Source organism: Cupressus sempervirens, chromosome 9 (assembly GCF_028749045.1).
Source record: "Cupressus sempervirens isolate cs-2001-9-10 chromosome 9, ASM2874904v1, whole genome shotgun sequence".
NCBI lineage: Eukaryota > Viridiplantae > Streptophyta > Pinopsida > Cupressales > Cupressaceae > Cupressus > Cupressus sempervirens.
This window is the reverse complement of record NC_143126.1, coordinates 601,303,884-601,448,062: the sequence shown is the minus strand read 5'-3', so window position 1 is coordinate 601,448,062 and position 144,179 is coordinate 601,303,884.

The window sequence follows — 144,179 nt, the reverse complement described above, 5'->3', positions numbered from 1 at the left end:
GCTAGTGTAACCAAGTCCTGAAGTATCATTACTAGCCTTTGGTGATTTTAGTAGCTGCTCAAATTACTTGATAGCCTCATTTGGTTTATTGAAACTTTTTGTAACTTCCTTCTCTCTTTTAAGATCATTTTGTAGTTGTTCATTCTATATCTTTAGTGTAGAGATCTCAATGTCTTTCATATTCAGCTCATGAGGTGCATTCATCATCTGACTTAAGATGTCTAGCTGCATGTTTGAGATTCTTTCAAACTCAATTATCTTCTCCTCCAATCTATTGGTAAGATTTCTCTTGTCATCTTCTATCATGGCCTTTTCTTCAATGGCTCTCTTCTTCTGTTCAGTAACATCATAAAAAATTATGGCTTGTGATTCTTGTTCAAGCTTGAGTATTCTAATTTCTTCTACTTGAGCTCTATTCTTGTCCATTAATTTTTCTATTGCTACATCAAACTCTTTGGAATCTCCATTGAAAAACACTTTTGTGGTATCAATCTCCTTGTAGTGTGTGTCATTTTTAGCTTTGGCTATGTCATTCCTTCTTTTCAAGGATTTTTCTAATTCTTTTCTAGCTTCCTCCAAGTTGTGTAGGGTGAGGTGCACATCAATCACTTGATTCTCTATGATCTTCCAAAGTTTGAAGACTTCCATCTTCAGATCTTTTCTCTAAGCTATTAGGCTTCTCGTTGTGAGAACCTTTCTCTGATATCAATTGTTGGAATAATCGAATGGGAAGAATACTTCTGAGAGGCGGGGGGTGTGAATCAAAACTAATACATTTTATCCATTAAAACTTTTAATTTAAAGTAAACTACATACATGTAAACATATCAAATAAGCATAAAAGTAAACAAATGCATCAACAACACATAACACCAAATTTGGTAACCTAGAAAGCCTCCAAAATGAGAAGGTAAAACTAGGGTGGGGATGATACCCACAAAATCATTGTAGCAATAATGTTTGACCGCTTCTGATGGTCTACCTTGTGAAAGGCCTACCCTATTAAAGGCTTTACACTATATCAATAGTGACCTGTTTAAAGGATTTACGAACACTTTATATGAAATGTCACCCTATTAAAGGATTTTATCTCCTTTTCAAAGGATCTACAACCTAACTGTTAAGGCAACCTATCAACGTAGGATTTTCCTTCTAATACAATTGCTAGAGTATTAGAATAATAAACATGATAGCTTACAATCCTTGATTGTTGAATTTAGGCACTTGATCTACTCTCTCTAATCTTGATCCTCTGAGATCTAATATCTATTCGAATCTCTTGCTCTATTCTGATCAACTAAATACTAAAATGTTGCTCTGTTCCTCTAAGTCTTTTAGCACTTCGCTCTGAATTTCACTATAGTTTACCCATACACTTCTCTCTTCCTCACATACAATGGGTTTTCATCCACCTTTTAAAGATTACAAAGACTTAGGGTTAGGTAAGGATCTACAATCCATATTGAATCTTTAATTCTCACTCATTCCTTGCACTTTTCTTATTGGTTGCATGCCTTCTCCATTTTTCTTATTGGTTGCATGTTGATTGCATAGGAGATATAAAAGATACATTCTTATCTTTAATATCCTTCAAGATCCTTCCATGTCAGCTCAAAAAAATGGTTTACATCTGAGTTTGTGAAGGCACAAACTCATATGCTAATTCTGTGTCACTTGGCACATGTATGATTCTGGTTTTCTTGACACCTATTGCATTCTGGCTTGCTTGACACATATAGCATTCTGTCTCACTCAACACATGTAGCATTCTGGCTTGCTTAGCATCAACTATGACTTGGCACCTACATATCACTTAGCTCATATGATTCACTTGACACCTGAAGTCACTCGGCACCTGTATCACACTCGACACCTATTGGAATTCTAGCTCGTCACATACTATAGCTTATCATATATAGTGTACTTATCTTTTATATGAAAATTAGTTAAGTGTGTTGACACTTAGTTGTCAAAACCAAGCTGAGACCAACAATTCCCTCCCCCTTTTTTATAATAATTAATTTTTTTTTCAAAGAATATATAAATAACATTTTTTTTATTAAAACATTTTCTTTTTTTAGAATTAATTTATTTTATATTAATTTTGTAATCAATAAAAATAAATAAAACAATGTATTTAATTTATTCTTTAATCACAATCTCAACATTAATCTGATTGGGAATTTAGAGTGAACCCACCAAATTATTTATTTGTTTTTCTTTAAGAAATTCCCTGTTTTAATTCAAACCTTTCCCTGATTGATTTTCGCTTTTTTTATAAATCTATTGAAAGAAAGATTATATTGATCAATTAAAGACGTCCCATGTACAGAAGAATTAACAAAAGTACTAGAAACTCTTAGCATGATACATTCATCACAAGAATTATCCAGACAACCATTTAATAGACATGATGAAGACATGAAAGAAATGAGCATATTTAAAATATGCAAAAGTCACAAGCATCTACCTGGGCACTAATGCTAATTTCTATGCGCCATAAAACTGTAGAGAAAATTCCTTCTCTTAGAATGTTCTCCTTTCCGAAATTTCCTTCTCCAAAATTCACAGTGCTTCAAAAATGAGCCCCCAAGTTGTGATATGGAGTTGTCTCCCTAAAATCGAGGCACTAATTGTGTGTTCAGCTGAGAGAGCTCCTTGCTCAATAGATTTTAACTCTAAATTAACTTTTTTAAATCTTTTCTTTTTCTTTTCCCCATGCACATTTATTGAATTATTAAACAACTCTATTTAATTTTTATGTTACTTCTTTTTAAATTAATTTATTAAATTTAATCTCATGCACGAATCATGCAATCATGAAACTTTTAATAAATTAATTTCTTCTCCACTTCTTAATTTATTTTCGAACATTTAATTGATAAAATATTTATTAATTAAAATAACAATATTTTTTAGCATTTATTTAAAATTGAACTCTAAATATATTATTATTAAATTAAATAAATATTATCACATTCTAAATTTATTCTTATAACTTTTATCTTCAAATTTAAATTTTTTTATTTAATTAATTTTAGAATTAGTTAAACATAATTAAATATTAAAATATCATAATAATTTTTCATTAAATTAAATCATTAATTTAATCTTTTAATTAGACTTAATTAATAGAAAGTTTACCAAAGACTCATAAAGTAAAATATGAAAACCCATCATAGAAAAATAGATACAAATCAAACTAAAGGGTTATAATCACGAATTAACATCATCCGACTCATTCAGAGGGTACACAACTTAGATACTTGTCCTAATTTTTTAGAAAAAATGGCTTAAAGGTTTAAGATTTGAACTTAATAATTTATCTCCCCTCTCTTTCCATTGAGATAATGTGATAGGGTACACTCATCCTGGCAATTTAGAGAAGTTGATACTTGGTACCTACAACTTGCATAAAATCCATGCATGTACAAACACAATATATACTAAGCTAAATAGGCAATGGAAGGAAGTGGTGCATCATGTAGATCCTGAATATTAGGTGACTACGACTCCCTTCCTTAACCACATCAAAAATGCCATACATAAAGAAAACAAACATGCACACCATTCACATGCAATATGGGGTAAGCATCCCTAAGAAAACACATATGATAATCCATCTGACTAATCATCATCAATAACTAAAAACATTGTAATAATCATCATGCACACATGAAGTATAGAGTACCAATTAATCCCATCATATATCAATTGAATCTAAAACAATATCTGATAATCTCAAAATAATACTACTAATCATCAAACATAAAACTAGCCTAAAAGTGTTTGGCAATGATAGCAAAAATGTGAACTAGGAAAGATGTAAACTAGGGGTCGGCACTACATCCACCCCCCCTAAAATTAGGCTTACTCCTAGAATCCTATAAACAAGTAGGGATATAAATTTTGTAACCTAGATGCATCCTCCCATGTAGCTGAAGAGTTGTTAGTAGAGTCCCATTGGACCCTTACCTTCTCTATGGTTTGATCCCTGAGGGTCAACTCCCGCTACTCTAGAATACAAACCGGCTCTAAACCCAGCTACCTATCATCTACCTACAACACATTCCAATCAAGAACATGTACCACATCAAGAATATACTGCCTAAGTAATGAAACATGGAAAACATCATGAATGCGAGCTAGGATGGGTGGTAAAACAAGACGATAGGCAACTATACCAATCCTCTCAAGTATCTTGAATGGTCCCAAAAAGTGAGGTTCAAGCTTCAAACCCTTTCCATAATGGGTTGAACTCTTCCATGGATGAACTCTCAAGAAAACCTTCTCTCCCATAGCAAACTCTTTATCTGTCCTATGTGCATCAACATACTTTTTTGGCCTATCTTGTGCCATGGTCAAGTGCTCTCAGATATGCTCTACCAATTGCTCCATATCTTGAGGCATCTCAAGACACAATAGAATGTGATCCTCAAGGCTATCCCAACTCAAAGGTGTATGAGAAGGATGACCATATAAAGCTTGGAAAGGTGCCATGCCAATAGAACTATGATATCCATTGTTGTAGGAAAACTCCACCAGATAGAGATAGTCCTCTTAATGAGTCTAGCTATCTTGAAAAACTTGGTTCAATGTCTCTATCTAGCCATCTATCTCTAAGTGATATGTTGAACTAAAAATTCAACTGTGCTCCAAGATCATGCTACAGTGATGTCCAAAATGTGAAAGTGAATACAAGATCCCTATCCAAAATGATCTTTTGAGGAATACCATGTAGCATTATTATGTCACACATGAAGACAATAGCTACAGAAGCTATAGTGTAGGAAGACCTTATTGGTGAAAAATGTGCCATCTTAGTCAACCAATCAATGGTGACCATGATAGCATCATGACAATGAGCAGTCATAGGTAATCCTACTATGAATTCCTTAGAGATGATGTCCCACTTCCATCAAGGAATGAGATTTGACTATAAAAGCCCTATTGGATGCTAGTGTTCTCCTTTGACTCTTTGACACTCAAGACACCTAGCCACAAAATGGGCAATGTCACACTCCATCCCTATCCAATAGAATAAATGTCACATGTCTACATGCATATTCTTGAAACTTGGATGTGCCAAGTAAGGTGCATGATAGGCTTCTGATAGGATCAATATGCGAAGCTCATCCAGTAATAGCACATAGATCCTTCTTGAATGTCTCAAAAGGCCATTTGACTCAAGAACATAGTCTAAAAACTTACCCTTCAATGGTCTCCCTAAATCTATCTCTTTGCACACCTCCTGATACCAAGTATTAGTAGGGAGTGCCTAAAGTATCTGGCTCCTCAAATCAACACTAAGAGTCATAGATGATATCACATGTCTCCTACAACTCAAAGCATCTACTACCACATTCTCTTTCCCCTAAATGTACTTCACCTTGAAGTCATACTCACATAGGGGTAAAAGCACAAACCTATGTCACCTTTTATAAAGAAATGTGACATCAAAATGTGATAGTTCAACAATAATGACAAAAAAAATGGTATTTGTGTTTAAAATACGAAGATGATGTAAACCGATGAAATGTGTAGAATTGGATTAATTTTTTGTCTATAATTTTTATAGTTTTTTTGAGTCAGAATTTATTCATTTTATTTTATTTTGAAGTGCCTTTTTTAATTGTAAAAAATATAGGGTGTAGTTCCTGTCAAACAAGTATATGCAAATCATCTTTTTTTGTTTTGATTTGAAAATATCTTATAGATAATATGTATAGCTAGTGAACAAAAAAAGAAATAATTATTTTTGATGTATATTTTCTTTGTTATAAGTACTCAAGTTTGAACTTATCAAAATTGAACAATTTTTTCCTCCCATCAAAACTTCCTTATCAAATCTATACCTTCTTGAGAAAAAATTACATATTCGTGAAGAGGATTCTCTCCTCTAGAGATAAATATAATTTTTAATTTTTTTTGATATGATTTGCTATTTCTTTCCTTTTTTGAGGGAGGATCTTCTAAAATGTTGAAATGTCAACTTATAATACTTTGAGATTATTACATATTATAACTAATCAAAATACTCAAAAAATTATATAATGGTGATATTGAATTTGAGATCTATAAAAAGGTATTTTTAGTTTTTAGAAAAAATTGAGTTTTGATAGAGAAATGAGATTTGACCAAAACAAGTTTTGGTATCATAAAAAGTGACATAGATCTATGCTTTTACCCATAGAAACTCCATCCATCGCCTCTGTCAAGCATTTAGATTAGGCTGTGTCAAAATGTACTAGAGACTGTGATGATCACTATGAAGCTCAAATCTATGCCCCAACAAGAAATGCCTCCATCTCATCAAGGCATGAACTAGTGTTGCTAACTCAAGATCATGTGTAGGATAATTTAGTTTGTGATCCTTGAGTTTGCACAATTTTTAGGCAATCACCCATCCACCCTACATCAATACTGCCCCAATTCTCTTAAGGGAAGCATCTGTACACACCATGAAATCACTTGTTGGATTAGGTACTACTAAGATCAGTGCACTGCTCAAAAGCTTCTTGAGTTTTTGAAATTCTTCCTTGCATTTCTCCATCCATAAAAACTTCTTTCCTTTCCTCTGAAGGGAAGCGATAGGATGTGCTATTCTAGAGAAGTTTTGGATGAATCTGTGATAACAACCAGCTAGACCCACAAAAATACAAATTTTTGACACAATAGTAGGTGTAGGCCAATCTACTATTGTATGAATCTTTGCGAGGTCTACAGAGATACCCTCACCTAATATGATGTGCCCTAAGTATTGTATCTCTAAATTAAAGAAATCACACTTCGCCATATTGGTACAAAGTTGATTATCTCTCAAGCACTATAAAACCAAACAAAAATGTTCCTCATGCTCCTTTAGGGACTTAGAATATATCAGTATATCATCAAGAAAAACAAGTACAAATCTATCAAGATAGGAATGGAATAGTCCATTCATCAGATACATGAAAATCGATGGAGCATTCATCAGTCGACAAGGTACTACTATGAACTTGTAGTGCCCATAGCAAGTTCAAAAGGTGGTCTTGTGAATGTCAGCTTCCTTGATGTAAAGCTAATGGTATCCTGACTTAATGTCAATCTTGGAGAATATTGTAGCTTCCTTGATCTGATCAAATAAATAATTGATCCTTGGTAGAGGATACCTGTTCTTTATTGTCACCTTGTTCAACTACTTATAATCAATACAAAGGCACAAAGAACCATCCTTCTTCTTCACAAAGGGCACTGGAGCTCCCCATGGTGATACACTAGGTTGGATACTACCCTTGGCCAAAAGTTCCTCTAGCTATAGGTGCAACTCACTCAATTCCTGAGTGATCATATGATAAGGAGCTCTAGAGGTAGGCTCTGCTTCTGGAGTGAGGTCAATGCTGAAATCAATATCTCTCTTTGGGGGCATGCCCAAAATCTCACTTAGAAAGACATCCACATACTCTTGTAGAATAGGGTGGTCTAAGGTATTTCTCCTAGGATCTTCTTCATCTAGCTCACTTACTGTCACAAAAAATACTCTACATTCTTTATGAAAGCTTTGCTTTAATTGCATAGTAGATATATAGGTCTCGATATCCCCACAATCTCCACATCCTTCCTATGGTCATCCTGACACATAATGGTCTTCTTCTTGTAGTCTATACTATCTCTATGAGAACCAAGCCAATCTATATCTAAGAACACATCATAGGAGCCAAGAGGAATAATCTAAAGGTCAATTGATGTCACAAAACCTCCTATGCCAAGCTCGTACTTATGAACTAAAAAATCTATGGAAACCTTAGCGCCCAAGGATAGTTCCACTTACTAATGATCTGCCAAAATAAAAAAATCTGTGGCACCTAAATCAAACAATACAATGAGAGGTGTACCTTGAATAGCTCCTGTAGTCTCAACCATAGTCCCCTAATGGTCTACTTGATGGTGATCTACTACTGCAAAAACCCTATGATCTCTACCTACATCTCTAACTGTGGGCTCAAATGTTGTTGGCCTAGGACTTGAATACTAAGGTGCTCACTGTGGACAATGAGCTGCAATGTGTCCAACCTGCCCACACGTATAACATCATGTACCTCTGCTAGATCCTCTCCCTATAGGTGGTGCATTTGACCATTGGTGGCCATCCCTACTAGAAAAAGACGGGTTGCTCTACGTAGGCTAAGTGTACTAGTTTCACCTATTGCACTATGCATTGTGATTGTTCTTGGAGTTAGAACTACCACCACCACTCTGTGCCTAAGGATGTGATCCCTCCTATTGCTATGACTATTCAGGATGCTACTAGTTATGATTTCCCTTAGGAAAAGGAGGTTTCCTATTTCCACCTAAGTTGTGGTTGCCCTTAGATCTTAATGTTGTAGGTGCTCCCACAAAACCCCCATGCCTAAGGTTGACACTTTTCTCTACAAGGGTGGCTCGATGTACTGCATCTTTGAGGGTTTTAGGCTGAAACACCTTAACACCCCCAACTATACAGTTGTTCAAGCCTCTAATGAAATTTTGTGCCAACTGTGCTGGGTTGTCAATAAATCTTGAGAAGGGCATGAGCTCATAGAACTTGTGCTCATACTCTACAATGGTCATAGTGTACTGTCTTAGGTTATGGAACTCGTCTGCTCTATGCTACTACCATTCCTTTGGTAGGAATCACTCACGAAAGTTCTCCAAGAATATCTCCCATGTAACATTGCTCATGTCTATGCCTAGCTTCGTTTCCTTGATACTCCACCAAGTGGCTCCAAAGGTTTCCAGGTTGGTAATAGCAAACCTTGCTTTGACATCACTGTCAAAGTCCTACATAGTGAAAACTCTGTCAAGAGTAATAATCCATTACTGGGCTACATATCTTGAACCATGCCCATTAAAGGACTTAACCTTGGACCTCATAAGGTCCTTCATCTAAGTAGATACTATGGATCAATGATGATCCCTCTAAGGGCTCCTAGACATGGGTTAATACTCATGTCCTACTTGACATGTTCTATCCTGATCATGAATAGGAGGTAATCAATCAATGATGGTCCATGTCATTTGCCTCAAATCCACCTCCTCAAAGTTAGCATGCTACTCTTTATGGCTCTCTTCCTGAAAAACACTAATATGCTCTTCCCTATTATCTTCCTAAATGGGGCCTTCATGGACACAATCATGTACATTGATATCTCTACCTTGTCCATGGACTCTACCATGGCCAAGGCTACAACCTCTAATAGAAGATCTCATCTCAGATACCATCCTACAATAATATTCAAGATACAAGATACTAAACCAACCATAAAGCATACTACTATAAGCATTTATATAAAAGACACATGGTTCTGAAAACAGAATAAGTTTCAATTTCTAGTTTGCCTATATTTAGGTTTACGTATAATTTCAATTTTGAAGTCTAAGTGTTTAAGTATAAAAAATATACAAGTAAAAGATTAGGTTCTATTTTAGTTCAACTAGTTCATGTTATAGTTTGAAAAGGATATACATGCTAGTTTAAAGTTTTCATTTTTGTTCAACTAGATAATACTAGTGGTGTTCCAATATACCTAGAGCTCCCAATGTAGAAGCTTAGGCTCTAATAAGAGATGTAACACCCTGCCAAGGGATCCAAAAGAAATAACCTAAAGTCTTACTAAGTTTTCCAACATATTTTTTTGGGACAAGAAGAATAACATACACACTAAACACATAGTAGCGGAAGCAATAACATACAATCAACTAAAAGCATACATAATAGGTCACATTCCTTAAGGATCACATGATGTTGAATCAAATTTAAATTTAGTTAATACTAAATCCATCAAATGCCACATCCATATGAAATAATAATTAAAAATTCTAATGTCCATGTAAATAATATACATTTGTTCTAAACACCTCTTAGAAAATGAAATTCAGAATGCTCAATCATCCACTGTACATGTCACAAGATATGAAAGGCTAAAAGAATATACATATGTAGAAATAGAAATACATCATCCTCTTTAGATCCATGATACAAGTACACTAAAGTATTGAAACCATCCACCATACATGATATAACCATCCATCATAAAAGATATAACATCGATCATGAAATATAACCATCCATCATAATAATACATAAAAAGATTGAAAGGAAATGCAAACAAAGAATGCTCCAACGATGGTGACTACAGATAGATCTCAATGGTAAGAGTAAAAAGCACTATCACTTGACTACATGGAACCTAAATGGCCCACTCCCACTACATTGAGGAGATATTCTCAAGTCCCAGATATGATATCAAACCAAATATCAAAAATACTCTCTAAGTCCAAGAAATCCTAAAAGTATTCTAACTCAAGGGTTCCAAGATAGGTCAACATATATACCCAGAGGCACATAAGACATGTAGGAAACCTATTATCTATGCAGCAAGTGTCATTGCATGAATCACGCTAGAGTTACCCTGGCAGTCTCTTAGGACCTCGACCTGCTAGTGATCCCTATGTGGCCACTAGTATCCTCTTCTACTAACAAGGCATAGTATGGATGCAAGATAGACACCAAGCATTCTCTCTACTCCCATCGTAGTCTATACTAGCACTCAAGGTGTGGGCAAGAACATACAAAGAGTCTTATTAGGTTTATTTTACTCTCATTTAGTGTGGCATTTTCACTTATTAAACAACTTACAATGGGTTACTCTAGCAACCACTTAGGGCCCCAACCCCCATTGCAAGCCACTTCTTGACATTACATATAGATAACCTACCCCAAGCTCATGAAATCACAAATCAAAGAATCATAGTAAAATCACCTAACTGCTCAACAAGTGATTGGAAAGCATCGAAAGGTAAATCACAATACCGATCGATTCTCAACAAGCAATCAGAGTGTATCCCAATAATGACTCAAAAATGGCTAAGTTAGATATCTCATAGCATAAATCTCACCATCCCACAAGGGCACTGAAAATAGTGATTAGCAATATAAACACACTCAACATAGAGCATATCAACACCTTACCATGGTTTAGTAAACATAATCAAGATTGAGTCAGCATACTTTCAGACTCACAGAACTCCCAAGCCTCTCGTAGACATCCTAGAATTGCTCAACAATCGAGTCAACTCCAAACCCCAAACATAGACATCACACAGAAAGCAAGGTGTAAGTTTCATTTCTTGGTTTGTCTCAAAAGCACATGGTTAAGTTAAATATAACATTTCAATTTTTATTTGAAAGTATGTTTTCAAGTAAGATGATTCTCCTTTTACCCTATAGTTAACTCGTATATTTGTTTAAATAAAAATAAGGTTTTACCCCCATAATACTTGAAATCAATTTTCATAAAATTTACTAAGGGTAAATATTATAATTGTTTGAATTTGCTAAGGTAAGATTCTCATTGTTTTTTGATAAAATAATAGTAATTCTATTAGAGTCTAAATTTAAATAATCTTCAACAAATTTAAAAAGATCTCCTATCTTACTAACTAATGCTCATAATAAATTAAATTAATTTATTTTAAATAAACTAATATCTATTTAAATAAAATTTAATTAAATATTATAAATTAAAAATTTTAATAAATTTTATTAATAAAAATAATATTAAAACAATTTATAATAAATAATATTTAAAATCCTTGAATAAATTAATTTTAATAAAATTAAAAGTATTTTTTATAAAAATAACATTGAATTATGTTTTAAGCCTGTCGGCTTATATAAAGGGTCGCAACCCATCATAGTACCCTGTTGTCACAGGGCCTACAGCAATAGGGTATAGAGTACCTCTATTGTCGTAGTAGCTATAATGGTAGGTACTGGCTGCACATGGTATGGGTGGCAATAGGGGGGTATGGGTAAATTCCCTCCCCCTCTTTTTTTATAATAATTTTTATTTTTTCTTTTCAAAGAATATATAAATAATATTTTTTATTAAAATGTTTTTTTTAAAATTAATTTATTTTATATTAATTTCATAATTAATAAAAATAAATAAATAAAATGTATTTAAATTTTTTATTTTTTATCACAATCACAACATTAATCTGATTGGGAATTTACAGCGAACCCACCAAATTATTTATTTGGTTTTTTAAAGAAATTTCCCATTTTAATTCAAACCCTTCCTTGAATGATTTTTCCTTTTTTTTTAAAAATCTATTGAAAGAAAGATTATATTGATCTATTACAAAAGAATTAACAAAAGTATTAGAAACTCTTAACATGATACATTCATCACAAGAATTATCCAAACAACCATTTAATAGACACGATGAAGACAAGAAATAAAAGAGCATATTTAAAATATGTGAAAATCACAAGCGTGTACTTGGACATTGATGCTAATCGCTATGCCCCAAAAAACTATCGAGAAAATTCCTCCTCTTAGAACCTTCTCCTTTCCAAAAATTCCTTCCTCCAAAATTTATGGTGCTTCGAAAATGAACCCCGAAGTTGTGATATGGAGTTCTCTCTCCCTAAAACTAGGGCACTAATTGTGCGTTCACTTGAGAGAACTCCTTGCTCACCAGACTACAACTCTAAATTAACTTTTCTTTATCTTTTCTTTTTCTTTTCCCCATGCACATTTATTGAATTATTAAATAACTTTATTTAATTTTCACTTGACTTCTTTTTTAAATTATTTTTTTAAATTTAATCTCATGCACACATCATGCAATCATGAAATTTTTAATAAATTAATTTCTTTTCCACTTCTTAATTTATTTTTGAATGTTTAATTGATAAAATATTTATTAGTTGAAATAACTATATTATTTATCATTTATTTAAAAATAAACTCTAAATATATTATTATTAAATTAAATAAATATTATCACATTCTAAATTTATTCTAATAACTTTTATCATCCAATTTAATTCCTTTTATTTAATTAATTTCCAAATAATTAAATATTAAAATATCATAATAATTTTCCATTAAATTAAATCATTAATTTAATCTTTTAATTAGACTTAATTAATAGAAAATTTACCAAAGACTCATAAGGTAAAATATGAAAACCCATCATAGAAAAATACGTACAAAATCAAACTAAAGGGTTATAATCATGAATCAATGTCATCTGACACATTTGGAGGGTACACAACTTAGATACTTGTCCTAATTTTCTAGGACAAATGTTTTAAAGGTTTAGGATTTGGACTTAAGAATTTATCTCCCCTCTCTTACCATTGAGATAATGTGATAGGGTACGCTCATCTTGGCAAGTCAGAGAAGTCAATACCTGATACCTGCAACCTACATAAAATCCACACATGTAAAAACACAATATATAGTAAGCTAAATAGACAATAGCAAGAAGTGGTGCATGATGTAGATCCTAACTAGTAGGTGACTATGACTCCCTTAACTACATCAGAAATGCCATACATAAAGAAAACAAACATGCACACCATACACATGTAGTATGGGGTAAGTATCCATCAGAAAATACATAGGATAATCCATCTAACTAATCATCATCAATAATTGAAAAAACTATAATAATCATCATGCACACATGGAGTATAGAGTACCAAGTAATCTCATCATATATTAACTAATTCTGAAACAATATATGATAATTTTAAAATAATACTTCTAATCATCAAACATAAAACTGGCCTAAAAGTGTTCATAAATGATAGGAAAAATGTAAATTAGGGGCAGGCACTACAGATGGAAAAGGAAATTTGGTTGGATCTGGCAAACAAACAAAGGGTAATTTATTCTATCTAGATCTCAATGAAAGTTCACAATTTATTACTCAAGTAGAAGAAAGTTGGTTATGACACAAAATATTATGTCATGTAAACTTTGATAATCTAGTCAAAATAAGAAAAAACAAAAGAGTAAGAGGCATTCCTAGCTTAAGGAAACTTGATATGAATCTATGCAAAAATTGTCAAACTAGTAAGATAGGAAAAACTAGTTTCAAAAGCAAGAACAATCATTTTGAAGAAGTCTTGGAGCTTATACATATAGACTTATGTGAACCTATGAAATAGAGAGTTAAGGTGGAGATAAGTTTTTCATTCTTTTTGTTGACGATTATTATAGAATGATGACTATTTTATCTAAAAGGAAAATCTGAAGCTTTTCAAGAATTTAAGTGGTATCTAGCAAGAGTAGAAAAAAAATTTGGAAAGAAGCTAAAATGTTTCAAATCAGACAGAGGTGGTGAATTAATTTACAATGAGCTCAATGAATTTTGCATTGAAAAAGGAATTAAGAGATAGGTATTAGCCCCTGGTACACCTTAGCAGAATAGTATAGCTAAAAGAAGGAACAAATCTATCATGGATTGTAGAAGAACATTGATGATAGAAAAGAATGTTGCAATCAAATATTGGAAGGAAGCAGTCAATACTATAGTGCATAACTTGAAAAAAGTATAGTTGAAGAAAGACTCAAATCAAACTCTTTATAAAATATGGTATGGCTATAAATCTAATGTAAGTTACTTGAAAGTATTTGGTAGCAAATTTTATATCTTGAAAGAATGTAGGATATTTAAATTTGATATAAGAGGTGATGAAGGCATATTCCTAGGATATACCTATAGAAGTAAAGCATACAAGTGTTTGAATCTGACTACTCATAAAATCATAGAATGTGCACATCTGAGGATTGACGACCTTCTAGAAAGAGTGAAGAAATAAGCAAAAAAGAACCTAAGGATTACAGAAGATTTGTTAACTTTGAACCTAATACGGTGCCAAATCTATCTAGAAGTTAGGAGGCCTCACGTGCTAAGTCCCCAAAATTTTCAAAAGCTACCAAGTTGTAATTAGTAAACCTTGAGTTATAGTTTGAAGGACCAAAGTTGTAGTCAGAAGCCACCAAGTTGTTGCTAGAGCAAACCAAGTATGATGGCCCCTAGTCATAGATAGTGGGACTCGATCTTAATATAGAAGATCATGAAGAAGTTAGTGAAACAATCTCTGAATCCAGAGTACACATGTTAGCAAGATATGTCAAAAGACATTATGCACCTGATCAAATCATTAGAGACAAGTCATATGGAACAATGACAAGAAAAAAATGAAAAGGTACAGGTTTGCTTGTTGAGTTTGAACCTAGAAATATTAAAAATGCTTTGGACAGTGAAAGTTGGATTGAAGCTATGAATAAGGAAATATAATAGATTGAGAAGAAAAAAACTTGGACTCTTGTTCCTAGACCCAAGGGTAAAAATATAATTGGCACAAATTGGGTATTAAAAAATAAGCTAAATGAAAATGGATATGTTTCTAGAAACAAAGCAAGATTAGTATGTAAAGGTTATTCTCAAGAATAAGGTATTGATTATGGTGAAGATTTTGCTCATGTTGGAAGATTAGGTGTTAGAACTTTACTAGCATATGAAGCTCAAAGAGGATTTAAAATTTACCAAATGGATGTAAAATCTGCATTCTTGAATGGAATTCTTGATAAGGAAGTCTACGTTGAACAACTTAAAAGTTTTGTAGATCCCAAAAAAAGAGATATGGTTTGCAAATTACATAAAGCATTATATTGTCTAAAGAAAACTCTAAGATCTTGGTATGAAAGACTTCATAACTACTTGATAAAGATTTTTTTTTGAAGAGCAAATGATAACAATAGTCTGTATATCAAAGAAAGACTAGACAAGAAGATTGTGTTGGCAGAAATATTTTTGGACGAAACTGTATTTACAAGAAATGATGACTTGTGGAAAGCATTTTTAGAAGAAATGAGTAAATAATTTGAGATGTCTATTTTTAAAGAGATAAAATTCATTTTTGGATCATAGATCCAATAGAAGAAAGATGACATCTAAATTAATCAATCTAAATATATCAAGGAAATACTAAAGAAGTTTGGAATGGAAGATTCAAGACTAGTTGGAACTCCTATGTCTACAGGACATAAGCTTTCCAAAAATGATGATTCTAAGAAGGTAAATCAGACCACATACAAATAAATGATTGAAAAATTGCAGTATGTATTTCATACAAGGTCTGATATTGTGTTAGCAGTTGGTATGGTGGCAATATTCTTAGAAAATCATAAAGAAAATCACATAGTGGTAATGAAAAGGATCATGAGATATTTGAAAAGTACTAAAGACTATGGCTTATGGTACAAGAAAGGAGGCAATTTAGATTTGAAAGCATTCATAGATGCTGATTGGGTAGGAGGTGTTGATGATAGAAAGAGCACCAGTGGAGGAGCATTCTTTCTTGGTAAAAGACTAGTGTCTTCGACAAGCAAGAAGAATAATTATAATTTTCAATCCATCGTAGAGGCAAAATATTTGGCAGTAGGAGTTAATGGTTCTAATATTGTTTGGTTCAAACAACTATTCGTAGGTATGAAGATAGAGATCAAGGATCAAGTGGTCATTTATTATGATAACACCAGTGCAATTAATATATCAAAGAATCTAGTGATGCATACCAAAACAAAACACATTGCTATAAAATATGATTTTTTGAGAGAAATTGTATAAGATAAAGAGGTAAATTTGGAATACATGACTACTAAAGAAAAAATTGCAAACATATTCATTCAACCATTACCTTAGGATGTATTTCTATATCTAAGAGGTAAGTTAGGGGTCATTTCCCTATTCAAAGCTCACTAAATAAAGTTTATTGATGTATCAGCTAGAGCATGTTGAAGATCAGTTAGTTGATGTAGTATTGACAAGGGCATATAGCAAAAGAATTAGTACATGTGGTACATTGATATTTACTAAAGATTATCTTTGGCATGATATGTCAAGGAGGGAGAAGTTTGCTATCATATCTTATAGAAATTTTATAAAGATAAAGAGAAGGAGATGTCAAAGAGGGAGAATAAACTTGATTTGATATCAAAGGCAAAAGTTTGTTATCAAAAGAAGGAACTGAAGGCAGAGGAACTTTATAGTGATATAGGAGTTGAGTTCTCATGGATGAGAATCAGAATAAAACTGAGGATATGTTCCATAGTTTATTCTTGCTCTAAAATTTCATTGAACTATGACATGTTGTGTTGCCATCAATGCCAAAGAGGGAGATTTTTGGAAACAACTAATTAATTGTGTATTGTCTTTGATGTCACAAAAATTTCATATCATTTTAAGCTAGTGTATGTTGATCTCACTCACACAATGAAAGAAATTTCCTATGTTTGTCAAGCATTCTAGAGTTTTCCCAGTTCAGAAGATAGTGTCTACTAAGTTTTCTCAGGTGACAAAGAAAAGTTTGTAGAAGTTGAGTGTTGACTAAGCTCAGTCAATTAATGAAAAAAATGTTGAATGAAACCAATGTTAACCAAGCTCACTCAATTACCAAAGGAAATTTCAAAATATAAAGTGTTAACCAAGTTCACTTGGTTAACACAAGAAAATCACGTTGAGTTAGTGTCTACCAACTAGAATTAGCTAACAAAGGATTTTCTTGTTTTGACATATTGAGTTCAATTGAATTGTTTGTTGGTTTTGGCTGACTTAGGAGATGAATATTAATTATTCTATGTTGTATTCAAGCTTACTTGACAATGTGTAAGATATAAATATAAGATCAAGTTGAGGATTAGAAGAAGGAGCATAAGTGGAACATAATTGAAGATTTAATGATTCTTAGAGGAAGCGACCTAGAAGGATAAGAAAAATATCATTGTTGAGATGCAAAGATACATTCAATTAGGAAGGATCAAGTATAAAAGTGAGAATTGAGATCTATAATCAGAAATTCAGTTGCATCAAAAATCAAGTCATCTCATTGTTACTCTCTAACCATTGTAGTAGTGATCTAAATCTCTAAACAACTATTTGTAAATCCTCTAACAAGGTGGTATTTATATTGAATTTTCTAAAGACCACTAACAAAGCCACTCCTAACAGGGTGATTAAATCATCTAGTAGGGTTACACCTAACAATGTTTTTTGTAACCTTTGCCTGAGTTGGCTACTAATAGGGCTCACTTTAGAAGAGTGAAAATCAATAACTTATTGTAATTGGTGGTTTTCCCCAAATTGGGTTTCCATGTTAAAATCTTGGTGTTAGGTGTGTTCATGATATTTCTTTTATGTGTTTGTAAATGAGTTAAAGTAAGATCAATAATAGATAATATCTCAAGATTTTAATGTTAAGCATTTACCGAGTTATTTTAATGATTACCAAGTTACAACATTTTTCTTGTGTATTTAACGAATCACTTTAGAGTTTAGTTTTGATTGACATTTAAGGGATTTGGGATTTATTTTTGTGGTAACTGATTCCCCCTCCCCTCTTAGTCACTACTCTTATATTCCCAACAAATCTATCAAGAGCCAATTCTTTGGTAGTCAATGGCCTTTTTCCATTTTTTGCTATTTTTATTAAGAACCATTAGTAGGTTTTGGAAATCTCATTATCTAATGTTGCATCATATTTCTAATCATCATACTTATCTTTATTGTCATTAAAAGATACTTTGCTTGAAAATTTGAAGATGTATACATAGATTAATCCCACAACTAATTCGTAATGAATTCAACATCTTTAGCAATCATAATATTCTTGATGAGAAAGCTACATAACCTATATTACTTATATTTAGAACTATAAATTATGAAGATGAAAATCACACCCTTTTCATCTAAATTTTACTTTTCTCCTTTGACACATGTTCATATGGTACATAGCCAAATAATATCAAATGCTTATCTACCCTTTTATGTGTTTCCCATGCCTGAAGAAGAATCTTCATAGGGACTACATTATTTTGACTTCTATTGATTGAATATATAGTTATTTATATAGCATCTCCCAAATATTCATTTAGGAACCCTTTTGTACTCCACATACTCCTTGTCATCTCAATAATGGTCCTATTCTTTATTCTAACCAATCCACTTTTCTATGCAGTATAACTAGTTTCTAGCTCCTTCTTAATGAAATATTTCCTACAAACAAGTATAAATTGATTGGGGACGTATTTACCCCCTCTAATGGACCTTGTGACTTTGATATAATGTTCACTATATTTTTTCATCTTGGGCTTTAAATATCAAAAACATATCATGATATTCATTTGTATGCTTTAAAAAAATCCCATATTTTATGGATGAAATCATCAATAATGACCATTAGTCTGAACTATGGAAGTTGTTCACATAGTTACAACTAAATCAGCATCAACCAAGTCATATAGTACTCTTATCATTCTATAATTATCTAATTTAAAGGGTAGTTTATTTTCTTACCCAAAATACGAGCCTCACAATTTTTATTAAAGTATAATATTTTGTGAAACATCTACCATTTTTTATTCAAACAAAAATCTTAAATCAACATAGTGTAGGTTTATGTACTTGAGGTGAGATAGTTTAGAGGGAACTTTTATAATTCTCTTTAAGGAATATTTTTATTTTACTATTGTACATGATTTCTTAGGAGGTGCACGTACAAGTAGAAATAGAAGCATATCTCTATCCTTCAAAATATATATATAGATCTTTGTTATTTGGACTACTACAACTACTTTCTATCTCATAAATGACAAATTAGTCATTCTCCATTAACAATTCCAATGCATTTTGGATAGCTTTTCCAAATTTCATCAAATTATGACTTATCTTAGGAGAAAAATATACATTTATAATCTCCTTCGCACTTTGTTTGGTACTGAATCATAATAGATCATTTTTGCACAGCTATGACAATTATATTGTTTCTCATTTTAATCTTAGAAAATTTTTTTTAATCAAAGATAAAAAAAATTTCATTACCACTCATGTAGAACAATTAAAATAATAATAATATGTGACTAAAAAACTTATTAAATATTTCATATAAATGACCAAATCTAGTCACATGACTATTATTAGTTAATTTGCAATCGATTATAAGGAAACCACATTTACAACTTAATAGATTTAGTTATTTGTTTAGTCATTAATTTAGTGATTTATTTATTTATTTATTTTGATCATTCATTTTGTCCCTATTTTAGTCATTTATTTAGTTTTTTTTTTACTTATTAATTTAGTTATTGATTTAGTCATATGAGGGCATAATTGTATCAAACCACCATCAGTGCCCTACATGTAAATCAGGTTCTTTTCCATTGAGTTGGTGTCCTTTGATATCTATGTTGATTGTTTCCTTATAACTTGATCTTTTATGTGTAACCTTCCAGTACTTAGGTAGATTTAATTATTCATAAACTATCCAAACTTTGTAGTGTAAGTTATGCACAAGTTGAATATAATACTCAAAGAACATAAAATAGGTATAACTTAAAATAAAATAATTTGTGGAAAAACTAAAGAGATTATTAATAAATATTGACAACAAAATTGTTGATCTCAAATTGGTTTTAACAATTGAGTGTCAACACACTTAAGACATTCACTAAATTCATATGGAACTAGTAATGTATGTTGAGTATAATATGTAAATATAGATTGTGCCGAGTTGAAATGAGTGGTGAGTCACTCATGTGTTGAGTCACTCAAGTGCCAAGCAAATAATACATGCCAAGTGATTCAAGTGCCAAGCAAATAGTAGATACCAAGTAGTTTAGGTGTTGAGTTAGAGACAAAATTATAGTATCTGTCGAGCAACACAAATTTGGCATATTTGTTTGTGATTGCACAAACAACTATGTAAACCATTTTTCACTGACCTAAGGATAGATTACAATATTTTGAAGATAACCTGATGAATTTGTATGCAGATTTCCTATGAAATTACATGCAACCAACTAGAAAAAGGGAAGGATTAAGAAAAAAAAAAGGATGAATCTCAGTCATAGATTCATACTTAACCTTAAGTCTTCTAGTCTTCTTAAGGTGGACAAAACCCAAAACTTCATAGTGAGCACATAAGGAATTGAAGGAAGAAAATATTGAAGTTTGCATGTGAAAAGTAGAGCATTCATGGAGGCTTAGAAGTTGTAGAGAGCGAATTCCAAAATTAGTTTGAGAAGAACAAAGGATAGAGGATAGATGATAGATGATTTTAGTTAAATCTATGCTGAAACATCATAATAGATGATTTTAGTTAAATCTCCTAAGTAGAGTAGTCCTAACAGACTATTGTAAATCCTATAATAGGGTGACATTCCAAGTGGATTTTCTAAAACTCCTTTAGCTAGGCACACTTCTAACAGGGTGTTGAAATCCTCTAACAAGGTGGAACTTAATAGTCCTTGTAAGCCTTTAATAGGATAGGCCTTTCATAGGGTAGATCATGTCTCATGGTCAAATAATTTTAACCTTAATTGGCTACACTTTATTGTTGTAGTAGTGAAGAATTGTGAGTGTCATTCCAACCCTTGTTTTACCTTCTCATTTGGAGGGTTTTAGGGTAATCATGTCAGGTGTAAAGTGTGTGTGTTTACATGTTTGGATGCATTTACTTTACACGTTATTTACAATTCAAATATTATATGCATCTAATGAAATGGTAAAAAATTTAGTTTTTAATGTTTGAACTTCTAATTCACCCCCCCCCCCCCCCCCCCCCTTGTCAGAAGTGTATGTTCTTATTTATAATTCCATCAATTGGTATCAGAGCTAAGTTTTTAGAAGAAGAAGCTTTGCATCTTAGAGGAAAGATCTTGAAATGGAAGTCTACAAGTTGGGAAAGGCCATTGAGAATAAGGAGATTGAGATACATCTCATACTACATCAATTGAATGAAGCTAGAGATGCTTTGAAGAGTTCCTTGAAGACACGAGAAGAGATAGCTATAGTAGAAAATGACACACATTACAAAGAGATTGACACCACAAAGCTAATTGTAGATGGTAACTCTAGTGAATTCGATGCAACAATTACAAATTTGATGGAAAAGAATAGAGAAAAAGTTGAAGAAATTGAAAATCTCAAGTTGGAGCAAGAATCACAAGCTATACTACTATGTGAGGTCACTAAAAAAAAGAAGAAAGCTATAGAAGACAAGGCCATGATTGAACAAGACAAAAAAATTTTGGCAAAAAAATTGGAAGAAAAGTCAATAGAGCTATCTAAGATCCCAAACATGCAATTATATACCTTAAGCCAAATGATGAATGCTCATCATGAGTTAAATTTCAACGACATTGAAATAACCACTTTGAAGTTTTAGAATGAACAACTGTAGAATGACTTAAAAGGGGAAAAGGAATTTGTTGAAAGTTTCAACAAGCCAAATGAATCCATCAAGTACTTTGAGCAACTACTAAAATCCCCTAGATCCAGTAGAGATATACCAGGATTGGACTACACAAGAACTAAAGAAGGAGAATCATCTAAAGCTACTGAGGAAAGGAACAATAAAGGTAAGAATTCCAAACCCACTTGTCATAATTGTGGTAAGAAAGGACATACAGCTAATGTGTGTAGGAGCAAGAATGTAAATCAGAATGCTAGAAGCCTAAGAACATGACTCATTTTCACAAGTGCAACAAACAAAGTCAACAACCACATGAATGCAGAACTAGAACCATACATGCAACAAAATTTGAAGGACACTGCTAAAATTGTCAAAAGTATAGACACAGAGCCTTTGAATGTAGATCCAAGTCCACATGGTCATCAAGCAATCCAAAAAAGGTAAGAAGCTATGAAAACTTCTATAACTAGGATTACAATACAAGATATAGGTGTCACTATTCCCAATAATATGGACATGTACCTAAAAACTACATTAGGACTCACTTCAGTGGTAACCACAAGAGATGGTTGAGTCAACCCACATGTTTTAGCTGACACAAGACTATTCACATCAGCAAGCATTGTCCAACTAGGTCCAAGACACCAAGTTTTGAATTTGATAAAGGTAAATGCAAGGTAGATGTTCAACACATCAAGAATGAGATAAACAAGACATGGAAGAAGAAAGATGTTGGGAATACATCTAATAGAGAAGGGATCACTTCACCCAATGGGTCAAGTGGTCATACTTCATCAAACTAAGCAAACAAGAGGTATGTGGGACTGATACATAATGTGTGTTGCATTATACATCATTTCTAAAAGAAATTAGCATTAAAATGATTACATTAGCATGAATTAAGATGCAAGAAGTTGTGGAAAAATCAAGATTAAATCTTCAATTTTTCATGTTGTTGTTGAGTATGAAAATTTTTCCATGTATGTTCAATGAAAAACTAGGTAATGTTGAGCTGCTAGTTAAGGATTGTTAGAGCTAAGTTTTTAGTAGCTGTTGAGTGAAGAAAATTTCTATAGATACCAAATGGAATAGTAATTGTGTTGATGCTGAGTTTTATAGTTGTACATGTACCAAGCATTAATTGTGAAGTTTTGAAGGGTATAAGGTCAATTTTACCTTTTTTTTTCATTATGAATTGAAAGCAAGAATGAGTAGAGTGAAGAGGCAATTCAAAAACTAGTTTGAAGCATTTTCAAGGATACTGGCGATGAACAAGCACCAGTTCATCTAATCTTAAAGGTATTCTTCATAAGTCAAGTTGCACAGTTTAAATTTGATAAACCCTAATTTGACAAAATGGTCTCTAGTTCAAAGACTACAAAGGAGAAAGAAGCTTTTGAGGTTCAATTAGTTAGCAATGAGGTCAAACAACCCAATTTCAAGGCCATCCCAAACATTTCTTATAAACAAGATCTGTCAGGCACATTATCCATGATTTTTCCTAAAATAATAATGGTACAAGATGTGAGAAAATTTTACAAATGCAAAGTAGGAGGCATAGGTGACATGGAAATAAGAGAAGAATATGATAAATTGTGTGGAAATAGAGTCTTGAAGGAGGAATTTAAGATTGTGGAGAGAAAGATTTTAACTTGTGCCCTAGATTTTCCCATGGTTTGCAAAATTGAATGGATAAAAATAGTTCTCAGTAGAATTCATGATGTATGTCTATGGTTAGAGGGTGGATCTATCAAGATTTCAAAAAGGATTATTTGTAGGGTGACTAGTTATCCAACCCTAGATTGGCCAAAGAACCTATGTAGTGACTCCAAAGAGGCAATTAAGAAGAACACAGATGCAAAATGGAATAAGCGTGGAATGACAATAGATACCATCACTGATCCATTACTTGATTTTTCTATTAGGGTTATCTCTAACAAGTTCTATCAGTCAAGCAGGTTAAATAATGTACCCTACATAACAGTTGATGTTGGTTACAAAATTGTCAAGAAAGATCATACTTATGATCTTGCAAAACTTCAATTATAGCAAATAAATGAGAACCTAGGTGCCATTAGAAAGACAAAAAGTACACAATGTAAATTTGGATCAATACTTGTGTGCATATTCTTATATGTACAAAATGAATTACCATCTTTTGGCAAAGTTGGAGGGAAGACCAATAGATCAATGGCTGTGCAAATCAATGAATATATTGAGCAAATGGGAGAGAACTTTGAAACTGTTATGACAAGCTATTTTGAAGACTTGAAGAAGTCCATGAAGTAGAGGTTGAGGATAACTATTTCACTAGTAGAAAAAAACTATAGTGACATATGTTTCCTTGTAGACATTGATTACACTTATACATAGGTTGTTGCACCTAGGGTTAGATAGCTAAGATGCCTAGGATATGAGATTAATGTTGATGAAGCCTCAACTACCATTACTGCACTCCTAGTAGAGGAGATTGACAAAAAATCCAAGATATTAGGTAACTACGATGTATTGAAGTCTAAAGTTGAAATGGAATTGCAGAAAACTTCTACAATCAAGAAGAAAGAAAAATTAGTAAAGAAATTGAAGGCAAAATTTGGTGAAGAAGCAGGTGATGAGGATGAAGAAGATGAAGAAGAGAATGAAGAAGAAGAAGAGATACAAACTTAAGAACCTCTATCGTTGACCCTAGGCATGGGTGAGTACCAATAAGAAGAAGGTTCCAAGGAAGAGGAAATCAAAGAGACACAAATGCCATCAACACAAAGAAGAGAATGGCCAAGGCTCAGCCTATAGCTCAACTAAAAGAAAAGAAAACTATGAAGCCTAACCTAGAAAATCCAACAACACCAACAATTAAGGCAAGTACAAGGGCTACTACTCAAAAGACTAATGAGCAAGCAAAAGAGAAAACAAAGGCTACTGAATAGAAGGGCCCTGTGCAAAATAAATAGAGGAGAAAATACATTGCACAACCAAAAATAGATGATGAAAAGGCAGTGTCTAAAGATACAAGTCAATTTAGAGTGGTAAGTCATACATCTAAATTTGATCTTGAAAATATCTATGATAATGTTAAGGATAATGCAGATATGACAAGCTTAAAGAATATTGATTTTAGAAAACTTGGTAGAATAGAGCAAAATTTGATTGAAGAATCAATTTATGCAATGATGTCTAAGTTCAAGAGTACTCCACTTGAACTAGACAATACAATTCCAAAGGAGTTTTATAAAATTGTTGAAAATAAGTGGCATTACTACTTGAACCTAGAGAATCAAATAAAGGAATCAACACTATTATAGGTAATGTCAGTTTTGACAAAAAGTAAAATTATCAAGGCAAGTAAGAAGTATGGTAGGAGATTTGCACCTAAATACATGGCATTCAACATACTCCAAAACAATATTAAGGATATTGTGAAGAAATCCACTCAAATTTTGAAGTTATATATGGTTTGACAATAGTTAAAGAAGGAGAAGAGGATCCCTTTGTGCGAAGAAACAATGGAGATGAAGAGGAAGAGAAGGAAGATGAAACAATAAAAGGAAAATATGATACTACTATGGAGGATACACAAAAAAAGACAAATGAGATGGCTAAACTGAATAGTAGTAGGAAGAATAGAGTGTGCAAGACATGAAAATGTTGAGAATAAGCCCTCCACATGACATAAGCAAGTCTGTAGACACTGTAATTGTAAAGAATGTTCCTGATAGATTAGCTTAGAACATTAACCCCTTAATTGTAGAAGACCTAAAGAAGATCCTTGATCAATCCACACTACAAGCTAGGTCAATGTTGACAAAATTCAAAAGGTAGTAGCTGACATTACAAGAGATAACATGAATACACAAGAACCACCTTTTGCTATCCCTTCAACTACTAGTGTTCAACCTTTAGTGCAAATATTAGAAGAAACATCTACAAAGGATGACACTACTATTAGAATTGAACAAAAATAGACTACAATAGAGGAAAAAGAAGAAGAAACAACCAATATTCAACCTAATGCACAGACACAAGGTGGAAGTTAGATAATAGTAATTGATCAATGTAGATCTAAAGAAAAGGACATACCAAAGGAAAAGAAGCAAGAAGCCATACAAACATTGGTAAATCTACCAACATCTAGCTATCCTACAAAATTCCTTCAGGAGTTGAGCACTAAAGCTATACCACTACAAATCTCAGCACTAGGCTCTAGTTCATCTAAGGTTGCAAAGGCAATTCACTATGGAGATGTAACTCTATATGAAGAAATAGTGATACCTAAATATGATTATTCAACCATTACTTTGGAACAAATAGGCTTAATGCAACAAGCCTTAGAAAAGAAGAAAAATCAAGAAATACTTAGAAAGGAGTATAAACAAAGGGAAGCATTGCAGGAAATAAAAGACATCTTCTTAGATGCTTTCAGTTTGCCTACACCTGAAGAATCAAAGCCAATATTAGAACAATTATTGGATATTTTAGAACAAGTGAATAATGAAGACCAAGATACAAATGCAAAAATTATGGAATGGTCAAAAAGAAAATTTCAAGGGAAAGTCAACGAGAAAATATCTGGTGATATAGCACTATCACAAGTACAATTAGCTACAAAAAGCGAGACAATGAAGAAGGTATTGAGAACATATTCTCATTATGTACAAAATTGTGTGATCCCACTCTCTTCACACAAGAAAAAAGCCGTAAAACTTTGAGTCTAGAGAGAAAATTGAAAATCTTAGGTATGCAACTACCTCAAAACCCAACTCAAAGTGAGAAGAATTTCCATTCATCGCTTCAAACATAAAGTCAACTAGTTGTGCTAACAATAGAAGAGGCTAAAATAAGAGCCAAGTTGATTAACATTCAAGCCTCCCTAACCCCTCATATGGATTTGCAGAGACATTATTGAAGAAAGATCTTAATATTTCAACATTAGATGGACTACTTCACCTTGTACTAGAGATAGCAATCCAAATAAAGTCACTAGATGTTGCAAGTGACAATTGGAATGCTGGTATGAAAATAATCATGGAGGTCCACAAGTCCTTCTTGGACAAATACACAATCAGTGTATAGACTCTTTGACATAAGTGTCAAAAAAGGGAAAGCTAAATGTGCAAAGGGGGAGATAGAAAGAAGAGGGAGGTAAATAAGCAAGGGGGAGATAAAGGTAAACCACAAGGGGAGAAAACACAAAGGGAGCAAATAGAAGAGCAGTTTTAGAGCATATCAGATAAAGAGTATTAGCATATTTGAAGTCAAAGAATATCAGCAAAAGAAAAAATTACTTAGAATGGAGAATAGATTTTTGGATACAATACAGGCACATTAACTCAGGGGGAGTTATAGATTTTGAGGCATATAGTCTATTACAAAATTTTGAAAATTTTGAAGTTTTGTATGTAAGCCAAGTTGATAATATAGTATACTCAAGAAGGTTAGATTGATTATGTAAAGTTAAGTGTTTTTGAAACTCATGTCAAAGGGGGAGATTGTTGATCTCATATTAGTTTTGACAACTGAGTGTCAACACACTTAAGTCATTCACTAAGTTCATATTGAACTAGTAATGTATGCCAAGTATGATTTGTAAATATAGACTATGCCAAGTTGCAATGAGTGTTGAGTCACTCATGTGTCAAGTCACTCAAATGCCAACTAGTTAATACATACCAAGTGATTCAAGTGTCAAGCAAAAAATAGATATTGATTAGTTTAGGAGCTGAGTTAGTGACAAAATTACAGTATCTGCTAAGCATCAGTAACTTCAAGTGTCAAGCAAAATAGATTTGACATTTTTTTTGTGATTGCACAAACAACTATGTAAACCATTTTTCAGCCAACCTAAGGATAAAATATGATCTTTTCAAGATAAAGACAAATCTATATGTAGATTCCCTATGAAAATACATACAACCAATCAGAAATAGGGAAGGATTAAGCATAAAAAAGGATGAATCTCATCCATAGATTCATACCTAACCCTAGGTCTTCTAGTCTTCTTAAGGAGGACGAAACCCAAAACTTCATAGTGAGCGCATAAGGAATTGAAGGAAGAAAATAGTGAAGTTTGCATCTGAAAAGTAGAACATTCATGGAGGCTTAGAAGTTGTAGACAATGAATCATAGAATTAGTTTGAGAAGAATAAAGGATAGAGGATACAACATTGACATATCAGATCAGAGAGGATCAAGTAGGACATAGTATGGGTTTGATCTTTAATTAGGTTACTAGAGCTAATCACAAGATCTATGCTAAAACATCCTAATAGGCAATTTTAGTTAAATCTCCTAACTGGAGTAGTACTAATAGATTGTTGTAAATCCTTTAACAGGGTGACATTCCAAGTGGATGTTCTGAAATTCCTTTAGCTAGGCACACTTCTAATAGGGTTTTGAAATCCTCTAACAATGTGGGACTTAACAGTCCTTGTAAACCTTTAATAGGGTAGGCCTTTCACAAGGCAGATCATGTCTCGTGGTCAAATCATTGTAACCTTAATTGGCTACACTTTATTTCTGTAGTAGTGAGGAATTGTGGATGTCATTCCCACATCAATTTTACCTTCTCATTTGGAGGGTTTCTAGGTAAACATATTAGGTGTAAAGTGTGTATGTGTTTACATGTTTGGATGCATTTACTTTACATGTTATTTAAAGTTTAGATATTATATGCATCTAATGAAATGGTGAAAATTTGAGTTGTTAATGTTTGAACTTCTGATTCACCCCGCCACCTCCCTCTTATAAGTTTATGTTCCCATTGTAAATTACATCAAAAATGATCTCTAGTTATAGAATATAGACTATCTATACATTATAAATATCTTGTAGGCAAGGAAATTAAAAAAATATTACACTAGGCAAAAGGAAACATTTAAATATAAATAAAAGATGATATAATAGATAGGATTGCTTGAAAAAAAAACTCGAAGAAAGGATTCCCTTAATGAATTAGACAATTATTAGTACATATCTTAAGAATGCCACAAAGAGGTGTCATTTCAAAAAATTCTTCAACATATCCATAAGTTAAAATAGTTCTAGTTTTTTTTTTTTGTATTAAGTACATAAGCTAGTTTAAGTGATAAGAAATCATAAACAAAATAAAATCTTACTATTAAAATTGGAAACCATCCTTTCACTTTTGTGACAAAAGTGTTCCTTATTAGGAAATAAAGGATTCACAAAAAAGAGAGGAATAAGGAGTGGCGATGCCTTAGAACTAACAATGAAACCTCACAAATCATTATGTAAAGAGAAAGAATTTCTAGTAAAAAAATTGATTTAAATTCTATAAAAGTAACAAACTTGTTTGAAATACACCTAATAATTTACAAATTCAATTGCATAGCATTCGTCCAAGATAGCATTCATTAGCTGAGGCATTACTTTGTTATGAACATTAAAAAATCTTTGATCTATATATATAAGTAAAGTATTAGGGAATAATTAAATATCAATTAATAAGGTGTATAATGTCAAATCTAAAATGGTACTCACCTATCTATATACCTTTGATTAGTTTTTCTAATAAGAGAAGAAAACTAGATTCATTTTCTTCTATGAATGTCTGTGATCGATTATTGTTCTTATCTAGCTCCTATAGCTTGTGTTTTGGGGAAAAAAAGTGCAGGAATTAGTATTCATTAAATGAAATGAGTGACAAAAAATTATATTGATAGAAATAACACCATACCTATGACATTTCAAGTATTAGTGTCTGAATAGACATGTGTGCTAATAGTCTCACTTTATTAGAAATTCAATAAACATGAACATAGGAATGCACTTAAATATTTGAACATTTAGACCCGTTAATGGTCCCTTGAGAGCTCATTCTCTTTCACCTTCCTCTAGCATTTCTTGTACTCTATCATATCTAAGATGCGTTAAAATAAATTTTTATGGGGCCTCAAGAGGAAATCTAGGCCCCTTTGGAAGCAATGTTTTAGCCAAAAGTGATGTAGGGGATATCCTTGAATTAGGGGCCAAAAGGGTGAAGGATCCTACAAACAATCAATTAGAATTCCTAACTACTCTTGAAGCTACTTTTTTTGGTAAGAAACTTGGGGTCATAAAGCTGCACCTAGAGGGGGATTTACAAATTGTGGTCAACAAAATTTCTAGAGGAATCTTAGATGCTTGGAATCTTGACAAACATATCAGATGAATTTGAACCATCCTAGAAGATGTGGATGAATTTAAAGGTTCCTATTTTCTTTTAGGAACATTTTTTCTTATAAGAAAATTCTCAAGTGAGGAGGTGACAGATTCTTTAGATGAGAACTTTGAAGTTCGTGAAGAATTTTGCAAAATCCAATTATCAGATTTGGAGTGGTGATAAGTGAATCATAATCATGTCCAGATCAAGTTACTATCCATATTGCTAGTGCTAGTTCAATGATTAATAGGTGTAGATGATGGATATTGTAGGTGGATCTTAATTTCCTCATACCATGGATTGGAAATATCAAGACCTATACCCCATGTTGAGGTGTGGAACACACAAAATTTCCATCTTTCCATATGAAACTAGAGGTGGTATTATAGATTTTCTTAAATTTAATTAGAGTCTCAAGTGAGCATTGACAAGAATGACACGCAATCACTACCTTCCACCTAGGAGAATCCTTGATAAATAAGTTATTATGAGAAAGAATTTGTATTCTTTGAGAAAGGAGGAAATGATCACTTGAATTCATTTAATATATTAATTTCTTAGTGAATTATTTTTTTGATAAGATTGCTGATCAAGATAAATTCATGCTCACATTATGTTCTTTTCTAGACTCATGGGATCACCTTGTTATGGCTATTGGAAGCACAACAACTACTTTCAAATTGGAGGATGTGGATGGTTCATTTCTATGTGAATAGATGTGAAGAAAATCTTCTAAGATGGCTAAGGAGGCCCTTGTTTCTCATTGTAGAACAATAGAGAAAACAAAGAAAAAGGAAAAGAAGGGAAAATCCAAGTCTCTTAGGAGATCTAAGGGTCTTGGTAATATGGAGTTTGACTTTTGTGAACATTTTATAATTTATGGTAAACAACACAATATTTCCTTTTATTCCAATTATCATAATTCTTTTGGGGTTTTGGTTTATATTCATTCAAATTATCCATTCAAGAGTTCAAGCATTGAATTCATCAATGAGCTACCTAATCTTATAACTTAAAGCTTGACATTCATTAGTAGAGTGGTCATGAAATAGATGATATAAACAAAAAGGAAGAGTCTTCAAGTGTGGACTACTTTTCCTTTTGTGTTTAGGTCTTGTAATGATCTTAAAACAAAGGAGTTTAGGAAAAAGAACTTCTTGGTCAAAATCCTTCATAGTTTCATCATGTTTTGAAGTTTTATTTAAGATGTTGTTAACATCGATTTTTTGTTGAGGATTATATCCCAATCCATAAGAAGGCTCATGCCCTTCATTCTATAAGGGCATTTAGATTCCTTGTTTATGCTTACCACATGCTTGACTATCAAATTCTTGTTTAACTAGGAAATGATAACTAGGACCATAATGAAAATCCATATTAGAAAGAGTCAATGGAACTTCATTAGTCACAATGTCATCATTAGTAGGTTTGACAATTTCATTGTGGATAGAAGCGACAAAAAATTTGTTACAAAGAGCTTTAGAAGTAAAAACTCAATGTTCAAGCTCTCTTTGTGGCTCATAAAATCAAGATAAAAAACCTTATACTCTCCAATGAAGGGATGACTATAATCCAAGGTTCCTCAGTCATCACTAGGAAGAGCATTAGAGGAAGAAGGATTACTATAAAAAATAGGAGTAGCATGGGTTTGAATATTTAGACAAGGATTTGGCACATCATCTGCATGAAGTGAATACATCATGTTGTTATGTATAAGCTTGAATTTACAATGAAGGGTGGAAGGGAGAGCATGCATCTTGTCATGCCACAATTCTACGAGGCAAAAACACAACTAAGTTTTTATTTTTTTAATAGAAACCTAAAGGTAAGAGACTAAATCTATCATTGACTAGGAGGCATGAAGTTAGAAGGAGGAATAAAATTTGCTCCAATCGATGTGTGGATCTTGAGTTCACTATGGAGAGGTCACCCAGTTACAAGTTAATTAAGGAAGAACTTCATTAAAATGATATGGTTATGAAACCATCATTCTTCTATACTCAATATGAGACACCTTGTTGTGCAAGTGAGATTCAATTAGTTTTATTGTGTTGGGAAAAAGTTCTAAGGTTGTAACGAGATGATGCTTTCTCAATTTCTCAATTTGTTTTTATTAATACTAGGTTTAACTCATTTTAAATATTTTCATAATTATTATTTGAAAACATTTTTAATTCTATTTCAATATACATCTTTTCTTCTTGATGCAAACTTTGTCATTATTAATACTAAACTAAAAATTACTATGTTTACAAATAATACCCATTTGATTATTAAAAGAAAAGAAAAAATCTATCATCAAACCTATACTACCTTTAACAAATAATCTAAATGATAAATATATATTTATATCAAATATGTCTCCGAATTATCTATAACCCAAAGGTAATTAAATCAAATATCTCAAAATAAAACATCTATATTCTCCTTAATTTTTTTTAATATATTAAATCAAGATACCATCAATTAAACTAAAATCCTAATTATTCAATCCTTTAATTCAAATTTAAAATGAAATAAACTAAGCCAAAATTTATCCCTTAATATATTTTATTCTTATATATCAAAAATAAAACAATCTAATCTATACATCCTATATACATATTAGATTCCACTAAAAATTTTCTATACTATACTAGCACTAATCATCCCAACCTAATTAACATAACCATAATTATTTATTATTTCAAATAACCCAAATCTATTAGTTACTTAAATAATTATCTAACAAATATGCATAATTTAATTAATATATTATATTCCCTATTAATTTCCTATTTATATGGCACACTTTGAGATTACTAACTTTATTATTAGTTCCTCCCTACTTATGCATTCATGTCATTCTAATATCACATTAACATTGACTAATCAAATCAAAGAATTTAAAAGATTATATGAAATTTCAAATGTTTATATCTTTTTCTAAATTTTTATTATTTTATAAATCACATTTTTCATTCATTCTATTGGTCCATACTATTTTTGGTTGGGGAGAAAATTAATTTTCTTCAACAAAAATACAAATAATTTCTAACAACTTTATTTGCATTAATGAATGCATTAATTACAACTTTCTCTTTATGACGAGTTGATAAGATTTTTTTTTTCAATCATTTTATCTTCCACCTCACACAACATGTCTAATCAATATTAATTCTCAATAGCTTGTATTTGAATTTCTAATTTTTTTAAAAACTTTGATTTTTTAATAAAAGTAGTTAAATTATTACTATTATTTTACTTTTGTAAAAATAAATTAGACAATATTATTTTTTAATTGTATTTTATAATAGTGTTTGTAATATATATAATTGATAAGTGTTACAATTTGTAAATTATATCATTTATTATTATTAAATTTTATATTTAAACAATTTATCATTTAGTTTAAATATATTTAGAACTTAAATATATATTGTAATATTAAATTAATAATTATATTTTACATAAAAAAAAACATACTAAAAGCAATAACCACAAAAAAGAAATAATTGAATTCTAAAAGATATGTAAATTATTATTAAGTTTTTATAAACTTATATTAAAACTAAATAGTTATATTCTATTTCTTATTTATTACATCATATTTATTCATCAACATCAAATTTTTATATGTATTACATCTATTTATTAAGTGTACATATTAAATTATATAGATATTATTTCATAATTAAAAATTACTTAACTTTATGAAAAAATTGGAAATACAAAACATTAAATAGTAAACTTTCTCTAACTGTGTAAAATTAAACAATTAGTTTTACTTATAAAATATTTTTATATTTCAATACATTTCAATTTTTCTTATACAAATGTGAGTTTTAATATAAAAATTAAATTCTTACTTTCATTAATTAAAATATAATATATTTCAATTCTTCATTATAACCATGATTTTATTTTGACTATTTGTTTTATTAAGAAAAATAATTATATTTAATTATCTCTCTATCTCTCTCAACTTATGTTGGTATCGCTCTATCTTACTTTATCTCTCTTCCTCTTCCTCCTATATATTATCTATCATTTTTTCCTCTCCATATATGTCTATGTTATTGTTCTATACTACTATTTATCTCTATCTAATGATTCAAAATAGTGAGACTTCCATTTGATAATCAAGATGAGAATAATACATAGTTGGGAACTTTGGCCTCTCATTATTGGGCTTAAATTCCCAAACATATAATAACATAACATGAGAACTTAACAACAAAATATGAGTCATCCTTTTAGATCGCAACTGCATTTCTAGGACGAGAATTTAACAACAAAATATGAGACATCCTATCAAATCACAATTGCATTTCTATGCAAAAATTAATGCATTCACAATGTTAATTTAAAACTATTTAACCTTATTCTCACTCATCTACACCTCTATAACCATTATGCATTAGGCAAGAACTATGATGCATTGCATCCCTTGTTAACTTATGGATTTTCTAAACACATTCTAGATTTTTTGAAAAATAATGCTTATATCCTATTCTACATGACTGCATCAACCCTCAATGTGCACACATATTTAAATTAAAATCTGCACTAAATTCTTTGTCATACGTATGCCTACCCCTTTTTAACATATTCACTTTACCCCCTTTTCCAATGGCAATGACTACCTAGCCAGTTATTTCGACTGGTTGGGTATGCCATCCCCCATGCACATCCCATTCGAAATTGGCAGCCCATCGTTGACTCCTGCGTCCATGCCATCTTCCTGTCTGGTGACCGTACTCCTCTCTGATGTTGACAGACAGAACAGGCATGTTGAGGAAGATGGAGAATTTAATTTATGCAAGATCATCAGCTACAAACAAGATTTGCATGCGAAGACATCAAACAAGCCATATTCATGACACACCAACTTTCACAAAAAAAAGACCCATTAAAAAAGAGAAGGGGGAAGGTAATCAGTGGTCTAGAAATCTTACTTCATAGCAGATGCTTGCTATTACTACGAACCATCTTACTTCTATAATCATCGGCTGCCTGCTATTACTGTCAACCATTTGCCTCCTCACTCTTTAGTAGACAAAAGGTATGTGCCCAACATGTTTTGCTTTTATTTTCATATCCTTCATTGGTATAGTTTTGCTTTGATTTTGATCCTTATACAGATTCATTTCATTCATATTGTACTTGTTTGGGGAAACAATCTGCCTATTTGTGGAAACAATTAGTTAAAAGGAAGTTGCAATAGTATATTCTTGATCTTATTCTCGTATTTGCATATATCATACTCAAGTTTCTACATATATCCACATCAATCCTTAGATCATCAGGATATTTGGCATGTGAACTGGAGCATATTGAAGAAGCAAACCCTTCCTTGCAACTATAGAACAATTTTCAATGTTTGTTGCTTTGTATTTTTCTTGCCACATCTCCTGCTCGTTGCAGTTCTGATTTTGAATATGATTCTTAACGAAAGGTTTAAGAAGAAGATTGTGGTGGAAACAATTGCCTCCTCGCAGATTAATGGCTATAAAAATTTTGGAGTTTTTGGAAGTTATTTACTGGTTTTTAGGTGGGTCAAGGGGCAAAAATGAAAGATTATTATGATTCTAGGTAAATAATTTATATACATGCATATAGACATGGAATGGAACTTCAAAATAGACATGCATATATAGGATTTAAAAAATACAAGTATATTAGTAAAGAAAAGACACTTACTCAATCCTTGTAGACATAATGAATAAAAGGTGCTAGAGGCACAATATGGATTTTGGGATTATCCACATATGGATATAAGGACAAGTGATGAGTACAATTGCATGCTTTTTCTCACACCTACAATCTAATTTGTTGGAAAAGATTTCAAAATCTCTTAGAATAAATTAAGCAATTGATATAAAATCAAATACACTAGTTATTTATTCCAATTAGTACTTATAAAAAATAAATACACTTTTCAACACCTTTTTAATATCCATTCATGGTTTTTCTCACACTTAAATTTGAATTTGTTTGAAAAGCCCACAAAATTTTATAAAAGAAACTAAGGAATAGATATAAAAGTCAAATACACTAGTTATTTATTTCATTTAATAATTATATAAAAAAATCAAATCATACACTTTTCAACTTCATCTTACACCTTTTTAATATCCATTCATAGTTATTGAACATTTATAGATCATTGCTTCCTTAATTTTATAGAATCAAATTATTTTTATAAAAAGCAAAACTATAATATACTTTTCAACCTTTTTAAACACATTTTTATTCATTTTAATCAAATATAATTTATAAAATTGTCATACTAAAACTATGTAAAATATTTTCATTGTAAAAAAATAAAAAACACAAAATATATAATATATAATTCAACTTCATTTTATACCCTTTTAATCATTTCAATCAAAACTAATTTGTGAAATTTTCATGCCAAAAATATATAACCATTTTAATTCATCAACTATTTTATTTTTCAACTCCAATCTATTTTTATTTTTAGTTCAATAAAACATATTTCCAATCATGTATAATTGTTTTTTCGTAGTCAAATAATATAAAAGTCCTTAAATTCTTTTTTTTTAAATCTTTTTTTTTCTCTTGCTTCTATTTTTCCGAACAAATATATATAAAACCAATGCAACATATGTGTAACTAATAACTCTACCATTCTTGAGCAGTGAGAAACTCAAGGTATAATATGTTCCCCTTTTCCTCATCTCTCATAATCATAGAACTCTTATCAAGGCATTCTTAAACAAGATCCCTATACCAGAAAGACAAATTTGAAAATGAATAAAAGCATTTTAATCACATTAACAGTAGAAAAATTTAATAAGAAAACCAAGGCTATAGATGAAGTAACTAAGAGGGGAGGGGTGAATCAGTTACCACAAAAATCAATTCCAAAAATAAATCCCTTAGATGTCTTTACTTACTGCTGATACTCGGTAAGCAGTGCAGGAATATTGTAACTTGGTAGATTAACTAATTACTGATCATCTAGCATTCATAGTTATTAGTATGCTTGTAAAATTTAAAATAAATGAACATGAGAGACACCAGATTTAACGTGGAAACCCAATATGGGAAAAACCACCAAGTAACTAGTCACCAATTTTCACTCTTCTAAAGTGAGCCCTATTAAGAACCAACCCTGTTAAAGGTTACAATACACACTGTTAGATGTGACCTTGTTAGAATATTTAATCACCCTATTAGGAGTGGCCTGGTTAGAGGTCTTTAGAACAATTCAACTGAACTATCACCTTATTAAAGGATTTACAAAAATGGCTATTAAACCAACTCTGTTAAGAGATTCTAGATTCACTGTTACAATGATTAGAAAGCAATAATGAGGTGACCTGAATGATATGCACTTTATCTTTTGCTAATTAAAAATCTCTATTCTGCTTTACTAGATCCTTACTAGTTGAATACAACTTTGCAGCTCCAGCAAGATATCTAATCCTTCATCATAATTTTGTCAATATTTTCTTATTCTATCCTCATCCATATACACATTCACCCTTTAAATCACAACTTGAACATCTAAATATATACCTTTCAAATTATCAAGTCAGCACAAATATAAGTTACAACAACTGAAAAAATCATTACATCAATCGGCTGCATGAAACAATTGAACTTAATATCAAAAGAATAAAATCCTTCATTGGCTGACCCGGCTTGGTATCCATTGCTCTAGAATGATTTTCTAGTGTTAACCAAGTGAGGCTCAATAAACACTAAAAACCCTGCAAAAATCCTTTGGAGACTGAGTGAACTCGATTAGCACTGACCTTCCTTTGCTAACCTTGTGAGCTCAGTAGAAGCTAACTCTCTATAACATTTCCTTTGACAACCAAGTGAGCTCGGTAGATGTTAATTTTTCTTTGTTAACTTTGGGAGCTTGGTTAACACTAACTTTTTGTTACCAAATCCGTTGATGCTCGAGTGAGCTTGATAAAAATTAACTTCTCTTTGTTAACCTTGGGAGCTCGATTAACACAAACTTTTTGTTACAAAATCCTTTGATGCCCGAGTGAGCCCGGTAAACATTAACTTTTCTTTGTTAACCTTGGGAGCTCAGTTAATACTAACTTTCTATTACGAAATCCTTTGATGCCCGAGTGAGCTCGGTAAACATTAACGTTTCCTTGTTAACCTTGGGAGCTCAGTTAATACTAACTTTTTGTTACAAAATCCTTTGATGCCCGAGTGAGCTCGGTAAACATTAACTTTTCTTTGTTAACCTTAGGAGCTTAGTTAATACTAACTTTATGTTACAAAATCTTTTGATGCCTGAGTGGGCTCGGTAAGAACCATCTTTATTGAGTAATGTTCAGGAACATTCGGTAGACACTGTAAATTGCTTTGTTGATCATCTGAGCTCGTCTAATGACTAATATTAATTTTGTGTAACATCAAAGAAAATACACAATTAACAATTTTATCCAACAATCTCCCTCTTTGGCATTGATGGCAACACAACATGTCATAGCAGAATGAAATTTGAAAATAAATTTAACAAGTCTTTTTCTATCAGAACAACCTTTTATATTAGATAGAAAACTCTCCCTCTTTCAGTAATCTCCCTCTATCAAAGAATTCCATAGCATTCCATAGCAAACTTTTCTTCTCAAACAAATTTCAGAAAGATATGATAGTAAAACTCTCCCTCTTTGACAACACATGCTAAAGACAACACTACTTAAATAAATTTTAATATACCTTTAGTACTGATTCATATGTAATATTTCCTGATTATGCTGCATCAACTATTAGATCTTCAACTTGGTATGCATTGATGCATCAATAATAATTCATTTTAGTGAACTTCAATAGGGGAGTGACCCCTAACTTACCTCTTAGATAAAAGAATGCATCCTTAGGTAATGGCTTTGTGAGTATGTCAGCAATTTGTTCCTTTGTATGAACAAATTTCAATCTGATCTACTTATCTTGCACTAATTCTCTAACAAAATGATATTTTATTGCAATGTGCTTGGTTTTGGAATGCATCACTCGATTCTTAGATATGTTTATTGTACTTGTATTATCACAGAACATAACAACTGGTTCTTTGATTTCCACCTTCATGCTTTTCAACAACTGTTTAAACCAAATAATATTAGAACAGTTTACTGCTGCAGCAACATACTCTACCTCTACAGTAGATTGAGATGTACAATTTTACTTTTTGCTTGTCAAAGAAACTAACCTCTTTCCAAGAAAGAATGCTCCTCCACTTGTAATTTTTCTGTCATCAAGGTTTCTTGCCCAATTAGCATCAGTAAACACTTTCAAATCTAGATTACCTCCAAATTTATACCATAAACCATAATCTTCAGTTCCTTTCAAATACCTCATTATTATTTTGATTTCCATCATGTGATTTTCTCTTAGTTTTGCTAAAAATCTTTCTACAATACCAACTACAAGGGCAATATCTAGCCTAGTATGAACTACATACTGCAACTTTCTAATCATGGATCAATACAATGTTTGATCTACTTCTTTTGATTCATCTTCCTTGGTAAGTTTTAATCCAGTACACATAGGAGTCCCAACTGGTTTACAATCTTCCATACCAAAATTTTTCAGTATCTCCTTGATGTATTTTGATTGAGTGATGTAGATACCATTTTTATTCTACTAAATTTGAAGACCAACAAAGAATTTGATCTCTCCAAACATAGACATTTCAACTTCCTTGTTCATTTGTTCTAAAAATTCTTTGCAAAGATCATCATTCCCTATGAGAACAATATCATCTACAAATATTTCTGCCAATACAATCTTATTATCTGGTCCTTCTTTTATATACAAGCTACTGTTGTCATTAGTTCTTTGAAAACCAATCTGAATAAGATAGTTATGCAATCTTTCATACCATGCTCTAGGGGCTTGTTTCAGACCATATAATGCCTTGTGTAATTTTCAAACCATGTTCTTCTTATCTGGATCAGCAAAACCTTCAGGTTGTTCAATGTAAACCTAATCATCTAGTATACCATTGAGGAATGTTGACTTGACATCTATCTGATAAACTTTGAATCTTTTGTGAGTAGCATATGCTAGTAAGGTTCTGACTCCTTCCAATCTTGCAATAGGAGTAAAAGTTTCTCCATAGTTTATTCCTTCTTCTTGAGCATATCCTTTGCATACTAGTCTAGCTTTGTTTCTTGATACCTTACCATCTTCATCTAACTTGTTTCTGAATACCCACTTAGTTCCAATCACATTTTTATCTTTAGGCCTGGGTACAAGGGTCTATGCCTTATTTTTCTCTATTTGTTCTATTTCTTCATTCATAGCCTCAATCCAATTATCATTTCCCAATGCATCATTGATATTTCTAGGTTCAAAATCAGCGAGTAAACAAGTACCTTTCAACTTACTTCTTGTCATGGTTCCTTCAGATTTCTCTCCAATGATCTGATCTGCTAAATGATGCCTCTTGACATATTTTGCTAATATAGATTCCTTGCCTCTTAAAATAATTTCATTGTTATCCTCTTGTACTTCAACCTTAGGTTCTGGCTATTCTGGCTTGGTAGATATATGCTCGGGTCTTTCAGACTTGGTACAAACTTGCTTGGTAGCATCTAAATGTAACTTAGGTTGCTGTAGCTTGGTTTGAACTTCGTGTAACTTAGTTACTGATGACTTAGGAGTAGAAGATTCCTAATTAACTAGTACTATATCAGGTTTAGTGAAAAAAAACTTTCTATAATCTTCTAGTTCCCTTTAGTTTTCTTCTTCAACCCTTTCTGCAAACTCATCAACTTTCACATGTGCACTTTCTATGACTTTGTAAGTAGACAAGTTCAAACATCTATATGCTTTACTTTTGCAAGAGTATCCCAAAAATATTCTTTCATCACATTTTACATCAAATTTTCCTTTTCTAGATTCTTTAAAATGTAGCATTTACTTCCAAATACTTTTAGATAACTTACATTAGGTTTATAGCCATACCATAGCTCATAGGAAGTTTTGAATGAGTCCCTTTTTAGCTGTACTCAGTTTAAGGTATGAACTGCAGTGTTGATAGCTTCCTTCTATCATTTGATAGTAATGCTCTTTTTGATTATTAAGGTTCTTACACAATCCATGATAGATCTGTTTCTTCTTTCAACTATTCCTTTTTTCTCAGGAGTTCCAGGGGCTGATACCTATGTTTTGATTCCTCTCTCAATGCAAAAGTTATTGAACTCATGTGAAATGAATTCTACACCTCTGTCTGACCTCAGGCATTTCAATCTTTTTCCTATTTCCTTTTCTACTCTAGCCAAATACCATTTGAATTTTTCAAATGCTTCTGATTTGTTCTTTAGATACATGACAGTCATCATTCTTGAGTAATCATCAACAAAAAGAATGAAGAACTTTTCTCTAGTATAGCTTTCAATTCCAATGGGTCCACATAAATCAGTATGCACAATTTCTAATATATCTTCAAACTGATAGTTTTTACTTCTAAAACTAGTCTTTCCCATTTTACCAATCTGACAATTCTTGCATAGACCAACCTCAAGTTTCTTTATATTAGGAATGCCTCTTACTTTCTTGAATTTTCTTATTTTCACCAAGTTATCAAAATTGACATGACACAATATTTTATGCCATAGCCAGCTTTCTTCAACTTGAGCAATAAAACATGAACATTCACCAAGTTCAAGATAAAATAAGTTACCTTTTGTTTGAGTGCATGATCCAATCAATTTTCCTTTGCCATCCAGCAGTCTTGCTTTTCTATGCATGAATTCTACGTTGAATCCATTATTGAGTAGTTGTGCTACACTCAACAGATTATGTTTTAATCCTTCTACCCAATAGGCATTATCACATATAAGTTCTTTGGTTAGAGAGATTCTTCCTCTTCCTTTTATACAACAAGGTTCATTGTTACCAAATCTTACACTGCCACCATCATAGTCTTCAAAGTACTCAAACTTAGTTTTATCACCCGTCATGTGATGATAACAACCACTATCTATGATCCATGTATCATTTTTTTTCATATAAGAAATGAGTGCCATTTCCTCATCATTATCAGACTCATCTTTCATAGAAATGTAGACAATTTCATCTTCTTCTTCATCATTAGAATCTTTAGCCATAAAACACGTTTTCTTACCTTTATCCTGGAATGATTTGAAGTCTTTCCTTCCATTGTACTTGTAACCTTTCTTCTCATCTTTTTTCTACTTGTTTGGGCACCTGACAGTAATATGACCAACTTATTCACATGAAAAATAGATTAGAGGAACTTTACCTTTATATTTTCCTCTATCACTAGAATATTTTCTTGCTAGTAGAGCTTCAATCACCTCAAGATCACTGTCTGAACTTTGGCCTGATTCATCTTCACTTCTTGACTAAGATTCCTTTTTCTTTTTACTTTTCTCCTTGGGTGAAATCTTGGCTTCAAATGCTGACTCAATGTTTTCAAAAGCTGGAACATAGTTGTCAAATTTGTCTAGTTCAAATGCAGTTAATCTTCCAACTATGGCCTCTAAATTTATCTTTTGATTTGCTTCACATCTTCTTTCTTGAATTGGAAAAACTCTAATTGCATAAATGGGAAGTAGAGTTCTAATAACTTTACTTATTACTATCTCCTCCTTGATATCTCCTTGAGATGCTTTGATTGCACTGACACATGCTTTGACTCTTTCAACATATTTTGCAATGTTTTCATCTTCTCTCATCCTCATTTGATCAAAATGTCCTCTTAGACTTTCTGCTTTGGCTCTTCTTACATTATCATCTCCTCCATAGATTTCTTTTAGCTTTTCTCACATTTCAAAGGAAGATTTGCAGTCCTTGATATCATCAAATTCTTCATAACTCAGAGAGATGCTATTTCTATCATCATAATTTTGTGGGTCTTATTTTTAGCAATATCATTGATAGATAATGTACCAGCTAGTTCTACATATTTTTCATCAAGGTATTTTAGTCTTGTATGTCCAATAGAAGCTAGATGAAGTCTCATCAACCCTTGCCATGCTGAGAAGTTGTTCCTGTTAAGTCTTGGAATTTCTCTCTTATAAGACATCTTGATCTTTGGCTTAGATCCTTGAAATCTTGTCTTGCAAGCACCAAAGGCTCTAATACCAATTTTTGGAAATATAGATGAAGTAACTGAGAGTGGAGGGGTGAATCAGTTACCACAAAAATCAATTCTAAAAATAAATCCCTTAGATGTCTTTACTTATTGTTGATACTTGGTAAACAGTGTAGGAATACTGTAACTCGGTAGATTAACTAATTACTGATCATCTAGCATTCATAGTTATTAGTATGCTTGCAAAGATTAAAATAAATGAACACAAGAGACACCAAATTTAACGTGAAAACCCAATATGGGAAAAACCACCAAGTAACTAGTCACCAATTTTCACTCTTCTAAAGTGAGCCCTATTAGGAGCCAACCCTGTTAAAGGTTACAATACACACTGTTAGGTGTGACTTTATTAGAGGATTTAATCACCCTGTTAGGAGTGGCCTAGTTAGAGGTCTTTAGAACAATTCAACTGAATTGTCACCTTATTAGAGAATTTACAAAAATGGTTGTTAAACCAACTCTGTTAAGAGATTCTAGATTCACCATTACAATGATTAGAAAGAAACAATGAGGTGACTTGAATGATATGCAACTTATCTTTTTCTAATTATAGATCTCTGTTTTGCTTTACTGGATCCTTACTAATTGAATACAACTTTGCAGCTCCAACATGATATCTAATCCTTCATCAGAATTTGATCAATATTCACTTATTCCATCCTCATCCATATACACATTCACCCTTTAATTCACAACTTGAACATCTAAATATATACCTTTTAGATTATCAAGTCAACACAGATATAAGTTACAACAACTAAAAAAATCATTACATCAGTTGGCTACATGAAACAATTGAACTTAATATCAAAATAATAAAATCCTTCACTGGCTAACCCAGCTTGGTAACCACTACTCCAGAATGATTTTCTAGTTTTAACCAAGTGATGCTCAGTAAACATTGCAAACCCTACAAATATCCTTTGGAGACCGAGTGAGTTTAGTTAGCACTAACCTTCCTTTGCTGACCTTGTGAGCTCGGTAGAAGCTAACTCTATATCACATTTCCTTTGACAACCAAGTGAGCTCGGTAGATGTTAATTTTTCTTTGTTAACTTTGGGAGCTTGGTTAACACTAACTTTTTGTTACAAAATCCGTTGATGCTCGAGTGAGCTTGGTAAACATTAACTTTTCTTTGTTAACCTAGGGAGCTCGGTTAATACTATCTTTCTATTACAAAATCTTTTGATGCTCGAGTGAGCTCGGTAAACATTAATTTTTCCTTGTTAACCTTGGGAGCTTGGTTAATACTAACTTTCTATTACAAAATCCTTTGATGCCCGATTGATCTCAATAAACATTAACTTTTCTTTGTTAACCTTGGGAGCTCGGTTAATACTAAATTTCTATTACAAAATCCTTTGATGCCCGAGTGGGCTCGGTAAGAACTAACTTTACTGAGTAATGTTCAAAAATGTTTGGTAGACACTGTAAATTTATTTGTTGATCATTTGAGCTCAATAGACTTTGTTTGATGACTGCTATGACATTTGTGTAACACTAAAGACAATACACAATTAACAATTGTATCCAACAGGCTACTAATCAAGAGTTGCTAAGTATAGGAAAAATCAATATTTGCCTAAATTAGTATTGTGACTGTGAGTGAATGAAATGTAAGACTGAGTGAGTTCAAAGCTGACTGGTGAGCTTGATAGCAACTTCTAACAGTCAAACTAGGAATTTCATGAAAATTAACCTTGTTTAGGTAGCTTTTAATTTATCTATCTTTTAAGAAGAAATGTTAAAGGGTGTTGATCGTTGTTGGATGGGGCTAAATTGACAAGTAAACAATAGTTTAGGAATGTGTTCTTGTATGCAGTTGATCGTACAATTATGTTATAAATCAGCTTGAATCAATATTTATTTCATAATTTATTTCAAGCTTGAATCAATATTTACATCACCATTTCCTTTCATGAAATTAAGTTATTCAAATTATTTAATTGATCCTTATTATTTTACATCAATTTTCTTGATTAAATTATAGTTAATATATTCAATTAATTTTAAATAAATGGTTGGATCATCTTGATTTTTTAATTATTTAATTAAAGGAATTTTCTCCCTTTTGATTAAATAAAACCCCTCCTCACTTTATGTTATATGCAACAATTATTATTTTAAAATAAATAATTAAATAAATGTCACACACTTTATTTTATAAGAAAAGGGATTATTTTACATTTAAATTAAATAAAAACACCCCTCATCTTATAATTTCTATGGAGTTTTACACTCTGCATCTTTTAATTAAATGTTAGTTGCACATTCTCTTATGTGGGTCACAACTTTTCATTTAATTTTCATTTTCCCTCTAATCTGGGAATACCTCTTGTCTTTGGTATATTATTGCATATCTTGTGTTTGCTTGTTTCTTTGTTCATTGCGAGCGAGCGTTCCAACATAAATGAAAGGTACAACAGAGAAGAATGCATTGCAAGGATTACTAGGTATTTTGTTGGATCTCTCTAACACTTGGATTTGGAACTAAAATGAACATATCATGTGTTTGGTTTGAGTGCTTTGACATGCTTTCATAGATTCACACTTCATTTGGTGCTCTAAAATTGGATCTAGATTTGTTTCCATGCATATATGTTTCACATAGTAATTAGGCCCTATGAACACTATTTGAGAGATCTTGAGAGATTGAGCTTCATTCGCTTGCTTTACATGTGAAGCTCCTCTTGACGAAAGATCCCCTTGCAGGTAGGGAAGGATATTTGTCATTGTTTCACTATTCTACTTCGGTTTGTCCTCAACATCCACTAGTACTTTCTCTTTTGAGATTGGTGGTGTTTGTTGTTAGATTTTCCAAAAAGTTGGTGAGGTGATTTCAAATTAGTGTGTCAAAGAATCTTGTTTGCTATGTTTGGGTAAGGTGAGGAGGCTAGAGGAGTATGCTCTATTCCCTTTTGGGCACATCAAAAACTTGGAACCCTTAAATCCAAACCAAGTCCTCATGTGGTACAACTTTGTGAGTCTTCCTTAATTAGAGAGGGTTAAACCACAGTGGACATTCCCTTTATTGGGTCAACCATGTGGATGGTACCTCAAATGGTAATAGCCATTTTTTACGTGGTAGTAGAAACCACTATATAAATGTCCTTGTGGGGAAAATCCCCATGGGTGTAGTCTTTTGTTGGGTTGTCATATTTCCTCAGTATCTCTAATTGATTAAATTCTCAAAATATGCCAAAACCTTGGTATGCCAGGATTGGATTTTGCCCACTCTAGATTGTAAAAGGTACAGAGTTGACCATTACTAAAAACCTTAGTGTTGCCAAATTTTCTTTTCTAGGACTATGTGCATGATTGAAAAATATTTTGAGAACATACACAATAGTGGTTCTAAGGATTAAATTCATACTATGACACTATTTTTGTTCATGTCCAAGGTTGCTTTGTCCCTTGCCCATTTCTTATAGACGTTTGCTTGAAATCCCTGATTGTTGTTCTATGTGCCTGATTATTGTTTATAAATTTGAAATTGATCTTAGTTGGTTAAAAAAGGACAACTCATCATTCATCATTTGGATATACCTTAAAAACTATATTTTTTTGAGTATTTCATAATATGTCTCAGATTATTTCTCTAATTTTTTCAATATAGTTTCCAATGTATTTAACAAAAAAGTGCTTGAGAAATAATGGGTTGGCAATCCATATCAAATCTCCATATTGAAAGAATCTATTGATTGTGGATATTTGGTGTATCATCATTTCTCACAAGTTTATATCATGTCTTCTTGGTACTATCATAGGGCAACATAGATCTTTGTTCTTCTTTCCACAAATATTTGTATCTTCATGCTAGCTTGTTACCCTTTTGCAAAATGAGTTGTAATAAGAGAGAACATTTCATATATCCATAGAAGAAAGTGTAGTCCTTAGTGATATGGAATCCTAGATGTGGGCATAATGAATGAGCCCTCTAGAAATATTTAGCCCCATAGCATACCAATGACAAACACACACAAAAATATCCTTGTGTCCCATTTTACAAGTTCTAAACCACATCATCTTATAGAGAACTTGACATCTTGTTTACCTAAACCCATTAACTCATTTCCAAACCAATTAATTTACATGAATCCTACTCCAATGAGGTGCCCCAATTAGCCAACCAATCTGCAATAGCATTAGCCTCCCTAAATCAATGAGTAATCTTAAATTCCTTGAATCTGGGGAAAAGTTTCCACACTTCACCAAAGACATATTGAAACTCCCAACTGATGATCTTTCTAGATATTAAACCTTCAATAAAACTCTTGTTTAATCTCATACGTAGAGATATTTGAACTCCCTCTAACTCTACTGAAGCATCTACTAAATTATTTGAACCATCTTGAATTCTAACAGTTAAATCCTTTAAAAAATTGCCCCTATTGTCTCTTAGAACTTTCCCAATCTCTAACCTCTCTAGGTTCCCTTTGGAGGTCCCATAAAATTATCATTTAGTAAAGGATCCATTAGGCCTTTCCCATCTAAATTTCCTTCTATTTTCTCATTTAGCCATGTTATCAACTAGTACCCCTCCAGTGGGATATTCTCTCTCTTCCTTCTATTCAAAACATAAGCAAGGAAAAGGGAGATGAGAGAGAATTGGACCACATAAAAAATGCATTAAGTGATTTAGAAATTAAGGCTTTAATACTATCCCAAACCTTATCCACTAACACTAATTCCTCCCTAAATATCATCTTATTCCTCTCCCACCAGTTATCCATTACAACAACCAAATGAGAAATGCTCCATATCTCAAAAATGATAGAGCCCTTATTCAAAATTTCTCATCCCACCAAATGTTGAGAGAGAGAGATAAAGAGTGCATGGAAGAGGAATATAGAATCCAAACTTATTCAAAACCATTTCCAATATGATTGAGATAATTCATAATTTAGTAACAAGTGATTTACATCTTCCATTGCATTTCCACAAAGAACATAATTAAAGACGTTATCTATACCAAGCCTCTCCAACCTATCACTAGTAAGGATTCTAAGTTGAAGAGACCTCAATAAGAAGGTCCCCACTTTTGGAAATATTAAGACAACACTTAATTTCCCCATTATCTCTTTGACCCAACACTTGAATTGATCTATAAGCCTCCTTTAGTGGGTGCTTTCAAGATGAAGTAACTTGTCAAATTAGTCTTTCCTATCAAAATTAATAAAACTCATTCACTTTTGCAATATTTTGAGGAGATATGAGATATCAACCTTTGATATAGGCTGACTAGATAGGTCCTTCCATGATGAAATTCGGATATCATCCTCTATTTGTATGCATACATAATCTTACACCTTAACACCATATGTTTGCACAAAAATCTAATATCCCTTTAAAGATACAAGAATCTAGAGAGAAAGGTTCCATGAAAATAGAGTTATGTTTGTTAGAGACCAACATAGAAACATGATCTAGCACCTTATCATTATCTTGGGATGAAAAATCTTGAACATTCAATAGAGTGGATATTTTTGTGAACACTTGGTTCATCTAAATGTAGAGACAAATTTTAGTTATTAGCAAAATTATATCATTTCTTAGAAACACATTAAATAGCATAATGTAAGTAACTCCTAGCTTCATTATCCTTATTCTTGAAAATTGTAGGGTTTTGGGAAATAGAGACAATACATATTGAAGTTATTCAAGAATAATTTGCAACAAGGAAAAAAGAGTAGAATATGTGTAAATCACCATAATATAAAGATAATTTTTATTATTAAACACACATATTTAATATGATTATTAACCATTTAAACTGTGTGTCCTAGGGCAATATGAATCATGTGTCCTAGGCTTGCACTAACATGCATCTCATTACTAGATCACAAGATTAGAAAAATATAGAATAAAATATCTAATTAACAGTAACAGATTTCCACAATCCATTTGTAAAGTACTAAGTTTTCTAGATTAGATTGTGTTTGTTTATTTCATCAACGTTTCGGATCACACTACATGATCCATCATCAGGATAAGAAAGTGCAGGGTAGTAAGATATGCAGACTGGACCTTTCTCAAGAATTATAAGAAGAGAAGGGGGAAGCTCGTAAAACCATGCAATGCTAAAAAATAGAAAAAAAAGCAAAAAGGTACCCCCACCAAAAGGTACCCCCAACAATTAAAATATATCCTGCCTATATATATATATGCATAATAGCTATTAATATATTGGCTATTATATAATAAAATAGCTATATGAGTAAAGTATAGCTATGTAACCACTTACAATAGCTAATGGATCAAAATATAGCTATATACAAGAAAAATACAATATACTATAAATGAAATATATAAATAAATAAGAAATATGTATATCTAGGATATATATGCCAATATATATATATGTCTATATGCGAAATAAGTAAAATATACAAGACATATATATATATATATATATAAAGGGTTGAAAAAAACAACAATCTATATGTACACCATTTTTATGAATACAGGAAAGTGAAATTGACCAAAACTAGATTCATATATTTGGTCAATTTCACTTTCCTGTATTCATAAAAATGGTGTACATATAGATTGTTGTTTTTTTTCAACCCTTTATATATATATATATATATATATATATATATATATATATATATATATATATATATATATATATATATATATATATGTCTTGTATATTTTACTTATTTCACATATAGACATATATATATATTGGCATATATATCCTAGATATACATATTTCTTATTTATTTATATATTTCATTTATAGTATATTGTATTTTTCTTGTATATAGCTATATTTTGATCCATTAGCTATTGTAAGTGGTTACATAGCTATACTTTACTCATATAGCTATTTTATTATATAATAGCCAATATATTAATAGCTATTATGCGTATATATATATATATATATATATATATATAGGCAGGATATATTTTAATTGTTGTTTCTATATATATGTAGCTATTTTTTCTGTTTAGTTTCCTTCTTTTAAACCTTTTTCTTTCATTTTTTCTTCTTTCTTATACTTTTTGGTGGGGGTACCTTTTTGCTATTTTTTCTATTTTTTAGCATTGCATGGTTTTACGAGCTCCCCCCTTCTCTTCTTATAATTCTTGAGAAAGGTCTAGTCTGCATATCTTACTACCCTGCACTTTCTTATCCTGATGATGGATCATGTAGTGTGATCCGAAACGTTGATGAAATAAACAAACACAATCTAATCCAGAAAACTTAGTATTTTAAAATATCTAATATCAACTTCTAATATAATTTTTCAAAATCATTTCATTGATGGTATAGTGAAATTATTTCATATCAAGGATATAATTGTATTTATTGTGATTTCAATATACTAATTCTTTTATTGAGGATATATGTAATAATCCCTATTAGTTTTTTTTTAACATGTTTTAACAAGTTAAGGATCGCTAACCATATTAATATTCCTTAGAATGGATACAAAGTTTAAATGGAAATCACTTATCAAACTACCTATGCAAGATGTCCCCAATGAAGGAAGTGATTTTTCAAGTGCACAACTAGAGTGGACACCTATTGGACATCATAATGCAATTATGGATTTATGTGCTGCTATCCCTCTTGAGAGACTCTCTCACTTTGTCAAGGGAGAAGGTCTATTGGATGGTACATAAACAACATTCGTATGAAAAGAACATCATGAGAAGAACTTGACAAACCCTACTAACCAAGATACCAAAATGCATTCAAGGTTTATTTAGATTTAGTATAATAATTAAGCATGCAATATTCTAATTTTATAAAATTTATTGATTATAAATTGGTATAAATATATTTGTACATGTATACACAGATATCATTGTGCATTTGGACCTCATGATAATAGAAGAAAACCCAAAATAGATTTGCAAAGAAAAAGGGTTGTAAAACACACTTTTATTTTAGAGTTATGTATGGAAGACCAGATGTTGCCATCATTACTTATAATGAGTTTAGTCATCAAGATGCTAGTGGTGAATTTTGTCATGGAAAGGATAACCCTTCTGGTGACCCAAGGAGTATGGTTGCACCGAGATTTTCAAATGAATATAAATCTTATATTGAGTCATTGTTAGGGATGGGTGTGGGGGTTTCCACAATATGAGAGCAACATTATTTGGATCCTAGTCTTACGAAGTTAATGAATAAGAGGGACACATTTCTGCTAAGAAAAGATGTAATCAATGCATGCAAAAGGGTGCATTCCCTTCGATCACAAAAAAATGAAAATGATGCCAAAAGTGTAAGTTTATGGCACATGGAGGAGAAAGACAACTTCTTTTGCTATAAAACACCCAATAGTGGAGAAGACATTCAATTTATCATAGGTATTCAAACACCATGGATTCGAGAGATGATGGTGAGACATTCACATAACTCTATTATAGCAATGGATTCCACTTTTTCAACAAATAAATATGTTGTGAGTATACCAATGTCAACTATATTAATATATTTTAGTTTAGTTCATCTAAAATTTATCTAAAATCTTAATTTATTGATTTTTTCATGTGTAGTATGAGTTATATTCATTACTTGTATTTGATGAACAAGAGGTCGGTATGCCTATTGCATGGGCCATATCATCAAGAAATAAAGTTGATGATATACATGGGTAGCTAGCAGAAGTTTACAAAAGAGGCAAGCAATATAAAGAAGATTGGCAAGTCAATGCATTCATGACTGATGATGCTAGTGCCAAGATTGAAGCAATTAGGTTTGATAATCCTCCAATTATATTTGATATATAGGTTTTAAAACTATACACTTCATTATTTAAACATATAATTTTAGTTGAATAACTGATTTTGTTTGAATTCTATTTATTAATACTTATAATGTAACTTGTAGATTGTCCTTCAATTGTCGAGTACTTTTATGTATCTGGCATGTACGTAGGGCATGGCTAAAGAATGTCTACAAGTGAGTCATTTCTTCTTAAAATCCATGTAAAGTTATTTTGTTAACATCATAGCTTGATATTATATTTTTTATTATAGGTTTGTAAGCAACAAGGATGTTGGAACAAATATTTTCACTAGACTAGGTGAGATAATATATGCCATAAGTGATGATGGAGATGTCACTACTCATCTAATAAAAAAATTTATGGAGGAATTCAAAGAACAAAAAGATTTTATTTATTACTTCCGAAAGACTTGGTGTCATGATGAGAGACGTATTGGTAAGATCATACACATTATTCATTACATTATTTTTTAAATTTTTATTGCTTGGTTCTTTTATTATATATATGCAAAGACATTATCATACTTTTTTTCATAGAAATGTGGGCAAAAAACTTTAGAAGTTTCTCTCATGCTAAGGAGAATGGATTGGCTCATTCATGTTCTTCTTCATAGGGTAGAGCCATACTATAAAAATAAGAGATACTTGCAGTTATCTGGGTTTCTAACCAACTTCAAAAAGGAGAGATACTACCTAACTTCTTTAGAGAGATCAAAAGGAATAGCAGATACAGATTACTACCTATATGACCTTCCTAATACATTTAAAGTTAGAAGTCAAACCATTTCAACCAAATGGTATCTTGTAAGAAAATTTGGACCAAATTTGCAAGTGTGTGATTGTGAGTGGGCAAAAAGAGGTAACACATGCAAACATGTGCTTAAGATTTAAGATCTACTAAAGAGAACCAATATAAACTAGCAAGGTCAAGTGGTTGGTAAGTATCATTTGAGAGATAATTTTAATAATTTATTTTATACAATCGATTATTATATTGTTAAGACCTACTTAAACTGATCTTAAATACAGATGATGGTATTGCATTGGCTAAGGATTACGACAAAGTTGGAGGGAATTTTGGTCATAAAAACTATAACATTGGTAATAAGAATGTGTGTTTACAAGTAGATATTAAATTATTTTATGGATCAAAAAGTTAGGTGATTTTTTTCCAATTGCAGATGGTTCTATACCTTTAGAAGATAAAGATGTACTTGGAGTCAACATTGGTGAAGATGAGAGAACTGGTAAGTTTTAATACCAATTTTTTTCTTGAGAAATATATAGTTTTTAAAAATAGTATTTTGACTTTACAATTTTAGTTTTTTACTATAGATTGTGTGAGATCATTTGATACTTCTCATGATGAACTTCAAAATTGCATTGATTATGTAAATTCATTTATCCAAAATTTGTCAACTAGAGAAGAATATGAAAAACAAATATTCATTCAACATGTTGGGAGATTTATAAATGAGATACATGCATCTCTTGCTTCAAGTTCCAATTTTGAATCAATTCCTGGCCTAGAGAACATGCCTATGAAGCGAAAGACACCATGGTTTAGTCCAAGTAAAATGCATAAGCATTGATCTTTTCATTAAAAAAAAAAACCTATGACTCAAAACTTAAGTGAAAGAGTTGATGAGCATGAAAATTTTCAACTTCCCTATATACGCTCTAAAAAGAAAATGGGAAAAAAGTCATTAATCGTTCAGGCATAGCAATATAAGGAGAAAGAGTTACTCTGTCAGAATAAGGTAAGTACATTTATTTAAAAGTACTTTATTATTTTCAACATATAGCTCAATACTTGTTATTTTTATTTCATATGTTGAACATGTGTCAATATAGGTTTGGTTGATCAAGGAGAATCTCCAAGATGTCGATTACCTTTCTCTATTGATTTGAACCAAAAAATAACAAATGACACACAAGTACTAGATGGTAATTTACTCACTATTAACTATTTTTATTAAAATTAATTATTTAGTTCACATTTCTAATTGCATTTAATGTTTTATCAAATAACCAAGATGTAGTTTGTAGAGATCAGCCATCAACCCCAAAGGTCATTCATCCTCAAGAATTTCAACAAACTTGTGGAGGTAATGGAATTTTGATTTTTCTTATTGTTACATAATGTGATATAGATTATGAGAACAATATTCTGATTTAGAATTGAGTTATGATAGAAAAAATAAAAATTTGAAATTATATTTGAGTTTTTAGTTTATAATTTAATTTTATCTAAATGGATGTGTTAAATGTGCATTGTTGTACTAGATTATCAACAAACTAACCAACAATACGGGTTGCCCTTTTCTATTGATCTTAACCAAAACACAACAAGTGGAGATGGTAAGGAAAATATGAAATGATATTCAATTTTTTAAGACCTTTTTCTTAAATGAATTTTATAACTAACTCATTCATTTTGTAGGTATTTATGATATCTATATGGAGCACTATGGCCAATAAATTTTGAGACAATCATTAAAATCTATAAAAATTTATATAAATGTATTCATGATTATATTTGCACTTTATATGGCTATTTTATAAAGCCTAATTAGTGTTCCAATATGTGGTTAGAGTTTCAATATCTAGAAGATATAAGGGAAGCCTTTTGGGTTTCTTAACAATTCTAGTTTAGGGATTACACTTTACACATCTTGAATATTATGAGTAATGAATGAGGGTTTTCTTTTTTGTTCTTTCCCTCACGAGATCTTTTTGAACTAGTTTATTTATTATAATATATGGTGATATTCTACTCTTGTTAAGAAAAAATAATAATGCTCATTGAAATTAGACCACTTGTATGCACATGGAAATTCCACCTCTCATTTTTGATAACTAGTCAATTACTTTTAATAAGTCATATTGCTCTCTCTCTCTCTCTCTCTCTCTCTCTCTCTCTCTCTCTCTCTCTCTCTCAATTAATTAATTAATCTTGAGATAATTATTATACATTATCAAACTTTATATAAATGAATTATGATTATATTTATATTGACACTTTATATGGTTGTTTTGTAAAGCCTCATTAGTGTTCCAATATGTGGTGAGAGTTTGAATATCTAGAGGATATAAGGCAAACCATTTGGTTTCGTCGACAATTTTAGTTTAGGCATTACACTTTGCACATCTTGTATATTATGAGTAATGAATGAGGATTTTCTTTATGTTTCTTTCCCTCGGGAGCTTTCTTTGAACCAATTTATTTATTATAATCTTATATGATATTCCACTTTTGTTAAAACAAAAAAAAAATAGCACTTATTGAAATGTGATACTACTTGACATGTGATACTTACACCAATTAGTGTACAAAGACAAACATTTCATAAAATATATCTAAATTAATTAATTAACAAGATTCTTTATTGTTTGTTTTAAAATCTTAGTATCACGTCAATCTTAAATTTTTTATGGTTGAAAGTTTTTTTTTGGAATTTATTTTACTTGAATATTTGATTTAAGTTCAATTCAATTTCAAAGAGTAAATAAAGTATATCATATATCTTATTTCTTTCATATTAATTATTCTAATTTCAATTAAGTGATTCAATCTATTTTCATAAATAATATTTTTTAAATTATTTTATTTTAAAAATGTTATGCAGTGTAAATGCTTCTCTGAGTGTGATTTTGTTGTGATATTTTACCATAAATGTTTCAGTTTTAGAATCATACTCGATGAACTAATATTGTAACTAATACTCAGTTTGAAAATGAGACAAATGAGTTCATTAATGTCTTGTAACTAATATTGTAAACGGTACTTCAAAAGAAATTAAAATATAATGGTTTGTTTTAAAAAGTGTTTCAAGAGATCTATATATTTTCTAATTTTTCTTTATTTTTTTTAATTTCTTCATAAATTAAATGATTTACCTTTCTATTGTTCATATTTTAAAAGTAGAATTTATCATTCATTAATTTAAACACTAGTCTAAAAAATAATTGACCATAACCTTATTTTGTAAATTCTTTATTCTTTGTTTTAAACGAATAATGAACATGCTTGCAAGTTATAATTTATTTCCACAATCTAGAAGAGAGAAAATAATTAGTGATTAAATAAACTAAAAACAATTGGTGCCCAAAAGCTTGTCTTTTTTACCTATATATATATATATATATATATATATATATATATATATATATATATATATATATATATATATATATATATATGTATGTATGTATGTATCCTTAGTTGCCTCATAAAATCCTAAAGAAGCAGTAGCCTAAGCTTGATGGAACTAATACAATGAAAGATTAGCACCTAGTTTATCACTTGACCTAAATTACTTGTAGGTTGATTATAATTTTTACTTGATTGTCTAATTGAACTAATTCATGTCTATCTTATAGGGTAAAATTTAGAGCACCAATAAAATAAGAATGACCAATTAGTATAAAAGATGTGTTTTTGACAATTTGTATGTCTTATTGAATAATACATTTAAATGCACAAATTTAAATGAATATTTTTAAATTCTTGGAAAATACATCAATGGATAATGGTGATATTTTAGGATCATTAATTTTGGAATGTGGAAATTTGAATTTAGAGAAAAGGGAGCATACTTGCTCAAACAATCATGTACACGATTTTTTCTTAAAGTAAGATATAATCAAAGATAAAAGTTCTTAAAGATTGGACAAAGAAACTTCTTAAGATAAATGCACATCATTACATTAAGTAAGGCTTAGTCTAAGATTAAAGTTCATAAAGATTGAACAGAGAAACTTCTTTATATAAAGATTTCCCTAGTCCAAAATACAAGTACATAAAGATTGGACATAGAAATATACATCATTACATTATGCTAAATTGAATCTTAAAACAATAAGAAGTTTAAATACATAAGTTTTAAAAAAAACACATGCATATTATATTGGAATAAGTTTACTTAATATTAGAAAGTTCGTGTGTCATGAATATGGCTTGTTTGATGTCTTGGCATGCAAATCTTGTTTGCAGCCGGTGATCTTGCATAAATTAAATTCTCCATCTTCCTCAACGTCTCTGTTCCATCTATCAATGTCAGAGAGGAGTATGGCCATTGGATAGGAAGATGGCATGGATGCAAGAGTCAATGATCAACTGCTAATATCAGATGGGATGCAGATGGGGAATGGCATAGCCAGCCAGTCGAAATAACTGGTTGGGTAGCTGTTGCCTTCACTTTACCCCCTTTTCCAAGCTAGGTGCCTAGTGAGAAACATTGGTTGATAAAATCATGGCAATTATTAATCTTTGGACACACTCCACTAAAAAAAAAAAACTAATCCTCCTTGCTGCACATACTCATAGTTTTCTGTTCACTATTGCTACTCACGTACTTATAAAGCAAGTGGCATGAGGAAATGGTAGTGGGTTTGATAAGACAACCATCTTCCTCCTTTAATGTAATCACTTAATTGAGTATATGGCGTGGGTCCTACCACTTCCAAGGGGGCTGCATTAATACATTATGATTGCTGCTCTTTTCTAAAAACTAATTTTTAAGTTTCCATATAAGAGGTTCCCCTAAAATCACTTCCCTCTTAACCATACGTGGGTAGGTAAGCATGCAAATTTCTTGTAATTTGAAATCTCTTACAACCACTTTCCCACCTAGACATATGGAGGAAGAAGATTGACAAGTTAGAGTCAATATTTAATACTTGTAAATTGTCTTCACCAAGTAAACTCCTTCTTGGTCACCTAAGAAAAAGGGGCATTCCCATCATTATCACTGAATTATAATATATATATATATATATATATATATATATATATATATATATATATATATATATATATATATTAAATTTTATTTCTTGCTTGGGTGGAGACATGGTATGTAGGTAAGGAACATACTTCCTCATTAAATATGAGAAGTTGGTCAGCATTATAATAACATTTCTCTCTTGCTAGTTCTTCATTTTTTTAATGTATAAATATTTTTATATTTTCTTTCTTTCTTAGTAGGTCATACCATAAATAGCTCATCATCACTCAAAATCTCAAATCTGAAATAATTAATGTGGAAGTTTTTTTTTGAAATGATATTTTCCTTTCTATCTCATCACTATTACAAGATATTAATATTATATTTAGGGTCTATTATTTTAATAGACTATAATAAAATGAGCATTATTTGGTTGCCCATACATTTTCCAAAGACTAAATTTGCATTTACAGGTCTCATTTAAACTTAACTTATTTGTCTAACTCCTTTCATGCAATCTCTATGATTGTTAGGATTAAATTGGTGTTGGTTTATCAATGTATTATGCACTATCATTTTCTATTCTAACAACCAACTAATATGAAGCAAACTATCATGTTACTAACAAAATCTATTTGCAAAATGGATCTCAAGAACCTTTGAAAAAACTAAAATTGCATTGCATACCATTCAATTCAATTCCATAATATATGCTATCTACAAATTCGTTACTATATCTTACAACTAATTTGATTTCAACACTAAACATCAAGAAACTCATTAATTCTCATCCAATTGAGAAGATAAAGATATCAAATGATAATGTTCGGCCTATTCTTTCAAGGTTTAACATGATACAAATTTCATTCCTCAGCACATTCCAAATTTAAACAATGATAAGACAACATTAATACATTATCAAACAATAATAGGGTGGTGGAGCCATTAGTCAAAATACACAATGAAAGATCTCACAAACAAGACATCTCATAATCTCTCTATCTGGTAAATACATGAGACCAATAGCAACACACTACAATACAATGAATTCTCATAATAAGATGGAGTCCATTTCTCCATTCCAACACAACAATAAGGATCTTCTCCTAAGCAAAGAATGAACTTCATGAACATCAAGCTTCCAAGCTCTTCAAGTGAATACCTACAAAAAGAGAGACAAAATGGGAACCATGGAGGCTCACCTCCCAACCTAGGCCTCAAGGAGACCACCCACTGAGCTTGGGGAAAAAAGGCATAAATAGTTGCATACTATACATTCATAAGCCAAGCATAAACCACAATATGACAAGATTTCACACAATAAAATTACAACACATCCCTTCCAAAGGCTTGCAGAAAGATTCAACAATTGAATCTAGTATAGGGTGAAGGTGGGCTCTCACCATGAGGAAGATTTCCAAAGCTAAGATTCATAATATATAAATCTTCTTATTGCCAACATGCCCTTTCGAGGCACACAATATCCTCCCTTCCACACACCTTCTTATACCTTCCAAAATGCAAGTAGCAAGATAATCACATTCCATTGAACATATGCAATCATCTCCACACATGGGAGTGTTCCTCAACTACATGTCTAAGCCCAACTAACCCCTTCACCCAATCATCTCTTCCCTCCCAGGGGTGAGTGATGCTTCACACCCATTTCACAAAACACATAACATGAAACAAAGCAAGATCAAAGAAAGATTCTCACAAAAACTTCTCACATGCAACACACAAACAAGATCTTTTTCCCACAAACACAACTATAATACACCAAAATCTCATCATGAAATGAAGAACACCATATCTATTCTACATGAAAAATGAGGAACATCATGGATCATGGGTACCAACCTCCCTCCAAGAAAAGGCAATGAATAGTTGTAGTAGATCTCCTTCCTCTTCCTTCAAACCCTAGTTGTCCCTAAAGATAGAGAGTGGCCAAGTGAGTTCCCAATTTAGCCATGCCTGTATATATCCTTCACATTTTCGGATTCAATAAAGAATGTAATTTTTATGAGGTTTCCTAGGCCTACTAGGCACCCTAGAAGTCATTATTAGCCCTCTAACCTATAGTACTAACATGAGTAGGGTTTATTTTTGTCACAAACTTACCTTAAAGTTGCTTTATGACCCTCCCATAGCTAGGTAATTCAAATTCCAAATTTCCCCCATGGTGATAACCTTGTTCTTTTTACTAACTTAGGGAAATAAATCAAATTTCTCAATTGAGGCTTTTAACATAGAATAAGGTGGTCACATGATCCATCATTAAAGAACATGTCATTTCACATAACAAGCACAAGTATCAAGTGACACACACAAAATGCACTAAACATCACACATGACACGTTCAAAATCTACACATGAAACACATACCACACACATACATCTCATGTTTACAAAATAAGCACATCACAACAAGGTTTACGAATCTTACAAAGATTCACCTTGGCAGAGTCATTTAAACATGTGTCTATACATTGTTTCCCCATTTAAATTTCTATGGTTCCTCTTCTGGCACATCAAACTCGAGCATCAGTAGTCGAAGGAGTCAAATAAGCATATACAACATGAGTGCAAATAATAATAACATCCATATTAACATAATTCAAATTAAATATCCTTTCCTAATCTTTCAATTACTCGAAATGTTAAGATATCAAAATCTGCATGTCATAAGCACCGTAATCAAATTAATATTCATCCATACATTAAAATCTTCAGAACAATTTAACATTTTTCATTGCATCAAAATCTGCTAATATTATGTCATAAAACTACATCCATATATGTTCGAACATTTCTTACACAATTACAGTTTCTTAGTGCATATATCAATGTAAAACACTATTGAAGTATCAAATCAATAGATAAAGAAAATCTACCATCCATTTGAGTCTCAATAACTATCAAAATATCAAAGTGTTGAATGTCAAATTGTAAATAAACATCCATGCTGACAGGTCGAGGTGAGACCTCACACATCTTATGCATCCAAGGTCTACCCAAAAGAAGGTTATAATTGAGAGGTCTAGGCATAATATGAATAGGTGTATTTAGGATGACAAGACCTACTTTGATAGGTAAGGTAATGATTCCCAAAGTGTTCTTAGCAATGTTAACAAAGCCATGCATAAGAACATTATCAGGTTGAATAGTTAAAAGATTGACTTTAATTTCTTTGAGCATGTCCATGCTACAAAAAATTAAGCTCAAATCCATTATCAATCAAGGTCCTATGAATGTTACTTGTATTAATAGTAATAGCCACCATAATAGCACCATATTAATTTTGAACTTCTTTAGAAGGTAAATTCTTTTGAGTAAATACAATGTTAGGAGAACTCAGGGTAGTATGCATGCATTGTAAGAAGTTTTTAATGTTCTCTACAAGGCTTCATAGTAGGTTGTTGAAATTTGAAGAATCTCATATAAATAAATCCTGGCAAGGGTATTTTCTAATTGGTTTATCAAATCACACTTCTTGCTAGGAAGATGGGGTGGAGGAGGAAGAATGGGTTGAGAAGATTGCAATAAAATAGAAACCACCAGATTAGGGTGAAGGTTACTCCTTCTGTGCTATGCGTGAACTATAGAATCTTGGTCACTAGAAGACTCTAGAGACTCTATAGATTTACCTTTGATAGTAATGCAATGAAAAACTAAGAAAGGTTTGGAATAAACCATTTAGTTGTCTCAACACCACAAAAAAATTCAAAAGAAGGAAGCAAAGAAGATATCCTAAGAGGAATGAGTTAGGATCTTGATTCTCCATAAGATCATCACTAAGAGGGAGAAAATTAAGGGAAAACATATCATTCTCCACTAATGGCTCAGCACTATAAGGAATCTCAAATAGAGGTAAAGCATCTATAATGTCATCTTCTTTCACTAAAATGTCTACATAAGGAGAGTTCTTTTTAGAAATAGAGTTATCTACATGTATGAATATATCATCCATTATTAAATCACCTTATTATATGAAAGCTTCTTCATGAGGAGGGGATAAATCAATATATTTGTCCAAGGGTTCATCCCAAAAAGTAGATTCATTCACAATGGTTTCATGAGGAACAAACTAATCAACATCCAAATTCAAAGGTTCATCCCAAATAGTAGGATTCTCATCCCTATCAATAAAGCACATTGTAGGACTTCCATAATTCACTAAAGCTTGATCCCAAAAGGGGGAAGAAGGTAAATTATATTTGAAAGTAGGCTCATAGAAAGAACATATATTAGGGGAAGAATTAACATCAATCACCAACACATCTCCATAAAAAGAAATACGATGGAGAGATAGATTAAGGTCATCTTCTTACTCTAATATATCCTAATAGGGTAATTCAAAAGAGGACAAAGAAACATCACAAAAACTATGAAATATCATTTTAGGTTTATCAATATTACAAATAATGGAACATGAAGGCAACCATGGACACACCCTATGGTAAAGTTTAGTTGAAAAGGTTGTAGAGGAAGATGAAATAGGAATAGGATCAATGGAGATCTCATTCAAACAATTTTAATCCTCACTTCCATGTACCTCATTAAGGGATCTATCCTCTTTAATAATAGAAGCTTCATCAAAGTATTCAAAACAAGAATCATATATGTTGAACACAAAGTAACACTAAAAGCATGAAAAATGTAAATATTTTTTTATTTTTAAAGAAATTTTACAATTTTTTTGTATTTTTGAAATATAAATGCAAAAGCATAAAAGAAATCTAATTTCTAACACCGGAAAGAAAGAAATGTCTATCGCGGGTTCACCAAAATGAAATATGTAGGTGAACACACACAACAATATGAAGGGAAATCTAACACCAAAAATATAGTAGGTCATCTAATTCCCCAAAAGAAAAGAGGGTAAGCTTGTCAGGTTCACCAAAATGTAATATATAAAATATGCAGATGAATTGGGTTTAGAGTAATGCACATGAAAAAGAAAAAAAAACTGATATTTTACACATACATGGAATTATAATGATATGGGATGAAAATATAGGAGACTAATATTGAAAGGAAGAAATAAAAAGTTGTTATCTCCAAAAAAGAATCAACTGAAAACCCTGTCAAATAGTCTCAAAAACCATTGATTTTTGCAGTTTTGAACCAAAACTGTGAGATCTACAAAACACAAAAATATTTTCCTTTTATGAGCATAGGTGATGATGACAAAACCCAAGAATAGAATGGACACAACAGAAAAGGGAAATTTTATTAACTGAAAAATAAGCTAGTACATTCAGTACAGAGAAAGTAAACTTCAAAACATGCCCTAAGGGCTCACAATAGCATAAATCTAGAGATAATTTCTCCTTTCAGTACCTCCTCTCAAACTCCACTCTGAACTGCCTTTTACAATGCCAGAAATCTCCTTAAATACACCTCAGAGGGTTAAGGACTAGGAGTACATTCTAGAAAGTGCTAGTAGGCATCCACCAACCAAATAGAAGGTTCCAGAAGCTACGTTAGAAGTTGGCACAAATCTAGAAGAATCCAAAAATAGTAACCGAACTTTCGGGAGGCATAACTTTTGAACCGTAGCTCCGATTGACAAACTGTTTACATTTTTGGAAAGCTCTCAAAGCGCTCTATAGCCCTATGGACCAGCTTCACTCATCCCCCATTTTTTGGCCCTTTTTTAGATCATTTAATGCCCCTAACCTAACTTTGAAGTATTCTTAGGAGGTCTCCAAAACCTGAAAAAATGCAATAACTTTCAAACCATGGGGCCTTTTGACCTGATTCTCTTTATGGAATGCTCTAAATCACAATTACATTCATCTGGCCAATTCACACCTTCTAGTTTACCAAAATGATTGCCCAATTACATGCTCCTATTTTTTCAAGATTTTATAACTCACTGATAGTGGAAATGTGAGAGTTGGAACCTTTATTTGACCCAAATGCGTATCCAAAAATGAGAGCACATGAAACAAAAACTAAGTCTAAGTACATTTTTTTGGGTGACACAGGATTGCCCTTATACCTCTGGATGCTCCTGCATCAATAGGTCAACCTTGACCCAAATAGTGGGGCACAATCTTACCCCAAGGCACAATTGTACTCCAAAAAGTCAACCTATAACAAAAGTTTTGTTTGTTAATCTCACAAGTTCGATGAAAAGGTTATCCAAATCTATCCTTTAATTCATTTTGTTATACATGCACATGCAAGAAAAATGGTTTTCCTTTTTGGATGGGGGGTTTCAATCTTGAAATTGAATTGAAATTGCAGTATGAATAAACAAAGTAAATAGAACTATTCACCTTACTTATGTTGAAATCCTTGTCAAGGATTCGGATCCTTGAATCCAAAAGTATGGATGCTCTAAATGAATGTAGAATAGAATGTATGGTGTCTCTTATCAATGACATTAGATCTTCAACACCAATCTTGAATGGATCTTGGATTAGGAATTGGCTTGAATGGAAATGGATGAATCTTCAATAAGAGGGCTCCAAAGAGCTTGAATCCTTCAATTTCTACTATTAGATCTCCTTGATGAATTAAATGCTTGAACTCTTGAATTCTTGAATGCTTTCTCATGAAAGTAGATGCTTGATAATAGATCATCCAATATCTTCTTGTCTTAGTCAGAGAAAATCAAAGAAGAAAGCTTCCTTTTATAAAGACCTAAGGCACAAACTCCTAAAGAGGTTGACATATGAGAAATAAATTCCCATTGGGACCTTACTCCTAGAAATGGACCTAGATTAAATTATATTTAAGATTTTATAATTTTAGAGAACAAAATAGCTAACCTAGAAGCAAGAAAACAATTCTTTTTGAAATTTGACATCTAGAAACAATAGAACCTTGAAATTGTTAGTCTAAAAATGGTTAGTCGAGTGACCTTTAGGTGCCGAGTAGTCTTCAAGTGCCGAGTGAAGATCAAGTGCTGAGTAGGTATAGGTGTCGAGCATGATCTAAGTATCAAGCATTATTCAGGTGTCGAGTCTTAAAGGATGCCGAGCAAGATAGGAGCATATAAAAAAGTTGAGTTACAGTAGGTGCCGAACATCAGGAAGTAGTAAGTGTCGAGTAACTCACAATCAACATATGAGTTTGAAACTTCACAAAATTAGATGTAAACCATTTTCATAGCCAACATAAGACAAATCTCAGAAGATTTAAGTGATAAGATCAAATCATTTATATTTTCTATGCAATCTTCATATAGCCAATAAGAAAAATGGAGAAGGCATGCAACCAATAAGAGATGTGCAAGGAATAAGAAAGTCTAATATCAGAGAGAAGAGAATTAGATTATAGAGGATCAAGATTAGAGAGAGAAGATCAAGTGCTTGTATTCAGCAATTGAAGGATTATAAGCCATCAGGTTTAAAATACCTAATATTTTTTAACTATTGTATTAGAAAGGAAATCCTATGATGATAGGTTAGCTTAACAACTATTTTATAGATCCTTTAACTAGGTGACTAAATCCTTTGACAGGGTGACACTTCATGTAAAGTGTTTTTAAATCCTTTAACCAGGTCACTATTGATACAGTGTAAAGCCTTTGATAGGGTAGGCCTTTAACAGGGCAGACCATCAGAAGTGGTTAAGCATTATTACTACAGTGATTTTGTGGGTATCATCCCCACCCTAGTTTTACCTTCTTATTTTTGGAGGGTTTTTGGGTTACCAAATCTTAAGTGTTATGTGGTGATGCATATTTGTTTCTTATGATTGTTTAATATTTATATGCATGCATGTTCATTTTCAAAAATTTGTTATTAAGGATTTGAAATAGCAAAAGGCTAGTACTTCTGATTCACCCCCCCGCCCCCCTCTTAGAAGCATTCTTTCCAATAAGATAATCCAACAATTGGTATCAGAGCATAGTTTCTCTCAAAGAGAAGCCTAATAGCTTGGAGGAAAAGATCTCAGGATGGAAGCTTTCAAACTTGGAAAGATCATTGAAAACCAAATGATAGATGTGCATCTTGCTCTACAAAAGGTAGCAGAAGCAACAGTAGAATTAAGAAAATCTTTAAAAAGAAGAAAGGAGATAGCCATAGCTGAAAATGAAATACACTACAAGGAGATTGATAACACACAAGTGTTTTCCAATGGAGACACTAAAGAATTTGATGCAGGAATAATAGAACTAATGGAGAAAAATGAAGCTCAAGAAAATGAGATAAGATCTCTCAAGATGGAACATGAATCACAAGGCATAATGTTATGTGAAATCACTGAACAAGAGAAAAGAGTAGTTGAGGATAGAGTCATGATGGAAGATGACAAAAGGAATCTTGCAAATAGACTAGAAGAAAAGAGTACTGAATTAACAAGTATCTCAAACATGCAAATGGATACACTTGCTCAAATGATGAACCTTCATCATGAACTTAATATGAAAGATATTGAGATCTCTACTCCAAGGATACATAATGAACAATTACAAAATGAACTGAACAGAGAAAAGGAGATAGAAAAAAATCTCAACAAGTCAAGCGAAGCCATAAATTACTTTGAATAGTTGCTGAAATTCCCAAGATCAACCCATGATACGTTAGGACTTGGATACAATAGCACTGAAGTTGGTGAAATATCAAAGAGTATTGAGAAAAGAAGTGACAAAGGTAAGGATTCTAAACCCACTTGTCATTACTATAATAAAAAGGGACATAATACTAATATTTGTAGGAGTAGAAGAATCAATCAGTCAAACACACATAAAAGCAAGAGTTACTATCACAAGTACAAAATGTAAGGACATATGACACAAGATTGTACATCCAAAATCCCAAGAACACAAATATTTGATGAACATTTTCATAACTGCAAGAAATATGGACATAAGGCATTTGAATGCAGATCAAAGCTTATGTGGACATCAAATCAACTAGCAAAAGGGAATGAAATCCACTACCATTGGGATTATAACACCAGGTATAGTTGTCACTATTTGTCAGGAATATGGACATACACTCGAGAATTTCATAAGAACACATTTCAAGGGAAACTATAAAAGATGTTTGAGCTGAACTACATGTTTTAGTTGTTTGAAAACTGGTCATACCAGCAAGAACTGTCCTACAAGGTCCAAAGCACCAAATACTAAAGCCAACAAAGGAAAAGAAAAGGTTGATGTCATAAAAGGACAAATGAATAAGACTTGGAAGAAGAAAGATGAGTGTAGTACATCAAGTAAGGGGATCACTTCACCTAATGGGTCAAGTGATCACACTTCATCAAACTAAGCATAAGGGAGATATATGGGACTAATATACAAAGATATATCATACATCAGTACCAAGACAAAGAAGCATTGAAAAGAATAATTAAGCATAAGATAAGATGCTAAGACTAAAATTCAAAAAATAATGTCGAGTCGTCTTTGAATGCCAAGTAAAATTACTTTGGATGCCGAGTTAATTAGCAAAGTTAGTAGATGTCGAGTAAACATAGATATCGAGTGGATGCCGAGTTGAAAAAATTTGGAAGCCGAGTGTCAGGTGTAGGTACCAAAATGCATTAAATGCAAAAGTTTCTTCTATCATTTAAAAGCAAAATTTGATTAATTCTTGAGCCATTCAAAGGAAGAGTGATTACTTTGAGCATGTTTGAGTGATTTTCAAGCTTTCAACCAGTGATTTGCAGCAATTCAGCATCTACCCAAGTAATCAAAGTATCTATCGAGGTATTTCCTTCAAGTGCTGAGTTTTACAGTTTGAAAAGTTTTGCTTTAAATCGTTGAAACCCTAGTTTGGATATAAATGGTGACAAGCTCAAAAATGACCCAAGAGAAAATGACTCATGAGATTCAACTTGTCAGCAACGAAGTAAAGCAACTTGAGTTTAGAAAAATACCAGAGGTTGCATACAAAAATGATCCCGCTGGTGCCCTATCCACCATCCCTGAAAAAGTTGTTATGGTTTAGGATGTGCGAAAATGCTATAATTGTAAATTAGGAGCCATAGGAGATTTGAAAATCTTTAATGCCTATGACAAACTCTGTGATAATGGTATTCTGAAAGATGAGTTTTTTGTCATAGAAAAGAAGGGTTTAACCAAAGGCCTAGTTTTCCCAATCATATTAAAAAATGAGTGGATATGTATTATACTCAGAAAAATCCATGATGGATCATTCTAGTTAGAACAAAGGCAAGTTAAGATTACTAAGAAGATGATTCATAGGGTTACTAGCTTTCCAACCCTAGATTGGACAAAAACCTTATGAAGTGAAAAAAAGGAAACAATTGAGAAGAACACAGGAGCAAAGTGGAACAATAGAGGCATGACTATAGACACCATAACTGACCCCCTTTTAGATTTTTCTATAAGGATCATATCACATAAGTTTTACCAATCCAGCAAGTTAAATAGTGTACCCTGCATAGCAGTAGATGTGGCACATAAACTTGTAAAGAAAAATCACACTTATGATCTTGTAGAGCTCTTGTTGCAACAGATTAATGAAAATCTTGGAGATATTAGAAAATCCAAGGGAGCACAGTGCAAATTTGGTTCAATGTTGGTTTGTATGTTCTTCTATGTAATGAAGGAATTCCCTTCATTTGGTAAAGTCAACTGGAGTCAAAATAAAACCATTGTTGATCAAATTAATGATTTCATTACACAAATGGGAGATAGCTTTGATGATCAAATGTCTATCTATTTTGAGGATTTAAAAAATGCAATGAAGAATAGAATGAGGATACCTGTCTCATTAGTAGAAAAGCATATAAATGACATATGTTTTCTTGTTGATATTGATTACACCTACATTCAAGCAGTCCTTCCAAGGAAAATATGGCTTAGACCATTAGGATATGAGCTTGATGTTGACCAAGCTTTTGTAGCCATCACATCTTTACTTGCAAAGGAAATGGACAAATCTACCAAGGCATTTGGGACAAATGACACTATAAAATTAAGATTTGTTACAGAACTCAAGACAACCTCAGCAATAAAGAAAAAGGACAAGTTGGTAAAACAAATAAAGAAGAAATTTGGTGTTGAAGAATCAAGTACATCAGGTGAAGAAGAAGAGATTAGTGAAGGAGAAGAAGAAGGTGAGCCAGAACAAGAGCCACTTGAACTGACTCAAAGTCAAGGAGAAGAAAAAGATGAGAGTGCCGAGGAAACAAAAACTAAGGAAGCACCCATTAAAGGTAGAGTTGTTAAAAGGAAAAAAAAGACCTCTCCTACTTCTTAGCCCCCACCAAAGAAAGCTACCATGCAAATGTCACAAAAGCCAACAACTAGAGCTACAAAAAGGGCCTCTACCCAGAAGGCTAAAGAGGAAGCCACAAAGAAGAAAAACACAAAGGCACAGGAAGAGCCAAAGAAAAGGAAAAGATATGTGGCCCAACCTGATACTGATGAAGAAGATCAGACTGAAGAGGTAAGTCGTCCTAAATCTTCAATTGATATATTATGTAAGAAGATTAGGAATGGAGACATAAATGAAATGAAAAAGATTGATTTCAATAAGTTCAGTAAAGAGGAACAAAATAGCATAGAAGAATCAATCTATGCATTTATGGCATAGTTCAAGTATAAACCTCTTGAAATAGATGGACAATTACCAAAGGAATTTTCTAAAATTATAGAAGACAGATGGCATTTCTGCCTAATGATGGACAAAGAGATGAGGGAATCAACCCTAGTAAACTTACTACTTGATTTAACAAAAGAATAGGTAACTCAAGCAGTCAAAAGGCACAACAAAAGGTTCACACCCAAATATAGGGCATTCTCCATCCTTCAAAAAAAAATTGAAGACATTGTGCAAAGAACAACAAGAGTATGGAAAAACTTGTACAAAACATTTGAAGATGTTCTTGAAGAGATATACAAAGAAGAAGCTGCTGCTAAACCTGAAGAAAGAAGGAAGAGGAGAGAAGAGAAAATAGAAGAAGAGAAAAAGGTTGAAGAAGAGGAAAATAAGAAAGAAAGAGAGGAGGAAAGAAAAGATGAAGACAAAGGAACTGATGAACAGAAAAATGTGCAAAGCACACATCTTTCACCTCCTAGCTCTCCTCACTCACCTACCACACCTGCAAAAATCATAAAGATTAAGGATGTTGTTGACACTACATGTCAAAACAACAATCGATTAACTGCAACAGTTCTTACTAAGATCCTTGACCAAACATATCTACAAGCACAATTGTGTACAAATCCCATATTGGTCAGTGTGGATAATCTTCAAAAGTTAGTAGATAAACTCAAATAGGTCAAGGTGCCATCACAACAACCACCTCAAATCATTCAAACTATTGGGCTTACATTTCTACCACCTCCATCACCACCAAGATTAGTCACTCAAACTCATTAGGAGCCAAGTGAAATAATAGAGGTAATCACAAGGACAATAGCTCAGATAGTGAGTACACCTCCAATAGCAGTAACACAACAAGAAGAAGACAAGCAAGAAGAAGAGGAAAAGGAAGAAACCCAAAATAAAGAGGAGACTGCAATACAAACCTTGGTTGAATTACCAAAAATAGAAAATCCCACCAAACCCAGTCATGAGCAGAGTACTGAAAAGATACCTTTACAAGTCAGTACACCAAGTTCAAGTTCTACAAGGGTAGCCAGGACCATACATTATGGTATTCCTAAGCTTGATGAAGAAATCAAAATACCCTATTATGATTCAAGCACACTCAATGAGGAAAAGATGAATGAAATATAGAGCACATTGTGAAATGTCCCTTTACTTATTTTGAATGATATTTCAAACCTCTAATCAGATCTTTAAAATCAAACAACCAATATTTCAAAGATCTACCAATTTCTCAATAAACCCCAAATCGGGTATTGCTGGAAATAGTGCCAAAAACTTCACAGCTTCACATATTATTAATAAATCTAAAAGTAGAAATTTTTTATATAAATTTTAGCAGAATAAAAGCCTACAAAATGACATTTCCAAATTTGTATAAGATTTACACAACAGCTCCCAAATGTAGGCAAAAACAATGCTCGTCGAGCTCCCGAAGACAACACAAATAGCTAGAAACACCACAAAAGCACTGATAATCTATCATAGAAGTATAATAATGAAAAAATACATATATTTATATCTATTTTAACATCTAAAATTCTGATATACAGTAGAAAACAAAACTGATATGAAATACTCAACCGAAACACCAAACTCTTACAAAAAATCACACCCGAAAACCCACAAATCTGCACAGTTCAGCACAAAGGAAAACTCTGTATGAGCATGAACATGAAATGGATTTAAAATAACATCCTTATCCTTCTTAGAAACCTAAAAAATCCTATTCTTGGGTCTCCTTCTCCACAGGTTTGGCAGCCTCTGAAGAACAACAAAGAAATGAGCAAAAATCAAGTTCTGGAATCAACCCAAATGCCTCCAAAACCCTTAAAAGAGGGCATAACCCTAACTCATGTCCAAGAAGGGTTAAAAAAATATAATTTAATAATAATTTTATGTATTAGTCCATTGTTTTCCAAAGATTAGCCCCTTTTGCTGAAACTTCACTTTTTTGGATCCTGCCTGCCTTAGCAAAGTTTATTATTTTTAATTATTTGAAAAGGGGACATGACAAGTCCTCCCCTCCAAAATATTGCTTTTCCTCAAGAAATGAAGGTTGGAATTCTCAAGAATATTTTCTCCTTCCCAAGTTGCATCCTCTAGTGGTAATCCTTTCCATTTGACCAAATGCTCTATAACGCTCCTGTTTCTCAATCTTTTCTCTCTTGTATCCAAAATCTCTTCTGGTATCAAAACTAACTTCCCTTCATCACCAAGAGGTGGTAATTCTATAGATACTATGGTTTTCTGGCCTAGAACCTTCTTTAGGCAAGATACATGGAAAATATTATGTATTTTGCTATTTGGTGGGAGCTCCAATTTATAAGCTACCTCTCCTACCTTCTTGATGATCTTATAAGGCCCATAGAACCTTGGCTTGAGTTTCTCTGCCCCACTCCTCTTCAAGGTGCTTTTCTTATATGGCTGAAACCTAAAAAATACCAAATCTCCCACCTCAAAAGATCTTTCAATCCTTTTCCTATCAGCATATAACTTTTTTTGGTTTTTTGTATGTTGTAGATTATCCTTGAGGGGCCTTATTATGTCTTGGCTTTGCTTGACAAAATCATTTGTTGCAGGTACTCTGCTATCAAAAAGTATTAGATCAACAAAGGAAAGGACATCATAACCATAAAGAGCACAAAAAGGGGGCATACCAATAGACATGTGATGAGATTTATTGTAACAATACTCCCCTAGGTGTAACCATTTCACCCAAGCATGTTGTTGATTTGAAATATAGTTCCTCAAATATCCCTCTATCCATTTGTTAACTATCTTTGTTTGTCCATCTATTTGAGGTTGATAGCTAGTACTAGGAGTGAGTTCAGTTCTTGCCAAATGAAAGAGCTCCTTCCAAAAAGAGCTGAGGAATCTACTGTCCCAGTCACTAACAATGTTTCTAGGCAAGCCATGTAATCTAAAAATTTCCTTGAAGAACGATTCGACCACTTGTGATGCCTTGAAATCAGATGTGATAGGAAAGAAATGTGCATAATTAGTTAGTCTATCTACCACCACATATATGCAATCCTTACCTTGAACCTTGGGCAACCTAGTGATGAAGTCCATGGAAATACTTTCCCATTTTTGTTTAAGAATAGGAAGTGGCTGCAACAACCCTACAGGAAAATTTTGCTCACTCTTGCTTTGTTGGCATACCATACATTCCTTAACATGTTTAAGCACATCCTCCTTCATACCCTTCCATGAAAACCACTCTGAAATTTGCTTTTATGTATTGAAGTATTCCTAATGACCAGTCAAAGGTGTGTCATGAAAGGCCCTCAATATCCTCTCCTTAGTTTTTGATCCTAGCATTAAGAAGATACTATTCTTGTAATGAATCAATTCATCAACAACCTTGTACCTATTATCATCCACTAACTTATCCAAAATCTTAGTGGCAAAATAATTTTTAGCATACTTTGAAATTATGGAGACTTTCCAATCAGCAGAGATAGATGTTAAGGAACACAAAGTGGGCTTTCTTGAGAGAGCATCAACAACCACATTATTCTTTCCTTTCATGTATTCAATATCAAAATCATAATCTTGCAATTTTCTACCATTCTTGTTGATGATCATTCAAATCCCTTTGGTTCAAGAAGAACCTAAGGCTATTATGGTCTATCTTTACAATGAATCTCCCACCTACCAAATATTGTCTAAACTTATGAATTGCATGCATGATTGCCAACATTTCCTTATCATAGATGGAGTAACCTTTCTCTGATTGATTTAATTGTCTACTCTCAAATTCTATTGGATGTCCCCTTTGAGTTAGGACAACCCCTATACGTTCTCTAGAAGCATCACATTCAACAACAAAAGGTAAAGAGAAATCTAGAATTGCAAGCACAAGGCATGAACTCATTACCTCCTTAAGCTTATCAAATGTTTTTTGTGCCTCTTCTTTCCAAAAAAAAGCTCCTTTCTTTGTCAAATCAGTCAAGGGGGCAGAAAGCTGAGAAAATCCTTGGAAAATCTCCTATAGTAGCTACACAACTTGAAGAAACCTCTCAACTGTGTAAGATTAGTGGGTGGAGGCCAATCCAAAAATGCCTAGATTTTTTGTTGATCAACCTGTACTCCTTTAGAACTTATAATATGTCCCAAATATAGGATCTCTGTCAAACCAAACTCACATTTAGATAACTTAGCATAGAAGGATTGCTGATCCAAGATTCCCAAAACAGTATCTATGTGCTTTAGATGCTCTTCCCATGTTATACTGTAAATCAAGATATCATCAAAAAATACCAAAACAAATTTTCAAAGATACTGGCTGAATACCTTATTCATACAAGATTGGAATGTTGCAGGTGCATTAGTGAGGCCAAATGGCATAACAAGAAATTCAAAGTGCCCATAGTGACATCTAAAAGTAATCTTTTCCACATCTTCACTCCTCATTCGGATTTGATGGTACCCTGATCTTAAATCAATTTTTGAGAAGTATACAACACCATGTAACTCATCAATGAGTTCATCTATGCGTGGTATGGGATACCTATTTTTTATGGTCTTCTTGTTTAGAGCCCTGTAGTCTAGACACATTCTCATTGTACCATCCTTTTTCTTGACAAGTACCACAGATGATGCAAATGGACTAGAGCTAGGCCTTATGAATCCCATGTCCAGGAGTTCTTTAATAGTTTTTTCAATTTCTTCCTTATAACCTCTTGGATGGTGGTATGGGGTTGTTATAACTAGTTTGGCACCCTGTTCTAACTCTATAACATGCTCAAAACCTCTATCTGGTGGTAATCTTGGAGGCAAGTCATTGAAAACTATACTATGCTTATCAAGAATATTTTGAATTTCAAAATAGAAATTACCTTGATTATTTGGAGAGCTTGTTGGATGGATTATGACTCCTACTACCCATGTTACTTGTCCTCTTCAAAAATTCCTCTCCATCCTCTTTACAGAGACTACCTTAGGTGCTCCATTTGATAAGCCTCTCAATATGACTTCTTTCCCATTGGAATGAAATTTAAACTCCATAGTTTGATGGTTCATGTAATAGCCTCAAATAGAGTGCAACCATTGAACACCCAATACTAGATCTATCTCCCCAATACCAACCACATAGAAGTCATCACATAACTCATAATCTCCTAAGGACATCTTGAGTTGTTTCACCACCCGTGTGCAAGGCATAGTGAATCTATCAACTATAGTAACATTGAATCCCTCAAAATCTTCTGCTTTAAGACCTCTTTTCATGACAAATCCCTCATCAATAAAATTGTGAGTTGCCCCACTATCAAGAAGAACTGTCAACCTTTGCCCTGCTAGTACCCCTCGAATTCGAAAGGGATGGTATCTTGGGACTCCTGATAATGCTGCTAAAGTGCCATCCTTGCTGATTTATTTTTCTTTCTCTTCTTCTACCTCCTCCTTAGTGTCATGAAATTCCTCATGCTCATCTGAATCAGATTCTAAAGCAACTTCAATATAGTGCACTTGACCTTTCCCCAACCATCTGTGTCCTAGAACCCATGGTTCTCTACAAGTAAAACAAAGCTTTTTCCTTCGTAATTCACTCCTAGTCTCTTCATATACCTTTTTTTTGCTACATTTATCACATCTTTTGGTGGTAGTGTTGGGAAAGTATTTTTGTAAAAATTTCCCTTATGTTGACAAAGATTTGGAATTTTTTGATTAGTGACTGGTTTCATAGGAACGCAAGTTTCAAGTTGCAAGCTTCTTTTGATAGCTTCCTGTAATGTTGAGGGTGAGAAAGCCTTAACCAAACCCTTAACAGAATCTTCTAAACCATTAAGAAAAAGATAAACAATCCTCTTTTCACTCATATTAGGTACCATAACAGCCACTTTTTGAAACTCTTCTATATACTCATTAACTAATTTGGTTTGCTTAACTTTGAAAATTCTTTAAAGTACTCTTCATCATCCCTGAGGTCAAATCTATCTATCACTCTTTGACTAAAATCATCAAATGTAGTTACCTGATAATGACCTTGAGTAGTCATTCCATGATACCACCAATCATAGGCTGCATCTTCCAAGTGTAGACTTGCAAATTGAACAATGTCACTCTCCTTCATGGGGTTAAGTGTGAAGAAAGTCTGTAATTTCTGTAGCCATGCTCTAGCTGAAATTTTATTTGTTCCATTAAAAGTAGGTGCTATAAACTTTCTTATTTTATTTTTGAGCTCTCTTCCACTTATGTCATGCTCCCCCCTATTCTCTTTCTTGGGCATCAAAGTTTTCATCATATCCACATATTCTCTAAAAGGAACTAAACTATGAAAGTCATCATCTAAGCCATTGTATGTAGCTCTTAATACAATCAAATTACCTATAACCTCTTCCACAGGATTAAGGGCTAGATTCGGTACTAGTGGCTCATTTTCAGGCAAGAAAATAGTTTTAGTTGATTTAGATGGTGTGGATTTTAGAATTATTGGCCCCTCTGAAGTGCTCCCTTTCTCATTAATAGATGCAACTCCTTGCAGTTTTTTTGTTAATATTCGCAAAGCCTCTCTAGTTTCTACCAAACTATCCACTATTTGCTTCTGAGTATTTTGGATGTCTTGGAAGAATTTCTTTTCCATCTCATTTGGATCAGCCATACCTTTCCCTTCCTTGGATTTTGTACTTTTACTTTCAACTAGAGGTTTGATCAAAATTTCTTTATTCTTTTCTCGCTGCAAATATCTTTTTTCTCTTTCACTTAGTTTCATGCAACCATAAATTTTGACATGCAACTGATTAGAAGCAACATGAAACCACCAAATTCACCAAGAACTAACATGAAAATTATTAGAAGTAGCATGCAACAATAAATTTTGACATGTAGCTGATTAGAAGCAACATGCAACCATAAATTATGACATGCAAGATTTGGGTAGTTGTCAAAACTGACATGCAAACTTCTACAAACCCTCAGGCTAGCAAGATCATAGTTTTGATACCACTAAAATGTCCTTTTACTAATTTTTTATGATATTTCAAACCTCCAATCAGATCTTTAAGATCAAACAACCAATATTTCAAAGATCTATCAATTTCTCAATAAACCCCAAATTGGGTATGCCGGAAATAGTGCCAAAAACTTCACAGCTTCACATATTATTAATAAATCTAAAAGTGGACATTTTTTATAGAAATTTCAGAGGCATAACAGCCTAAAAAATGACATTTCTAGATCTGTATAATATTTACACAATAGCTCCCAAATGGAGGGCAAAAATAATGCTCATCGAGCTCCCGAAGACAACACAAAATAGTCGAAAACACCACAAAAGCACTGATAATCTATAATATAAGTATAATAATGAACAAATACATATATTTAGATATATTTTAACATCTAAAAGTCTGATATACAGCAGAAATCCAAACTGATATGAAATACTCAACCGAAACACCAAACTCTTACAAAAAATCACACCCGAAAACTCATAAATATGCACTGTTCAGCACAAAGGAAAACTATGTATGAGAATGCACATAGAATTGCTTCAAAATAACATCCTTAGCCTTCTTGGAAACTTACAAACTCCCATTCTTGGGTCTTCTTCTCCACATGTTTGGCAGCCTTTGAAGAACAACAAAGAAATGAGCAAAAATCAAGTTTTGGAATCAGCCCAAAATGCCTCCAAACCCCTTAAAAGAGGGCATAACCATAACTCATGTCTAAGAGGGGTTAATAAAATATAATTTAATAATAATTTTATTTATTAGTCCATTGGTTTTCAAATGTTAGCCCCTTTTGCCGAAACTTCACTTTTTTGGAGCCTGCCTGCCTTAGCAAAGTTTATTATTTTTAATTATTTGAAAAGGGGACATGACACATTGGATAAGAGGAGGAGACAAGAGGCAATGAGAAAAGACTACAAATACAAGTAGGAAATGAATGAAATAAAAGATATAGTCATGGATTCTTTTACTCTTCAACCTCTGGATGCAAACAGGCCAATACTTGAGCAATTATTTGATATAGTTGACCAAGTAAATAATGAAGACCATGATACTAATGAAAAACTATTGGAATTGTCAAAAAAGAAGTTTTTAGGCAAAGTCAACCAAAAAATAGCTAACAACATAATTTTTGGATAGTTTGACTTAGCCAAGAAATTTGAAAATGTAAAAATTTTATTAGGGAACATATTTTCCCTTTACAGCAAATTGTGTGATTTTTCCAAGTTCACACACAAAATAAATCAAAAAATTTTGAACCTTGAGAGTAAATTAAAACTCTCCAGCATGCAACTACCCTCAGATCCTGCACAAAGTGAAAAGAAATCCACTCATACATTACACACTCAGAGGGAATTAGCTGCATTATTAGAAGAAGAGGCCACTATCAAAGAAAAGTTAATGAAAATTCAAGCCTCCATTACTCCTCACTTAAAAGTCTTGCACAAGGAGAAAATTTATGTAGAAACAGTACTGAAGAAGGATCCTAATATTTCTACACATGAAGGACTGGTTGATCTCATGGCAGAGCTTGCAATCCAACAAAAGTTATTGGATATTGCCTTAAATAATTGGGATGCAGCTCTCCAAATACTCCTTGAGGTAAACAAGAAATTTTTGGCCAAACATGACATTACTATTTAGGACCCTTTGACATAAGTATCAAAAAGGGGGAGATAATACTCTAAGGTGGAGATAATATGTTGAAGATATATTAAAGAGACATCAAGTATAACGGCACAAGACATTGGCATGATCAACTCAGGGGGAGTTATAAGAGTTATAATAATTTTGAAGGATATATATTGTAAGTTACACATTTTTGATAAACCTTTGTATACATAACAAGAAGATCAGAAAGTGTACTCATAACATTAGATAAATATTGCTTAGTTAAGTTTTTTTGACACTCATGTCAAAGGGGGAGATTTTTAGTCTAAAAATGGTTTTGACATTTGAGTGCCAACACAATTAACCAGCTTTCACATTGAAGCCGAGTACACTATGTATGCCAAGCCACAACATGTGCCAAGTTAGGAAATTCAACAAGTATCGAGTGATCTTCAAGTGCCAAGCAGTCTTTGGGTGCCAAGTGAAGATTAGGTTTTGAGTAAGTACATGTGCTAAGCATGATCTAAGTACCGAGCATTATTCAGGTGCCAAGTCTTAAAGGATACCAAGCAAGATAGGAGCATATACAAAAGCCAAGTTACAGTAGGTTCCAAGCATTAGGAAGTAGTAAGTGTCGAGTAACTCAGAATCAACATATGAGTTTGAAACTTCACAAACTTAGACGTAAACCATTTTCATAGTTGACATCAAAAAAATCTTGAAAGATTTAAGTGATAAGATCAAATCATTTATATTTTCTATGCAATCTTCATGCAACCAATAAGAAAAATGGAGAAGGCATGCAACCAATAAGAGATGTGCAAGGAATAAGAAAAAATCAGAGATTAAAGATGGATCATAGATCCATACCTAACCCTAAGTCTTCAAGTGTTTTTATAAGGAAGACAAAATTAGATTGAGTATAGAGAGCATGGAAAAAGTGTATAAGGAAGTCTAATATCAGAGAGAAGAGAATCAGATCATAGAGGATCAAGATTAGAGAGAGTAGATCAAGTGTCTGTATTTAGCAATCGAAGGATTGTAAGCCATCAGGTTTAAGATACCCAATACTCTTTAACTATTGTATTAGAAAGAAAATCCTATGATGATAGGTTAGCTTAACAGTTATTTTATAGATCCTTTAACTAGGTAACTAAATCCTTTGATAGGGTGACACTTCATGTAAAGTGTTTATAAATCCTTTGACTAGGTCACTATTGATACAGTGTAAAGCCTTTGACAGAGCAGGCTTTTAATAGGGTAGACCATCAGAAGTGGTTAAACATTATTATTACAGTGATTTTGTGGGTATCATCCCCACCCCAATTTTACCTTCTTATTTCTGGAGGGTTTCTAGTTTACCAAATCTTAAGTTTTATGTGGTGATGCATATTTGTTTCTTATGATTGCTTAATATTTATATGTATGCATGTTCATTTTCAAAAAACTGTTATTAAGGATTTGAAATAGCAAAAGGCTAGTACTTCTGATTCACCCCCCCCCCCCCCCCCCCCCCCCCCCCCTTAAAAGCATTCTTTCTAATAAGATATGCAAAATGCTAGTTCAGAATGCTAGAGATATGCAAAAAGAAATTGGAAAAGGGGATAAAATCAGGGGGAAAAGAAAAATCTAAGTTGACAACCCATTCAAGGTGCTTTACATGACCCCAAACTACTTACTCGAAGGGATAAACATTCTTAACATGGAAGTACTTCTATTTTAAGATAATACAGTCTCATTCATAGATGACTATAGTAGAAGGACACTTGTGTATTTCCTCATAAGTAAATTTGAAGTTCTTAGTCAATTCAAATTTAAATCCTTCATTAAAAACTAGGTTGGTATAAAATTAAATGTTTGAGGAGGGATAATGGAAATGAGTTTTGTTCATCAGAATTTGACAGGTCCTACTAGGATCATGGAATTCAGAAATAAGAGACAACTACAAACACTCAACAAAAAAGATAATTTACAAAGAGGATGAAAAGAATATTTATGGAGATAGGTAGGAATGTGTTTAGTGGTGTTGGTCTTGAAAAAAAATTTGGGCTAAAGTTGAGCCACTCCATGTTATTGACAGGGAGAATAGGGATGAACCAATCACTGATTCATGCGTCTTGTCTGCCTCTGAGACTTAAGTTGTCTTGCAAGATTACCACATGGATTTTTAGAAACTTTTCCAAGAAAATATCCCCCAATCCTGAACCCTAATCCACTATCTTGATAAGTTTTCACCTTGTTGCTATCTGTTAGGCTACCATTTTGAATGAAGACTATTCAAGATCTTCAAATAAACTAGGTCTTTTTGACCATTCTTCTCAACCACTTACAAGATCATGGAAGGAGTCTCAACACCTTGCAATTTAATTCCTTGGCATGTTCAGAAAACTTTCTAAGGTTAAGGTTCCACCTAATTTCACCCTTTTTTTCCCAAAATAGGGCTACAAGGAAAAGCCCCAATTAGGCCTATTTCGCCTACAAAATAGGGATTTGCTCACTTTTCTTCCACTAAACCTTCCAAGGTTTCTTCATGGACCCTTTTTATTTTTGTGAGGGCTTTGAGATTTTCTAGGTGTTAGGCCTTGGAATGTTCATACAGTCCTTGAGTAGATTTTGAGGGTTTTAGAAGGTTTACAAGGATAACTTGTTGTTTGGTCTTTTAGGGAACCTTAATTAATTGGCCATAGCTTCTCCTTCTACCAAAGGGGTCTCCTATAAATCCTTTTCAATCTTCATATTCAACTTTCAAAAGTTCTCCACAACTCCTACAAGAAAAGAAGCTCTTTATCTATTTCTTCCCTAGCCGGGCATGCTCTAGCTCGCCTAAGGAAAGACCTTAAAATTGCTTGCTAGAATTTTGAAGGGCCCTTCTTTTTCCATCATATGGTACATTGAGTATACTCACTATCCCTTAGAGGTCATACAATTCCTTATGGTGGGATAGTTAGTTATCTCATTTCTTATGCAAGTTGGTGAAAATTAGATAGTAGACTAGTTGAAAACAAAAGATTTTTAAAACTAACAAACTATACACTTTCAAAACACACTTTCTAAAAAAAATGTTCTAAACTATCCTATCTACCATGAGAGCTAGTATGGTAGACAAGAAAAATTTGAAAAGCCTTAAAAACTTAGAAAATTAGTCTTTTTACAAGTAAAACCCATGCTACAACATGTTGTCTGTATACATGCCAATTACTTATTCCTATTCTAGGATTTGGAAGGTATTTATATATCTTCTTAGGTGTTTCCCTTTCATATTAGGGCTTGTATTTGCCTTCTTCAAGTTTTATTTTAATGAATAGTCCCTTCCTTATATTAGAAAAAATACAATAAAGTTACATATTCACAAAAAAGGGGCCAAGGGAAATAGGATCACCCTACAAGTTCATACAACCAAAGGTTGGATATCAACTATTCATCAATAAAAACTTTAGAAAAAAAAAAAAACCTCAAGCTGCCAGCACAATGCCAGCCAAGGGAGGAGGATTCTTATCATTAGAGCCCTAGCCAAGGGTGGGGTGAGTGGATAGCTTAGTAGGAGCCCATGCATCATCAATAGAAGTAGCATTGTCTTCATCTTTATCTTTCTTAGGCTTGGGAGGAGAAATGACTTAGGGTTTGAGTGCATAGAAGGCCAACTAGTACCAATAGAAGTAGAAGGATCCATTGGGGACCACCTCGAGCCAAACCTTTGAGGAGGTCATGCAGAGTAGTTTCGACCACTAGATCCTCTAGAAGAGTGGCACTGACCAAAAGCACCACCACTAGGAGAGTGGTGCAGCTAAGAGTGAGGCATGTGAGAGTAGTAAGCAGAGTAGCTACATCCTTGATGGAGACCACGAGGATGAGTATGATCTCCAGAGGCTAAATCCAATAGAACATGAGCTACCATATAGCAGGCATTTCCCCAATAAGCCAAAAGTTCTTATAGGTGAGCTACCTCCAAAGCCACTTTATCTATTTGTACTTGAATCTACAACATGACATTGTTATAAATACATGCTTTGTCATACATAGCAATATTAATGTCAAGTGTGTTGTTAACATAAATAACTTCATTGCGATCTTTCCAAATGGTAAATATAATGGGCAAATGCACCGAGTTGTGGTGCCAAAAAGGTGACAAGGTTTTTTTTTTTCATAATTTCAATAGTGCATACGAGCTATAGTGTGCACGCACTATAGTGCATATGCGCTATTTGCATAATAAAAAAAGTATATATGATGGGCTACAAACCCACAGCCCTTCATTTTTATCTTCATTTTTTTCTATTCACATAGACGATAGTGTGTACGCGGGTCAAAAACCAAAGTTTTCACCATCATTTGCCAATATGCCTCCTCACCAATAAAATCAAAGACAACAAGCACACCCACGATGATGTCGTAAGTGATATAAACTTAACTTTGCATTGTTTAATATGTTTTTCATATTGTTTTGTAGGTTTTTATATTATTTTGTAGGGTTTTAACAAATTTCATTTAGATTTGTTTATTTATTTGGATTTCAATTGATTTTTTATCAGGAAATGTCCATAATCAACTAAAAAATCCACAAGAGCCTCAAAACCCTCAAAACCAAAACCCTCCTCAAGAAGAAAAATAAATTCCACAACTCGAACTAATTGCAAAACCTCCACCAGGCACACAAGAAAATATAATAAATGAAATAGAGAGAGGCAAAACTAAATTAGAAAGACTCATTGCTCGATTGAAAGAATCCAAACAAACCAATCCAATGAGGGCTCAATTGGCATCATCCCTCGAATCCATTAACACCTAGATAGGCTTTGTTAGTGGTCAGTTAGATATTTGGTGGGTTAAGAGGGATGAACAAAAAAGATTTTATGAAAATAAATTGTCATATGAAGATGTTAAAAAAAAAAAAATACCAAAAGGTAGTATAGGTGCATTATTTAGAAAACCTAGTGAGAAAAATACTGTTAGAGATGGTACTAAATGATTCCCTAGCCAGTGGTGCATACACGATGCTATTAGAAACAATTTTTGAGATAGATGGTGGATGGTTTTTGATGCTCCTCCTTGTAACAATCACAAGGTCCCCATGTATTTTTTGAAAAAATTATATTGTGAGTTTGTCCTTGTGGAGATCCCCAATTATTTTGATATATTAGACTCCTAGGGTAGAGGTGGGGGTTCATCATTTGAGAGGCCAGGAGCACGTCATGACCCTAATGTAGTTAGGCCACCTATGGTCAAGCCATAGTGCAAGCATGTGACTATGATGCAGGAGCATCCAAAGGTATAAGTGCAATCCTATGTCACCCCCAAAAAAAATGTACTTAGAATTAGTTTCTATTTCATGTGTTTTCATTTTTGGATACCCATTTGGGTTAAATAAAGGTTCCAACTCTCACAGTTCCACTATCAGTGTTCGTTTAACTCCTGAAAAAATAGGAGTATGTAATTGAGCCATCATTTTGGTGAACTAGAAGGTGTGAATTGGCCAGATGAATGTAATTGTGATTTAGAGCATTCCAGAAAAAGAATTAGATCAAAAGGCCCCATGGTTTGAAAGTTATTGCAGTTTTTTGAGTTTTGGAGACCTCCTAAGAATGCTTCAAAGTCAAGTTAGGGGCATTAAATGACCTTGAAAAAGGCCAAAAAATGGGGGACAAGCAAATCTGGTCCATAGGGCTACAGAGCACTTCGAGAGCTTTTCAAAAATGTAAACAATTCGTCAATCGGAGCTACGATTCAAAAGTTATGCCTCCCAAAAGTTTGGTTACCATTTCTGGATTCTTCTAGATTTGCACCGACTTCTAACATAGCTTTTGGAACCTTCTATCTAGTCGGTGGATGCCTACTAGCACTTTCTAGAATGTACTCCTAGACCTTAACCCTCTAGAGTCTATTTAAGGAGATTTTTGGCATTATAAAAGGTAGTTTGGAGTGGAGTTTGAGAGGAGGTACTGAAAGGAGAAATTATCTCTAGATTTATGCTATTGTAAGCCCTTAGGGCATATTTTGAAGTTTATTTTCCCTGCACTATTTGTACTAGATTATTTTCTTAGTTAATATAATTTCCTTTTTCTGTTGAGTCCATTCTGTTCTTGGGTTGTGTCCCCATCAGACTATTCATTTAGTTGTTAAGGAAAATGTAGAGGCCAACACTCTAGGGACCATTAATGCTTTGATGCAAACCCTCATCCATTCCATGAGCCCATTATTTGAGGGGGAGCCTTCTATGCGTCATGGTCACATGCGCACGTCATGTGGATCCCTATGCACATTTGGCACTCATGCTGGAGATGGTGCGGATGATGGGATTATCACTGATCAGTTCTTGTACAACATATTTGGCATTGACACACATGTAAATTACAATTATAATTTACTAATTTGATCACATTTCATATGTATAGTGAATGTTTAATTAATTAGCATCTATTGACATTGTTCAAAATTTAGGGTCAGAGTGTTGTTGGGCCTAGCAGCGATCCTCCAAGCCCATTTTTTGTGTCTTCCACGAGTCTTGAGGTATGTATTGATTTAATCATTTTAATTAATACATTTATTTATTAGGTAATCATATTAAGGATTGACAAAAAAAATTATGCATTTGCATCAGTTCTCCATAGGACCCTCAACCTTTAACACAGACTTGGAGCATAGACATCGTACAAGCTTCACATAGGTATAGTTGTTTCATGTTAATTTAATTCATTTGATTATATTTATTTTATTTTTCATGTTAGATGTAACGTGTATTGTATGACATGCAGCTCATGATGTTCGACACACCTCCTCATCTGTGATAGTCTATTGATAGTGGAGTGGCCACAGCTGTGGCTAGCTCACAGCCACTGACGAAGGTATGAAATTTTTTTCTTCATTTTAGTTGTTGTTTATAATAGTTAATCTCAAAATTTCTAATGTTATTTATAAGTGATTATATGTATTGAATTATTGTAGGGTCTCGTCATGCCTGATCATAGAGTGACTATTCGTTGGTAGTAAAAAAATAATTGATTTTATGTATACATATATTTGATTTAAATGTATAATAAATATTGATTCATATCTACTTTCTTTGTATCAGTTGGAGCTGAAGAAGAGCCTCAACAAGAGGTTGAGTGATCATGTTGAGAGGGCCCCATCATCTCCATTGTCTCCCTCCACACGATGGCAAAGGACGTCGAGAGACTTGTTTCCTTCCCCTAATGTGAAGGAAAAGATGTAGTTCATCTAGACATGTATATATATAGGCATCAGTGGACATATTCGATACACATTTGATGTATATGACATTCTATATTTGATGTATGACATTATTTGACTTATGACATTATTAGTTAATATATGATATGTTTATTCATATATGACATATGATATGATATGTTTGTTCATGTTTTTTCATGTATGACATTAAATTAGATATGTTTTTGTATAACATTAAATTAGATATGTGCATGTATGAAATTAAATTCAATACCTAATATATTCAAAACTTTGATAGAATATTGTTTAACAATAAACTTTATCATTGTTTAAGCATAAGTTAATCATTTGCAACATGTCATCATCATATTATTTATGATCTTGTATATGTTTAAAGTTTGCCTTCTCTATCATTTGTTTATCAAGTTTAATTAAATACCTAATTAGTTTGAATTTTTGATACAATATTGATTGGAAATAGACTTTATCAGGCAATATTTGTGGACCTCTTGGCAATTGGTCACCTAAATGAGAACCTTGAGATTTATTAGGAACTAAATTAAAGAAATCAGTAGTTTTAAATTACACTATCCAACAAAATTAGATCAAAAGTTCTCTAAACATTTATGTTAAAAATAAGAAAAAAATTTGATCACAAGTGGTCACAAAGTTTGTGTAGAAGGAAAAATCATTTTTACAAAAAGAATATAGACAAGAAGAGAAAACACAATTAGCTTGTTGAGCTTCAATGCATAACCACCATTCTTTATCATCAATTGAAAAATGTCAGAGATAGTAGAGAAAAGATGGATTATTTGCAAGAAAAAGTCATTTAAAAAATCATAAATGTAACATAATCACTGATATTTTTATGTGTTTTCATACATTAATGATTGTAACATAATCACCAGTTGATTGGAATGTGTTGTTATTATTCTATAGTAACTAGATTAAGGTAAAAATAAAAGTTTAATAAATAGTTGTGATGTATAAGAAAGAGAGATATCTCACATTAGAGGGGGACGAATCTAAGAGGACACATAAGATACTTGTAAGAGGGAGCTATACTTTTTAACGAATTTACAATGCATGTTATGGAAAATCATAGAGCATCTTTAAAAGGAAATAAAAGAGTATGACAAGTAGAAGGAACATGTTGTTTTTTAGACTTGTATTCAAATTTGGGTGTCAATTTTCTAATGAAGGACTCAAGCACTGCAATTTGGCAGTTTTGGCTCATGTTATCCTTGTATCTCACTCCATCTTGTATCTCACTCTCTCTTATTCTCCCCCCCCCCGCTCTTCATATTTCTATTTTTTCCATATCTATGTAGCCATCTATCCTCTTCCTCTCCCCCTCACTAATGAAGAGATGTTGAGCAAGAAGTGAGGTTTCAGCACTTTCTTCTTCCTAATCTACCAAACTAAACTTGTGGCCTTCCTAATATCTAACTCCTTTAGGATATCATTTTTTTGGCCTATCTAAAGTGATAGGGTCATTTGTGAACTCCTCCAAGGTGAGTATTTCTCCAATCAAGATCTTGCACCTTTTTGTTTTAGGGACACTAGCCCTATTCCAAGCCAATAACTATAACTCTTCACCAATGGCTTCACCAACCCCAAGTTTCTATTGGGACACGTTCCTTTTGTTGAACTGATTGAGAATCAACTCTTGGTTTAACCCTCCAATTGTCATACAGTACAAAATGTTGACTATCATAGAATTCCTTATAGGTCTCCTAATCTAATTTTTTGGACTTAAATTCCTCTTAGGTTGAAATCTAACTATTCTATGGGTAGATTCAGACACCCTTTTGAAATTTATTTAAGACTCCAAAGCCTAGATTCCCAATTCTATTTCTATAGCACCTAACCCATGTAAAGTACATAGACCTAATAAGGTCACACTAGGTTTGGTTTTCAAAGTAATTACTATATAATTGGTGCATGGCCTCAGACCTCCTCTATTCACCAATATTTATCATCTTCAAATTATGATGAAACACAAGAATGTTTCCAATTTTTTCTATTATATATTCCCCCTTATGAAAATACTCATAGAACTAATAAACCATTCATCTCCTCCTTGTAAAACTTCTCTACTTCATGTCTTTGCTTGACTCATATCTTAACTATAACACTTCTCTCCCTGAGTAGCATTTTCCAATAGTTCATTTATCCCCCTTTGACTCATATCTTCTATTTTTACATCACTACCTTTGATATAAGTCCATTCAATATTTTATCTTCATTAACAATTTATCAATGTTTTAAACTAAATTTCCAATGTTGTTAACTAAATTTCCCCTTTTCTTAACATCTTTAAAGTTAGTCAATATTGATTATCCATTGTCACATAGGAATAGGATGAAGTTGGGGAAAGGGTTTACCCAACCACTCGGAGCTAACATAGAATACAATTTGATCCCACAAAGAAAGGTGAGAGAGATTTGGCAGTTGGCAACTTTGTACTAACCAACACTGCAAGTTTCAACATCACCTAAGATGGCATTGTAAAATGAAAATGGAATGTGATCTAAAAAAAGTGAGAGAATTTACTATAGGTCTCTACGACATAGTCCTGTAGGAACTAGAATCGCATCCATACCTCGCACGAGCTCTAAGATATGCCCCATCAAGGATCGCAACCCTATGGGATTTAGTGACCTTTGGGGACATTTCGGTTCAGCATGCTCGAGAATGTTTGAGCAATGAAGGGGATAGGACAAGGTTGAGGATAGGGTTTACCCAGCCACCTAGAGCTAATGGAGTAGACAATTTGATCCCATGATGAAAGGTGAGAGAGATTTGGTAGTTGGCAACTTTGTACTAGCCAACACTGCAAGTTTTAGCATAACCCGAGATGGCATTGTAAAATGAAAATGGAATTTGATCTCTAAAAAGTGAGAGAGGTTATTGTAGGTCTCTGCAACATAGTCCTATAGGAACTAGAATCACATCCATACCTCACACGAGCTCTGAGATATGCCCCATCAAAGATCACATCCCTATGGCATTTAGTGACCCTTGGGGACATTCCAGTTCGGCATGCCCGAGAACATTCAAGCACCGAAGGAGATAGGATGAGGTTGAGGATCAGGTTTACCCAACCACTTGGAGCTAATGGAGTAGACAGTTTGATCCCACGATGAAAGGTGAGAGAGATTTGGCAATTGGCAACTTTGTACTAGCCAACACTGCAAGTTTTAGCATCACTTGAGATGGTGTTGTAAAATGAAAAGAGAATGTGATCTCCAAAAAGTGAGAGAGGTTATTGTAGGTCTTTGTAACATGGTCATGTAAAAACTAGAATCACATCCATACCTCACATGAGCTCTGAGATATGCCCTGTCAAAGATCACAGCCCTATGACATTTAGTGACCTTTAGGGACATTCTAGTTTGGCATGCCCAAGAATGTTTGAGTGCTAAAGTGGACATGACGAGGTTGAGGATAGGGTTTACCTAGCCACCTAGAGCTATCAGAGCAAAAAAGTTTGATCCCACAATAAAAGGTGAGAGAGATTTGGTAGTTGGCAACTTTGTACTACCCAACACTATAAGTTTTAGCATCACCCGAGATGGCATTGTAAAATGAAAATGAAATGTGATCTTCAAAAAGAGAGAGTTTATTGTAGGTCTCTACAACACAGTCTTGTAGGAATTGAAATGGCATCCATAACTCACACAAGCTCCGAGATATGCCCCATTAGAGATCATAGCTCTATGGGATTTAGTGACCCTTGGGGACATTCTAGTGTGGCATGCCTGAGAATGTTCAAGCACTGAAGTTGATAGGATGAGGTTGAGTATAGGGTTTACCTAGCCACTCAAAGCTAACAAAGTAGACAGTTCAATCCCACAACAAAAGGTGAGAGAGATTTGGTAGTTGGCAACTTTGTACTAGCCAACACTGTAAGTTTCAGCATCACTCAAGATGGCATTGTAAAATGAAAATGGAATGTGCTATCCAAAAAGTGAGAGAGGTTATTATAGGTATTTGTAACACAATCTTGTAAGAACTAGAATTGCATCCATGCCTTGTATGAGCTCAGAGATATGCTCTATCAAAGATTGCAGCCCTATGGTATTTAGTGACCCTTGGGGACATTTCGGTTCGGTGTACTTGAGAATGTTTGAGCTCTAAAGTAGATAGGAAGAGGTTGAGGATAGGGTTTACCCAGCCATCTGAAGGTAACAAAGCAGACAGTTCGATCCCACGACCTTTATTTCACTAAGTTGCAAATTTGAGCAACTTTGCACAAAAAGTGCAATTTTTACATTTTTCACTTGATTCCAATTCTATGACTTAGAAAAGGTTTAGCAACAGTAAAACCTCAAAGGAATATATTTATATAGATAGTTTTATGGTTATTTCCTAAAAGCTGCTAATGCAACTTTGCAATTTTTGCATTGACAACATTTGGGTGAATTATGCGTTTTGGCTTGGAGGGTATGGAAACTGAAAGGTGTTGATGGGAACATGCTACATAGGGTAGAAAATACCTATTAAAGCCTAAAAATATCTTAGAGTTGACTATTTGTAGGATTTCCCCATCAGGACCTAGAAGGGTCACTTGGCACATTATTACAAATTTGCTCATTTTGAGTTGTTACTTGGGTCCATCACCCTATCCTTTGCATCAAGATTGATCCTAGGTTAGGGGTGGATAGAAAAGACCTATAAAGGTATTAAATAATTTAATAAGGCTATCAAAGCCTCTAAAAGATGTAAAAGGCACTAAAAGTGCTATATTTTGTAAAATTGCCAACATTGGCAATATAAGCCAAAATGGGCTTAATCAAGTCATGTAAAAGGTCCAAATGGAGGTTTCATTTTGTTTTGAGAGTCTAAATGAGTTTAAAACCTCATTACCACATGTGGGAGACAAGTTTGGGTAGTCAAAATTGATTGCTCCAAAGGTGGATTTAGTTTTTCTCTAAACAAGTGTTTCATTTTACATTGGAAGTCATCTAATATAACCAAAGTGAAGGTGTTTGAACCATTTTGGGATTCTAAAGACATTGCAAAGTAATATTTCTAGAAAGCCCTAGGGTAAAGGGGCTAGAAAAGAAGGTTTTATAAAAACCATTGTAAAGTTGATCATGAGACCAAAAAAATAAAAGAATCTTTGCATTGGAGTCATCTCTTAAGACTATTTTGGGTCATTAGAGTTCCAAAAGTCAAGGGATTGTGAGTTGCTTTGTAAATGGCCTTAAACTAGGCCTAGTTGGTAAATTGAAATAGCCATTTTTGAGTCTTTATAATAGTTGGTATGTACTAGGTGCATGGTGCATGGTGCATGGTAATCTAGCCTTCTGGTGTTGTTAGTTTTGATTGTTTTAGATTATCACTTTCAGTTTGGTATTGGAAATATTTTGGAGTTGGAGGACAAATGATGGGGAGGATCTTGAACAAGGTTCTAGCCTCAACTACTAGAACTCACTCTAGGCTTTCTCCTAGCCTCTTAGGGTATTTCTCCTATACACTATTCCAAGGGAATATTCTCTCTATTCTCTTATTACACTAATCCTCACCAATCAACTCAAAACTCTATTTCACCATGGGGTCTCCCTAGTGCTCTCATTGCACTATTCTTCACAACTGGCTTCTAGGAGTTCATTCTTGGCTATATTGAATTCCAAGGCTTGTATTAGGTCTCATTCAATAGTTTTTAGGATCACTAAGTGGATTGGAGTATTAGGTTTCAATTCGATTTGCAAATTGCATAGTTAAGAGGGATACTAGGACTAATAACAAATTAGGCCTCCAAAACTAATTTTTGGCTTATATCTTCTTAGACCCTTAAGAAGAACTCAAACAAATTTATGATTTGGGTACCCTTTTGGCTCCCCTTGAAAATTTTTTAGGTTCATAACACCCAGGTCATCCCAATTTTCCTTTGTACATGATGGACAATAGCACATGCCATTTTTCATGTGTGGATACTCCATGAACTTGTATCAAAGCTTCTAAAATAGTGTAACTCACTAGATCTTGTTAGTGTGCAACAATCCTGATATGGTGCAATGTTAGTATTATCTATCAACCAAAAAAAATACAAACTATAGACTCACCTTCCTTACCTGGACCCATTGTAGCATTACACCATTGGATGATGGATTTTGCATCTATCAATATTGCTCCATCTTTGTACTTTAGTTCTTCATGAGACAAGGCTCTTTTAATGCATGCACCTGCACCATCATGCTCTCCCTTACCATGACCAGCATCTATGAAATTCCACATATATTGAATTCTACACAACCTATGCATCCTGCTCAACCAATAGAACATCCATGCATTCTTGAATTGAGATGCACAATTGTCTGACCAAATAATGTGTTGATGATATGATATGCCCTTGTTAGCCAAATCTACATAAAATAGTTAAAACAACCATGTACGAACTCTATAGAATGTGATCGATCATTGCTGATGTAAAAATGGCACTCCCTCAAAATCTTCCTGTCATCCTCTATACTTGTAGGTAAATGCATGAATGTTATGTGAACAAATATGGAAACTTATTGAGATGTATAATACTTTTCTTGCACCTCATTTTGTAGTTGTAGTGTGTAGTTATCTACAAAATCTACAACCGAAACAATGGTATTCAATGAAAATGTATCCTTGCACAACTTGAATTGCAAATCCAAACATCAAGCTCTATGGTTATGCTTTGCATACTCATAAATAATCTTTTCATGAAAAATCTTCATGAAATCATACACTGGAATCTTTTCAATGACTAGATCACATCTTTTATTATGTTTCCCATCTTTTATAGCATATGTCACTGTCTTAAATTTTTCATAATCTACTATTTTATTTCCAATTGCATGTGTACTATCCATATGTTGACAAGTTGATAAAAGTTGCAAAGAACCACAAAATAGGCACGTACCATCCAAGCATGATGTCTTGTAAAATTGTTGGCCATCCCCTATTTCATATAAAATGTTGGATATGAATTCCCTTAAATATCTTGGTGGCTCTTTTAAGTCACAATCCTGCAAAACAAACTAAGAATGCAAAACTATGCATATATGCCTAAAAACATCAAAATGGTTAGAAATTTCAATATATATCCTACAACAAGTTGTGCGTGTGTTATTTATCTTCACATAAAAAGGTTTACTAATCTCAAAAAATCTTTAAAACCCGATAGTTTTTGCTATGTTGAAACCTGATAGTGTTTGCTATGTTGAAACTCGATAGTGTTTTCTATGTTGAAACTTGATAGTGTTTGCTATGTTGAAACCCATGATTTCTATCGGAATAACAAAATGCATAACAGACAAAAAGCAAAAAATGGATGAAATGGGCCCCAAGGTTTGTTTTTCACCATTTTGAGATGATTTGAGATAGTGCATATGCACTATAGTGCATACACACTATGTGAAATCACATCACTCCCCATTCGCCCTACTCTCTATCCTTCCTACTCTCTCTCTCATCCCCTCTATCTCTCTCTTCTTACTCTCTCTCCCCTCTCCCATACTTTACTCTCTCTCACTCTCCCTCTCCCACCACCTACTCTCTCTACCTCTCTCACCCTCTCTCCTCTCCCATCCCTGACTCTTTAGATCTCTCACACAGACTCTTATCCCCCCTATCTCTCTCCCTCTCCCTCTCCTACTGCCTACTTTCTCTCCCCCATCTCCTATACTCTCTCTCTCTCCTCTCCCATCACCTACTTTGTCTCTCTTACACACATTCCCATTCCCCCTATCTCTCTCCCTCTCCCTCTCCCTCTCCTATTGCCTACTATCTCTCTCTCTCTCTCTCAAGTTCTCTCTCTCCCTCTCTACTCTCTCTCTCTCTCTCCCATCTTGTATGAGCTCTCTCTGACACAACTTATTCACTCTCACATTCTCTCCCATTCCCTAATCTGTCTCTCTTAAACATGCACTCCCATTCCCCATCTCTCCCCCTCTCCCACTCCCTCTCCCACTGCCTACTTTCTCTCCCCCATTCCCTACTCTCTCTCTCCTCTCCCATCCCCTACTCTCTCACACTCACACTCTCTTCCATCCCCTACTCTATCTCTCTCACACAAACACTCCCATCCCCCCTCTCTCTCTCCCTCTCCCACTGCCTACTTTCTCTCCCCCATCCCCTACTCTCTCTCTCCTCTCCCATCCCCTACTCTCTCACACTCACACTCTCTCCCATCCCCTACTCTATCTCTCTCACACACACTCCCATCCCCCCTCTCTCTTTCCCTCTCCCACCACCTACTTTCTCTCCCCCATCATCGTAATCTCTCTCTGCCACCCCCTACTCTCACACTCTCATACTCTCTCCCATCCCCTACTCTCTCTCTTTCATAGATGCACACACTCTTATCCACCCAAGTCTCTCCCTCTCCTACTGCCTACTATCTCTCTCTCTCAAGTTCTCTTTCTTCTTCTCTGCTCTCTCTCTCCCATCCCTTACTCTCAATCTCTCTCCCATCCCCTAATTTGTCTCTCTTACACACACACTCCCATCCCCCCTCTCTCTTTCCCTCTCCCACTACCTACTTTCTCTCCTCCATCACCGTACTCTCTCTCTCTGCCACCTCCTACTCTCACAGTCTCATACTCTCTCCTATCCTCTACTCTCTCTCTTTCATAGATACACACACTCTTATCATCCCACTCTTCTTCTCTCCCATCCCCTACTCTCTACATCTGTCACACACACTCACATTCCCCCTCTCTCTCTCTCCCTCTCCCTCTCCCACTCCCTCTCCCACCACCTACATTCTCTCCCCCATCCCCTACTCTCTCTCTCCTCTCCCATCCTCTACGCTCTCACACTCTCACACTCTCTCCCATCCCCTACTCTATCTCTCTTACACACACACACTCCCATCCCCCCTCTCTCTTTCCCTCTCCCACAGCCTACTTTCTCTCCTCTCCTCCATCATCATACTCTCTCTTTGCCACCCCCTACTCTCACACTCTCTCCCATCCCTACTCTCTCTCTTTTAGAGATACACACTCTTATCCCCCCACTCTTCTTCTCTCCCATCCCCTACTCTCTACATTTGTCAAAAACACTCCCATCCCCCCTATCTCTCTCCCTCTCCCTCTCCCACTCCCTCTCCTACCACCTACTATCTCTCTCTCTCAAGTTCTCTTTCTTCCTCTCTACTCTCTACTCTCTCTCTTTCTCTCTCTCCCATCCCTTACTATCACTCTCTCTCCCCCATCCCCTACTCTCTCTCACTCTCTCCCATCTTGTAATCTCACTCACTCTCTCTCTCTTTCCCATCCTGTACAAGCTCTCTTTGCCACCACCTACTCTCTCTCACACTCTCACACTCTCTCCCATCCCCTACTCTCTCTCTTACACACACACTCCCATCCTCCCTCTCTCTCTCTCCTCTCCCATTTCCTACTCTCTAGATTTTTCACGCACTCCCATCCCCCCTCGCTCCCTCTCCCACTCTCTCTTGCACTGCCTACTATCTCTCTCTATCTCAAGTACTCTCTCTCCCTCTCTACTTTCTCTCTCCCATCCCCTACTCTCGCTCTCTCTCTTCCATCCCTACTCTCTCTCACATTCTATCCCATCCCCTACTCTCTCTCCCTCTCACCCCCATCCCGTACGAGCTCTCTCTGCCACATCCTAATTTCTCTCAAAATCTCACACTCTCTCCCATCCCTTACTCTATCTCTCTTATAAATAAATACAACATTCCCATTCACCTCCCTCTCTCTCTTGTAGTCCCTGTTCCACTACCTACTCTCTCCCATCCCCTACTCTATCTCTCTTACATGCTTCCATTCCACCTCTCTCTCCCTCCCATTCCCTCTCCCACTACCTTCTATCTCTCTCTCTCTCTCTCTCTCTCTCTCTCTCTCTCTCTCTCTCTCCCATCCCTCTACCATTTTCTCTCCCTTCTCTCATTCCCTTTCTCTCTTACACACATTTCTATCCCCTCTTTCTCTCCCTCTCCCACTCCCTCTCCCATCAACTACTCTCTCTTCCATCCCCTACTCTCTCTCAAGCTACTTTGTCTTCCCCCTCTCTCATTCCATACTCTCTCTCTTTCACACACATGCACTCCCATCCTCCTCTCTCCCACTCTTCCTCTCCCATCCCGTCTACCATCACCTACTCTCTATCTCCCCCATCCCCTACTCTTAATCTCTCTCTCCCAACCTGTACTCTCTCTCACACTTCCTCTCTCTCCCATCCCCTACTTTCAATCTCTTTCCCCCATCTTGCACTCTCTCTTTTCCACCCCTACTCTCTCTCACACTTCCTCTCTCTTGCATCCTGTACTTTCTCTACCAACCCTACTCTCTCTCCCATCCTATACTCTCTTTTCCACCCCTACTCTTTTTCACTTTCTCTCTCCCTTCTCCCATCCCCTACTTTCTCTCTATCTCTCTCTCTCTCTCACACACATATAGCCATTCCCTTATCCCCCCCCACCTAGTTCTCTTATGAAATTTAGGTCTTAATAGTGCATGCACACTATAGCACACACACGCTATTGAGAAATCATGTTTTAGATAGCACGTGGGCACTATAGCATGTGCGCACTGTAGGGTGCATGTGCTATAGGATACACACACTATTGAAAGCTTATTTAAACCCAAGCCTAAGGCTTGGTTTTTCCTTGGAGATCCAACCCAAAGGTTTGGAGTTTATTAACAGGTCTGAGACATGTTTTCTAGAAAACATACCAAAAATGATTATTTTTCTTGGGTGCTCCCCTTCAAGATTCCTCATGGTTGGGTATCGATAAGATTAGGTTACATAGCATTATAGGTCTTTGTGTTAGCTATCTAACCATATAATTTATTTTTAATTTGAACTATTTGAAACCTTTCATCTATAATTTCTTTTGAATGTATGTTTATTTTTTGTTAGAAACCACCATGTACTAATTGGGCTATAGATTGTAGCTCGTTCATCAAATTTTGCAACAACTTAGTTTTTTAGAAACTAGACTCCATTCTACACACTTTGAAAAAAATAAATTTGATTTTAGATTAGTTTTTATTTATTTCTAGGGGGAGGACATAGATATTTCACATTTTTGGGATGTGTCTAGTTAAAAAATTCATTAAAAAGAAAATACACATTATAAAATTACCTTAAAAAATTGGGATAAACTACATAGTGTTAAGTAATTTTTGACTAGAGCAATTAAAGAATTTCAAAAAAAAAAGTTAAAATTTTAGGAGGGCCACACTTTGTACTATGTTATATTTTTTTGGAATAAACAGTACAACTTTTTGTGGCCCCCTTTTTTGAGGACCTAAAACTAAACCATTTTGACAAAAAAAATAGTAGTTTAGAAACTAGATTCAAAGGACTATGACTTTTTCTATTTTCATATCTTAAAATTTTGAGCATAACTATCTTCAAATTCTTGTTGAAGTTCAAAATTGCAGATTTTAGGAAAAAGGTGTCCAATTATACCCCCTTTTTGGCACCACAAACTTACCCCAATATCCAATCTGAAAGCATGCCATATCTTGGAGTACTTGAAGGGAATCTGAGTGTTGTCACCTAGAACAACCATATGCCAAGAGAAAGGTTCTACGCAGAAGGGGTGAAAGAGATAATGGATCCATCACTAGTAACATTGAGTCTATCCACAAAACCAAAAAATGTGCATAAAAGCATCTAGTTGACCATAGAAAGGGCAACGGGGGTTAGGAACACCTAAGTACCACTGCTAGGGGCTAAAAGGCAAGCCCTAGAAAAGAATATGGCAGACGAAATGTGCAATTTTAGGCTCATTAATGGCTTGCCACATAGTGAAGAACCTATGACTCCAAGTATGGTGAGAAGATTGCAAATGCCATCATTGGTTGAGAATTTCAAACATGGGTAGGTGAGGAACTATCCATTGATAGCCTAACCTAGGCTTATAGCTAGTTACCAAGGTGTCTGGATACCACTTGCAATCTTTCCTCCAAGGGCGAGAGGACTAAATGCCAACATTATGTAACAAATGTAGAGGCACCGCAAAAACTAGAAGATCAAAAGTTTGTCGATCTGGACGAGTGAGCCAAAATTACATTTTCATATCCTCCCATGACCGTAAGCTCATAATAACTCTAGAGAAAAGATATTTAGTGGTTCTTATTCCATGTTTAAAATAATTCAAAGCACTAGCCCTATGCACCTTGGGTAGCAAATAATGGTGACCACCAGAGATTATGTTGGTTCATGGAGAACCCATCTCTGAACCCATTACCAATCAAGTGAACCTAGGGCTTAATTACTTCCTAGGCTTTCCAAATACTCTTGGAAACAAAAGTGCTTTGAATCTAGATAGGTTTAGTGGTGACAAGAAGGGTCTAAAAACCAATCCCCTTCTAGGGTAGTCATTGGACCAGAAATCCCAAAGAAATGCAATGTCTTAACAAAATCTTCCAAGCTTCATTGCTAGAAAGAGCTTGAATCGCCCATTTGGCACATAGAGTAGTACCTTTCTTCTAGGTGGATAGCAAGTCTAGGCCATCTGACTCTTTGGGAAGATAGCAGAAATCCCAGGCAACTCTATGAAAGCCCTATTGAGAAGCATATGACGCCTAGAGGAAATCATGTAAGAGGTGCTCAAGTTTGAGATAAGAGGCCTTTGAAGGAGCCCAATAGGAGGAATAGTAAACATGGGTGGTGGCCAACACTTTGAAACAAATTTGGAATTTTCTCGCAAGGGAGAGAGGTTTGGTGATCCAATGCTCCAGCTTCTTCTCTATTCCTGCAAGAAAAACATTCCAGAGCTCGATGACTAAGGCTAGGAAAGCAAAAGGGGTGCCCAAAAAATGAAAAAATTCCCCATGTTGAACCCATTTCCATTGATATTTCCCAATCCAAGTAGGATGAGGAAGGGAAGACTGCCTATAGCAAAGAGTTTTATGCCACTAAATAGCAGACCCTGAAGGAAGATAGAAGGTGTCAAGACATTGCAAAGTGGAGGCGACATTCTCTTCATCCTCAATGAGAGTGAGGAAGGAGTCAAATACAAAATGCCCATTCACAAGCTGATTAGGGAAATCTAAGAGGGAAATACCATAGACCCTCCCTTATGAGATGGCATTTGGGAGAAAACAACCAAAACCTTTGGTTGCGATATAAAGAGGGTGCTAGTGGGTAGCCTTGTCAAATTGAATGATAAAGCCCAAAGGCTTATGACTGGTAGCCATCAATGGAGATGTAAGTAGAGGCATCCCTAAAAAGAATCTAGACTAACTACAGAAAAGTAGGGCCAAACCCAAGTGTTTGAAGCATTGCAAGGATGAAAGGCCACTCAATCCGATCATAAGCTTTGGAAAAATCAATCTTGAGAAAGATGACCAATTTCTTGGAATGCTAAGCCCATTCCATCCCTTCTTGCACAACAATTATATTGTCTAGGATATAATGGTATTTGATAAAACCTATTTGGTTAGGGAAAATAATCTGAGGAAGAAGATGATGGATTTTAAGAGAGAGCCTTGGCAATGATCTTGTAAGAGACGTTCAACAAAGTGATGGGCCTCCAATTTCATATATCTTTAGGGTAACCCGCCTTAGGTATGAATTTTATATTCCCCTTATTAATATTATTTCCTAGAGAGTAGGAATTGTAGGCTTCAAGGTAAACCTTATGAAGGTCTGCTGCAATCTCATCCCAAAATGTTTTTTGTAAAATTCACAAGGGGTACCACCAAAACCAAGGGCCTTATCATCCTCCATGGAGGAGATAGCTTCCTTGAGGTCCACTAAAGTGAGCTTCTACTCATAGAATGCATATTGTTCTAGAGTGAGTCATTTAGGAGTGACATCTAAACAAGCCTACAAAAGTTGATTCCAAGCTTTTGAAAGACCTTGCGCCATGAAAACTTTTTCATGTTAGTGAATGAAACCTTGGAAAATGTTAGGAAGCTCATAGAAGGAGTGTTGACCCTCCCAAATGCATTTGATCCCCACCACAAAATGGTGAGCCGTCAACACATTAAAAAATTCCTTGGAAGCTTGATCTCCAACCTCTAGCTAGTGAAGGAAAGACTTGAGTTGAGCTCCCCAAGTAATATAATTGTCTATAAGCTACTTCTAGTGGCAAAGGTTGGCAAGTCAAACTTGGAGATATGTGTCAAACAGATTCATGACTAGAGCATTAGTGGTCATACAAAGAATTTGGTAGTGGCCTCATAGGATCTCTTATAGTAAGTAGCCAACTACCTCCCACAAATGTGAAGAAACCTCATATTATGGGTGATGGCATCATTCCACCACTAAATCCACCAAGGGGAGGAATGGAACCTAGGTTCAAGATTCCAAGTTTGTAAAATATGAGAGGTGGTGGGTAGATGTGAAAACACTAAAATACTAAGTTAAAATAGAGCTTTACAATTACAAGGAGGAGTGGAATTCTAGCTAATGGAAAAGTGGATGGGAAAATGGTCAAAGAGGGTCACATCAAGGAGTAGAGCAACAAGTAGCAGACTTGTGTGAGAAAAGGAAAAAAATGACTAAGCATAAATCATAGCACAGGCCTTTTAAGAACCCTATCAGATCCCCCTTGAAAGTTAGACCATGTGTACCAGATGCCATCAATCTGATAGCAATGAACACTAGGATCAAAAAGACCCAGCTTGTTTCACATGTAAAGCTAAGCTTCTCGCTCTCTACCTGACCATAAAAAAGGTAGAAGGCCTAGTTTATCAATTGCTAGCTCAACCATATTGAAATCTCCACAAAATATCTAGGTGGTAGACAACAAAGAATCAACTAGCCACCTCCACAAGCATGAGTGCTCAACCACATTATTAGGGGCATAGAAATTGGCAATTCCAAAAGAATGATTTTGAAAAGGAAACAAAATCCATACAACTCCCTACATGGGGTCAAAATCATGGGAAATAACAAAAGGAAAAAGTCAAGGGGAGAGAAGAGTGATTACACCACTTCAACCAACTTCGTGCTGAGAAGCAAAACTAGCACCATTTGACCATATCATACAACAGGCTAAGTTAAGAAGAAACCTAAAGACTTGGACTTCTTGCAAGCACAAAACATCAATATTGCCAAGACTACATTCGGTATCCCAAATAGAATATTTTCTAGGGAGTTTGTTAGCCCCAACACATTCTAGGAGAGAAAATTCATTATAAACTAGCTTGCATATTCTCCTCATCCCCAAGCAAGGAAAAGTCATTATGCAAGAAAGTAGAGGATTCAAATGAGGGGCCACTCAAAGTGATGGCTCTTCATTTATCCCCAATGATAGAAACTATGTTCTGATCTTTAGGGCTATGAGAGTGATGGAGAGACTGAGAGGAAATCATAGAAGCTACTTGAGGCACATGAACCCAAGCAACTTTGACCTCTGACTGCTCTATCCCCTACAATGTATGGTTTGAAATAGGTGGTGGCACAACCATGGGAACCTTGGGTGCTATGGGCACGAGAAGAGCTAGGATGGTTTGGTTCTTGAGAAATGGGGATTGGCTTATTAGTGCCCTTTCCTTTCTTGACAACCATTTTCCACTCATTTTTTTAATGGCTAGAGCCAGCTTGGGTTTGTGAACCATAGAGAAATTGTCCTCAATAAGAGGACAATCATTTATCTTATGGCTAGTAGATTGATAGAGAAAGAAATTATTTTAGAGATTTAGGTAAAGCACCCTTTGGGTAAAGGTTAGTAGCACTAATCTAAATTTCCATGGATTCTTTAAGGTCCCTAGAGAGGTCTACCTCAAAGTAGACCCTCTGCTGAGGGTAAACATTGAAAAATTTGTTCAATTTCACACAAATTGCTTTGCCCATAGTTTGGGAAATTTCTAGGAAGAAAGACCAACAAGGAATGGCCAGCCTAGGGAACTCCACCAAAACTAGAACCCTAAGTTTGTGGTCATTTGAGATGTAAAAGTCTCAAGACCATCTCTACAAAAAGTAGAGATGAGAAAATTGTTCACGACCCATGGCTAAAAATGCTCTCAGTTTGGGAGGGGTTACCAAAAAAAAAAAAAAAAAACCCTTAGTGAGGCTTTAAATCCCTTCAAGGTGAATCCTTTTCGGGGTCCAGGCCTTGGTGACCCATTCACATAGTGTGCTTTTAGATGGAGTGCGACTCACAACATACCTAATAAGGGTTTGGGTTTCTAGCCATTAACAAGTAGATTCAAAAGAGTAAATATTCAAAACTAGGTTAGGAGAGGAATTACCTCATGAAATACTTTGGGGAAAAATTTTCTTGAGAGTTTTCTCAATGGGGCCATTTTCACATGCAGCAACAACTCTAGCACTAGCAACAACTGCTAGGCTAGAGAGAGCCGAGGCCATTATATCCTAAAGTAAATTTTTGCACTAAATGTGGAATGAAAAATAGTGTGGCAAAAGGGGCTTAGATGCAAATTGTATAACCCTAGCAAAGCACATTTTTCCCCTTCTTCAATTTTTAAAAGGAAAATCCACAATTTCTTGCAAAATTAACATTTTGTGCAAAAATTGCAAAATTGCCATAGCAACATTTTCAAATTTTCTTGTTTTTTATTTTTAACACTCCTAACTTGCTATTTAGGCTATCCCTTAGCAATTATATGCTAGAGACCCTTCCCTAACCTAATGACTTACCACTTAGGTTGCTCATTACCTTATGGTAAGGTATATCTTGATTTTTAGGCTATTTATGACTATTCCTAGGACATTTTGACTTCTTACACCCTAGCTATCACACCTAGGTCCAATGACCCTTATTCCTACTTACAAAATCTCTCTTGGGGGATAAAAAAACCAAAATGAAAAAGGTGAGGGCCCTATTTTTCAAGGTGCTCCTACACCATACTCCCCACCAAAGAAGCTAAGTCCTGTCTAGAGACAAAAGGTGGATATCTATGCCTTTAAGCTTGAACTAATTCTCAAGAATCCATGTAGCCTTTGAATTTGGTTTACCATGTCATCGGACAAGGTGCTCTTTATATGTGTCATGTCTAGTCTTAGTATGAATCTAAGAATACAAAATCTTTTTTGCTTGAAGCTTTGGCTTAGGGGGTAAAGCTTTTGTTTGAGTATCCTTCTGAGCTTCCTCCACATGTTGATCCATTTTAGTAAGAGGGCATTTATACCTAACCAAGTCTGCTACATGAAAAATGGGAGAAATAGCTAGATCCTCTAGTAACTCAACCTTGTAAGCATTCTTCCCAAACTTGGCCAATATTGGACATGGTCCAATCCTCCTCATTTTCAGCCTTGTAGAGCTTCCCTTGTCCATTCTTGCTTTGTTAAGTTGAACCATGACCAAGTCCCCTACACCAAACTAGACTTCTCTCTTCTTGATGTCAGCTCTAATCTTCTTGGTGTTATCAATGAGGGACTATTTTACTTGTTCATGCACTTCTTTCATAGATTGACTGAAATCTTTAGCATAACCATTGTTAAGTACTTGACCATCTAGGTTTCATAATTCACATACACCCATAAGATGTATCCCATACACAATATCAAAGGGATTCTTTCTTGTAGTTCTATTAATGTTGTCATTATAAGAAAACTCTGCTTGGTGAAGGATGAAATCCCATGTCAAACCATACTTCTTGGTTAAGCATCTTAGCAAGTTGCCAATTGTCCTATTGACCACTTTAGTATGACCATCAGTTTGAGGATGGTAGGCTGAACTAAAAGAGATATTGGTACCTAACCTTTTCCATAAGGATCTCCAAAAATGTCCCATGAATTTTCTATCCCTATTAAATACAATGCTAGTTGGCAAACCATGTATCCTCACAACTTCATTGAAAAACAAGTAGGCAATATGACTTGCATCATGAGTGACCTTGCATGGAATAAAATTACTCATTTTATTAAATCTATCCACTACCAAAATCACTCTTTTTCCTAGGTAAACCAAACACAAAATCCATACCTACACATTCCCATGGTCTGCTTGGTATTGGGAGAGGCTGATAAAGTCTTGCACTTGTAGAGGTCCACTTTTTCTCTTTGATATATGATGCATATATCAACATAAACTATGACATATCTTTGAATTTTAGGCCAATAGTAGTACCTTTAAACCAATTCTAAGGTCTTATTCAAGCCAAAATGGCCACTCAAACTTAAATTGGGTTTTCCCTGAATAAGGTTCTCTTTAATTGAACCTTTTGGCACACATAGCTACCCACCTTTGAAGAGTAATCAATTTTGCAATTATATTCTACAAACTCACCATAAAAGTGGTTAAGGTGCTCTTGACACACCTTATATGTTGCTACAAAATCTTCATCAATTTGGTAGAGTTCTTTAAAATTATCCAACCCTATGCTTCTTAATTGAATTTCTTGAACTGTAAGCAACCTCCTACTCAAGGAATCACCTACCTTATTGATCTGCCACTTCTTGTGCTTTATGGTGAAGGTATAGGATTGTAAATACTCCACCCACTCGACATGTCTATGGCTTATCTTGTCTTGAGAGTTATGAAAACTCAAATCTTGGTTATTATTGAACACTAAAAACTCCTTGGGCAAGAGATATTGCCTCCACTTCCTAAGGGATTGAACAAGTTGATAGATTTCCAAATCATAGGAAGAGTACTTTTTTTTTTTTGCATTTAACTTTTCACTAAAGAAAGCTACTAGTCAATTGCTTTCACTTAAAGCTCCTCCCATTTCTATATTACTTGCATCACATTCTACAACAAAAGGTTCATTGAAAGTAGGAAACTTAAGAATAGGCTTAGTAGCTACCTCTTTCTTTAATGTTTCAAATCCCTTATTTTTTGTTGGTGTCCACATAAACTTTTTCTTTATTCTACCTTTGATAGTATCCATCATGGGAGCACATATGCCACTGAAGTTCTTGATGAACTTTCTATAGTATTGAGCTAGGCCATGGAAACTCCTCACTTCACTAGAATTTTTAGGAGTTGACCAACTCAATATTGCTGCAACTTTTTCTTCATCCATTTTCAAATCTCCTTGTGAAAGAACAAAGCCTAGATAAACTAGTTCTTGCTTCATAAAATCACACTTGTCTAGATTGATGGTTAAGTGTTTCTATTTCAATTTAGACAATACAATTCTAATATGCTCTACGTGTTCCTCTTTACTCATGCTTAAAATAAGTATATCATCAAAATAGACTACCAAAAACTTACCTATGAAGTCCTTAAACACCTCATTCATGAGCCTCATGAATGTACTTGGAGCATTGGAAAGGCCAAATGGCATAACTAGCCATTCATAGAGTCCTTCAATGTTTTAAAAGCTATTTTCCATTCATCTTTCTCTTTTATCCTAATATGATGATAACCACTCTTAAGTTCTATCTTAGTGTAGTACTTAGCCCCTCCTAAGTAATCCATTAAGTCTTCAATCCTAGGTATGGGAAACCTATACCAGATTATGATCTTGTTTATGGCTCTAGAATTTGTGCATAATCTCCATGTTCCTCCTTTCTTAGGTGCCAAAATAGTAGGCACAACACATGGACTGATGTTTTTCATTATCAACTCTTGTACTTTCTTTGCAAGTTCTCTATTTTGCTTAGGTGTTAGCTTGTAAGGTGCTTTGTTTGGAAGAGATGCTCCTAGAACCAAGTCTATTTGATGGCTGATTTATCTTTTAGGTGATAGTACTGGTTGGTGTTCCATCTGATATAATGTCCTTGAAGTCATATATAATCTGTTGCACCTTGTGAGGTATTGCCTCCTCCTTAGCGTGTCTTTCTTCCTTGGGTTTCACCACAATGGCATAACCCACTCCCTCTTCTTTCTCAAGAGTCTTCATGAACTCTTACCCCTTCAATAGTAGCACATTAGGTCCACTTGTTTTTTAGATTCAAGTAATGACTAAATTTTATAACTTACCCCATCCTTCTTGAAATTGTATGAGTTGAGCTCACCATTATGTATGGCTTTCCTATCAAACTACCATGGTCTACCTAGTAACAAGTGGTAGGCATCCATGGTTAAAACATTACACAGAATCTTGTCTTTATAGCCTCCTATGGTGAACTTGATCCATGCTTACTCAGTCACCAAAATATGTTGCTCCTTGTTTAGCCAGGTGACCTTGTAGGGAGTGCTGTGAGGTATTTTTGGAACCTTGAGTTTAGCTATGGCTTGCTCTCAAATGATGTTATCAGTAGACCCTGAGTCTATGATAACTTTGTATACCTTTCCCATAATGTTGCATCTCACTCTAAAGAATGATCTTCTTTTCTTTGGCTCTCCTTTGACTGGTTCTTTAACCAAGATCCTCTTTATCATCAAGTTCTCCCCACTTTCATAATCCAACTAGATATCAGGTGACTTCACACTTGAAGCATCTTCATGGATGTATGCTATCTTCTTTTCTCCTTGTCATTTTGATCCCATTTTAGGACACCTATAGGAAGGATGCCCAAGTTGTTGACAATGGTAACACTTTATTGTAGCAAAGTAGGATGGACCCCTTCCTCCTTTTGATCTACCTCTACCTGAACCACCTCTTTGACTAGTTTCTCTACTTTTTTCATTTAGCTTGGACTCACCTTGGGATCTTCCTTCATTAATTCTACCTCCATAGCTTCCCCTTTGTTCTCAACCATCTCTGCCTCTTCCTCTGTTCTTTGAGGTATCATCTTTCTTTCTTTTCCCTTTCTCTTCCTCCTTTAAAGCCATTTGATAGAATTGATGGACTATTTCAGGAGTGACAAGGTAGATGTCTTCTTGGATAGACCACTTGAGTCCATTCAAATATCTTTCCAATTTGATGTTTTCATCTTCTACCACCTTGGAGCTTAAGCATAAATTTTGGAACTCTTCAATGTAAGAATGCACATCCATATCTTTTTACCTTAGATTTTGTCTCCTCCTATGCAGTTGTATTTTATAATCTTTAGGAATGTAATCTTGTCTAATTTTAGCCACCATTCCCTTCCAAGTAGCAATGGGACTTTTCCCTTCTTTTTCCCTCTCTATTTGAACAAACTTCTACTAGATTAGAGCAGTACATCTTAACCTTGATTTTGACACGTTGACTTTTTGAGCATTAGAGACACAATCACATTCAAAATGGTTCTCCATTCCTTCAATCCATTTTATGATGAGGTCTAGATCCATCTTTAAACTAAATCAAGGAATTCCTTCCAAGGCTTTGCTATTGATTGATTTTAATGCCTTGAAGAAAGGCTCTTCTGGGATAACAAGGTTTGGTGCTGGTGTTTCTTCTTCTATCTCAATCTCACTCTCTTTGGCTTCCTTCTCTTCTTTCTACTCTATCTTGTCCTTCACTTTATCTATCGTGTCTTGGACCTCACTCAAAAATTATACAAGTTGTTCCAATCTTTCTCTCAAAGACCTCTTGTCTTCCTCTTGCTGATTTTGAGGGTTTTAAAGGGTTTACAAGGTTAACTTATTGTTTGGTCTTGTTGGTGTTTGAAAATGTTACCCATTTCCAATTACCCTGATGAGAACAAGATGCATCTAGGGGCAGCTAACTCCCATTATCAACACATCCATTTAGACACCAGGCCAACTATAAGGCTATACTCCTTCTGCACTTCAGGCTCTGCAAAACCTAGGCAGGTGAACCTATAGACTCCTTATATGGTACCAGTTATCAAAGAATACACTAAATCTAATACAAAGTAGATAGAAACCCTTATTTCTCCTAATAACTTATGAAATAACATATATCTGTAGTAGCTAGATGCAAAACAATGAAATTCGTAAGATGAGTGAGGGCATTCTGTTTATAGCTCTTCAACATGAAAGGGAAATTCATTTGATTAAAGATGTTGATTTAACAAAACCTCAAAAATGCAATAGTATAACCAATGATCCTATAACTGATTAGTGCCTAATCCATTGGGCAATTCCATGAATTCAAAACATACATCTGTGACATCAGGACATATCTCATATACCCAGACATCAAATCTATCCAACCACCTTGTGATTTAGACATCAGTGTTCATTTAGGTCTCATTCTCACAAAATATCCTTCTCAAACAACCAGTAACCTTGTTTAAACATATTGAGCATTTACTTGGCCCTTTGGTCCAACAGCAAAATACATCAAACATTCAACCTGAAAGGGATGCAAATGGGTCTCAAATCTTTGTTCCAAAACCACATAAGACTTATAGATTATTGAGACAGGAGACAAGAACTAGAACAAAGCTAGTGAAATTGTTGCTCATATGTATTCATTTCCTTGACACTATACATTTGGATGAATAAAATTAAAACATGAAACAACCTAATATCTCAGAACTATCTATATTATCTCTACAATGCTGTTCACATGAGATTTTTGCTCAAGAAAGTGGTGTCACAGTCATGGAAACATGTCAAAATACTAGAACCAATGGTCTCATAGTGCAAAAACTGGAATCCCTGATGGTATCATAGCAATGAACTTCTTCTTCCCCAAAACTAGAACCCTTACAAAGTATCAGAGAAAGAAAGATATAGACAAGAAAGAAATCTCGGATCTGATCTTTACTTGATAAGTGTCCACTTGAAATTCAATCCTGTGCAACTGAGTAACCTCTTTTTTCTTTCATCCCATCTGATCTAATTTTGTCTCATCATTATCTGCAACTGATTTGCAAAATATCTCTGCTTAATGATGAAAGCTTTTTGAATCACCAAAATATCTGATTGCCCCATTAAAATTCTATTGAAGATGAGTTTTTACTGAGTAAACCTGAACAAATTCAACCCTAACTACATTTCCATTGCCTCCTACTGATATTCAGGTCATTATCTTGACAAAAAATCAAAACTGAACTTCCTGGTCTGAATATGGTTGCAATTTAGATATCTGATATAAAACCTCATTTAGCTCAAATTGACTCCAGAATTGGAAAGTTCATCTTCTCCCGATTCTGGTGATATATAACATAGCCTATCTGGCCTCTTGGAAACCTCCTGAAAGTCTATTTGAAAAATAGTCCTCTGCTATGTGGTTTGAACCATATTTTGCAAAAATTTAAAACTTTTATAAAGTTTAAACTATATGAAGTTTTCAGACTAAAAATATACATGTTGAGACCAACATGAGGGAGAAGATTAAAAGTTTAAATTTTTTCCAAATTTCCACCAATTCTATTCGGGTCAAACCTGCTGACTAGCCCGTGACACATGTCAACATGAGATTCGTCCATCTGGTCATTGTGTCAGTGACACATGTCACCTTCTTGCTAACTCGCCATGTTAACTTGTGAGCAACTTCTCCTTGGCGAGATAGTGAGAACCCTCAGATTTTCCACATGGCACGATCCGGTGCATCTCAAGATCTGCTCGCCACATCATCTTGGGCCATCCAGTCGACTACCACTTGGCGCTCTTTGATTCATCAAAAACATCTACAAGAAAGGCCCACATTACTTTTTCACTTTGGCTAGACTTTGAGGTTTTCTGGCAACCTCGCTACCTCGCTAGTTGGATTTTTTGAGATTTCCCGGCTAGCGAAGTAGTGAGGCACTGGATTTTTGAGTTCTCCGGTTGCCTAAAACTTGCTGACATCATCCATTTTTTATGCATGCATTCATTCAAAATTTGTATTTTCTCTGGCTAACATCATCAGTGGATCCCACTACATGCTCGCTGGCTTTCAAAAGCCTTCCACTTCAATTCATCTTATATGAGGCATGCTTTACTATTTAAAGACCTAAGAGTTCTTCCCCATGGAAAATGTGGGATATCAGTTTTCATGGAGGCATCTTTGACCTGCATGTTAACCCTTTAATATGCTCTTGTGAGCTTCTTTGACTGATGACAGCTCTTTCATTGATCATATAGAAGCATCTTCTCAACGTGTTTTCTCACTTAAAACATGAGGCTCCTTCCTCTTTCATGGCGTGAATTGGGCTGAAAAGATGTCACCCCTACTTTTTTTGGACTGGATGAAACCAACAATTTCCTCTCTTTAAAAGCGTGATCTCCTATTACTACTGTAGGGTCTCCTTTGGTAAGTGTAGATTTCTTTGAAAATGGATGTCCTTTTGATGTTGTCGCTTCTTGGTTTCTACTGGCGTGGGGGCCCTTTTAAAATGGGGCTTTCATCCTTAAAAAAGAACACCTTCTTTATTTGATGCTGCATGTTCTTTTTTTTTCTTTTTGGAAAATGCGTGATCTCCCTAAGTATTTGCTGTTGCTAGGCATGGATTTCTCTGATAGTGTGGGGTTTTTTTTAATGTACCTTCCTTGCAAGTGCTCTATTTCATTATGGGCACTTTTACAAACTACAACTTCTTTTAAAGGCGCGAGTCTTTCTGTGATATGGGCAGCCTGGGATTGAGATCTCATTTGCCGAATGCGTGACTACCCTACTCCCTATACTGGTGGCTTCCTTTTTCAACGTTGTGGATTCATTTGCCTCTGGTGGCATGTGAACTTCATCCTTATCATAGCTAGCTGCTTGCTTCTCAAGTGCCTCCTCTGCTACTGGACGCCAAGTTCCTCAACTATCGCTTGGGCTATTGTTCTGCTGCTGTAGCTATTTCAAAATGGTTCCTCCTGCTAAAATGTGATTGGTTTATAGTGAATCCCTCTCACTGGCACGAGTTGTTTCTCTAGAGCTGATTTCTTGTGTGGAGTTCCTTTTGGGCGTGAGCTTTGAATGCATGGACTATGGCTTGACTACTTCTTTTAAAAGTGTGGCTTATGTGGGCTTCCTTGCTTGGTGAACACTACCCCTACAAATTTGCTTAATAATCTTGGTGGTCCATGCCCCTCAAACAGAGTAAAAGCACTTGAACTTGCCCCCATATTTGATCCCTAAAACCCATAAGTAGCCCATGGGCAACACTGCACACACGAATATCAAATAAGCGCAGCTCTTCCAATAACATGGAAGCTTCTTTGAGGGATCGACAATAACTACAAGCATTGTAAATGGCAAAAATGTGATTACATTTGGTTTGATTCCCAATTCATGCATTTTATGAAACATTTTGACCCTATTCAAAATTTCTATAGACCTTTGTTTTATGTCCTCGACAATATATAGAGGAAGCCTTCTCTTGATTCCAAGGTGCTCAAAAATTTGCGGTGGCATCACATGCCTCACTAACTGTCGCTACAACTTCTAGGACATACCTAACTATTCCTCTCGAAGGCATCAATTATAGAATTATAATCGATGACAAACATTATAATCTTTGCATGGAAAACTTTAAAATCTCAACGTCTTATCATTTTGCAATAATCAGTCAGAAATGACCGAGCCCCAAAGTGGGTCTAGCCTAAAAAATTTTGTTTCTGGACAACTGAATCCTCAAACTGGCCCATTGAACTTTTAATACTCACTGGAATTGATTTCAATCATTAATTTATCATTAAAATATCATTTTATCATTTTCTACAAATTCTCATTTTTGTGCCAGGAGGTCCATTGACTGGCCTTAAAAATTGATCCAAACACCTAACCGAGCTCTAAAAATTGGCACACTAAATCTTTATTCTACACTCTTGCACCCTGTCAAATCTCGTCTCTTGAAAAATCCCAAGTCAAAAGATATTGACTATCAAAGTTGCCTTCTCAGATTTACCTGTAAGAAAACATGTCAGAAAACCATAATCTGGGTTTGGATTTGGCTTTGAAAATTGGGCAAATGAGCACATGGGGGAAAGAAAACTTGGGCGTTAAAACTCTGTCATGAGGTGAATACAAATATGCAGTTTGGGTTCATGACGAATAATAGGACGCATTTGGCAAGCACCTAAAGTTGGCTACTTAGAATTGGTAGACTGGAAATACTGACAGAAAACATTTTTACAAATGGAATTGACCTAGAAAAATGTGAAGATGGATACGTCATGACTTGCAAACTGACACACTGGGAGTATTTTCAAAGGCCAACATAGTGGTACAATCCATTTGATCTTACCCATCACGGGTTAGGAGATATAACTTCACAAACAAGGCTTCCAATCAATTTGCAAATACTGACACCAGCAAAAAATAAAAAATTGCATTTGAAATCATGCTTGAAAACTGATCAAACGGATTCGTCATGATATGAAACTTGAAACATAACAAGTCTCTGATGCCTACAATGAAATGCAATAGGAATTTCAACATTTGGATCAACTCGTCAAAAGTTATTACTTATCAAACAAGGCCTCCCAGAATTATGCACAATGTGCATCAGCATAAAAATATTAAATTGCCAACTTTGAGAGATTCAAAACCTAGTCAAATGGACTTGAAACAACTCAAAAACTGAAAAATAGGTTCTCAGGTATGGAAACTAGACACTCTCAAAGTGGAAAGTCACAAAACCTTTCTAGGTGCAAGATATTCAGATGCAAACATAGCCTCCTATCGATGTTTGACACTTGGGTGAAAAAGCAAGATTGACAATTGTTCAAAATAAGACTTCGTTGAATAGCTCAGAATGATGATTTGACCATATGGAATAGGTAGACAGGCTGAATGAAAGGTGTTAGAAACATTAAACACCAGTTATGCATTAACTCAACAGCGAGGTACATAGGCTTCATAAAGCATTCATAGGCCTGAATTTCACAACAGTGCTCAAAATTGAACATGCAAATTTGAGCGCCAACAGGTCTTTTAGGGTGCCTTAATGGATTGGCCACACCTTCTCCTTCCATAAAAGGGTTTTTCTATCACTACTTTGCAATCTCCATATTGAACTTTCAAAATTTCTCCACTACCTCTACAAGAAAAGAAGTTATGTTATCTATTTCTTCCCTAGCCAGGCATGCTCTAGCTCGCCTAGGGAAAGAGCTTAAAATTTCTCTCTAGCATTTTGAAGGGCCCTAATTTTTCCATCATATGTTACATGAGTATACTCACTATCCCCAAGAGTCCATACAATTCCTATAGTGGGATAGTGAGTTATCTCATTTCTTATGCAAGTTGCTGAAAATTGGACAATAGACTGGTTGAAAATAAAAGATTTTTAAAACTGAAAAAATATAAAGTTTCAAAACAAACTTTCTTAAATTAAAATGTTCTAAACTATCCTATCTACCATGAAAACTAGTAAAATAGACAATGACAATGTGAAAAGCCTTAAAAACTTAGAAAATCAATCTTTTTGCAAGCAAAAACCATGCTACAACATGTTGTCTGTACAAATGCCAATTACTTATTCCTATTCTAGGGTTTGGGAGCTATTTATATGTCTTATTTGGTGTTTCCATTTCATATTAGGTATTGTATCAACCTTCTTCAAGTTTTAAAAGGAAAATCCATAATTTCTTTCAAAATCAACATTTTGTGCAAAAATTACAAAATTGCCACATAACAACTTTTTCAATTTTGCTTGTTTGTTATTTTTAACACTCGTAACTTTCTATTTAGGGTATCCCTTAGCAATTATATGCTAGGGACCTTCGCTAAGCTAGTGGCTTATCCCTTAGGTTTCTTATTACCCTATGGTAAGGTATATCTTGATTTTGAGGCCATTTATGACTCTTCTTAAGACATTTTGACTTCCTACACCCTAGCTATCACACCTAGGTCCAATGATCCTTATTCCTACTTACAAAATCTCTCCTGGAGCATAATACAACCAAAATGAAAAATTTGAGGGCCCTATGTTTCAAGGTGCCCCTACACTAGTTATTTAATTAACAGGTCCCCTACTTTGGCAATTGTTGAGAAGAAACCCATGCAAGAATGATGTAACAAGAAGCTTACTTTGAGACATCTCAAAGTCTTTGGTTGTGAGGTATATTCTCATGTGTTAAGTATAAAATGGTCAAATTCAAAGAACAATTTAGTTAAGTGTATCTTCATTGGTGATGGTTTTAGTGTAAAAGGATCAAAGCTTTGGGATCTAGTTGTAGAGAATGTTCTCTACAATTGAAGTGTTATATTTCATTAGCAGAAACCTTCCATAGTTAATTTTTAGACAAAGAAGGAAGAGAAGAAGAAAATGGAAATAGTTCGTGTTCCTACTACCTCTAAGGAAGAAGAATTATGAACTCCTAATAGACCTAAGAATAAGGAGAGCTTAAGAAGCTCTAAAATTTAAGAAGAAGAGAAAGAACTTGAATCTCAAACTTTGAGGAGGTCTAATCATAATATGAAATGACCTAATATATTTGGTTATTCACCCAAGAAGTTTCAATATTCTTTGTTGGAATCCAATTATATATTTTCTTCAATTTCTAGCACTGATGAGCCTAGGATTTTTAGAGAGGTTAATGGTATGGATTATGCAAATTCTAGGATGCAAGACATGAATAAAGAGATGGCAACATTAAATAGGAATACTCCATGGGATTTGGTACCTTTTCCCAAAGGAGAAAAGCCTATTGGATATAAATGGGAGTTCAAGATGGAAGTCGGTCCAAATGGAAGTATTGAGAAGTATAAGGGATGTTTGGTTATTAAGGGATATTTTTAGGTGGAGGGAATGGATTATGCTGAAATATTTGGTCCTGTAGAAAAGTTGACATCAATTTTCAATTATTGTTATCACTTCTAGCAGCTTATGATTTTTAAGTTGAGAGAATGGATGTTAATGCAACATTTCTTCATGGTGATTTGAAGGAGGAAATTTATATGTCATAGCCAAAGCACTTGATTGAAAAATGTAAAGAAACTTGTGTTTTCAAGTTGAAGAAATTTGTATATGGCTTGAATTAGTCTCTTGTAATGTGGTGTCAAAATTTTGGCACCTAAGTGTTGTCCTTGGAATTTCTAAGATATAAACTTGAACATTGTGTTTATTATAAATCTGAATAAGGTCACATCTTTATCATAGTCTTGTATGTGGATGATGTGTTGTTTATTAGGAATGGTTAAAAAATAATTTCAGATTTGAAGTCTCCATTAGAAGCATAGTTTAAGATGAAATATCTACATGTAGCTAGATATATTCTTGGGAATGAGATCATTAGAGATAGAGATAGATTAATGCATCAGATGAGCTAGAGAAAGTATGTTAACTTTGTGTTGGAGAAATTCAACATGATATCTTGTAGGAAGTTAGTTGTTCTAGTGTTATAGGGAATACAAATTTCTATAGATGATTGTCCAAAATATCCTATAGAGATGGAGGACATGTTTTGAGTACCTTATGCAAGTGTTGTTGGTAGCTTGATGTATGCTATGGTATGTACACGACCAAACATGGCCCAAGAAGTGGAAGTCCTTAGTTGATATATGGCTAATCCTAGTAGGGTGCATTGGGTAGTTAAGAGAGTGTTTAGATATTTGAAAAGGACATATAAGTATTGCTTGTGATTTCATGGTAACTCTTATGTATCTCAATGTTTAATTTTTATTCATGGATATGTCAATTTAGTTTGGAAGGGTGACATTAACAATAGAATATACACTACTGGATATATTTTCATGATGTTTAGTGGTGCACTTAGTTGGATGTGTGGGCAATAGATTGTAACTTCTTTGTCCAGTGTCCACTATGGAAGTGGAGTACATGATAGCTACTCATTCTTGTAAAGATGTCATTTGACTTAAGAGATTAATTTTTGATATTGGTTTTGATGCATGACATAGTACTATCTATTTTGACAGTAGAAGTGTCATTTGTATGGCAAAGAATACTACTTTCCATGCCAAAAAAAGGCATATTGATGTATGATATCATTTTTGTTCGTGATATGGTAGAAGATGGAAAGCTGAAGTTAGAAAAGGTTGCGACTTTGGAGAATGTTGTAAATGCATTGACAAGCTAGTAACTAGTGAAAAATTTAGATGTTTTGTTGGTTCTATGGGTCTTAGGGCCTATGTTGTGATATAGTAACTCCTATAAGGTTTATTTTCAAGTGGTATATTATTGGGATAAGGTGACTTATCCTTACCATGATTTATTGTTTTATTTATGCTTTCTTAGAAATTTGTTAAATGAAGTTGGATTCTTCCACAAGAAAAGAATTGGAGCGGAAAAATAGAAATCTTCTATTTTTGGGCAATTTATTCTCTTGTACTTTGTTTTTATGCAAGGGTTGTGGATAAGGAAGTGTCTAAACTAATTTGTAGATGCATTGAATCTAGATACTTTAGAAATAGGTTCCTTTTATAATAAAACTCTATAAGTACAAGGTATTGTTGTAGAGAATCATGAAAGAGAGAGAGAACATTATTTTAAGAGTGTTGTTATGCTACCAAAATTATTCTAAATTTGATATCACAGCTGAATGGTCTTTGTTTTTCCAGAGAAGAGTTTCCCATGTATATCTTGTGTTCTATGTTTATGTGTTGAATCTTTTTGTATCTATTCATTTAGCTTGTGATTGTTTAATAATTTGTGAGATAAATTTTAGCATCATCTTTCTTATTAAATTTTACATTTGGAAGCATTTTTGCACTTAGGCTTCCTTTTAGTTACAATGAAAACAAGAACATGTTTACAAGAAATGAAATGATTGCAACGTATGAAAATAGTTTTACTACAAATGATAATGATGGTTTCATTTTTATGCCCTCAAAATCTAGTGGTGGTGGGATATTGACAAGCTCTGATAATTACTGAGATTGTTGTGACTGGGAACACCTAGTTAACATTCACCTTGGTTACACTTAACATAATATGCATGTGAGCCTATGAAAGATGATGATGATGAGTCACCATCTACTTATTTTTCAAGAAGTGATAGAAAGTCTTATGTGCACATGCACTTAGAAATTTTGTTATCAAGATGGTACCTACAACTACTAGATTGTTATGGAAAACTTGTGATGAAGTTGACACCTATAACTATTATGAAAAAGGTGTGAAAAAGATGGTTCCTAAAAATCCTTGGACTATCATGTAAAACTTGTGATGACGATGTCACCTCCTAATACTAGTATGCCATGGAAAAATTGTGATGAAGATAACACTTACACTTAGTAGACCAATTATTAACATGTTTCATTATTTCAAGATCTACACTAAATTATCTATCAATGTTGAGCATCAATTTTTCTTTGACCTCAGCAACAAATCCAATAATTTGTCTCATCATTCGAGAAGAATATTGGTGTAGGTTTCCCTATTTTTTATGGTGCTACACCCTTGGCTTAATTTATAATGCAAGAGTATCTTGGGTGTAAGTTCAATCTTGCATCACCCAAAAATATCTTATTTTTAGTCTTTTCTATTTTAATAAGGACTAGTAGATAGGGTGGTTACTATTTATGGGAACTTGCTATTTTTAGTAAGTTTTTCATATGAGCTCAGAATGTTCTCATTTTATATATGAAGGTTCATTTTAGAGATATAGGCCTCCCATAAAAATTTCATTGCTCCAACTTAAGTATCAAGGAAGTTATTGTGAATTTTCAATGGAAAATTTCTAGAAAAATCTTCAGGCTCACCATTGGAGGCCTTAGAGGATGAGGTCTAAAAACTCAATGAAATGGCACTACCATAGTTTTGAGGCTATAGATTAGGAGCTAGCATTTCCAAAAAGTGGTTATAATAGCTAATCAAAGAAACGATTCATGAGTTATGGCCTTTTGAAGTTGGGCTACCCAAAATTTCTAAAATAATGATAAAAAATGTATTTTTCCAACTCTATATGTTTTGTTAGGATCTGTTGGCCCTAGGTATTAAATTTGAGCATTTAGAACCTTCCTGGGAAGCATAAAAATGACTATTTAAGAAAGGCCTAAACATTGTCTAGGGGGTTCTAGGTGATAGTTAACAACTTGTCTTGGAAATTATTATACTGAAGGCACCTATGTGGGTTAGCATATTATATTTGTGAATTCTATAATTTTGTATTTGCATTGCAAATAAGAAGTCCACATTTTGTTCTTGCATGTTCTATTGTTTCTTTTTTTCTATTATGAGTTTATGGTATTAAAGGGAGCACCTTGCATGAAGTGGTATCAAAGCTAGAGTTCTTGAGTATGTGGATAGATCACTGATTGTGAGGCAGTTTGCACCAAGACCATGATTTGGGCTAAGTTTTTAGACAAATTATCGATTGTGAGGTAGTTTGCACTAGGGCTTTAACAAAAGCACAAAAATGCCTCCATAAAGAGAGCATGGTGGAAGAGTTATTGGTGTTACACCTAAGGGTTTTTGAGCCCTCCAAAGGAAAATGCAAGCATTGGAAGAACAAATGGAAAGAGGAATAAATCTTCCTATAAGAGATGAAAGCAAGGATGAGGATGAAGTAGAAGAAAATGTCAAAGCATAGGCCATTCTAAATCTAGAGGAAGAGAGGCTGTTTAGGGTCATGTCCAAGATTGGAAAAAGGCCTAAGTTTGAGGTTCTCACATTTTTAGGAAATCGTAACCAAGAAGATTTGATCAATTGGATAAATGAACTAGAGGATTACTTTGAGTATGAAGATATTGAAGATCCAGATAGGGTCAAGTTTGTGAAGAAAAAACTGAAGGGACATGCAAAGATCTAGTGGCAAGAGGTTCAGTTGGAGTGAAATAGAAAGGGAAAGGACAAAATCACTAGATGAGATTGAATGATAGCTAAAATGAAGTGAAAATTCATTCCTATGGATTATGAGCTTGATCTTTTGAAGAAGATGTAAGGAATGAAGCAAGTAGAAAAATCTATTCAAGAGTATATCGAAGAGTTCTACTAAGTTCTCATTATAACTAGCCATGTAGAAGTTGATAAGGAGAAAGTCTCCTGTTATCTTAATGGGTTCAGGCCAAGCATTTAGGATGAGATGAGTCTGGTTCAGATGAATAGTATTGAGGAGGAATACCAATTTTTCCTAAGAGTTGAGGAGAAACTGAGCAAGAAGTTTGACAATAAGAATAATGGAAGAGGTCGTGGTGGAAGATCTGGTAGATGATCTTATGGAGGCCATACTGATGATCAAGAGAACAAGGATGAGACTAGATGTAGTAATTATAACCAAAGGGGAAACAATTCCAATAATTTCCATGATCAGAACAATACAAATCAGAGAGGAAGAGGTAGATGACAAGGATCTGGAAGAGGAGGCTTCCATGGGAAATTTTTTCACTATGGATAAGAAGGGCATAGAGCATTTGAATGTACCCAACACCAAGGAAGGATAGATCAAAGAATTGAAGGCCTGGCTAGAGTTGCACATGTTGTTGAAGATGCCATATCCTCACAATGTGAAGATAAGTGTTGTGATATGATCATTGATGGTGGAGGTACTAACAATCTAGTGTCAAAAATGATGGTCACTAAGTTGAAGTTGAAGAGATAGAAACACCTGTGTCTATACCATATTACTTGGGTGCAAGATGGCCACAAGGTCATGGTTAATGAGTAGTGCTCAGTGAAGTTCAAGATTAAAAGCTACCAGGATGAGGCACTACGTGATATCATACCTATGGACATATGTCATATGTTGTTGGGTATGTTGTGGCAGTTTGATAGGCATGTTGTACATGATGGGCAAGAAAATACCTACACTCTAACTAAGGATGGAGTAAACCATAAGTTGAAGCCATTGAAGGATAAAAAAGAAAAGGTATGTAGTGCTGCCAGAATATGTTTTGTTGATGGAAAAGAGTTTCTTAAAGGTATGAAACATGAGAATATGTGTTTTTCTATAGTTCCTAAAGATAGTAAAGAAGAAGTAGAGGAGGTACCTACAGAAATTACAGATATGTTGGAAGAGTATTCTGATATTGTATCAGATAATGTACCTAATGGATTTCCCCAAATGGGGAAGATCAATCACGATATGGATTTGGTTCTAGAAGCCAGTTTTTCAAACAAGGCAGTGCACAAAATGACACCAACAGAAAGTGAAGAGTTGACTAGGCAAGTTCATGAGTTGTTGCAAATAGGGTTGATTCGGGAGAGTCTAAGTCCATGTGTTGTATTGGAATAGTATTAGCACCAAAGGAGAATGGAGAATGGAGGATGTGTATAGATTCTCATGCTATCAACAAGATCACCAACAAGTGTAGATTTTCTTTGCTGAGGATGGATGATATTATGGATTGTTTGAGTGTAGCTCAGTATTTCACAAAGATAGATCTAAAGAGTGTGTACCACCAAATTCATATCAGAGAAGGTGATGAGTGGAAGATTTCTTTCGAGACAAGGGAAGGACTATATGAGTGGTTAGTAATGCCTTTTGGGCTAACCAATGCACCAAGCACTTTCATGAAGCTCATGAATGAGGTACTAAAGGAGTTTCTGGGTAAGTTTGTCATTTTTTACCTAGATGATATATTGATCTTTAGTAAGACATTGGAGGAGCATTTGATTCATATTTGCAAGGTGTTTGATAAGTTGAGGGAAGAAAAGTTGTTGATAAACGAAGAGAAGTAGAATTTTGTAAAGAAAGAGTTGGTGTATCTGAGATTTGTAGTCTTAGGAGAAGGTCTAAAAATGGACCTAGAGAAAGTGAATGCTATCCTTGAGTGGCCTACTCCAAGGAGTGTGAAAGAGGTAAGATCTTTTCATGGACTGGCTATATTTTACAGAATGTTCATAAGAAGTTTTAGTAATATTTGTGGACCCTTGACTGAAACAATGAGAGGGGATAGGAAAGAGTTTAAGTGGACTATAGGAGTAGATAAGAGCTTTAATCTATTGAAATAGAAAGTTACTGAGAAACCTATTTTAGCACTTTCTAATTTTAACAAGGTGTTTCAAGTAGACTATGATGCTAATGGTACTACAATAGGAGCTATTTTGAGCTAGGAAGGTAGACCTATTGCTTATTTTAGTGAGAAGTTGAATGATGTAAAAAGAAAATATTATGTTTATGATCAAGAATTTTATGCGATAGTTCAAGAATTGAAGAAGTGGAGACACTATCTTCTTCCTAAGGAGTTTGTTTTGTATATTGATCATCAAGCTTTACAATATTTGAATAGTAAAGGAAAATTGAACCAAAGGCATTTAAAATGGGTTGAGTTTTTGTAGAGTTATACATTTTTTTTGAAACGCAAGAGTTGGAAGTCTAACAAAGTCATAGATGCTCGTAGTAGAAGAAAAATTTTGCTAACAAAAATGCAAATAGAGGTGGTTGAGTTTAAAGAACTCAGTACTTTGTATCAAAATTATCTTAATTTTGGTGAAGCATGGAAGGCTTGTACAGAACCTGTTACACTTGATAGGATAAAGTCGTTGGATTTCATGATCTAGGATAATATGTTGCTCAAAGGAAGCTAGTTGTGCATTCCTAGAAGTTCAACGAGAGAGAATCTCATCAAGGAGCAGCATAGTGGATGATTGGCTATGTTGGGTGATGCGACGCGCTCCCCTGCCCATAGGTGGTTAATTATGTGGTGTTCCATGTTCACTAATAGTCATGGCTTTTGGTGCAACGGCAAATGGGCCCTACAATTGGTATCAGAGCCTGGTTTTGGCTTGGTCATGGGTTCAAATCTCCCCGGTGCCTTCTCGACTCGCGTAAGCACCTGGTATGCGCATCGAGGGGGAGATTGTTGGGTGATGCGACGCGCTCCCCTACCCACAGGTGGTTAATTATGTGGTGTTCCATGTTCACTAATAGTCATGGCTTTTGGTGCAACAGTAAATGGGCCCTACAGGCTAGACATTTAGGAAGAGGTAAAACTATAGCCTTGGTTGCTGAAAATTATTACTGGCCATAGTTACGTCAAGTTGTGATGAAGTTTGTACAAACTTGTCGAGTATGTCAGATGTTGAAAGGAATTAAGTAGAATACGAGGATGTATCAGACATTACCTATACTAGAGAAGCCATGGGAGTGTAAGAATTTTTCTTAGGGAAAAATTCATTGAAGATGAAGGAACTCAAGCACAAGCACAGTAGTAGACAAAAAGAGTATAATAAGAATAATGATATGATATTCAATCAATGTGAAAGTACATTAGGAGTGCTTGTATATAAAGGCCTTTGGAATGCTTCTAGAATGCCTAGGAATCAACAACATGATAAGTCATACAACTAGGCACATATCCACTAGGTGTGGATTATCCTCCATTAAACACAAGAAGTAGGTGCGATAATGAGAGGATAAGCCTATAAAGATGTAGCATGCAAAATTATGTTGTAGACACCATGTGCTAAAATAGGAAGGCAAATAACTATGTTTTCTAGATGATAACTCAGTTAATTATGCAAACTCTAATGTTGCAGACACCATGTGATGAATTAGAGTTGCTTACTCCAGTGTTGTCAACATGACAACTAATAAGAGTACACAATCTCCTAAGTGTCTCACTTAAGAAATAATAAAATAATACATTAACCTAAGTAAACTTAAGTAAAGTTTAATAAGAAAATACTTATTTACACCAATAGGGAGCATGTCAGCATGGATTTTGTTCTTGGATTACTGAGGACACAATGTGGGCATGATTCTATTTTTGTGGTGGTTGACAAGTTTTCAAAGATGGCACATTTTATTCCTTGCAAGAAGACTAGTGATGTTGTTCATATAGTAGAGTTTTTTTGAGAAAAGTGGGGAGACTACATGGTCTACCAAAGAGTATAGTTTCATATCAAGATACCAAATTTGGTGGGTATTTTTGGTGTACATTGTGGAAGAAGTTGAAGACAGATTTGAAGTTGAGTTCATCACATCATCCATAGACTAATGGGCAAACATAAGCTGTGAATCGTAGTTTGGGAAACTTGTTGAGATGCTTGATTGGAGATAAAACAAAAGGATGGGATATGATTTTACCATAGGCAGAATTTGCATATAATAATTTGATCAATAGGAGTACTAGTAAATCACCATTCCAAATTGTATATGAGAGTAGTCTTAGAAATACTTCCAAATTGAGGCAATTGGATAAAGGAGAGATAAGTAGTGTTGAAGCAGAAGATTTTGTTGAACACTTGAAAAACATCCATGAGGACTTGAGGAAGCATACCATAAAGATGAATACATAGTATAAGGCTAAGGAAGATGTGAAAAGTTGGTATAAAAAAATTTAGATTAGAGATGACATCTTGATTCATTTGAGGAAGGAGCATTTTCTAATGGGTACATATACTAAGTTGAAGATGAAGAAGTTTGGCCCGTGCAACACACTAAAAAGGCATGATTTTGAAAATGCTTATGAAGTGGAGCTACCTGCTGAATTGAATATTTCACCAGTTTTAATATTTCAGATTTGACAGAGTACTATGAAGGAGGTGATGGAGATGAAGTTGCAAAAGTGCAGTGGAGTATTCTAATGGCTAGTTTGGCTACAAAGGAGATTGAGGAGATACTGAACAATCATGTTGGAAAAACTACCAAAAACAGAACTTATGAGGAATATCTAGTCAAATGGAAAGGGTGACTAGTAGAGTATTCATCATGGCTAGTAAGGGAGGAGGTTAACCATCTTAGTTTTCCTTTGTATGCTTGAGACGTGACGGAGTCACTTCTCAAATCACCCTTGGCTTAATTTCTGATGCAAGAGCATCCTAGGTGTGAGGGCAATGTTGCATCACCCAAAAAATCTTATTTTTAGTCTTTTATATTTTAATAAAGACTAGGAGACAAGGTGGTTAATATTTATGGGAACCTACTATTTTTAGTAAGTTTTTCATATGAACTTGGAATGTTCTCATTTTCTATAGGAAGGTTCATTTTAGAGATATAAGCCTACCATAAAAATCTTATTGCTCTAGTTTAAGTATTAGGGAAGCTATTATATATTTTCGGTGGAATAATTTGTAGAAAAATGTTCAAGCTCACTATTGGAGGCCTTAGAGTGCCTAGATGAGGTCTGAAAACTCAACAAAAGGGTGCTAGTGCAATTTTGAGCCTATAGATCAGGAGCTAGCATTTCCAAAAAGTGGTTATAATAGCCAATCAGAGCAACCGTTTGTGAGTTATTGCCTTCTGAAGTTGGGCTACCCAAAATTTCTAAAATACCTATTAAAAATATATTTGGTCAACTCTATATGTTTTTTTAGGGTTTGTCAGCCCTAGGTATTAAATTTGAGCATCTAGAACCTTCTCGGGCAGCATAAAACTGACTATTTAAGAAAGGCTCGAACATTGTCTAGGGGGCTTTGGGTGATAGTTCACAACCTATCTTGCAAATTATTGTATTGAAGGCACCCGTGTGGGTTAGCATATTTTATTTATGAATTCTATAATTCTATATTTGTAGTGTAAATAAGAAGTCCATTTTTTTTCTCACATTTGTTATTGTTTCTTTGTTTCTATTATGAGTTTATGGTATTAAGGGGAGCACCTTGCATCAATTTCAAACCCTTCTTCTTCCTATTCTTGACATACAAACAAAACTCATCACTGAATTTTCCTACATGATAAAAATAAAAGAGAAATTTGAGTAAAATGAATTGACATAGCTCAAATCCTTCATAGGAAGTCTCTGTCATTTCTTTAGAAGATTATTTATCTTTTGGTTCAACCACAAGATTCTCTCTCCTGTATCTTGACCTTACATTATATTGTTGCATTGCAATTAAGTCTACCATGTAAGGGTCACCATTTTGATGAACAAAAAACTAAATGAATCCAAGACCCATAGTTTGTGTTCCAGAAGTTAAACCTTCCTTGATAGAATTGGTATTTGAATCTTTGTATAAAAACACTATGCATCTTCCCTCCATCACACTCTTTCTTTGTTTACAACCCATTGTGCATCATCCTTCTAAACATTTATATGTTGAAATTAATGCAATATTAGGTAGTTTCTTCATTGATTGGGCATAATTAGGCCTATTAGGCCTCTAAATAATTGAGTATATTTTTACATAGAAATAACACTATCACGTTAATTCTAGCATGACAACTTAGTCATACAAGGAATAACATGATCGTGTTTTGTAAACCAAAATGTGATATCACATTTGGTCTGGGGAATAGGAACAATTAACTACCTAAAGGATTGTGTTGATGTTTTCCCTCCATTTTTTGTTGGTTTAGACATTTTTTCAACTTGTAAGATCAAGTCTCATCTTTGATTTTCTTAGGTTTGCAAATGGTCAAGTGGGTATCTATAAAATTACCACAATAATCTCAAACATTTTATTACCTTTCTAATCATATAATTTTTTCAATTTTTGGACAAGATTAGTAGTGTGAAGTTGATTATTCTATATTAGTGTCTTGAAAATCCTCTCAGATATATGTCTACCATTTTTTGAATAACTTTTGATCTACCTAACCAAATGGGAAACAAATTACATATTGTTGTTCTAAATTTGATTCTATACACTTAAATTTTTTTATTGATTTTAGATTATTTTGATGCAAGTTATGCCTAGTGCATGAACATGTACCATAATTTAAAGATGGGTTCAATTCAAAAAATCACACCAAAAAAACTACTGGTTAGAAAATTATAAAAAAATACACAACTTCTGGATCTCACTCATACTAGGATCATCCTAGGAAGGTTTTTTAAAAATACTAAATATAACTACATGTTTCATTGAGTAAATGGAAAAAACTATGTTATTTTTTTCATTAACAAATAGGAATAGTTTTTAGTGTGCATGGGATTTGACCCTCTTAATCTTATCCATTTTAAAAAACCCTTAGTATTTTAGAGCCCAGATTTAGCCTACTGCCATTTTTTGTTTTACACATTTTCTCATTTTGAGTTCCTAACCCTCAAATGGGACTTCGAATATTAGATTTAACTAATTTCCAAAAAAAGGTGTCCACTTATACTCCCTTTTTGCACACCATCTTGGTGCACTTATCCTTTACCAAACATCCTGCATATTTTTCTAGCCAGGAGAGTTGAATTCATTAATCTAATAGGACTAATCCCAAGACCACCCCACTTCTTAGGTTAACAAACATTCTCTGAAGAAACTAAAGATCATATCTTCTATATTCAACCACAAAGTAGGGAAAATGCCTCTGAATGATCTCTATAGCCTAAAAAAACTTGATAGGGATTTTTTTTTAAAAAGTTAAAACAAAAATTTGAATTTTTTTTTTATTGTAACCTTCCAGAGTTGTAATATGCCAGCCTAGCTAAGAAAGGTCTCCTTCTGACCAACCAATTTCCTATAAAATCTTTCCACTATAGACTCAAGAGGTTTGAGAACAAGAGGGGGGTGGAGGTAAGAAGCAAGGAAACTTCCTACGAAAAAGCCCAACGTCCAAGAAATTACTAGTTTCCTATCCTTTGAAGAATTAGTAAAATACTAAGTACCATTATCCTAATTGATAAGTTTACTATTAGTAGAAGTGTAATTATTAAGAATATTTTTAAAAAGCTTAGCTTCTCAGATTGAAGAATGAGCCATAATAATATTAGCATCTACAAATTATTCACAAGAGTTGCAAGAGTGATCTATAGAATAAGGTTTAAGACCAAGACTTTTCAAAGAATGATCTCTCACTTTGGAATGAAATAATCAACCTAGGGTTCCATCCATTATGGAAGATAAACTGGTAGATATATGATCTCCTTTTCTTAAATCCCTAGTAGGTTAGAAGAATCTAGAAGAATACTTGTTCACAACAACAATGGAAGCGGAAGTACTAATGTTCTAGCTAACCAGTTGAATGAATCTTTCTCCAAACTCAAAAGTTTGAGAACATTACATAAAAACATTAATCAACATGATCATACACCTCCAATGGGTCTCTCTTTTGAAATAACCCTTAGTTATTACAATTTTAAACTAAATGAATAATTTCATGCACCTTAATTATTCTAAGATTTTGGTACTACATATAACTACATTTTGTAAAGGGAAATTTATATAGGAAAGAATAGCTAGAAATCTCATTATGGGAACTTTGGAGAAAATTTTGTAAACAAGATTACATAAGCTTATTGGTCATAAAGAATCCATATAATTAACCCCTAGGTTTTTGGGGACGAGGAGACAGAAAGTAATATTAAGTTATTTGATCATATATATAGATCTAAGTAATTTCTTGATAAAACTGGAAACATCAATACCTACAAATGACCAAAAGGCCTCAAAGAGAAATATAGGAAACTCATAAAGGATAGGGGGTTTTTTTCCTTCAAAAGAGAAAATAAACCTTTTGATCTCCTTAGAGTTAGGGATGATAAATAGTATTTTATTAGTTCCTTCATCAAGAAGAGAGGGAATAGTAGCAAGAAGGCTCTCCTAATTCTTCAAAATTATTTTACCATCCCAAGAAAATAGTGAAGTGAAGTACTCAAACATTGTGTTAGAAATGTCTTTATCATTAACAATCATTTTTTCTTTTGATCTAATATGTGATATTCTACTAGGATCTTAATGCTAAAAATTTTTCATAAAAATAATCTAGTTTTTCTATCTCCATATTTGAGGCAAAAAGATCTAGATATTTTCCTCGTATAAACTTCTTGACAATTATATCATGATATCTAACAAGAATATGTTTCCCTTGATCTACATCATGTATGATATCCTCTTCCCTTTGAATAGCCAACTAGATTTAAATAATGTCAAATTTTATGGAGGCTTTTAATTGGATGGTGTCATCAAAAACCTATTTATTCTAGATTCTAATGTTATTCTTAACATATCCAATTTTCTTCACCATCTTAAAAATAGTAATTTCTTCCACCTTAAGCTTCCAACAAGCCTTCATACTACTCAAAATATGTGAATGTTGAAGCCGCATTTAAAAAAAATATGAAATGGAGATTTCTTTTAGTTATCATTCAGTCAACAATGAAGGATATAGGAAAGTTACCCAAACCATCTTTAGTAATAGAAAAAGAAAGAAAAAAAACTCTCTATTTTATCAATCAAAAGAGATGAGGGACTTTTCTAGACAAAATTGAATGATCTCTCAACCCATACGATCATTAGATTGGGTAAAGTTAATATCTTGAAGATCCATATCTATAAGATCTTGTTGATTGATAAATTTCATCAAATCAATTATACCATCTAGCTATTTTAGAGAGATGTCCCCACCTACCTTTTCTATTTCCTTGAGAGTATAATTGAGATATCCCATAACCATCCAAGGGTACAACAAGAAAATAACATTGATTACTTTGCATCCTTCTCCAAATCTAGGCTATTTCTACTTTAGTATTTAATTGATAAATATTGGAGAGAACCCACGATAAAGTATCCCTAATGTGATTGAATATGTTGCTAATAAGGTTTTCTTAGGAAAAAACACATCCCGCTAAATATAACTCTAATTACATAAGACAACTACCCCACTTGAGGCACCCTTAGAACTATAATCAACAACTTTACAATTTTTAATGCAAATAACTTTTTCCTCTTATTCTTTGGTCATCTTAGTTTCTTGAAAATGTAAAACATTAGGCTTATGATCCTTAATAAAATTTGTAATAATTTATTGTTTATGAGTGACACTAAGAGCCCTTATATTCCATGAAATAATCTTAATTGTATACCTTAAAGATTTTGAGTTGTTTCCCATTCACAATGTTTTGTTTGATGACACTATCCTTGAGCTCCTTTTTTAAATATTTTATCTAGATCTCTCTTCTTAGTTCCAACATCACCCTTTATACTACTTCTTGTAACATATCTTTGACTATTGACAATGGTTTCTTTCATTTATTTATGTTACCCACCTTAGGCCAAGGAGGAATGCCTCTATGGTCAGATAAAAAACCATCCACTTCCCTATTTGAGGGTTATGCTCCCCAAATTCTAGAAAAGATAATTTTTGGAATCAAAGCTATTTCACCATCAATAGTTTTTTTTCTTTACAAGAGGGAAAGCTAAAAGAACCCTCTATAATATTACAATTTTGAGCATCCTCAATAGAGTTTTCAAACCACTATTCAAGAAAATGCTTTTGACAATTCTTTTCTCAACATTGGGTATCCTCAATCATTTTGAGGATGACATAATCAAAAACCACTTCAAGGCTAGAAGAAAAATATGAAGGCTTTACTTGTTTAAACACTTCAATTTCATAAATTTCCCCATCTTCCAATTGTTTCTCTTGTGAGTTCCTCTATTCCCTTTAATGGAATTTATCCATGTTGAGTTTCTGGACTAGAATTGATGGCATTTTTGGGGAATCCAACATGATATTATATAAATTCATATGAGATTTATCCTCATCTTCTTTTTTCTAGCTATTATCCATGCTCTTTTAGATGAAAGATCCATCCTCCCTTTCATGGACATCATGAGTGTTCTTTCTCATATCCGACTAGGAAGGAACCCCTCACTCCTTTTTTTGCATTTCAACCATATTATCCTTGTATCTTTCTTTTTCATCTAGAATTATTTCTTAGGAGGATCCTAGGTTATTATTTGACTTGTTAATTTTAACCTCCTTCTTCCTTGACATCTTAGATGTCTTTGGGATAATCTTAGCTAAGTACCCCATCTTGCTTCAAAAAAAGTAAGAATTTAGAAAATATTCAAACACTATTTCTTGTTACTACTTCCCCATCTTTGATTTAGTGTTTTCCACCAAGGGAAGATTATCAAGCCTACAAACATTGACACAAATCTTGGAAAAGGCTAATATTTTCCAAGAGGTGGCATGTGATAATGGATAAGAGTTTCCCAAAAGAATAAGCCAAATTGTTGGAAACTTCATTATTCCAAAAATATTGAGAGAGGCCTACAAGTTCCACCAAAACTATAGAAGAGGAGAAAAAATCATTATAATTCCATTCTAGAAACTACTTATAAAAGGCCACTACCATCATACTAAATGTCGAGGGGCACCCACATAATACATAATCCCAACAATCCTTTTTAGAGAGAAAAAAGAAAAGGTAACCTTTAGGAAGACAAGAAATGTCAACCTAACCTTTAGTTTCCATTTGTTCCTAAGAAAAGACTAGATGACCTCAATATTGGGTCTAGCACTTTAGGATTTTTCTCACCAAAATAAAATTAATAATAGAGATTGTGTGATCAATTAGTAGACTAGGACCAAAATAAAGAGGTCACCATTTTGACAACCTTTCCTCATAACCACATTTGGGAAAGAGGATTTCCCATAGGAATTGACACCAAATAGAGTTAACCACCTCTTACGATCATCCTGTGCCTCCTTCTTAGAATTCTCCAAAAGAAGATAGGAAAAATTGTCCCCTAAAACCAAGAGGAAAAGGAGGGTTTATTTTCTAGTAGGAATGCAACACCTTTTCTAGCATTTGACTCATTTGTATTCAAAGTTCCATCAAATGCATCTTGTTCTTACCCTTGCTAGAAAGATACCATAACTACAAAACTAGTGTTGGATGCTGGAATTCCCCCATTATTGGTATTCCCACTCAAAGAATCCATTCAAAATTTCACCTCAATGATAAAAGACCATCAATGTTACCATGAGTAATCTAAGGAACTAGATCTAATATTATTTTTTATTAGTAATGAAGATTTATTATATTAAAGTAGAAAAAAAAATGATAACATAAATATTATTTGTGTTAGAAATAGAAAATATAGAGAGGTGAGGGGGAGGTGGGGGGAGGGTGGGGGTGAATCAATATTCCACAAAAATTTTCCACAACTAAATATTTTTAATTTCATATGAATGTAAACCAACAATGTTGAATAGTAAATAAAAATATACGCAAAGAGAACTCATAACACCATATTTTTTAACTAGGGAAACCTTGGCCAAGGGAAAACCCTGGTGGGGATGGTACACACAAAGTCATCCACTAAACAGAAGAATTGTGTTAAGGATATTGACCCTCTTAGGAGTCTATGAAGTAAACATGTCTCGGTCCTTGTTAGAGGACTAGGTCCTATTAAAAGCCTCAACCCTATTAGGAGTTTCTTTAACCCTGTTAGGAGTTGGTATTACAAATTCAAAATGTATGCAAGATGAGCCCACTACACAAAGAAGAAATTATACAATGTAGTTCTAATATATAAAAGGAATCGATACAAAAAACTATTTTTATTATCTATTGTACTTCAAAATATTTTTATTATACATCATATTTTAGCAAAATATGGTTATCATAACATCTGCATAACATTCACATATTATATATCACATCATCACAAAACTTTGCATATCATGATCTTTCCTTTATACCCTTATATTTTACAAAACATTCCCTATCATCCTTCAAGCTTTTGCATGCTTCACATAATATTAAAATAACTCTTTCCCTCTTAGGGTTAATATCTAGGATGCTCTCCCTAACTAGTTAAGTAATTATTTTGTCAACAAATTAATTCCTTAATCTATAAATACCAAATTGCTAATATAATTTTTTCTACTCTGTTCACTACCTTTATTGGTGAACATATCATATCTTTCTCTATATTGTCTATACCATATTGTACCCTTGCACATGTCATCATGACATTCTGTAGCATCTATCTTCAGTTGTGCACATGTTGAATATCACTTTATAGACTGTGCATACACAAACTATTTATGTACTACCAATGAACTGTCTTATACATAGACAATATACTATTTCCAACTGTGACATATTTATCTATGCATTATGCCATCTCTCCCTGAGATAAATGTTTCCATAAATGACAACCTTAACTTATTCTACTTAGACATATTTCCAACAATCTCCCCATTTGGCATTGATGGAAACATATGGGAAAATTTGCTAAGTCCCAAAATGTTATAAAAAACTTTATTCAAAAAATTGGCTTTCAAAAGTTTACAAAACTTCAAAATTCAAAATTTGTGGATCAAACAATTATAACCATCTTTCCTTATAACTCCATATACTATACAATACTACTCCACCTTAATATATTACTATCACTCCCCCTTACATTATACTCTATAAAATCTCATACAATTTTTTGTACATATCTCCCCCTTTGGCATCAATGAAAAAGTTGTTAAAAATCATTTACATGTCAAGATTTGGTTGTATGCCTCTATACTAGGTTGTTAACCAAGAGATACAATCTGCAAAACTTACTATCAAGCTTTTGAGATTATTCTCCCATGTGTCTTTCACTCCCTCTGATATGTTGAGGAGAGTGCATAACCCATAAGATGCAATCTCAATTGCATTCAAGTATGAGTACATGATCTTATCAAAGGATCTCTTTGCTGCTAGAAACTCCTCTACTTGCTACTCAATTGTGCTTGAGTAAAAGCACAAACATGTGTCACCCTTTTGTAAAGGAAAAGTCTAACAAAAGTATACTTGGTCACCTTCAATAATATAAAACTGGTATTATTATTAAGAATTTGAAAATGATGTAAACTAATGAAATTTGTAGAAATTGATAAATTTTAGAATTATATTTTTCAACAATTATTTGGAATAAAACTTGATATATTTTCATAACTTTTATAGAGAATTTTTTAGTTGCTAAACAATGTTGAAAATTAAAGGTCTAGTTCCCACCACAAAACTATATGGAAATAAGCTTATTTCCCTTTTTTCTTATACTATGTTATATATAACATATATATCTAGAACATTCAAAAATAAAAATTGACTTTAGACCTATATTTTATCTTTTATAATGATTCAAATTTCAACTTGCTTGAAATCGATAGTTTTCATCTCCCGCCACATTTTTCAAAATAAATATATTTTGACTAGAATAATAATTATGTATTCTAGAAGAGGACTCTCTCCTCTAGAATGTCATATAAGTTTCAATTTTTTGTATATGATTTAATATATTTTTCTTTCTCAAAATTAACATCTTTTCGAGTGTTAAAATATGTGCTTGTAAATTATTTTAATTATAATATACTATATCTAATTAAAACACTATAAACTCTATATGATATTTTTAGCTCTATAAAATGGTGTTTATAAGTTATTAAAAAAAATCATTAAAAATAGTAAAAGTTATTGAATTGTTAGTTTTTTGAAAAATTATATTTCTTTAGTAATATGATACAAATTAGTATAAAGTATGCATTTAATAGACATTTCCAATTGGAAAAGTGTGACACCATGTATAACTTAGCTAGAATGAATTTATTTAGATCATATGTTTGAACAAAATTTATTTTTAGATAGAAATACTCAAATTCTGGACCGTTCTGATCAGTCAACCTAAAAGGTGACACAAATTTTTACTTTTACCCACCTACTTTTAGTGACAGGTGTTCTCTTAGAAGTGAGAACCTTGTAGTAATTTTTTTACTTCTAGCAAACGTATTTCATCATAAGTCTTGTTCATCTATCTTTTAATCTCTTCAATTTTAGCACCAAGTTGGCTAAGCTAATTCACTAATGCCTTGAATTCATCATACTTTTTCCATAGCTCCTCATCAATGTCCTTGGTGAAATTGTATGACCTGGCATATTTGGCATATAATTCATTTCCTTAAAGCTCACATGTTCTCATCTCCTTGATGCAAGCATCAAGATCTCCCAGGTCATTCTTGATGTTCTAATATACAATACCAAACATCTGAGAATCATGCTTCACTTACACTTGAGTTGTTGGTACTTTTGATAAATTGGTGAATTTATCATCAAATTCTTGAATTACTACCTTAGATCTATCTTCTAGATCAAGATCTGATGACATTACTATCACCATGCTTTGTAACTTTTCAATTAAATCCATAAGAGTTTTTTGTAAGCTCTTCAATTTCTTGTTCTTATTGATTATCTTGTTGAGAGATGATATCAATTTTTTTTTTTTATCATCATCTAAACATGTTAGTGCTATGAGGATGAGAGATGTGCTAGGTTGATTTCCTTCTTATCACCCTCTTCTTTCTTCTTCCTTTGTTCTTCCAAATTCTTCGTCTCCTTTTCTTCCTTTCATTTTTTTTCTTCTTTGTATGTTTCTTCTTTTGAGATGGCAGCACTAGAGATATTGCCAACAATCTATGGCCCATGATCCTTGAAAGAATCTTCAATGGTGTGAACTATAACCTTGGTGGCACCAATTTGCATGGTGTTAGTTCCAATTGTGATCTAGGATGATGTTGTTACTGCTTTATTTAGATCTCCCATAATTTGTACAACTGCCTTCTCAGTTTCTTCATTGACTTCTTGATAGTCACCTCCCATTATTAGTATGGTTTTATTCTTTTTTCTAAGATATGGCTGTAGACTTTTCATTAAACTGGTCAGATGTTCATCACTAACCATTTGGCACAACTGGCTAAGATGATTTTGTCTAATTTTTCATCTTTTTCAGCAACTCTCTTTCTCCTATTTTCTAGCCTCTCCTAGAAATCTTTAGGACTCTCATCTTTCACATCCTCAAATTTTTTATTGGAAAAAATGATATCTCTTATAACCACATTTTATATCTCTAGCCTATCAATGACAGTATACAAATGATTAAACTTGTTTAACTGCACAAAATTTTCATCATTTATGATTGCATTATTTACCTTTACTATTTTGGGCTCATAGGCCTTCCTTCCTATTTGTGCACTCTCTAGTTCCTTCTTAGTACTCTTCTAGAGACTCTAAATGACCTCACATCTTCTTGTTTGGTAGCTTCACTTCAGCATGTTTGACGGATTACCTCTTGGTTTAAATTACTTCTACCTCTTTCTCCTTTGACTCCTTAGCGAGTGCAATGGCCAGTGTGATGAGTGCTTCCTATTGTGAAATTACTACATAGGAAGCACTAGGTGCTACAATATGAGATGCAACCACTATGACTCCATTAGTTAGTCTAAAAGATGCCAAAGGTGGAATGTACATCATCCCTTGCTAATCAAATTGCTTCATTCCAGCTTGCTCCTATGATTTCTTCATGACAACTTCTACCTTCCTCTTGGTAGATTTCTCCAATTGTGTTTGATTAGCTCATTGTACCACCTCTTCACATTTCATAATCTATCAAACTCTTTATCTTTGTCCATTCAAGGATAGCTTGGGCATATCCTTCTATTTTTGCTTTTGTTGTTTCGTATCCCAATGGTTCAAAATACAACATCCTCAGTTCAACTACTTCTATGTATGTGAAGTTGGTATCTATCATAAAGAAAATATCCTCCTTGTACTTGTCTGACATAGAGGGTGTGATTCTAAATCTTTCCCTCATCTCTGCCTGATGATTTTTTATTAGCAGATTTGCACTGTCATTCACCTTCTTGTTGGTGTAAATACATATTTATTATTTACATTTACTTAAGTTTACTTAGGTTAATGCATTATTTTAGTATATTGCATTATTTTATTATTTATTTTGTGAGACACTTAGGAGTTTGTGTACCTTTTTTATTTGTCATGTTGACAACATAGTTATTCATACTCCCTTTTTAGCACATGTTGTCTACAACATTAATTTGTTTGTTACACCCTTATAGGCTTATCCTCTCATCATCGCACTTATTTCCTTGCTTAATGGAGGATAACCCGTACTTAGTGGACATGTGCCTAATTGTATGACTTATCATGTAGCTAATTCTTAGGCATTCTAGATGCATCTTAAAGGCCTTTATATATAGACACTCCTAGTGTACTTTAGTGCATATTGAATTGAATACATTGTTATTCCGATCATACTCCTTTCTAGTCTATAGTTGTTGTTGTGTTTGAGTTCTTAGTTCTTGGGTGAATTTTTCCCTAAGGCAAATTTTTTACATGGTACCAAAGCTTGGAGAAATTCTCTTCACATAGTTGTTCAAGACCATTGTTGCTTCAACACCTCAACCTAAATTTGGAGTACTGTAGAAATTGAGAGCATCTAGAGCCAAAATGAACCTCATCATTGCATTCATAATGTCAATTCGGTGCAAATCAGCTATAAATTTGGCTACCCTAGCCCAAAGTAGATCGTGAGGAAATTTTTTTTTGTAAATCAGCATCTTGAGGCCCTGATTTGCAACTCAAGTATGGTCATTTGTAGATCTCATTAATTATTTTTTGGATCTATAATTTAATTAATTCTCTACAATTATTTTTTGAATTCATCTTTGTCAAAAAAAAATTTACACCTAGTCAGTGTAGTAGAGAATTTTTTTTGTAGAACCAAGCAATCACACCCCAACCTTGCAATTGGGAAGAATGTTTTGTTTAATCATAGGCATATTCCTTATTATTTATTTGTCAAGCTTCTTTACATAATCTGGCATCATAACCTAATCAAACTAGCAAGCAAATCCAATAGTTAGTCACTAGAACTCGACAAAGGCATCACCCACTGACAGCCTTTGTTATTTCAACTTTCTAGAGTTTTGTTTTAAAATAGTGAGCTAGGCTTTCCCACGATGAATTTGGGATAAAACCCACACACTCTTGATGACATGTTTTTAAACTATGATATGCAAACCTCTGTTTCTGGCATACACAATTTTCTTGGTGCCTGCAAAAACAACTCATGACCTCCTGACATGTGGCAGCCTCTGAAGGTGCCACATAGCCACTGCCAAGGCTTGCTGCACATTCCACATGGCATTATTAAAACCTACCATGACCAAAACTATAGGCCAGCTAAGATACAATCCACATCAAGCCCTATTGGCACCACCTGCCTAGTCAGCATGGACATGTGTTAGCTCATGTCACTTGCTGACTCAGCCAGCCATAGCTTTCAACCACATCAGCCTATGCCACATGTCAAGACACATCATCTACCACATGTATCAGTGTGTACCCTACCATGTGTTTTTTTTCATACAACCAACTCACATTCCATATCGCCATGTGTCATTCGTATAGTATAGTATGCATAGTCAGTTGCCACGTCACCAGGTGAGCTATTTTTGTTGACATCAACATTTCCTGAGGTTAAATTTGACAGCCGTCTGACTATGAAAACTAGGTATTTTATAACTACTATGATGTCTATTTGACCATCAAATTTAAACATGTTATTTTCCTCCTAGACCCCTCTCTAGATTGCTTTTTAATTTGGTAGCCTAACTTTGCGAGCTCATAACTTGGTCATCTGGACTCCAAATTAAGTTCAATTTTTTTTCATTTTGGGTAAAATGTCCTAAAATTTTTAGTGGTTTTGTTTTCTTCTAGTTTTGGTTCAAGGATTTGTCATAAGTTACATCTTTTGGCAACTTTACCTCTTTAATCTTGTATTTTGCAACTTCAAACACTCTGTACGAGCTCATCTAGATACTTTTATATGTTTCATTTTTTTTGAAAGTGTGTTATTATTTGTCTACTTTCTAGATCTATAGTCATATTCTAGGGTTGTGTGGACAAAAAATTCACTTTCAAAACTAGGGATTTTTTTGCATTGTAATGCTTTGATTACTTTTTATAATTGTTGTACATCTGAGCTACAATGGTTAGTGATAGATTTGGGCCTCAAAAGGTAGTTATAAAAAGAAAAATTAGAAGTCCACTTTGTACATTTTGACAAGTGGCCTATTGTACACGCATTACATATAAAGTGCCAAAAGCATTTTTTTTTTTTTTTTTTGGGGGGGGGGGTTGTCTTTTCATTGACTAAAAATTGGGGGTGTGTACTGTGTTCATGTGTCTCTCTCGTATGCTCTTTTCATTTTCTACATCATGGGTTCACCTAAATATCCACTTCCAACTTCACATAATTATTCTACATAGAAAGATATTGCATGGAGTAGATTAATGAAAAAAGGTTTAAGTCATTATGTTGATGGTACAATTCCCAAATGCACTGATGCTAAAGAACTGATTAATTGGAAACAACAAGACCAATAGGTTTTAGGAATTATTAGGAATTATGTACATAGAGATCTCTTCTTCCACATTTCCAGTTTCAAGGAATCCAAACCTGCATGGGACAAACTTGAATCATTGTATGGTGAAGTGTATGAGGAAAAGGGATTTCAGATTGAGGATGATCTACTTCTCTTGGATCCAAAGAACTTTGACACAATTCAAGATTACATCAACAAAGCCAATGACTATAGAGTACTACTTAAAGATTGTAGAAATCCCATGAAAGAATACAAGTTGATTCATCACATCCTAAAGAGGCTATCTTTAGAGTATGCTTCATTTGTTTCGAGTTATAATACTCATAGGTTGACCATGGGAAGTGCTTACCAAAAGCCTACATTTGATGCATTTGTAGAGATGTTAATTTTTGAACAATATCACTTGATAGATTTGGGACTTCTCACAACATCAAAGACCAAAGCCTTGGTGGCTAGTGATGAGAATCAATCAAGTCAAGGAGGAAAAAGTTCTAACAACAACAACAACAAGTAGTGGAAGCAAAAATCACAATCCGAGACACAATAATCCTCCTCACAGCAAGGAAATTCTTCTTCAAACAAGAAGGGAAGTAATGAAAAGAAAGACAAACTTTTTTGTGCATATTGCACAAAGCCAAATCATGATGAGCATCATTGCAAGACTAAAAGAATCAATGAGTTGGAAAACCTACTCAAGAAGAACAAAATTCAAGTGCCAAGTACTTCTAAGGATTCAAATCCAACATCTTCAAAGGGAAAAGGGAAAGCACTTATGGAAAATACAAGTTTTTCTTCAAAATGGATCCTTGACTCAGGTGCCTCCTATCATATGGCTTCTTTAAAGGGAGACTTTTCTTCATTGAAGTAGTCACAGGTACCACACATTTTCGTGGGAGATGATACCAAAATGGAAGTTGAAGGAAAATGACATGTGGAAATGGAAAATGGGGAATTCTATGCTCCAAACCTTAGCTCCAATATCCTCTCAGTTTACCAAATCACTCACCTTGGAGATAGTCATAAAGTTGACTTCCTTCCAAATTTAGTTATGGCATGCAATCTTAGAGATGATTCATTGGTTTTAGTGGGGAAATTCAATCATGAAAAAAGGCTTGATTCCTTCTCCCACTTTGTACCTAATTCTCCTTCTCAATCATTGTTGACTCACTCTAATTCAAAAATAAAATTATGGCACGAGTGGTTTGATCATCTTGCCTTTTGCCATCCTCAACAACTTTGCTCCAAACACATGGTCAAAGGTCTATCTAAGATCAACTTTTTTAAGGGTGAGTGTTCATCATGTTCAGTGGATATGCATCTCAAGGAGAATTATGATAAAGGGAAGTCTTCAAGAGCTCCAGTTGTTCTTCAATTGGTTCACATGGTTTTAGCAAGTCCTTTTGCAATGACTTCAGTTAGCCAAAGTTGCTACATCCTTACTTTTGTTGATGACTTTTCACGATTCATATGGGTCTACTTCCTTCATCAAAAGAATGAAGTGGTTGATAAGCTTCAAGCCTTCAAGATTCATGTTGAATAGAAATCTAGGAAAACCATTAAGGTTCTACGGATGGACAACAAAAGTAGATATATGGATAGAAGATATAAAGACTTTTGCAAAATTAAGGGAATTGATCTTCAAAATCCACCAGAATTCAGTCTATAGAAGATAAAAGAAAAGTCTCTTGATCCAACACTTGAAGTTGAGGCCATTAGTAGTGCTACTCACATACTTAATAGGTCTCCTCATAATGCCTTAGATGGAAAAACTCCTTTTGAGGCATGGTACAGAAAAAAACTAGTTGTGAGTCACTTCAAAGTCTTTAGTTGTCCAGCATGGGTAAACATATCTTCTAGGGGATGCAAGGCACCTACACCTAGGCCTTGTAATTTCACTGGATATGAAGAAAATGTTAAGGCTTGTAGACTTATAGATCTAGAGACTGATGATATCTTTGTGGAGAAGGATGTACACTTTGAGGAAAGTTCACCTAGCTTATCCTCTAATCCTCTCCGCACTTCATACACTATGGAAACTGATAGTGACACCAGTGATAGTGCTTCAATAGATTTAGACATGTGGGGTTCTATCAATAGTTATAGCAAGAGGTCATGACATTAGCATAGTCCACATGCTTATATTGCTATAGTGATAGGTCCAACACAATAGGGTACACATCATCTTCTAGCTCCAGCAACATAGGATGACTACATGGCAGACATTGCAAGTTTGTTCATGAAGTCACACACCATAGATTTAGGAGATAGCCTTGATGATTTACATCTTCTCTTTGATGAAGATAATTCTTCTACAGTTGGTGTGAGGGCTCACTCTGACCCTCATGACCATTCTCCACATGATCAATCTTTACAAGTTGGCGTGATTGTGGATCCTTATGAACAATAGTTGTTAGAGGTTTTTTATTAGTTGAGGAGACAAATGGTTCATTGGAATAGGTTCAATAGACATCCTTTCCAGATCTACATTCATTCTTTTCAGTAGTTTTGGAAGGGGTGACCATCAACATTGACACATAGATACTTGAATGGGTTTCAATGCCACCATACATCTTCAGGATTGTACCTTTGCCATTGTTTCTTCCAAAGTGGAGAAACAACATTCTACACTCATGGACTAGCTTTTTCCTTAGAGTAGATCTCATTGACAGGCATTCTTCCTCTCTGGGGGGGGACTACCTTGTCTCTCTTCCTCTTCTTTCTTATGGGGGGGACATTTTCCTCTTCTGAGGTCTTGTTCTTCTCATTCTTCAATATTGTATATATTGGATGTATGTTGTAACAAGGGGGTTTTGATTATTCCATCCAGCCATGCATCCCTATTCATCTCTCTTTTTGGGGGATGGTTTTTCCCATGAGGTTTTCCCTCTTTCTCCACTTTATGAGAGATTTCATTTCATTATGTACATGGGTACCTAATATGGCATAGTAGTTGGGACCCATTATGCATTTCATCTTAGTTTTCATAAGCTTAAGGGCATTCCCCTAAGTTGCACTTAAGGGGGGGGACTTAAGTTTACTTAGGTTAATGCATTACTTTATTATATTGCATCATTTTATTATTTATTTTGTTAGGCACTTAGGAGTTTGTGTACCTTTTTAAGTTGTCATGTTGACAACATAGAAGTACGCAACTCTAATTTAGCACATGGTGTCTATAACACTAGATTTTGCATCATTCACTGAGTTTTCATGTTGAAAACATAGTTATTTGTACTCCACTTTTAGCACATCTTGTCTACAACATTAATTTGCATGTTGCACCCTTGTAAGTTTATCCTCTCCTCATCGCACTTATTTTTGTGGTTAATGGAGGATAACCCATATCTATTGGACATGTGTTTGATTGTATGACTTATCATGTAATTGATTCTTAGGCATTCTAGATGCATCTTAGAGGCATTTATATAAAGGCACTCCTAGTGTACTTTAGTGCATATTGAATTGAATACATTATTATTCTGATCATACTCCTTTTTGGTCTACAATTGTGCTTGTGTTTGAGTTCTTAGTTCTTGGGTAAATTTTTCCCCAAGGCAAATTCTTACACTTCTAAATAAGGTTTTTGTTATATTTTTCAAAAATATTTTCCATTGTACTTCTATCACAACTTACTATTCTAAATGTCTGCATGAAAGAAAATCTTTTGATCAAATGAAAGAACATATGTGTAATCAAAGATTGAAATCTAAACTAATTGCTCTTTACTTTCTTTATCCTTTCTAGGTTCTCTATCAACTGCACTCTCAAAATTTTAAACAATTTGACCTTCTCTATGTCAACATAGATTTATAGGTAGGTAAAAGCACACACCTGTGTCACCCTTTCATAAAAGAAAATGCTAACAAAAGTATAACTATTCACCTTCATTGACATAAAATTGGTAGTATTATTTTGAATTTGGAAATGAAGTCAACTAATAAAATGTGTTAAAATGGATGAATTTTAGAACTATTAGTTTTAATTATTATTTGGAATAAGGATTGATATATTTTCCTAATTTTAATACATAATTTTTTAGGTGCTAAAAAATGTTGAAAATTAGGGGTCTAGTTCCTAGCACAAAACTATATGCAAATAAACTTATTTCCCTTAGATCTCAAACTATGTTATAGATAACATATATATCTGCAACAATCAAAAATAAAAATTATCTTTAGAACTATATTTTCTCTTTTATAAGGATTGAAATTTCAACTCACCTAAAATCGATAGTTTTCATCTCCCAACACATTTTTCAGAACAAATCTATTCTAACTAGGAGAAAAATTAAACATTCTAGAAGATGACTATCTCCTCTAGAATATCATATAATTTTTTGATTTTTTGATATAGTTTAAAAAAAAAAAAATTTCTCAAAACTGACATATTTTCGAGTGTTAAAATATGTGGTTGTGGAAGTTTTTAATTTCAATATACTATATCTAATTAAAACACTATAAAATCTACATGAGAATATTCTTGACTCTTAGCTCTATAAAATGGTGTTTATATATTATTAAAAATATATCATAAAAACTAGTAAGAGTTAGTTAAACATCACTTTTCTAAAATAATTTTATTTCTTTAGTAATTGGATACAAGCTAGTATAAAATATGCATTTAATAGACATTTCCAATTGGAAAAGTGTGAGACCATATATAACTTAGCTAGAATGAATTTATCTAGATCATATGTTTGAAAAAAATGAATTTTGAATACAAATACTCAAATTCAATCATTCTAATAAGTTAGCCTAAAAGGTGACACAACTTTGTACTTTTACATAGGCTGCCTGTATATAATGAACAACCATGTCATCCTCTGTAGAACTATAACACATTCTTACAACAATGATTCCAATCGAGAATCTATTATCATGATGCTTATTTTTTATTATAATAATTCCTCTTCCCTTATAGACTGACTTAGTATTGTCAAGCATTAACTTCTTGAGACTCTTCTCATTGACTGGTATGTTGACTTCATTACACAATATGGTTGCCTCATGAATCAAGTTAGCACATATTTCTACCATATTATCTTCTAACCAGAACTTGCCATCATGAATTTTTCTTAAGATTGTCTTGGTCCATTTTTCATTATCAAACTCATAGTAGAAAAGAAACTTTACGAGGTCATTATCCTTAAAATTCTTAAATCCTTGTTTTTAGCTCATATCCTAATTGTAGCTATTATCAAATTCCTTGGATATGTGATCCTTCCTGCATTCTCAAACTTACTTCTCAAATAGCTACTAACATCTTCTAAGTGTGTGACATTTTTTGGCATTCTTGAAAATGTAGAACTAGAGTCATCACTAACTCTCTTGACAGGGTTAACCTTGAATTTAGGTCTTGGTTCATCTTACACATTATGAATCAAAGACTTATCCATCTTTATGACTAAATTCTTGACACAAATATTAGATTTAGAAATTAAATACCTTGATTAAATATGTACCTAGAGATTTCTATTCTTTTCACTTAAAAACTATTTGAATCTCCTTCAATTCATTGTCAAATCACTCTTGACTGCTCCTTAACTCTTCACAAAATTGAATGATACCCATAATCATGCTCACATGACTTATATCTTTTTGTAATGGTCTTGACATTAATTGTGCAACTACTCAATCCATAAAAGTTGCTCTCTTTTAACTAGTACACTTGTTTTCATTTACACAGCTTCACATGATCTTCAAATGACTTGCAATATTAGCCAAAGCTTCCTTATGATTTGTTCTTCCTTCTCACAACTTTTCAACACTTCAAATAATAAAATAGGATTACATATATGAATTTATTTGAAGTGTTACACACACACACATATGAATCATACTTTAATACAAAATATAATGACATGAGAATTAAATAAAATGGTCCTCAAATGATTATATTTAGTTGTGGTTATTGTTGCTCTCTTTTATAACAACAACACTATTGTGAATAAAGCTACTTATAACCCTCAAGATTCACAAGGGTAATGAAGCTTTATCTCCATGATTGGGTGATAGAAGTAGTAGGATAGATCACGTCCTTTATTAAATTAGTTAATAATATTAGAAAATGTTACTCTTGATTTCCTCTATCAACCAATCAATCAAGGTAGCCTGTGTTGGGTAACTCATGGAATGCTAGAGACAAAAAAATTATTTGTACAACCTACCCAAAAGCTAAAAAATAGAAAAATAATATTATATATTGTAATGTTCTATTTAATTGTCTTTGTTGACATTTTTGTTTGTTATATGTTAGGTAGGATTGTTGTGTTAGTGATTGTTGATGTAAATAACTATTTACTTATTACACTTACTTAAGTTTTACTTAGGTTAATGCATTATTTAATTATTTTACATTATTTTATTATTATTTTAGGTGAGACACTTAGGAGTTTGTGTACTCTCATTGAGTTATGCAACTCTAATTATGCACATGGTGTCTACAACACAGGAGTATGCATCATTCACTAAGTTTTCATGATAACAACACAGTTATCCACACTCCTTATTTAGCACATGTTGTCTACACCACTGATTTGCATGCTATACCATTGTAGGCTTATCCTCACATCATCACACTTAATCTCGTAATCAATGGAGGATAACCCATATCTGGTGGACATGTGCTTGGTTGTATGACATATCATGATGCTAACTTCTATGCATTCTAGAAGCTCTACTGAGGCCTTTATATTTAGGCACTCCTAATGTAATCTTAATGAGTTATTGAATGTATATCATCATTCTGATCATACTCTATCTATTTTGGTCTACTGTGTGCTTGTGTTGAGTTCTTTAGTTCTTGGGTGAATTCTGGCCTAAGCCAAATTCTTACATGGTATCAAAGCTAAGGGAGATTCTCTACACATAGTCATTCGAGACCATTTATGCTTTAGCACCTTGACACAAATATAGAGGATTCATATAAATTCAAAGCATCTAGAGCCAGATCTGACCTCACCATTGCATTCAAAGCATTGATTCGATGAAGATTGACTATAAATTTGCCTACATTTGGTGAAAGTTGATCGTGAGGCAAATTTTTTTTGCAAATCAGAACTTGGAGGCCTCAATTTGAAATTCAAGTATGATCTAATTGATTTGATTATTTAAATTTTGGATCTGCATGCATCTCTACAATTTTGGGCATTTTTTTCAAATTTTATTTTTGGATTAATTAATTGCACATGAGGAGAAATCTTTTTTGTCGAATTAGGCAGTGACACCCTAGTTTGGCTCTATTATTTGTTGTGGTGGATATATTTTATTGTTGCAAGGTTATATTATAATTTTTGGGCAATTATTTACATTTGTGCCCAGACCGTACTGCTACAAATTTCTCCCACTAGGCAAACTTACAAACATACCCTCAAACTACCCATAGCCGAGCATAATTTTTGGCAACTACACTCAAATCTTGATGGCATATCTCCCTCAAGGTGGCCCTTTGGTTTGTTCACTATGGAAGTTTCATTTTAAACAGTGCATTGAGATTACATCCCATGCATTTGGGATAAATTCCCAATAATATAGCATCATTAAAGGAGTTCCAACAATGATATTATGAAATCTAACTTCGCTGCTCACATCATCGGTAGCAATTTAAATCTCTAACAGCGCAGTAATCAAGGGATATGCAATAGATTTTAAATAACCACGTGGCTTGCAACAGTACACATAATTTTGACACAGCACCCAATCAGAAGTTACCAGTGAGCATTGATTCATCACCCACATCAGCAGCCACCTTGTATT